Source organism: Pinus tabuliformis, chromosome 1_2 (genome assembly GCF_031772625.1).
Source record: "Pinus tabuliformis cultivar Carrire ecotype Pingquan chromosome 1_2, CPIR1, whole genome shotgun sequence".
NCBI lineage: Eukaryota > Viridiplantae > Streptophyta > Pinopsida > Pinales > Pinaceae > Pinus > Pinus tabuliformis.
The window spans coordinates 171,821,409-171,965,587 of NC_142298.1; the positions used below are offsets into that span (position 1 = coordinate 171,821,409).

The following is a 144,179-nucleotide window of genomic DNA, read 5'->3' on the forward strand; positions in this document are numbered from 1 at the left end:
TAACAAACAATGGCTCAACAATGCATGTAATTGATTGATATGAGACTAAATTATGTATGTGTTGTATATGAGATTTGTTATGTGATTCTGATCTGATGGATTCTGTATGATTGATGATGTCTGATGGCTTTCTGATCTGAAGTGTAATATTATGTGATATGGGTTTATGAGGGGCATTCTCGGTATGTCTTTTTGTATGTATATTCCTCATTATACAATGCAATCACATATAGTTTTCGGGAGAAATTCAGAGATCCAAATTGATATGCACATAAATCTCCTGTGGGGTTTTGACAAGCTGGGCAATCTTACCCCAGTTAGGTATGCTCTAGCTGTTGGTTGCTCCGCATTTATAGTGATTTAGTTCATTTGGTTGTGTAAGAACCATTCTTCAATGAAATAAAGAAATACGTTGGAGAAGACTCTTTGAAAGCTTGGTTCTATGGATCAAGAATTCAAGCTAGTGTTGTCGCTCCAGGCGGGACTAACATCACTAATAAGCGCTAGTTTCTTAAGAATTTAACAGGACACTATTGTCCAAACAATGAAGACTATGTTGGGGTGGCTAGTCACCTACGCATTTTTGAATGAGTAATAGACTCACTGGTTTAGAAATTCTCTTTTCCAGTCTCAAGGGGGTCCCCTAGGTGTTGTATGCTGCCAACAAACCCATAAATCTATAAATAATCAAAGTTGATTGGCACACAAAAAACTCAGTGTGAGTTGCTGCCCTTAAGCAGTCAACATCAAGGATAATTTCTTACCTATATTAATTTTAGTTGAGGTTAGATGCCTCCAACAGTATAACAATGAGTGAAGAATGACAAAAAAAAAAAAAAGTGCTTGAGTTGAATATGAAATCAAAATAACTACATAAATATACTACAACTAAGAACCCTTACATAAAAACATGCTAACCCTTACTAGGAATAAAAAAAAATGGCAAAAACAAAATGAGTGCCAAAAACAATGATTTTAGGACACAAAAAGTTAGTCGGGTTGAAGAAACTAAGTGATGTCAAAGTTGTTACAAAAAAAGAAAAAGGAATAGCTCTTCCTAATAACTCATCTTTTTACCAACTAGGAATAAAATGAATGCCAAGAACAAAAAGAATGACAAGAACAATGATTTGAGGACACAGAAAGCTAGTTGGGTTGAAAAAACTATGTTATGTCAAACCTGTTACAAAAAGAAATAGGAATAGCTCTTCCTGATAACCCATATTTTCACCAGCTAGGAATAAAATGAATGCCAAGAACAATCATTTGAGGACACAAAAAAATAGCTTGGTTAAAGAAATTGTGTTATGTCAAACCTGTTACAAAATTAAAACGGATTAACTCTTCCTGATAACTCATAAAAATCATCTAAGAGTCAAATAAAGAACTTTAAACCCTTCCAATAATGATTTTCAGATCTGAGATGTATTTAGTTACAATATATAGATAAAGCATTGATTGTTGTTGCTCATTGATTACAAAGGCCAATGAATTTCCTTGTTTTCTAATACAGTTTTTTAAAATCAGAATTTGGTGGTTACTTTGCAGGTTGTTACAACCATGCAAAGAGTTTCTATTGCAGATCGTACAAGGAACAAGAGGAGGCGAGGGGCGAGGGGGGCCCAACTGCGATCCACTTCATCATATGAGGATTGGGGGGGTGATGTGAATGCTCCCAATGCACCCAGTAATGTCGTTGAAAATGACACTATAGTGGTAGATCATTCTATCCCACCATCAACCATAGAGTCGCCTTCAACCACAGTGCAAGGTGCAAGTTCAAAAAAGAAAATCAGTGCCATCAGAGGCTGGACAAAGCAAGACATGCTAGTTGCAATTGATGACATCGAGTTTAAGGGACATTCAATACGTGCCTCTACAAAAAAACATGGTATCGCTGCCTCTAACATACATTATTGGATATATGGGTTGACTAATATGAAGCATAGAGGGCATGTTACAGTTATGACTGAAGAGGAGGAGGCCGAGGTGGTTGAGTGGTGTAAGGAGATGGCCCAATTAGGACATGGGTTAGAGATTATACAACTTAAATCCACAGTAGCTCAAATCTATCAGGGGAGGCCAAACCCCTTCAAAGATGGGTTTCTTGATAAATCATGGTGGAGTGGATTTAAAAAAAGGCATCTAGACCTTGTGCTACATACAACTGAGGGCCTTAACAGAGACAGGGCTTTAAATCTACACCCTGCAATTGTGTCCAAGTTCTATAACACTCTTTCTGCTGCATATGAGCAACACTCATATGCCCCAGACCATATATGGAACTGTGACGAAACAGGCTTACAGGCAGGAAGGAATTGTGGTATGCGGGTAATTTCCAAAAGAGGGAGCAGAAATGTGCCTAAGATTTTGCCTAAGAGCAAGGAGTGGATCACTATACTTTCTTGTGTCGATGCAATTGGTTCTTCAATCCCAGGATTTTACCTATTCAAAGGTAAAACACAACCAAAAAACTATATACAGAACTGTGAACCAGGTGCATGCATGGTAACACATCCCCATGCATGGATGACAAAGGAACTATTCCTGAATTGGCTTTATCACTTTGTTGCATATGTAGCAGGTGGTGTCTCGCCTGAAAACAAACACCTACTGAATATAGATGGCCATGGAAGCCATATGGCTTTGCAGACGATTAAGGAGGCCAACAATTTTGTCATTGACCTGTTCACATTGCTGGTTCATACCACTCACAAATTGCAACACATTGATGTCAGTGTGTTTGGGCCTTTCAAGAATTATTTCAAGATCGAGCGAGCTTCGTGGATGGCAAAGAATCCAGGGGTGGAAGTAAAGAGGTTTGAGCTAGCTGAGCTTGCAAGTAAAGCATTAAAAAGGGCTCTCACACCTTCTAATATCAAGGCTGGATTTAGGAGGACTGGTATATGGCCACTTAATGTTGATGCTCTCGTGCATGATACTTGTTGTAGCCAAGCATTTTATGTGGAAGGTCAAGAAGCAGAGAACTAACAAGACCATGTTGATGCCTAAGAAGATGTTGTTGCTGTTGAAGGTATAATATCCCTTTATGAAGGGCACTTATGTGGTGATGATGATGAACATGTGAGTGAGAAACAGTTCAGTCATGAACCAACTATCAATGTCATGGAGGTTGTCACACCCACTGAACCACATGCCAATTTTGCATGTGATATTTCATATGAGGTAGTTGATGAAGTGAATGAAAATGCAAACTTGATTTCAAATGATAATGCAACAGGATTAAACAATGAACAATTGAGCATGCCAACCCACGTAAGCCCACCATCATGGTTGGCAGAGGCCATGATGAATATCAACACACAAAATGTGTCTAACACCAATGAGGAAAGCATGGACATGCCTTCACAACCATCAGAGTTGAACATCGAACTTGTTCATTATTTTGTGGACAATGGTTCACTGGAAGAGGAACCTGTTCAGGATGAAGTACCCGAAGAAGACAATAATGGGGGGCCAGTGAGTTGCACCAGAGGCTAAAAGCCAAGTGTCAGATCCTAGGGAGCGTGGGACAAATAAGAGATTACTTGGTGCATTCCTAAAGCTACTATTAGAGAGAGTGAAGACCTCATTAAGGCACTCAACTGCAGATTGTCTCTGTTTTGGGGAGGAGTTCACAGTTGCTCACATATGAAGATTATATGAATTTATTGTTTGAGTCTAAATGTAAAAAAAATGAAATTCAGGAAATTAAAAAGAGAAAGAAGGAGTTGGCCAAGGACAAGAAAGATGCAAGTATTGCAGCAGCAGAAGCTCGAACAAAGGAAAGGATGGAAAGACAAAAGAAAGGGAAGATAAGGAACATCAAAAACAATGGGCAAGGCAAGAGAGGGAGGCAAGAAAGGTTCAAGAAGTGTTGGAAAGAGGAGGAGGGGTGACAAGTAGGGAAGTCTATGGTTTAAGCCAGTTTGAGGCAAATAGGATGACGTCCAATACGCTGGACCACATTGCAGAGCACACACCATCATACCGAGCATTGATTAACATTCAAGTCCCCCGCTATTAGCCAGGGGTTGTGCCCACCTCATATACCCCTATCAGTGTAGGTTTAAATCCTAACTGTGTTTATATGACACCTGCAGTAAGTGCTGGGGTTAGTAACACAAGTGGACACTTAGGTTACTCAGTCCCTCCATGGCTACAAGGAGCAAATTGGAGTCAAGGATATGGTAACATTCAAGCACATCCTAATCAACCAATCTTGGGTAGTCTACCATACTTGGGTCAGGCAGGAGACTCAACAATTCTAGGCAATGCAAGAAATGGAGGCCATTAAGCATAGGGGTGGCATGAATTAATTTTTGTAACCACATCGCAATGTGAATTTTGTAAGGATGCAATATGTTGATTGGTTTCATAGTAGAAGCTAAACTATAAACTATATCAAATTGGAATTGGAATTATGATATGTAATTATGATGAAAGTCAACATAATAAAGAAGGAAAAGAAGTGAACATGAATCAAAAGTAGTTACCAATAGAAGATACTAAGATACAGTTCCTATTTCAAGAGAGGTTATATATTGCACATATAAAGATAAAAAATTATCACTGTAATTAGGATCATTACAAACATATTCACTATTGAATAATTCCTAGAAGCTTCACTGTAGCTCTTTCCACCATGGGGACCCCCTCAACTTTATGGACCATTTTCATTTTCAAAGGAAAGATTTGCCCAGGAGCATGTGCTTGAGAAGTGCAATAGAAACCAACCCTCTGTCTGCTCACAGAGGCAGTAAACAAAAGAATCCCTTTGTTCTCACTAAAGGAAATTCAAGAGAAAATAATAGAAAGTAAAGATCAATTGAATCCAGTTTGAAACAACATTGCAAAGGAAAAGAAGTAGTAATTACTTAATTTGGTAATTACTTGATGAAAGGCAACATAATAAAGAAGGAAAAGAAGTGAACATAAATCACAAGTAGTTACCAATAGAAGATACTAATAACCATTGAGAAACTGAGCATGAGGGGATTCAACAAGAGACAAAGAGATCTATAATATCTATCTGTAATATCTATCCAGTGGAAGATATTTGTTTTAATATTTCAAGAGAGGTTATATATTGACAGTTCCTATCTCAAGAGAGGTTATATATTGCACATATAAAGATAAAAAATGATCATTGTAATTAAGATCATTACAAACATATCCATTGTAATTAGGATCTGATGTACATCTAGTGTACAATAAAGTCACGAGAGTGGGGCTAAACAGTGCAGAGCTTCTTGACAAAATCAAAAATCCACAACGCAATGACAAATGAACCTGAAATGTGCATCTTAACATACTTGAAAATATGATGTACAGTAAAGCCACAATGCAATGACAAATGAACCTGAAATGTGCATCTTAACAGACTTGAAAATCTGATGTACATCTAATGTACAGTAAAGCCATGAGATTGAGGCTAAACAGTGCCGAGCTTCTTGACAAAATCCACAATGCAATGAAGGATTATGACTCAACCATTATGACAGAAAATAATACATGATTCTAAAAGTATTCCACAGAAACACTAAATAAAAAGAGATGAACCAAGCATGAGCTCGTACTAGAAGGTAGAATTAGCTCTCCCCTCAATAACCAAATAGAACCCAAAAATATATCTTTTTCAAAATGACAAGCTCCAACCTGAACCTGAACACTGAGATATATAACACTTCCATTAGCTCATAACTTAAACAAACAGAACCCAAAACCCTAATCAAACCAAACCCAAAAAGAAAAATATATATTTTCAAAAGGACAAGATCCAACCTGAACATTGAGATATACAATACTTCCACTAAGTCATGAGATATACAACACTTCCACTAAGTTCATAATATAAACAAATAGAAAATCATAATATAAACAAACAGAAGCCAAAAATATATCATTTTTCAATTGGACAAGCTCCAACCTGAACAATGAGATATAGCACTTCCACTAACTCACATAGAAACCAATACCGACACAAGACCAGAGCCCATCAATTCCACTCCAGCATATCCCATTCTCAGAAGGCAACCTAGATAACTAACAATTTATAAGGCACGATAAATAGCTCTAGTGATGAATGAACCTGAAATGTGCATCTTAACAGACTTGAAAATATGATGTACATCTAATGGACAGTAAAGCCACGAGAGTGGGGCTAAACAGTGCAAAGCTTCTTGACAAAATCCACAATGCAATGAAAGATTATGACCCAACCATTATGACAGAAAATAATACATGCTTCTAAAGTATTCCGGAGAAACACTAAATAAAAAAAGATGAACCAAGCATGAGCTCCTACTAGAAGGTATAATGAACTATCCCCTCAATAACCAAACGTAACCCAATTTTTTTTTCCTTTCAAAAGGACAAGCTCTAACCTAAACTTGAACACTGAGATTTATAACACTTCCATTAGCTCATAACTTAAGCAAACGGAACCCAAAACCCTAAACAAACCAAACCCAGAAAGAAAAATATATTTTTCAAAAGGACAAGATCCACCCTAAACATTGTGATATACAACACTTCCACTAAGTCACGAGATATACAACACTTCCACTGAGTTCATAATATAAACAAACAAAAAAATCATAATATAAGCAAATAATATAAATAAACAAAAAATCATAATATAAACAAATAGAAGCCAAAAAGATATCCTTTTTCAATTGGACAAGCTCCAACCTGAACACTGAGATATAGCACTTCCACTAACTCACATTGAAACCAATACTGACACAAAACCAGAGCCCATCAATTCCACTCCATCATATCCCATTCTCAGAAGGTAACCTAGATAACTAACAATTTATAAAGCAAGATAAATAGCTCTAATGATGAATGAACCTGAAATGTGCATCTTAATAGACTTGAAAATTTGATGTACATCTAGTGTACAGTAAAGCTATGAGAGTGGGGCTAAATAGTGCAAAGCTTCTTGACAAAATCCACAATGCAATGAAAGATTATGATCCAACCATTATGACAGAAAATAATACATGCTTCTAAAAGTATTCCACAAAAACACTAAATAAAAAGAGATGAACCAAGCATGAGCTCCTACTAGAAAATAGAATGAGCTATCCCCTCAATAACCAAACAGAACCCAATATTTTTTTTTTTCAAAAGGACAAGCTCCAACTTGAACCTGAACATTGAGATTTATAACACTTCCATTAGCTCAAAACAAAACAAACAGAACCCAAAAAGAAAAATATATTTTTCAAAAGGACAAGATCCAACTTGAACATTGAGATATACAACACTTCCACTAAGTTCATAATATAAACAAACAAAAAATCGTATTATAAACAAACAAAAGCCAAAAAGATATCCTTTTTCAATTGGACGAGCTCCAACCTGAACACTGAGATATAGCACTTCCACTAACTCACATAGAAACCAACACTGACACAAGAACAAAGCCCATCGATTCCACTCCAGCATATCCCATTCTCAAAAGGCAACCTACATAACTAACAATTTTGATTGTGGTTGGTTATCTTCATAGCTTGTTGTCTTTTGACTTCTAGCTGACGCAAAGTAAGATCCCTTAGTTCGATAGCCCGTAGCAGCCCTTCTGGATCGAGATCGAGACCCGTAGCAACGCTTTAAACGGGAGCAGTAAAGATAGCAGCAGGAAAGGAGATTGACCTTGTTGACCTAGAACCACCAGCACTAGGAGCATAGATAAAGGAAGCTAAAGCAAGGGTAGCAGGAGCAGGACCGGGTGAAATTAATCCAAAACCAAAGGCAGTTTCTTACCAGTATCTGAACATAAAGATGTTTTTAAGCTCCATCCTGAACACTGAAATATAGCACTTCACTAACTCACATAAAAACCAACACTGACACAAGACCAAAGCCCATTGATGCCACTCCAACATATCCCATTAGTAGCCAGTTCGAGAGTCAGAGCCTGCTCTAGTTCCTCTAAGAATCCATTCCATATCCATACACGGATACAGAGCTAAATGTTGACCAAGCAAAGGCATCAGTGGTATAAATGGGTTACCGGATCATTGAAGCAAAAGCAGGAGTTGAAGCACCAATTTAGAAAGTCTAAGCAGCGTAAATAACAAAGGTTGCAGAGCCTATTATTTCATCTCGAGAACTAGAAACAGGGGTAACTAACGTGGGGTCCTTTCTAGTTTGATAGTCATAGCCCGTTCTAGGTAAGGTTGACTTAGCATCCCTTGCATATCCAGTTCCAAATCCACCAGGTCAAGATCCAGATCCAGTAGCATAGGCATTATAGGACATAGAGGCATAGAAAAGAGCAGAGTCATGCAACTTAGATAGCTAAAAAATTTGACTATAAAACCCAAAACCCAAAAAATTGAAAGCCCATAAATTAGCCAAAACCCACAAAACCCACACAGGTGAAGGCGTTTAAAAACACATACACAAGCATAACAAAGACACAACAATATAATTTCAGCTAAATGTGTTAAAAAACACAGTGTTCAAGCTGGTAGGACAGTGTCCTACCTTCCATGTCCAGTTGTTGTTTTTTCTCCATGCCAGAAAGCCATAGAAACCCCAAATGTTCAAAAAACAGTAGCTTACACTGTAACAACCTATAAGACAACATCGAAATGGTTAGATATCCCCAAAAATAAAGAGAAATGTGAAATTGAAGCTCATAAATTGAACTACAAACCTAAAAATTCCGTTCGGAGCGCAAAACGACCATGTCCAACACCGAGCCGAGCTAAATACGCAACAGGGAGAAATGCAGATGACTAACGAGCCCATACCACTAGATGGGGAAGAAAAACAGTCGAAAAAACAAGACGAAACGAATGCAAACAACCGGACAACCTCCAGCACGACCATCTCCGCTGGTCCATAAACCACCACCCCCATCACTGAAACCACTACCCGCATCACCGATGATCGTAATGGCAGTGACCGCCATTGGAGCAACGACGCTCAACTACCCGACAGAGTGAACAAACAAGAATAGGTCCCAAATAGAAACGAACGCATCACAAAACAAGGCACATAGTTGTACGCGTTACAAACCCTAAACCCGCCTCCACCTGCCGAACAGTGAATATATGCTATCAACAAGTCACTGCACACAGCGCCACATGTCGTACAAAGGGTGAGATGTCACCGTGGCAAGAAGGCCGCTTGACGTGGACCCGTTCAACCACTCGTGGCTCTCCCCTTACGTAAAAATGCTAGAAATGAATTAATTAAGCTGCGTTCTAACCGTAAACCAATAATTTTTTTACAACTAAACAAAACCTATTTCTCAAGCATATACGCATAAATTTCCCCAGAAAATGGCAGTAATTCTAATACCGCTATAGGCAAATGAAAAAAAAACTCATCGGTTTCTTAATATCACTGTTTTAAAATCTACGACATTGACATGTTGGCTCCAAAACTCTTTCGGGATCCGTTCAAACTCAATTTTTTTGTATCGTTATACTCTGGAGGCCACGGGCAAGGGCACACCATCCATAGTTTTTACGCACAGCACTCGCCCTGCAATATTAGTAACATCATCAATGGCAATGGCGATGATTACATTTTCTCCCGCTGCATCTCTACGACTCCTACCTGCTACACGCCATCTTTGCAGCAGCGCCAGGAGGTTCCAGATGCCTCATTTACGGGCAAACGTTTCACTGTCTTCCATCACAGCCAGGTAGATATTTTGCTCAAAAAACACAACATGATACAAAATACTCGAGCTTTCTTCTCTTGTCTACTTACATGCAAGTGATTCCCTTGTGAACTCATTGAAATCATCCTTAAACTGTGTCTTATGATGGTGACAAAATCGCGCCCCTAGCTGCCGTATGTTCTGGTGAAATTCTGCCCCAGCTGGAATTCTACTCAAATACCGAAGAGTATGAATCCTAAAATTGTTAGTTTTGCTCCGATGTTGCAGGTTATAAATTTTCTTCAATGGTTGATGAGTCCCGTAGGTTTTCAACTTCAGTCTACTTGCTATTCTCAAGGCCAGTCACAACCCATTCTAGGAATTCTGTCATATCATCAATCAGCAGGTCTCCAACAAGCTCTGACTCTAATTCAATATGCATATTAGATTGTAATTCCTTATCTTCGTTTCCACACCTTTTCTTTTCTGGTGCAACTGGAATTGTATGTTCTATTCCTCCTTTGAACTGCACAGTCTATTCCCATTGCTACCTACTTCGTTAGAATTGCTTTTATCGCTACTTCCAGCTTAGATAGCAACATTCTTTCGAACTGTAGAAGATCTACCTTTAGAATTGTTTGCAACGGCCCCTTTTGTCACCCAATTACTTGTTTTTCCACATTGTATTCGTTCAGGGTACTGCTTTAGTGTTATCTCTTTGCTTCTCAGGGTTTTGCAAAACTTACAGCTTTTCCCCTTTTGCCTCTGTTTGCCAGGGTACGAGTGACGACTAGGATATATCGTTTCTTTACCATACTGGCAGAACTGTAGCTACACACATGAGTCTCATTAGCAAGTTTGCCTATAATGTTGCTCTCTTCATTGTCACGAGCTTTTTCATTATTTGCCTCATATTCAGGGAAACTGTCAGCACACTGGATAGAAATTATGTGATCTTTGAACACACCTTCAGGGTCATACTGAGGAAAAGCATTATACTCTTTTAAAATTGAACGAGCCTAATTACTTAACCAATTTTCGTAGGCAGAAAATACTTCTTACAGTGCTTCCAACATTTGTAAAAAGAAAACCCCAAAACTATTTGTCATTCGTGGATAAAACTACACTATCCCAAGGACTCCCTACAAAGTTCTGTTAGAAAGGATCTGTCATAAACAACCCCAATGAATAGTATAGTTTACCTTCAAAACTATATACCCTTATGTAGATATATTGTTCTTTATAAAAATATTCACCTTTTTCCATCTGAGAAATCCATTCCATCTTGAGTTAGGCGCTATGGTTTGTTGTCAATCGACAATTTCTTGAATTTTCACACAAATGCATCCTCAACTTTGTAGAAATGAAATGGGGCCTTATGCTTGCATAGCACTGGGTAACATAACTGTACCGTATCTCAGTCAAAGTTTATATTAGCATTTGGTGGCAGCTACTCAAAAGTGTTACAAAAAGTGAAAAACCAAAGTGAAAGCCAACTATGAAGACATAAAAAATCTACTGGTTCTTTTGAATTCTGTTAACTGATGTGTTATTTCATCCAGTAAAATTATTTCTATAATTTTAGATTTGTATACCATTTGTTAAGAATGCATAATCCTCTATCGTTGGCTCTGTTGTTCCTTGAGATGTTTCTGGCTAAAGAACTATGCCAAAGCATCAATCCATTCAAGTCGTTTATTTGATTTTGATTTTGATTTGGGACACTACCTCAAATTACCAGTTTACAGGCTATCAATCAATTAGGACAGGCAGGGATCTCATGAGATGTTGGATAGAAGAAAGGAAGATAAAAAATACACAAGATCATGAATATTAAATAACATTCAGAACCTTCTGTGTTGGAAGACATACTAAGCATGGGAATTTAGCAGTCACATAACATACTCATTCACCATATGAATTTTGCTGCAAAAAATTCAATTAAAAGGGAAGTATGTTGGAAACAAACTGAATCTTTCATAAAATCACTTTTAATAGCATTGTTAAGATTGTAGCTCAGCCAGGTGTCTCTACATAGGCCTTGTGTCTAGGCATGTAGAAGATACCTTAATAATTACTTATTTCAGCAATTACTTTATTTTATTTTTTCATTTTTTAAGTTTAAACTTAGGAAAAGCATGATAATTAATTTAATTAGTTATTATTGGCTTTGTAACTCAGATTTCTAAAGTTTATTACTTTGGAAATTAATATTTCCATTTGATAAATTCAAAGACAGTGATAAGATCAACATTTGGCCGAGAAATTATAAATTTCTGGGATGAGTGGGTGAAGGACACGATTTGGAGATCACATTGAGTGAGAAAGAAGAGGGTCGATTTGGGTGAGAAGAAGGAAGGTCAAGCAGTTGAGAGAAGGGGCTGTCTTGTTCAAAGAAAGAGCGGTCGTAGCTTGGCCATACAGAGCAACGAGAGAGGGGCCAAACCCTAGGCCGTGTTTGTAGGGGAGAGAGGCTAAGTATTGGAGCCGAGTTTTCTGCTGGAGGAGAGGACCCTTGGCAAAGATCTGCTGAAGAAAAGGGGCTGTACTCTGTTGGGGAGAGGCCTTACTTTAAGCCGTACCATTGCAGAGGAAAGAGGGCCGATTTCTGTGGCTATTCCTAGCTGTACATTCTCTGGATCTGCTACTGTAATTATTTCCTGAGTGTTTTCTCTGAAGCCTAATAAAATCACTCTTTGCTGGTTTTTATCCACACTGGGGTTTTCCAGGTTAAAAGTTGTGTAAAAACTTTATGTGATTGGATTTCTTGTTTTTGCTATGCATAATTTGTTAGAAGATCAATCGTGTTAATTGTGCATAGATTTCAAATTTGAGTTTTCTGGGTTTTTTTAAGTAAAAAATAAAATTTTGGGTATAAAAGTTTATCGACACGTTAATCATTTTGTTGGGCTTAGAAAAAACTAACAAACATTAAATGCAGACACATGAATGGGGAAGTAGTACCCAATAATCACTCTTCAGATATGTTAATAAAATGAAAAGAGCGAGTATAAGAAAAAGCTTTTCATTAACAGTGGAATTTTTTTATAGAGCTTTACACAAACTGTCACTAGCAACGAGACTAAACCTAATCAACTAATAAGATAATTATTGTCCAATATTACAAGTATTTTGTAATGTCCCAATTTCCAAATACGATCTTTTGCTAATTTTGTAGAAATCTAGTTTAACTAAAATTTCTCCATAAAAAAACCATTCAATTAACAAAAGATTGCCATGTAAAATAGAACAAATAGAGTGCATGCAATTCAATAACACGATAAGCAAAAATAATCTCAGCTTTTATTATAATAGAAACTGGGGTTTACATGTTGATACAGTAAAATAGTTGAGATGGAAAATGGCCTCAAGAATCTGCTCCAATAACTGTGCTAGCCCTCCAAAACTGAACTGAAATGTCATTGTTGAGCTCTCCTATGAATTCTGGTTGAATTCACCAAGGGGAGAAGGGTACCCGCCCAATCTCACTGAATCACCCGAGGGTTTACGTCTTGGGTCTAACGTTGAAGTAGAGAACCGGGTTCTCAACCTTTCATACAAAAAGAAATATCAAATCCAAGATGTTCTCTAATGGCGTCCTCCTCCTATTTTAATAGATTTGATGGACCCCTCTAGAACCTCCCATTTTATGATTATTTTAATCATTGAGCACTTTTCCCTCTTTTTATTTCAATTAAAATATTCTTTTTAATGTGGGAAAAGGGTAAATTGGCCACCACGCCTCCTCAAGTCATTGAAAATCACTTCTAACCATTCCATCATGTAGATCTTCTCGTTCTGGTTCCAACAAGCTATCACATTAAGATGTTATGTCAAGTATTCCTCTCGGAATGCCACCTTAAGCGTTATTAACTGAGTTAGGCCTAATAATAACCCTATTTTTCGAAAGTTGTTGGAATGGGATGGAACGAAAGACAAGTTGTGCAGATGATGGAATACGCCAAGCGAATGTCATTGGATCCCATAGAAACTCCTCAAAACCCCATGAAACATCTCCAAAAGCCCTTGGGCCCGCTGATGAAGTAAACTTGCACCTGTGACCTATCTGCCTCCAACCCTGAAAGTCCATCCTAACCATGCCATGAGGAACACCAAAAAAAGTAACATTGCAAATCCTCCCACGCCAAGATTGCTTGCCCTCAAGCAATCCAAACCTGTGGACTAGTCTAGCGACCCAACGCAACTAAGACCCAATGCTTGGATCCCATATGAACCAGTGGGCGATGCTCTGCCTCTGTGTCAACCTACCATGAACGAACCCCTCAATGCTCAGATCCCAGACCATCCCCTAACTAAACCTGTCATCAACCAATCCTTCTAGACCCCAATGCCACCAAGAACAAGTTTCAATGCTCCATGGCTCCTGCTGTGCTATAACTCCAACCATGAGTGCCGCTCCATCCACTGCATACCAACTCATCACCTCTCTCCAATCCAACCCTTGGCATAGACCAAGGTCAATCTCACCACGCCGATGTTGTGCTGAAATACTGATGAGTGGCTAGCCTACATCCTGCTGCCAACTGGAGCATGTAGTACCCCTCACATCTAAGGGCTCCTGCAGTGCAATGCTCTTGACTAAAATGATACTCCAACAATAAGGTACCAGTTCATGATCTCTTCCCAATCCAATGCATGGACACCTGTGTAAGAAACAAGTCTACTAGGATGATATGGATCCTTTCTCAACTCAGGATGCTCTATCTGGTAAATCAACAAGATCTGTGTAAGGAAACTTGCCCCTCTCTCTATAATAGGCAAAAGTGGGCAATATGTGATACAAGCCCTGTTTATGTACTCCTGGAGAGTGTTGCGGCTTGGAAACACTGTAGCTCTATCGGCTGCCATTGCACCTATCTGCAATGCATCAATGGGTAGGCCCAAAGATGGATGCACGACCATCTCCAACAGCTCCTCCCTTTTCTGATCGGGAACTCTGCACTCCTACCGTTTACTATCCTCCTGCAAAACTACCCTGTCAGCCTCCAACACCTCTTGAGGTCAAGTGTCTACAAATACTGCCACCTTGCTAGCTATCTGTACATTTGTTTGCTCCTCATTAATGGCTGACCCCAAGGGTGGTTGCTCATCCTCCTCCATCACGGGCTCAATATGAACCTCCAACTAGCTCTTCCCAGAAGGCTCATCATGCATAATGTGCACATCATCCTCCTCAACTGACTCATGCTCCACTATATGTTGCTCATGTTGAATCTCACTGGTGATTCATCATCCTGAATGTCTCCTGTAGGGTCCATTGACTGCTCTCCATACACACCCGAATATAATTCTGGCTTGCTGTCAACAACTCCACATGACTCATGCTCCTCAGAGGCATCCTCGTGACTCGTCCAAAGAAGAATCCTCACTCTGAACTCAGTGCAACAAAATTCTACTTTCTACTCATCCAAGAGATCATGGCAGATCCCAAGCTAAAGCAACACCCAAAAGTGCATATCTATCAACAGAGTTACCTACCTAATCAACATTAGTATATCTATGAAGTCTTACATTTTTAGCAGTATATTTCAATGATCAATCCTATATTTGTAGTTCCATGCAAGTATCTGAGTACATGTTTTGTAGCAATCCAGTGGGCATGAAAATGATCAATCATATGTTGACTTAAAGTGTTTACAACAAAGCATATATCAGGCCTAGTGTTTACCAAAAACATCAAAGCACGAATGAGTTCTCTACACTTTGTGGGATTTTCTAGACTAGGTGCTGCAACTTTGCACATAATTTATTAAAGTTCATTTCCATAAGAGTATGCATGGACTTACATTCTACCATGGCAAATCTTTCAAGAAGTTTAACAACATAGTTTCCTTGAGAAAGATAAATTTCACCAAGTCTTTGCCAGATCTCTAGACCCAAAAAGTAATGCATCAAACCAAGGTCTTTCATTTCAAATTCAGAAGCTAACTCCCTCTTACACTGGAGAATAAGAGTTTCTTCTCCTATCAAGAATAAATCATCAACATCAATATTAAAATCAATGTTATACCTTGGATTGTCTTGAGGTAGAGGTTTGGGTCTGCACTGCTTCTTGTGAAACCAAGTTTTATCAGGTAGCTATCAATGTGAACATACCAAGCTCTTGCAACTTGCTTCAACCCATATAAGGCTTTCTTCAGTCTGCATACATGAGTTTCCCTGTCGTGCTCTTCAAAGCCTTGTGGTTGTTCCACAAATACCTCTTCTTTGAGGAAGCCATGCAAGAAAGCAGTTTTAACATCCATGCAAGAAAACAGTTTTCACATCCATTTGGTGAAGAATCCATCCCTGGCTAGCAACTAAGGCAACAACAAATCGAATAGTAGTATATTGAGCTACAAGTGCAAAAATTTCATCATAATTTGTTCCCCCTTTCTGAGAGAAACCTCTAGCTACAAATCTAGCCTTATATCTTTCAATGCTACCATCTGCACCATGTTTAATATTAAACAACCATTTGGAAGTGACAACAAATTTACTTTGAGGTCTAGGAACCACTTCCCAGACATCATTCTGGATGATGGACTCGTATTCTTCAATCATGGCATATTTCCAGACTTGTTCTTTTGCAACTTCTTCAAAGGTGCATGGTTCTGCCTGAATGATGTTGCTCATCGCAACAACATACCGTTGAAACCGAGTTGGATTCTTACTTTCTTTGAACGTTCCTCTTGGGGAAGAATGTTGTGAAGCATCTTGTAAGGTATCTCGCAACCATAGTGGTCTCTTTTTGGTAGGAGGATCATGTGGTGGAGGATCTAGAGGATCCATCGAACCCATTGGATTATCAACAAACTTATTCTCAGGTTCCAGTTTAGACTCAGATGCAACTTATTTTTCATTAACAACTTGTCTTTCAGCTATGGCAGGGGGAGGAGAGTCTCTTGCTTTTCTAAGAGCTGCATCTTTATCAAATGTTACGTCTATGCTAAACTCTATAGTTCTTTGATCAGGTACATAAATTCTATAAGCTTTTGAATTTTCACAATAACCAACAAATGTACCTTTCTTCCCTGAAACTCCCAGCTTGTTCCTTTTCTCTTTTGGCACTGGGAAGTATATAGGACAACCAAAGATTCTCAAATGACTCACCTCAGGCCTTTTACTAGTGAAGACTTCTTCAAGAGTCTTATTGTTTAAGGCTTGATGAAGAGTTTTGTTTTTCACATAAACAACGGCATTCACAACTTCTCCCCATAAAAACTTTGGTAGCTTTTGATCATGTGGCATGGCTCTGACCGCTTCCACAATGTTTCTATTCTTCCTCTCAGCCACACCATTTTGTTGTGGATTGTATGGCACAGTGTTTTCTTTCTTTATTCCAGCGCTTTTGCAAACATCATTAAAATCATTGGAGATGAACTCTCCCACATTATCAGATCTGAAAGCTTTGATCAGCTTTCGAGTTTGATTTTCAATCAAAGCCTTGAAATCTTTGAACATATCAAATGCTTTCCCTTTCTTTTTCAAAAAGAATATCCATGTCTTGTGAGAAAAATCATCAACAAAAATCATGAAATACAAGTAGCCACCAAGAGAAGTAACAGGCATAGGTCCACATAAATCAAAATGTATGAGCTGAATTACTTGACTAGTTTTTGTTCTGCTTGAAGGGAATGGTCCCTTTATATGCTTTCCACTTGCACATCCTGGGCAAACTCCTTCATGATCCATTCTGATCTTAGGCATTCCAGAAACCATCTTCCTTACATGACGTAAGGATTTGTAGTGTAGGTGAGCAAATCTTCTACGCCATAGCTCACACGGAAGATCGATATCATGGACCAGTACATGAATGTGTTTACCATTGAATTTGTAAAGCCTTTCAAATCTTGCTCCAAGAGTGAAGGCTGCTCTCATACTTGAGTTCAAAGGCCAGGTTAGAACCTTTCCATTAATAAAAACAACTTTCATTCCTTTATCTTCTAGAGCAGATATGGATACAAGATTCTTTTTCAAACCAGTTACATACAAAACATCTTACAGAAAAATAGATTTTCCATCATCTAACTAAAATGAAACTGAACTATAACCTTTAACTTGGTGAGTAGAATTATCTCCAAGGATAACATTTAAATTAATCTTCTGCTCAACTAGATTAGGGAGTGCTTCTTTGTAATCAGTGAAATGTTTGGAAGCACCATTATCAACTAACCAGCTATCAAATGAATCTGCAGAAAAGGAATTGGAAAGAGCAGAAACAAGAAAATATTCTGATTGAGTTTTTGCTGCATTATTTCTATATTTTGGATTTTTTGTTTTCTTATGATGCCCTTTACTTTGATTTTCAGAAGTGTCTTTTCTATAATCATTTTTGTTTTTGAATCTAGGTGCTCTTCTTCTTTCTTTACACTCACGAGCAAAGTGCCCATACTTTTTACAGTTAAATCATCTAACTTTTGACATGTCTATATTCCCTTTATTTGATTTGAAAGCATATTTCTTTTTATTACCTTTTTTTCTCTTGTCATAGGTTGTAAAAGCAGTAGGTTCTCTTTCTTCATGATGTGAAATTCTCCCTTTGGAGATCATTCTGGCCTCCTCTTGGATACACTTTCCCTGGAGCTTATCAAATGTGGGAATAGTGTTGATGTTGTTGATGGTGGTGATAAAAGTCTCCCAAATAGGAGAAAGGCCTCTAAGCGCAATCAACACCATTTCTTTGTCAGGTACAAATTCACCAACTGTTGACAGTTGATTCCTGATTTTATTCATTCTTAGTAAGTATGCTTGAACAATCTCTCCTCTATTCATCTTGATGTCTTTCAGTTGATTCTTCAGAAAAATAATCTCGTTCAAGTTACTAATTGCAAACATTGTTGGATGGTGTTGTCATTGATGTCAACCCATGGAGTTGACTGGGTTTGATTTTGACAAAAAACACCAGTCATTGATGTCAACCCATGGAGTTCACTGGGTTTGATTTTGACCAAAAACACTAGTCATTGATGTCAAATGGTTAATAAATGCTTCTTAGTAATTGTTGGATTACATCAAGATGGCAGCTATACTGTTGGATGGTTAAACACTCAGGTCCTAGGCATTGGGTTCCCTAGACTAAGTATGTACCCCGACTTTGTCGAGGGTTTTTGGTTGGTCAAATCATTGAGTTGGGGTCTGAGATCTATGTCATTTGATTCTTCTCGAAAAAATGTTTCTGTTGATATGTGGTACGTCCCAAGAGGCCTCCTGGTGAAATGACACCTCTTCCTACACTTGTCAACATATGACATTATTTATCACTATAATCTCACCCTTATAAGTTACATAACTTCAAAAACCAAAGACAATAAACCAATCACCGACCTCACAACCTAGGTAGGACCATATGCACTAAGCCAATCATTGACATCAAAATTTTAGTGGAATTAAATTTTTTAATAAGGGTTGGTAATTAATTAAATTAAGGGTTTTCTATTTAGTTTTAAGGATCAACAATTGTGTGAAGGATCTCAAAATGTGATTGCATCTGCAATCAATGTCCCTCATCAAAACTAAATGCTAAACTCCTCATAAAAGATAAATACTAAACCCCAAACCCCCGAACATATAGCTGATGTGGCAAACAATTTCTAGGCAAGATCGTTAGCACAAACACTAAATAGGGTCCTTACGGGTTTCACAATTTAATTTAAAAAGTTAAGGGCACCAACGTCTACTACAATGGGTTTCCTAATGTAATTCAAGCATTAAAGACATAATGTTTAACTCCAAAACAACCTTGGTCTTGATTTTAATTTAAATAAAGTTTAAATTTAAAAGTATTCCTCCTCCAACGGATAACCGAAAAAGAGGTCGTCTAAGTTCTAACATTCATAATAAGGAGCCGCTATTAGGTCTATAAAAATGAGACCTTATACCTCACCTCACAATAACTTCAACACATGATCATAGCTCTGAAATGCGATTAGCTTATCTCTGAAATTTTTGGTAGTCTGAGGAGAACAACGAAGGGCTAAGGTTTGATCTCTTGGAGGCTCTTTTTGCAGGTCCCTTGCTTGAGGAAGAGCGAAGGTCTAGGTAAGTAACTTGACAAAGTCTTGGCTAAAATTCTATACATTCTAAACCATTCGGACCTGAGGTCATGCTTCTGAACTATTTCGGACCTGTTGTGGAGTGTCTTCCTGTTGCAAATCTGATGGGTATAGGCTTCATTCATTTCATTTTGCTTGGATAAGGGCCTCACATTGCCATTTTTATTTGAGTGTACATATATGTGGTTTGACTGTTTGCCTTATTTGATTTGTTGCAAGCCACATTGTTCCTTGCAGCCCTCGGTTTCCTTTCAAAAACAACAATAATATGATATAAAAGGCACACTGATCCTAAGCTTATTTACAGTGATTTAACTAATGAAGTCTTTTCTTTAAAGTATGTTGTAGCATGCTATTACAGTGAGGAATTTACTTTTATAACAGTGATCTTTAGATTACAATACATGACCTAGATTTACATTGTGTTAAGCTTATTTCAGGCAACAATCCTTGAACCCTTGCCTTGGTTTTTGGGAAGTTCTCTGTGATTCTTCGTTTAACAGTGAAAGGAAGTATGTTGACCCATGGTTGTCAATACATGAAAACAATTCTCACTGTAATCTCATTGTGTATAAGTTGAATAACTTGAAGAACCAAAGGTAGTAACCCAATCACTGACTTTGAATTTTATTTTATGAATTTTGTTAAAACCCTAGGACTATAATGCGCAATCCAATTTGGCAGCATATCCTTGACAGGGATCAATGTATGAACATACAGTGAATTTGAGTAGACAAGCATATATAACAGTGACATGAATTGACTCCTTGTACCTTGACTTTATTATGATGTAAAATTGAATGTATATCATAATGACATAACTTGTGAGACCTTGCAACTCTTGATAAGTTGCAATGTGTGTTGACACTGTGTGTACGACAACTTGACACTTCGTCATTTGCTCGGTAATGTGACTTGACATGTCAACAAAAATTTATTTTGAAGAGCACGATTCAAATAATCTGATAGCAGTGTTATAAACGTCACCATGAACACAATAATCTCAATGACTCATAGATCTGACCTATTGACAACAATGATTTAATATATAGATTTGATATGTAGTCTTGAAGGTAACACACAAAATTGAAAAATCCATTGTTTATTCATTATCGAAATTGTGAGTTGACATTTTGACTTTGACTTTGGTCTGACTATGATGACCTAGGAATTTGTACTAGAAGTCTTGTAGTGATGACATAATCGTGACCTTTTAGGGTAGTGTTGATTTATGGTAGCATCGGATGTGATATAGCCATGAAAATTTGTGGAGAGGCTAAATCACATAAGATCTCCAAGACCCAGCATTGGTTTGGGGAAATTCCAACTGGTTGGAGAGATATTAAAATAATTAATATTTTAATGGGGTTTCTAAGTCTAAACGTAGGAAAATTAAAATATTAATGGGTATTAATATAAAATTGGGTGAGAATGTTCTAAATGACATGGATCAAGCCAAATCTAATCTTAGCCATTGATTAGGGACTTAATCTCGGCCGTTGAAGATTCAACAAGAACAGTATAAGAGGAGGCGTGAGGGTCAGTTGGAGATATACCAAGATTGATCAGTCAATTCGATTTTCCAGAGTGGGGCTTGTTGAGAAAATTCAAACAAGTGATCTGTTGCAGCGAGGGGCAGTGAATACATAGCAGAGAGGCAGGGATAGTGCTAGAGGGTTAGCGCAGTGATCGAAGAGGCTGACGCAGAGGCAACTAGAGCTACATAGAGGCAACAAAAGATACGCAGAGGCAGCTAGAGGCTGCGCAAAGGGTCAGAAGGCTGACGCAGAGGCTTCAGGAGCTGAGCTGAAGCTAGTAGGGTTGACGCAGAGCCAAGAGGAAGCGCCGGAAGGATTTTTGTGGGGAAAACTAGCGCTGAGAGGCTGAATCTTTGTCTCCGAGAAGAGGTATTACTACCGTGTAACAATCTCTGTTGGGTGAGCCATTTTTGGCACCCTAGTTGTACTCAAGAATCTGCATAATAATAAAACCCTCAGAACTCCTGCACCAATTTTCCCGCATTGGGTTTTTCGGGGGACGATTGTCCAAAAATAATGATATCCCTTGTGTGTTTGTCTCAATATTTTCAGTTGCTGATCTGTATATGAGTTAAGGTTGCATTTGTGTTTATTTTAGTATTTATATTTATAAATAACTTGTTGATGGAATAAACAAGTAGGAGAAATATAACTAGATAATGCAGTAGGTATTTCTAACGTGTTAGACTTAGAAATTTCAACAAGTAGCTGGTTTTTGAGGGCAATATCATTTTATTGTACAACAGATTGATGTGAAGATGGGTAGCAGTTTGTGAGTAGTGCTCAATAGTGAAAGGAACGTATGCTGGTAGCTCTCCAAGGATGGAGCTTGAGAGCATTGGTTGCAGGTCATCGGGATGACCTAAAGCACCTTGGTTTGTGCCATCATTTGACAACAGTGCCAGATGGTTGCAACATTGTGTACAACCTGATACAGTGTGATGACAATGGTTGTGCATTGATGACTACACATTCATGAGCAATGACATTCAGTGGTAGCCAACAGTTTTGCAGTGCGCAGTGACATGTCCAGTTGAACAGTGACAACTTAATGTGTAGCTTTGTGTAGTGATAACTTTGTGGGGACAGTGATCATTGGCTACCAGGATTCGACATTTATTCTACATCTTTCTTACAACTATTCTACATTGATTCAGAGTATAGGGGATCCAGTCTGAAAATTGTGAAACGTGGTCTTCTAGCTCCTCAAGGCAGGTGATTGGAGTCACCTTCAGGTTGTGTCCTGGGAACACTTTCGGGTGGTAGGGTGGTGTTAGGGCAAGTTGTGGTTTGCACAGGGCGTTGTGGCATCCATTCAGTTGTGACTAATAAACTAACAGGTCCAACAAAGCATCCTTTTCGACAACAACTGGTAAACAAAGTGTTGGGGGACTCATCAGGTTGTGTCGTTGTGTCCTGATCTACAGGGCGTTGGGGCGTCCTTCTGGTTGCAGCAGGATATTAGGGTTTAGTAGCGTCCTACAGGTTGTGGCTTATAAATTAGGGGGTTGACGCATCCTTCAGTTGTAGCTGAAATCTTGATATAATCAATTTTCTCTTAACAGGGAGAAGACAATTACTAAAGAAGCATTCGGTGGTTTTTGACTCGGAGGGGGTTTTCCACGTAAACATCTTTACGTCCTCTGTTTTGTCTTTCTGCATTGTTGTATGGTGTTGTCTATTGTTGATTATTGTTTATGATCATCTGAAGAAGAACAATAATAATAACTGAGGATTAACTAATGCTCTGATAAGGATTAAAAAGCTCTAGTTGCTAAGAAATACTGATTCACCCCCCTCTCAGTATTTCCAACAATTGGGATCAGAGCTTGGTTCCTTCAGTAACAACTTAACCGTCGGAAGACAGTTTTTAGAGGATAGAGATGGGAGAGTCAAAAAAATAGGTTGCAAGTATTTCAAAGGAGGGTATAAGTACTGTTGACCACTACATGTCAGCGACCCATAGCAGTACACCCCATTTTTTCGCAAAAGGGATAGTACTTGATCGATGTGTCTGTGTCATCCAACTATCATCATCAACTTGACTTCCAAGATGTTATGTAAACCCTTTCTGCATGTGTATAATGTAAAGAATCTCAGCAAATCCATGTCATGTATGTAACGACCTAGGTAAACCTACTTTTCTAGTGATGATCTCCATTCTGGGAGGTTTTTTGTCTCGCCGATCCATTCTCCAATGGTCGGCAGAGTTTTCCTCCAATCTTACCCCAAAGCTGGAATGGATTTTATCGCTAGGATCTTAGACGAGTCCTAGTGTTCTAGATCGAGTCTATGCAAAAGTAGTTTGAAAATAATCCTAACTATTTAGTTAGGTTATTTTATTACAAATTGCTTGGTTTGTTGGATTATATATGTGTCACAGAAATAGGTAGTCTGTGAGGGTCTGTTACAAATGAGTTTTTTCCCTTATGATGTAAAAAATATGAAAATCATGATGTAAAGTGTTTTGAGGGTTGGAAAAATAATTTATCCTCTCATAGGTTAATTAATTAAATTTTCTGGCCAAAAATTAATTAAAATCATAAACCAGAAATTTAATTAATTTTAGGTCCTAGGTAAATTTAAATTTTCTAAAGGCAAAATTCATCGGTCCTTGAAAATTAAATTTTAAAAGGTCCCGGGATTAAGGTAAATTAATTATTTTGCTAAATTTTAAACCTTTGATCACTGGGGGTTAAGTCAAAGTCAAATTTTTCGGGGAAATTAACTCAAAATTTTAATTTTTGAGTTAATTAAAATGCATTTAATGAAAAATTTCGAATTTCCCCAAATATTTAAATATTTCAACGGATGAGATTAAAAGAGATTTTAATCTTCATCAATGGTCGAGATTGCTTTGACGAGGATCACTCGAACTACCCGTTGAAGGATTTATCTTTACATAGGAAGTCATTTGTCAGTTGATCTATCTGACCTTTGAGTCGTGTGCTTAGCAAGAAGCTCTTGTGTATTCTTTTTCTGGATAATAAAAAAAGTCTTTGGGGTTAAGTTCTGCTGGTGTTACTCCTCATGGGAATACTGTAAGATGTGTTGTTTTCATGCATAATTTTTTTTTCTATAGCCATTGATGATAGCTTCTAAAGAGTGATTTGAGTACATGTATCTTGCTCAGTCACTGAGATTTGAATAATAATCTAAATTTTGAATGTAATAGCAGGTATCTCTATTTGTTTGAGTTTTATTATTATTTTCTCACTCTATTTTTAATGGCTGAATTGAGTTTTGCAGGGAAATCTTGATTTTTAGATCTTCGGGCGTTAGGGGAAGTTTTTAGTTGGACCAGCCAACTTCCGATCCGTGTTTCTTGAAGAGCCCAACTAAATTAACTCAGGGCTTATCATAAGATTTTTGTTGGTGATGCATGAAGGGTTTCGAGTTAGCAACTCCTTTAAAATTAAAGAAATCCTTTAATTTCTGTGTGGCATAATGGTAGATCTAGCTGATTAGAGCCTGCAGTTTGTAAATTTTGTATTTATTTTTCTAACGTAGGTTTTTTTCGGGTTTTAGTTTTTATCATTGTATATATCACTTGGGTGTTTTCTTGTTGCGGTGCAACAACATATCTGAGAAAGAAATTTGTGTAGAGTTTAGATTTAGGCCCTGGAGCATAAGCTCTGGATCTCTGGGGTTTATCAACATAATTTTGCAGGGATATTCTTCAAATTTTTGCAATCCAAGGGTTGTAAAATTCTTAGATCTGGAAATTTTCATGAGGTTTTCAGGGATAAATCTGAAGAAAATGGATTCAACATTTTAATTAAAATTTCTGGAAAATTTTCAAAGGGTTTTCTGGTTACCATTTGATTGCTGCTTGGGGTTTTTAGTTTTTTGTCGCAGAAAAGTTCGAAATTTTTAGGAAAACCTCTATTCCCCCATTTGTTGCCATATCCCTGCTGTAAAACCGGCTGCCTCATCCTCTTGATTTGTTGCTCCTCTACGTGCCCTCGTCTTCTGCATTGCGGCTCCCTCTCTCTGTAACCCGTGGCTCCTTCTTCCCTTCCACGTTCTCCTTATCCGCCTGCAAAACCCGCAAATCCTCCCATCCCTGCCTTACCCTCACTCTCCTCTGCGTATCATCTAACTTGTTCTCCCATTCCAGTTCTGTTGAGCCCCTTCTCCTTCAAACGCTGCTCGCCCATCGACTTTCCATCTTTGCCCGCAACTCCATGCTTTAGCAAAACACTGCTCCTCGACTTGCAAGACATGTCCACCGCAACTTTGCGTCCTTCCTGCCACCATCAAGGTAGCTATTGCCGCCCCTCCGCGTCTTCTCCAGTTCCCTTCGCTCAGTCTTCGACTTGTGTATTCCTTCTCCTCACCCTTGCTCTCCTCCGTAGCCTTCTTCTCCATTCTTCCTTCTTGCCGTCGACTTGCATTCACCCAAATAGTTTGATTTTTCTTTTTCGTTTCATTTATGTGTTAGGGTTAGCCATAGCTCGATTTCGTTTTTATTTTATTTTTCATTTGTATTATGCAGTTAGGGTTTAGTTTATTTTTTTTTATTTTGTTTTAATTTGATTTTTTTTACTTTGTTTAACTTCTAGATTCGTTTTTTTATTTTAAATTTGTTTTTTATTATTTGTGTTTGTTTAGTTTAGGATTTGGGTTAAATTTATTTTATTTTTGTCTTTTAGATTCGTTTCGATTTAAAATTTGATTTTTGATTTTGATTTTTGTCTTGTTTTGATTTCACATTTTTTTGTTTTTTACTTATGATTTTTTAATTTTGATTTTGATTTCCTTTTATTTTATTTTTTATTTTGCTTTAAAAATTTAAAAAATATTAAAAAAATTAAAAAATCTTAAAATTTTAAATTTTGGTGACTTTAGAATGGCTAAGGAATTAAATCAAAAGTGGAATCTGAGCTTTTACATCTTTTTTTACATTTTTTGTTTGTTTGTTTATATGTGGCCTATGGCCCATAAAAATTTAAATTTGACTTAGGTTTTTTGATTTGACTTTTAGTCATTTGATTTCATCATTTACCACATTAAATTAATTGCCTGAGGAATAATTAAATTGTTAATTTAAAGTTCCTTGGTGTCCTTTCGTGGTAGTGATTTCTCTATTGTCAGGTGCGATTACTGTTTTAAAATCATTGAATATTGGAGAATGATAAATTATTTTAGATCTGGGCTATTAATGAAAAGCATTTTACCATTGCTTAGCATTTAAATTTCATAATTCTTCATAGGATTTAATTGGTAGAAACTCTTGCATGATAAAGTTTTGGGTGTTGACATTTAATTGTTCATGATCGTCGCTTTGCCACATTTATAAATTTGCTTGGGATAACTTGTTTTTTTAAGTCTATGGTTAATCGAATATAAAGACACGGGTCTATAATCGTTTCTATCTTGTGGTTGTGTCTTGGTCGTATTAATGTTTGATTTATTTATCTCAGTTAACCGGGACTCATTTACATTCGTCAAGTTGTCCATCTTTAAGTCTCCTAGAGCCAGTGTTTCACAGACTATTCTCATTCATTCACCTTAGGGACTACCCCCCTTAACTTGTTTGGGAGAAAGTCTAAACGGAGTAAGGATTAGAATGACAATCCTTACTATGAGCATTGTCGTGGTGCCTAGACACTTTGTGTGACAACAGGTACAACAAAATCTGAAGAAAGTGAGTATTGTGTACCAACCCCTGATTTTGATGTAGATAATGACTGGATATGGGAATCTAGGATGGATCATTTGTAGGAACATGAAGTATGGGAATCAATTGTTTTTGGAGACACATCGACCGACAAAGCTAAAAGGTAAAATTCAAAGGCCATGAATGTAATTTTGAATGTTTTGCCAAATTCTGTTAAAACAAAATTTGGTCAATGTTCAACAACTAAAGCTCTTTGGGAAAAGTTTCATAATATCTATTCAACAAAGCAATCAGGTCAAGATGTTATTGAAAATTCATATCCTTATAATTATGACGAAGAAATTGGAGAAATGAGTAAGACAGAGTTTCAAAATCAAGTGATCAAGGTGATAAAGGAACTCAAAAGTCAAAAGGAAAAGACAAGACTTTTGGAAGCAGAATTGAAGACAACAAAAGAACTCATCAAAGAAAATGAAGAGTCTGAGAAGATGATTAGCAGTCTTAGAACTCAATTGGAAGAAGTCAAGAATACAGAGACACAAGACCTCAAGAGAGAAGTCCAACAAAAGCAACAAGAACTCGACATAACGTTTGCAGAGATTAGCAGGCTCAAACAATAGATGCAGGAAGCAGAAATTGAAAGGAAGGAATCTGATCAAAGATACATATCCGTAGTTGACCAAAAGCAAAAGGAATTGGAAACCTCTTCAGCTAAACTAAGCAGGCTCAAGATTGAAAATGAGGAGCAGAAGGAACAGATACAGGCTCTCAACAGAGAAGTAGAGAAGACCACTCTTCTCAAGCTACAGGTTGAGGAGGCAAAAAAAAGAAGGGAGATATTGAAAAGATGGTTTCAAGAAGATCTTGCTCAAAAGCAAGAAGAACTTGATGCAACACTTAATGAGATCAACAAGCTCAAAGAAAAGGACCATTTACAGGTTATGGACAGGACAGATAAAGAATTGGCAAAAAGAACAGGTAAGGCTCCAATTGATGAAGGTACAAGCTCCACATCTTCGCACAGTGAGATTGAGAAGATGATTGAACCAAAGAAGAACGTTGTAACTCCGAAGAATGATGCCAAAGCAGTCAAGGATAAAGGATGACAACAGACTACAACATCGCCTTCAAAGAAGAATGAAAATTTTTCGAGGTATGTTCGTTTATTTAATGGTTATTGTTTTTCATGTGCTAACTTTGGACATATGGCCAGGGATTGTAAAGTTGTTGACAGGTACAATTATCAAGGACCACCGCCTCTGAATGAATTATCCAGGTATACACGTTCATTTGATGGTTATTGCTTTTTATGTGCTAACTATGGACATATGGCTAGGGATTGTGAAGTTTTTGATAGGTACAATCATTATATGCAAAACCCTAGAAGCAAGTTTGCAGGATCACGAGACAGGTTCCACGATGATTTTGTCATAAGAGAATACGTGCTAGACGGGCCAAACATTGAATGTTTCAAATGCCATAACTATGGCCATAGCGCTCGCGATTGCAGATATAAAATGGAATCACCTATGGATAACATTGGATGCTTCAAGTGTCATAACTATGGGCACATGGCTCGAGATTGCAGGAATAAGAAGGTTTGGAAAAGGAAATAGGTATAGGAAGACCAAGCAGATAAGAAGGTTTTAGCAGTTATGCTTTTAGGATTCGTAAAAGAAAAAGGTCATGAGGAATTGGCAAGTTTCTTTAGATAATGACTGAAGTCAAGATAGTCCGTTAGGTGACTCACAATCTTGAACAATCCGGCTTGTTGACTCCTTGAAGTTTGTAGAGGGAGATTCTATGCAGCAGTATATGGCACAAGTCTATGATTGACAGACAAATAGTTTGAACAAGATGGCAGTTTCATAACAGGTTTAGGGGGAGCAGAACAGTTGAAGGATTACAGGTTCACAAAGGAAAGCTTCTCTTTAGGGCACAGGTCCACAGGGATTGTCATTGATAGACTATTACAAGAGGCTTCTCATTAGGGGGAGCATAGAAAGATAACATGTCCACATGAAGCAAGCAAATTCTCGGGGGGGTAACCCTTTGCCATTGATGTCAAAGGGGGAGAGAAAAAGCTGAGAAGGAGATTGAAATCTCGAGAAGGAGGTTAAGCATGAAGGCAAGGGGATTTATACTCGCAGGAGGAGTAAATGTGTTTCCATCAATAACAAAGGGGGAGATTGTTGGATGGTGTTGTCATTGATGTCAACCCATGGAGTTGACTAGGTTTGACTTTGACCAAAGACAACAACCATTGATGCCAAATGGTTAATGAACGCTTCTTAGTAATTGTTGGATTACATCAAGATGGCAACTATACTGTTGGATGGTTAAAAACCCAGGTCCTAGGGTTTGGGTTCCCTAGACTAAGGATGTACCCCGACTTTGTCGATGGTTTTTGGTAGGTCAAATCATTGGGTTTGGGTCGAAGATCTATGTCATTCGATTCTTCTCGAAAAGATGTTACTGTTGACATGTGGCACGTCTCGAGAGGTCACCTGGTTTAAGAGATATTCACAATTGAAGTTAGTGGTCCCAGTTTCTGGGCTAAAACCCCAAGGGGTAGTGACATGACACCTCCTCCTACAACTGTCAACATATGACATTATTTATCACTTTAATCTCACCCCGTATAAGTTACATAACTTTAAAAACCAAAGACAATAAACCAATCACTGATCTCAAAACCTAGGTAGGATCATATGCACTAAGCCAATAATTGACATCAAAATTTTAGTGGAATTAAATTTTTATAAGGGTTAGTAATTAATTAAATTAAGGGTTTTCTATTTAGGTTTATGGATCAACAATTGTGTGAAGGTTCTCAAAATGTGATTGCATCTGCAAGCAATGTTCCTCATCAAAACTAAATGCTAAACTCCTCATCAAAATTAAATACTAATCCCCAAACCCCCAAACATATAGCTGATGTGGAAAACGATTTCTAGGCAAGATCTTTAGCACAAACACTAAATTGGGTCCTTAAGCGTTTCACAATTTAATTTAAAAAGTTAAGGGCACCAACATCTACTACAATGGGTTTCCTAATATAATTCAAGCATTAAAGACATAATGTTTAACTCCAAAACAACCTTAGTCTTGATTTTAATTTAAATAAAGTTTAAATTTAAAATTGTTCCTCCCCCAACGGATAACCAAGAAAGAGGCCGTCTAAGTTCCAACATTCATAATAAGGACCCCCTATTAGGTCTACAAAAATGAGACCTTATACCTCACCTCACAATAACTTCAACACATGATCATAGCTCTGAAATGCGATTAGCTTATCTCTGAAATTTTCGGTAGCCTGAGGAGAACAACGAAGGGCTAAGGTTTGATCTCTTGGAGGCTCTTTTTGCAGGTCCCTTGCTTGAGGAAGAGTGAAGGTCTAGGTAAGTAAATTGACAAAGTCTTGGTTAAAATTCTAGACATTCTAAACCATTCGGACATGAGGTCATGGTTTTGAACTATTTCGAACCTGTTTCGGAGTCTCTTCCTGTTGCAAATCTGATGGGTACATGCTTCATTCATTTCATTTTGCTTGGATAATGGCCTCACATTGCCATTTTTATTTGAGGGTACATATATTTGGTTTGACTGTTTGCCTTATTTGATTTGCTGCAAGTCACCTTGATCCTTGCAGCCCTCGGTTTCTTTTCAAAAACAACAATAATATGATATAAAAGGCACGCTGATCCTAAGCTTATTTACAGTGATTTAAGTAATGAAGTCTTTGTATTTTAAGTATGTTGTAGCATGCTATTACAGTGAAGAATTTACTTTTATACCAGTGATCCTAAGATTGCAATACATGACCTAGATTTGCATTGTGTTAAGCTCATTTCAGATAGCAATCCTTGAACTCTTGCCTTGGTTTTTGGGAATATCTCTGTGATTCTTAGTTTAACAGTGAAAGGAAGTCTGTTCACCCATGGTTGTCAATACATGACAATTCTCACTGTTATCTCATTGTGTATAAATTGAATAACTTGAAGAACCAAAGGTAGTAACCCAATCACTGACTTCGAATTTTATTTTGTGCATTTTGTTAAAACCCTAGGACTATAATGCACAATCCAATTTGGGAGCATATCCTTGATAGGGATCAATGTACGAATATACAATGAACTTGAGTAGACAAGCATATATAACAGTGACATGAATTGACTCCTTGTACCTTGACTTTGCTATGATGAAAAATTGAATGTATAGCATAATTACATAACTTGTGAGACCTTGCAACAATTGATAAGCTGCAATGTGTGTTGACACTGTGTGTATGACAACTTGACACTTCGTCATGTGCTCGGTAATGTGACTTGACATGTCAACAAAAATCTATTTTGAAGAGAACGATTCAAATAATCTGATAGCAGTGTTATAAACGTAACCATATCCATGAACACAGTTATCTCAATGACTCATAGATCTGACCTATTGACAACAGTGATTTAATATATAGACTTGATATGTAGTCTTGATGGTAACACACAAAATTGAAAAATCCATTGTTTATTCATTATTGAAATTGTGAGTTGACATTTTGACTTTGACTTTGGTCTGACTATGATGACCTAGGGATTTGTACTAGAAGTCTTGTAGTGATGACATAATCATGACCTTCTATGGTAGCTGGTCTTTGAGGACAATATCATTTTATTGTACAAAAAATTGACGTGAAGATGAGTAACAGTGTGCGAGTAGTGCTCAATAGTGAAATGAACGTATTCTGGTAGCTCTCCAAGGAAAGAGCTTGAGAGCATTGGTTGCAGGTCATCGAGATGACCTGCGACACCTTGGTTTGTGCCATCATTTGACAACAATGCCAAATGGTTGCAACATTGCGTGCAACTTGATACATTGTGATGACAATGGTTGTGCATTGATGACTATTCATTCATGAGCAATGACATTCAGTGGTAGCTAGCAGTTTTGTAGTGTGCAGTGACAATGATGTGCAGTTGAACAGTGACAACTTAATGTGTACCTTTGTGTAGTGATCAGTTTGCGGGGACAATGATCAGTGGCTACCAGGATTCGACATTTGTTCTACATCTTTTTTACAACTATTCTACATTGATTCATAGTACAGGGGATCCAGTTTGAAAATTGTGAAATGTGGTCTTCTGGTTCGTCAAGGTAGGTGATTGGAGTCACCTTCAGGTTGTGGCCCGAGAACACTTCATGGTCGCAGGGTGGTGCTAGGGGAAGTTGTGGCTTGCACAGGGTGTTGTGGCGTTCATTCAGTTGTGGCTGATAAACTAACAGGGCAACGAAGCATCCTTTCCGACAACAGTTGGTAAACAAAGTGTTGGGCCACTCATTAGGTTGTGGCCTGATCTACAGGGCATTGGGGTGTCCTTCTGGTTGCAGCATGATATTAGGGTTTAGTTAGCATCCTACAAGTTGTGGCTTGTAAATTAGGGGGTTGATGCATCCCTAGTTGTAGCTGAAATCTTGATGTAATCAATTTTCTTTTAATAGGGAGAAGACAATTACTAAAGAAGTGTTTGGTGGTTTTTAACCCTGAGGGGGTTCCACCTAAAAATCTTTGTGTCCTCTATTTTATCTTTCTGCATTGTTGTATGGTGTTGTTTATTGTTGATTATTGTTTATGATCATCTGAAGAAGAACAATAATAATAACTGAGGATTAGCTAATGCTTTGAAAATGATTAAAAAGTGCTAATTGCTAAGAAATACTGGTTCACCCTCCTCTCAGTATTTCCAACAAACATGCCATTTAGTTTGTCATACATTTCTTTAGCTTTCTTCAAACCAGAAACATAAGTAATGGGATGACCATGAAGAGAATCAAAGATACTTTTCCTAGTTTTGATTTCACCCTTTTTATGTTTGGATTTGACAACAACACTTGAATTCTCTGGTGGATCAACCACTGTGCCTTCAACATTCTCCAAAACTTCGTGTTCTTAAAAAGTGATATCTAACCTTGCTTTCCGTGGACCAAAGTGTTGAAGAAAGTGTAACTAGGTTTGGTATTCATAATGACATGTAATTATGACTGATGTAAATAATGTAATAAAGAGAACAAAATACATTTATTGTATTCCTTGCATCATGGGTTTCATGAGCAAGAAGTGTTATTCATAGGTCAAAAAATTCTTCTTGATGTCTTTAGGATTTGTCATAATGAATAAGAGTCATTGTAATGTTTATAAAGTCATGTTATACTTGGAAGAAGCCCTCCAAAATGACAAGCACCATCCTCTCTGTCACGTCGGCTTGGAAATCGAATTAAAAGGCAGTCAAGTCGGCTCAAATAATAGACACAACAGTCCACTGTCACGTCGGCTCAATAGATGAATCAAACCACTATAAATACCCAGCTAGGGTATTCACAAAACAATGAAGAAGAACTTGGATTACTCTGTAACTTCAGATGGTACAGTAAGGTACATGATCTCAATGATGAATACAATGTCTCGATGCAAGGAAATTACAGTGATAAGTGCCTTGGTCTCCTCATGATCACAGTCTCGAAATACTGAATGCAACCATGACACATACAAAGACGTCGTCACTGTCTTGGTGATCTCTGAAGTAATATACTCTCAATCTTATTATGATGAAAGAGGATCACGATGATCCCACAACAATATATGTAATGACCCACCTACAATTATAAATAAAATTCGAATATTAGCATACATACGAGACCTCCACATGATAGCTACGTATGCATGGACTCGCATGTATCACACTATATATAGACTGGTTACTATAGGGAGAGGTATAAATTAATGTAATTAATTATCGAAATAAATCCCCACCTCACCAGAATATCATATATATCAAATTAGGTAGGTAATACCTATACCACCTTAAATACTTATATATATATATATATATATATATATATATGATAAATCCTTAAACTAAAACAAAATGTTAATTTTAATTTACAAATTATATTTAAAATTAAAATTAATAAAGTAATAAATATAAATTAATTAAAATTATAAACTAAATAAATCAAATTAATTTATTAAATAATAATAACTTTAATTAAATCAACTCCTACGTATTCAAAACAAAATCCATAAAATCAAATGAGATTTGATTTTTATAAAAAGTTACGCGTAACAAAAATAATGACATGGAGATGGGAAGAAAGCGGTGGGCAGAGAAATAAAAAGAGAAAAAATTCTGGAGGAAGGGAAGGCTGAAAAAGGGAAATTTCTGATTTCTGAGAATCTTACTTTTGAGAGGAAGAGTTCAATTGTTCTTAAGTTTTTGGGCAGAGGGGACCAGATTGCGTCAATTGAACCGCACTTTGGGACTGAGTACATAGGTTGTACCCAGTTTGGCTGGGTGGTTTTGGTCTTTTAGTAATGGGAGCTAGAACGAGAACATGAGCAAATTCTGAGTCATCTTCAACCACAGTAAACTAAGTAAGTACTCGATAGTGAATCAATGAAATTTTGATGTTATGAATTCTGTTTAAGTTCATAAAATAGTTTCCATATTTTGTTAAAGAAAAATGTATGAGTAAATTAGGGAACCTTACATTATGGTATTAGAGCAATTGGTTCAAACTCTTCGGACCTGGTAGGCTTCAAATTTCCATTACCACCTTTGCGTCTTCCCTTTTAACCCCTTGAAATTTCCACTGTGTTTTCATATTTTCTGTCAAGTTTAGACATTATAGTTATGGGAAAATTTGAATTCGACCATTTCTTGTTTTAACCCTGTGTGCCGCAGTGATGGTTGGATGATTTTTTTAATTAAATTCCGCGGTTTAAAATCCCCTTGGTTAGCCTAATTAGTTTTTCCTTTGGAAAAGAAATGTTCATACTGTTTTGTTTTGAAATAACGTGGTCTGTGTAAAAATAAAATAAAATTTAACACATGCTAGGGGAGAGATTCCTAATGTTTTGCAGGGACTAGTAACTGATATAGTACTGGTCCCACCAAACCACCATAAATTGAGACTTTTGAAACCAATATTTAAACAAAAATAAATAACATTAAGTATAAATAAGTATTAATTTATGTCCAAAATTTCCCCATACATTGACTGGGCCCACAACTGTCCATAAATAGTATTTTACTACTTAAGACTGCAAACCATATTGACCCAACTAGAAAACAGCTAAAGCCATAAAGGCTTCCAAAATGGTGTATTCCAGAAGTACAAAGCAGCAGTCACTTCAACCCCCACTCATCAGAACTGCAGCTTTGCATCTCAAATAAATATGCTTACCTGCACATAACAAAAGGGAATGTATGTCAGCCATAACTGCTATGTTGTTCAACAACTAAACACCCTATGTTCAATAAATGACACCCAACCCAATAACATTTAAACCCACTTTGTTCAATAAATGACACCTAGACCCAATAACTGCAATAAATGACACCTAGACCCAATAACTGCAATAAATGACACCCAACTCAATCTATTTCTCATTAAAACAGATCAAAGCACATGGATCAACAAATAACCAATTTCCAACCATTAGATCACATTGAATTAAATCCAGACCACACATTCAAAATGAAGCCATTGCAATCCATGTGCATCCATGTCCACCAATTAAATTCAAGTGCCAAAAACTATAAAAGAAGTCCACCCACTGTTGAAGTTGCATCTTATGCTTTCAAACTATTCAGCAAACTTGAAGACAACATCACAAAACAGTTGCCAATATATCTAGGTTAGTTATATCAATTACAACTCATTCTTCTTACAGTTCTGTTTTCATTGTTTTCATTTATCAGATTTCTTACATGATCTGTCTGGCCATAACTGCTAGAAGGATACCTGGATGGTTTCACAAACAACCATTGAAAGTCATTGTTCTTACAGTTCTGTTTTCATTGTTTTCATTTATCAGAGTTCTTACATGATCTGTCTAGCCATAACTGCTAAAAGGATACCTGGATGGTTTCACAAACAACCATTGAAAGTCATTGTTCTTACAGTTCTGTTTTCATTGTTTTCATTTATCAGAGTTCTTACATGATCTGTCTGGCCATAACTGCTAAAAGGATAGCTGGATGGTTTCACAAACAGCCATTGAATAAAAAGTAGGTTCTAAATACAACTATTTAGAAAAGTTAAAACCATTCCTTAAAATAAAAAAAATGAATGCCTTCAACATACTTAATTTTTTCAGTTCAATTTTCTAAAACTTTTTATGACTGATAAGTCCATTCCAAGGCTGATCACAGCTGCAAGTTGTTCCCAACATAGAATTTATGCCTGGAATGGTGGCCATGGACTGCAATGGAGAAGTTGCAGTACTAAGACATTTTTGGCAATGCCAAACAACAAAAAAAATGGAAAATGATATTTGAAACGACTATCATAGAATCCTACTTGAATCCATATAAAAGTTTCTAAACTGATGAACAGGCAGGAAATTGAGAGACTACGAAGTAATTTGCAATGAGAGATTACGAAGTAATGCAATTCGATTTCTTGTAACATAAGTAATGCAATTCGATTACCTGTAGGCTGTAACATACATGTTGATAATTTCCTGTAATAAAGGAAAAGTATTTTTGCAGAAGTAATAAAGCATAATTTACAAATATTCTAATGTCTAAATGCATGCAATAATTTTACAGGTTGTTGCATCTATGGCAAAAGGAAGTTACTTTGCTCGTACAAGGAGAAGTGGCAGGAGAGTGACAAGGGGTGCGCAGCTGTGATGCACATCGTCTGATGAGGACAGGATAGCTGATGTCAATGCCAACAATGCGCCAGGGAACATTGTTGAGGATGACCATGTGACAGCAGCTGATGTTAACATGCCATCAGGCACAGAACCACCATCAACAACAGTCCAAGGAGCAAGCTCAACTAAAAAGATCAGTGCTATAAGAGGATGGACAAAAAAACAAATGTTAGTTGCAATTGACGACATAGAGTTTAATGGATACTCAGTTCGGGCATGTTAATTTTAGGTATGTTCTATGCTAGAGCAATTTATTTAAATTTTCACAGTGAGCAATCACATCAACATTACGATAAACTGCAGATAGAACATAAATATAAAAGCCAAGACAAGAGGACACAAGATGTGGCGCAAGCCAGGGACAAACCCCACAATGTGTGGGGAAACCCTTGATCAATTCTTCTTTTATGTTTTTCAAAGTTCAGCAGAGAGAGAGAGAGAGAGAGATAGTACATTTACAACAGAAGTCAACACTTTGACTTATCTAGATCTAGCATAGATCATTTCGTATAACGATGAGATCAGTTGAAGACATTCTGCTTCAACTGATTCTCAAGGTGACTCCTTCACCTATCGTCGTGCTGCATTTGGTCTTATAGTTGCACCACTGCACACTGCACCATGCTATACTAATCATGATTATCATCATGCTGCCCATGTCCATGATCTTATCCATCATCATGCTTCATGCTGCCCATGTTGCCCATGCATCATATCAAGCTTCATGCTGCCCATGCTGCCTATGCATCATATCAAGCTTCATGCTGCCCATGCCTACATTCATCATGATGCTGTCCATGGTTCATGCAACATTGTGCTATCCATGATGCAAATATCAGTTACCTTTGACAACTGTCTTTATGTCTGCGTATATCATGTATAGTATCCATGCTTTTGAAGCTTATATCAGTACGTTACACAAACATCATGTATAGAGAATTTGCTCATGACAGAGGATATGTTAGACAACGTATATATTATGCATACTTTCCATGACTGTGTTATGACATCGTTACCCTTACTGCGGCTTTGACAACCTGATTGTGGCTTCACTATCTTGCCTGCAGCTTCATTCCCTTGATTGATTATTATAGTGGACGAACATTCATTCAATAACTGCTCTCCAAACAAATCAGGAGTATCCGAGACTGTGTCGCTTGATTTCCAGATATGCCGAGACTGCGTCCTCCTGTCATGCATATGTTAAACCTTTATAATATATTTTGCTGCGTTAATTTTCCATCGTATATGAGAGCATATATATGCCATGACCTTCATTGACTGTGTGTTAATATTACAACGACTCCTCTCTATGAGACCTCCATGCAGTGCGAATATATATATGCCTGCGGCTCTATACCTGCGTATGACAGCGTATATGCGCATTGCAGTGATACATGACAACTAAATACATGATTCCAAGTCTGCGTGTATACATATCTGCATCTATGTGAATATTATCTGGTGAGCGTAATGCTACGTGTATGTATATGTATGGCTGTGTATATGGCATGTTGTGAATAGGAGTCTCCATTGACAGCATATAAGGTCCAACGTATAAGGTTTGTTTGCATCCTCATAAGCCTGCGGCTGGCTAGGGCATAGCAGCGATTAGGGCATCAATTGACTTCGTTTTAGGGCTGCTTAAAACAACGAATTAGTTCATGACTACGTTCTCCATTTAGGGCATCATCATGCATTGGTAGGGCATCATCTTTGGGCCAGCGTGTGTTTCTCTTGATGTCTCACTCCTCCTCCCAAAACCCAAGACGTGGAGAGGAGGAGATCACTCAAGAGTTGTGTGTAAATGATATCAAATCCTCATCTATTTATACCACAACGAGGATGATGAATAGACACGTCGGTTGGGCTTCTAGAGCCTACATAAGAGCTGGTCGGCTTGATAATAATTACATAAACAAAATAAATTCATATCTCCATAAATACTTATCGGAATCGGATGATCTTTGGATCAATCCTACACCTCTCGACGAGAGGGATCCAATAAAAATATCAGCTGCCATAAATAAACCGACCCACATGGAGTTTGGCCCTAGTTGCCAATTTAACACTCCCTCTCAACTAGGGAGAACTCCATTCGCTGATCCATATGTACGACTGTACTATCTCTGCCATTAGTGCCTTGCACTACTCTGCTGGCTCTGCTCAGCTCTGCTTGCTTTGCTTTGCTCTGCTCAGCTCTGCTGGCTCTGCTCTGCTCTGCTCAACGCTGTTGGCTCTGCTAGCTCTGCTCTGCTCAACGCTGTTGGCTCTGCTAGCTCTGCTCTGCTGAACTATGAAGAAGAAGAATTGATCGAGAATGTCTCATACCATTCTCCACTGACCCGAAGTCAGACTCAGAGTGCGTACCACTGGTCCCAGACCAGTCTCAACCGACCCAAAGTCAGCATCATAGTAGGTACCACTCCTACTACTGGTCCCAGACCAGTATCGCAGTTTCAGAGAGTGTACCACTGGTCCCAGACCAGTCTCAGCGGACCCGAAGTCAGCGTCATAGAATGTACCACTCTCACTGGTCCTAGACCAGTACTGCACTGACACGAAGTCAGTCTCGGAGTATGTACCACTGGTCCTAGACCAGTCTCAGCCGACCCGAAGTCAGCGTCATAGCATGTACAACTCCTACCACTGGTCCCAGACCAGTATCGCAGGCTCAGAGAGTGTACTACTGGTCCCAGACCAGTCTCAACCGACCCGAAGTCAGCGTCATAGTATGTACGACTCTCACTGGTCCCAGACCAGTCCTGCACTGACACGAAGTCAGTCTCGGAGTATGTACCACTGGTCCTAGACCAGTCTCAGCTGACCCGAAGTCAGCGTCATAGCATGTACAACTCCTACCACTGGTCCCAGACCAGTATCACAGGCTCAGAGAGTGTACTACTGGTCCCAGACCAGTCTCAACCGACCCGAAGTCAGCGTCATAGTATGTACGACTCTCACTGGTCCTGCAGTGACACGAAGTCAGTCTCGAAGTATGTACCACTGGTCCCAGACCAGTCTCAGCCGACCCGAAGTCAGCGTCATAGTATGTACAACTCCTACCACTGGTCCCAGACCAGTATTATTGATCCCAGATCAATGGAGGTCATCCTAGCGTAGGGAGTACGGTAGATACAACGATGCGTCCATCGGTACTACTATGGTCCCTAACTTCATTTCCCTGCTCATTGATCAGATGAGAGGTACTTCCCATGAGTCCCAGACTGCATGGGTAGGATGCCTCGACAGGAGAACTTAATCAATCCTGTCCTCACAGGAGAAAACATCAATCCTGCTACAATCGCCATGGAGAACACATCAATCCAGGCCTCACAGGAGAACTAATCATCCTGCTACACAAGAGAGCGAATCATCTTGTCCCACAAGAGAGCGAATCATCTTGTTCCAGTGCGCACCACCAGGGGAGGGTGAGTCACCCTGTGGTCGTATGTTGCTCCAGTAGAACTGCAAGCCCCCCAGAGCTCCCAGAGCTCAATGTATGCAACATGCAGGACCCTTTTACAAAGGTCTCTCGATGACTCCAAGTCGTTCGGGAAAATCACAAATTTGATCTTTCCTCGGGGCTCTGTCCTGTACATCATCTCAGTTCGATGGAGCCTCCTTGATCATCGACTTACCATATCCCAGATAAGGCAGTATTTGATGTCTATCTGCTGGAGCAATTGTCGAATACGAGATTCCTCAATAATCGAATCCCACCTCTAGTTGTCATAGAGAATCACAGTGGTATTCATCATGTGTACAAACAGCTCACTGAAGAGCTTCAACAACCAGACTGCCTCACAGAAGGCCATACTATCAGCAATGTACTCTGCCTTGGTGGTGCTCAGAGTCACCGACTTCTGCTTCTTGCTCGTCCAGGATATCGAGGCAAATTGCAAAAAGAAACAGCACTGAGAAGTGCTCAAGCGATCCTCCATACTGCCTGCCCACTCATCATTCGAATGATCATGTGGTTTCATATTTCCGGCAGTGTATCTCAATTCATGAGAGATTGTGCCCTGAAGATATCTTAGAAGATTCTTGGCAACAATCTAGTGAGGCTCAACCAAATATGAGCTCACCATGCTAACTGCATTGCAGATGTCCGGACAAAGGTTCTCCAAAAACGTCAACACGAATGAGTTTATGAAACTCAGAGGCATTTCCCAAATCTGGTCCGACATCATTACCATACAACTTTTGAAAGTTAAGATCCTCGAGGCAGTCACAAGCTTGCAGCTTATCTTCCCACATTCAGAATCCAACTCCCTCTGTCTCCTATAAATGAGAGGGTCTGCACCTGTCAGACATAGGTGCCGGTACGAGAGGTTTATCATCCACAACCTTCGAGAAATGATTTGGATTGGTTTCACTCCTAGTGAATCTTAGCTGCATTAGACAGCTATCAATCCTCTCATACTATGCCCGAGGTGTTTTTCTTCAAGCTATAGAGGGCTTTCTTCCACCTATATACATGAGATTCCTTGATCATGATTCTCAAACTCCTTGGGTTGTTCCAGACCTGTGAACCTGCTGCATGAGGGGAATGGTCCCCTTATAATATTTTCCTTCGGTACATTTCAAACATGTACCTTCATGCTTCTTTTTGAATTCAGGCATCCTAGTCACCATCTGACTCACAGACCTCCGGAGCTGAGTCAATGGACATGGTCCCCAGTGTACTTCCTGCAACTTGATACAACCCTGAACTCAAAAACTCCTTTAAAAGATCTATTTTCAAACACGTACCTTTCCATCGATAAGTGCCACCCTGTAACCTTTGACTTCCATTTCCGAGATGGACATCAGGTTCGATCAGGTACATAAAAGAGATTTTGGGGTTCCTTGCTTTCGTGGAAGAGTCGACCATTTCCTTGATGACCTGCATTACCAGTCATTCTTTTGATCATTGAAGATGTCCCAGGAATGATCGTTATCTTCATCAAGATATGTGTCTCTGCCATTCAGACACTCCTTCGTATAACAGCCGAACTTATTTCAACAAGGCATCCGCCTTTTCTTCCACCCTTAGATCCGAACTTCCCAATGAAGTGATCTTAAGATGGACCATCAGAATCTTTCGCTGCGCCATTCTGATAACATTCTCTGCTTTGACTTCACCCTAGGTGAATTATGAGGAACCCATTGATCCTTCCCAACTGTCTTCGATGATTGCTCTTTCACTCTTGCTTGGGCATTGTCTTCACCTCGGCTCTGATACCATGTTAATTTTAGGTATGTTCTATGCTAGAGCAATTTATTTAAATTTTCACAGTGAGCAATCACATCAACATTACGATAAACTGCAGATAGAACATAAATATAAAAGCCAAGACAAGAGGACACAAGATGTGGCGCAAGCCAGGGACAAACCCCACAATGTGTGGGGAAACCCTTGATCAATTCTTCTTTTATGTTCTTCAAAGTTCAGCAGAGAGAGAGAGAGAGAGAGAGATAGTACATTTACAACAGAAGTCAACACTTTGACTTATCTAGATCTAGCATAGATCATTTCGTATAACGATGAGATCAGTTGAAGACATTCTGCTTCAACTGATTCTCAAGGTGACTCCTTCACCTATCGTCGTGCTGCATTTGGTCTTATAGTTGCACCACTGCACACTGCACCATGCTATACTAATCATGATTATCATCATGCTGCCCATGTCCATGATCTTATCCATCATCATGCTTCATGCTGCCCATGCTACCCATGATCTCATCATGCTTCATGCTGCCCATGCTGCCCATGCATCATATCAAGCTTCATGCTGCCCATGCTGCCTATGCATCATATCAAGCTCCATGCTGCCCATGCCTACATTCATCATGATGTTGTCCATGGTTCATGCAAAATTGTGCTATCCATGATGCAAATATCAGTTACCTTTGACAATTGTCTTTATGTCTGCGTATATCATGTATAGTATCCATGCTTTTGAAGCTTATATCAGTACGTTACACATACATCATGTATAGAGAATTTGCTTATGACAGAGGATATGTTAGACAGTGTATATATTATGCATACTTTCCATGACTGTGTTATGACATCGTTACCCTTACTGCGGCTTTGACAACCTGACTGTGGCTTCACTATCTTGCCTGCAGCTTCATTCCCTTGACTGATTATTATAGTGGACGGACATTCATCCAATAACTGCTCTCCAAACAAATCAGGAGTATCCGAGACTGTGTCGCTTCATTTCCAGATATGCCGAGACTGCGTCCTCCTGTCATGCATATGTTAAACCTTTATAATATATTTTGCTGCGTTAATTTTCCATCGTATATGAGAGCATATATATGCCATGACCTTCATTGACTGCGTGTTAATATTACAACGGCTCCTCTCTATGAGACCTCCATGCAGTGCGAATATATATATGCTTGCGGCTCTATACCTGCGTATGACAGCGTATATGCGCATTGCAGTGATACATGACAACTAAATACATGATTCCAAGTTTGCGTGTATACATATCTGCATCTATGCGAATATTATTTGGTGAGCGTAATGCTACGTGTATGTATATGTATGGCTGTGTATATGGCATGTTGTGAATAGGAGTCTCCATTGACAGCGTATAAGGTCCAACGTATAAGGTTTGTTTGCATCCTCATAAGCCTGCGGCTGGCTAGGGCATAGCAGCGATTAGGGCATCAATTGACTTCATTTTAGGTCTGCTTCAAACAACGAATTAGTTCATGACTGCGTTCTCCATTTAGGGCATCATCATGCATTGGTAGGGCATCATCTTTGGGCCAGCGTGTGTTGCTCTTGATGTCTCACTCCTCCTCCCAAAACCCAAGACGTGGAGAGGAGGAGATCACTCAAGAGTCGTGTGTAAATGATATCAAATCCTCATCTATTTATACCACAACGAGGATGATGAATAGACACGTCGGTTGGGCTTCTAGAGCCTACATAAGAGCTGGTCGGCTTGATAATAATTACATAAACAAAATAAATTCATATCTCCATAAATACTTATCGGAATTGGATGATTTTTGGATCAATCCTACACCTCTCGACGAGAGGGATCCAATAAAAATATCAGCTGCCATAAATAAACCGACCCACATGGAGTTTGGCCCTAGTTGCCAATTTAACAAGGCATCTGCAAAAAAACATGGTATTCCTCCCTCATCAATACATTATTGGATAAATGGACTGACTCATACAAAACGTAGAGGGCCTCTTACAGTTATGGCTGAGGAGGAGGAGGCCGAGGTGGTTGAGTGGTGTAAAGAGATGGCCCAACTGGGACACAAGCTAGAGTTGATACAACTCAAATCAACAGTTGCTCAAATCTGTCAAGGGAGGCCAAACCCATTCAAAGATGGGTTTCCTTGTAAATCATGGTGGTTTGGGTTTAAAAAAAGGCATCCAGAACTTGTATTGCGTATTGCTGCGGGCCTTGACAGAGACAGAGCATTAAATTTGCTCCCTGTAGTTGTGCAAAAATTCTATGACACACTTTCTAGTGCTTACGATAAACATTCTTATGGAGTAGACCATATATGGAACTGTGATGAAACAGGTTTACAGGCAGGGAGGAATTGTGGCATGCGGGTAATTGCCAAGAGAGGGAGCCGAAATGTGCCAAAGATTTTGCCCAAGAGCAGGGAGTGGATAACTATTGTATGTTGTGTCAATGCAATTGGTACTTCAATCCCAGGATTTTATCTATTCAAAGGTAAAAATCAACTGAAAAACTATATACAGAACTGTGAACCAGGTGCATGCATGGCTGCACATCCCCATGCATGGATGACTAAAGAACTGTTTCTAAGTTGGCTTTTTCACATTGCTGCATCGGTACCAGGTGGCGTCTCGCCTAATAACAGACACCTTTTGATATTAGATGGGCATGGGAGCCACATGGCTGTACAAACAATTGAGGAAGCAAACAATTTAGGCATCGACCTGTTGACATTGCCCGCTCATACCACTCACAGACTGCAACCCCTTGATGTTAGTGTGTTTGGCCCTTTCAAGAACTATTTCAGGTCGGAGCGCGCTGCATGGATGGCAAAGAATCCAGGGGTTGAGGTGAAAAGGTTTGAGCTAGTAGAGCTTGCAAGTAAAGCTTTTAAAAGGGCTTTGACACCATCAAATATCAAAGCTGGCTTTAGGAGGACAGGAATTTGGCCACTGAACTATGATGCTCTTATGCATGATACTGGTTGTAGCCAAGCGTTTCATGTGGATGGTCAGGAAGAAGGGAATGCCCAAACAGGTGTTGAAGTGCAAGAAGTAGATGACCAAGAAGATGTTGTTGCAGCTGGTAAAATGATTTCCCTATCTCAAGGACACTTATATGCTCAAGATGATGAAACTGTATGTGAAACACAATATAACAACGAACAAATTCGCAGTAACATGGAGATCGTTCCACCAACTCAAGAACATGAAATTCCTGTTGCTGATATTGTTAATGATATTGTTGAACATGCAGTTGACAATGACCAATTGACATTGCCAAGCCAAGTAACCCCACCTTCATGGCTAGCAGAAGCAATGATCAATATGAATGCACATAGTGTCTCAGTAACCAATGAAGAAAGCATGAACATGCCCTCACAACCAGCGGAATTGAACAGTGAAATTGTTCATTTTTTTGTGGACAATAGATCAATGGAAGAAGATGAAGGACATAATGAGGCATCAAATGAAGATAATGATATAGTTCAATTGGTTCCAACGGATACTGAAAGGGAAGTACCAAGCAATGACATGCAAGTGGGAGGGGTGGAGAAGACACTTGGACGGTTCCTAAAGCTACCAGTAGAGAGTATCAATGAAAAAAAAGCAAGGTGCACCGGGTAGTCTTCGTCTGGGCCGAAGCTCACAGTTACTCACCTCAGAGGACTATATAAACCTGTTAGTTGAGTCTGAAAAAAGAAATTTGAAATGCAAGAATTAAAACAGAAAAAGAAGGATCTAGTCAAGGAGAAGAAGGTGGCAAGGATTGTTGCAGCACAACGTCGAGTAGATGAAAGGATAGAAAGAGATAAAGCAAGGCAAGTTAAGGACCAACAAAAGCAAATGGCAAGATAGGAAAAGGAAAAACGAAAGGCACAACAAATGCTTGAAAAGGAACAAGGGATGATCAACGATACAAGAATAGCTGATGAAACCAGGATTATTTCAAACTCATTGGACTCCATTGCAGATAATACACCATTATTCCAAGATCTCATAAACATTCAAGTGCCACACTATCAAATTGAGGGTTTACCCACTTGCCTTGTTCCTACCAGAGTTGGTGTCAATTCTTTGTATGCCCATTACACACCTCCACTTAATGCAGGGGTTAGTAGTGCAAATGTGAGGTATGGGTACTCAATACCTCCATGGTTGGAAGCTGCAAATTGGAATCAATCATATGGCAGCAATCAACCATTTCCTAATCAGCCCTTGATTGGTAGGCCAACCTAACTGGCTCAAGAAGGTAACTTGGGGAGTTTTGGCACTCAAGATTCTCAGGGCCATAAAGAATAGGGGTGTCATATGTTTTTGGTTCTAACCACATTATGATGTGGATTTTGGATGGATTGTATCTTTTTCTTGGCACAGAAACATTTTGGCTTACAACACTAGATTGTATCTTTTTCTTGTCACAGAAACATTTTGGCTTACAACACTTGATTGTATTTTTTTCTTGTCACAGAAACATTTTGGCTTACAAACTAGTAGTGATTTCTTGTGGCAACCTAATTGTGTGTTGAAAATAAATTTTCAATGGAATATGTCTTTTTGTAAAATATTAATTATGATAAAACTATTTCTATAAGTTATTCTGTGTGTCAAAGCGCATGGATCCGGTACGACACCTATCCACCGTGGAGGTCTGTGTCCGCGCCATTTCCTCCGTTTGTTTGGGGTCATTGCTGCGATGTTTGGGAATTCAATAATAACATTCCATTCCAACTCTGGACAAGAGATAATGGCCAAAGGCTTAGGAAAATGGCTAAATACAAAAATCAAATGACCAAACAATGTCAAATGAGGAGGCAATCTACCTCATAATAAGTTTTATTAAATGTCAAAGAGCCACTAATAATTTTATTCATTGAGGGGACACTTGAGAAATTGAGAGCACTCATTATCAAGTTGCATATGAAAAAGGATAAATACAGAAATCACATGACCAGACAGTCTTATCTCATAATAAGTTTTTGAGAGCACTCATTATTAAAGTAGAGTAGGAAAAAACCTTCAAATTTAAATTCAGATATTCAAAATCCTAGTTCCATGTCCAAACATAGATCACTAAAATAACAACACCCCATCTCAATATAATTGTTGTAAATATAATTGCTGTAAATATGAAAATAACCTAAATCCTTAAGCAAATGAAGTTTAATCATCCTCCTATGCATTTTTGACCAATAAACATACCTAAACCCAAATCTCTTCTCAACCCCACAAAAAACAGGACACAAAAATTTCAATTGAGGTGGCTGCAAACTACAACAATTGAGTAAAATTGGCATCATTTAATTATCTTCTGATCCCCAAAAATAAACAAGACACAAAAATTTCAATTGCGGTGGCTACAAACTGCAACAGTTAAGTAAAACGCGTATCATTTAATCATGTATATATAGAATTGTACATCAAGATAGCCAGGGCATGAAGCCTAGCTATGGAAGCCCATCATCGTGAACAAAATTTTCCTGTAAACTAATAGAGAAGGGGACAAACAAACAAACAGAAATGGTATATACAGAGACAATTCTGAAGGCTTGTTAACATCAGAGAACCTGAACACATTTTATCTGTTGACAGACAAAGCCTGTGCTCTGTCCTTGATGCCAAGAGGAGAGGGAATTGCTGGCCTAGAATTATCTTTATCTTTAAAATATAGTTGACATCTATTTATAAAAAGGAAAAAAATAATGAAATTTGTATTATAGGATTCTGAGGGCGTTAGGATTATTATTTCAGTCATTTTTCAGATTCGATAGGGTAGATTCAAAGTTGCGAGTAGGCGTAGAGACTCTATGCAAGAGACAAAACCAACAATTAAATAATTGTAAATTGACCAAAAATTGTCTGGGAAGAAGAAAATTTCTCATTAACAAGAGGAATATGCCAACAAAGTTACAGAATGATTTGTTGCTGTTTGATGAATGAGAAAACCAATCTTCTAATTCAGAATACTATTACAAACCAATAAATGAAATAAACATTGCAGAAGTGGCAACACTGGATATGAACAATAGACAAGAGATAATGGCCAAAGGTATAGGAAAAAGGCTAAATACAGAAATCAAATGACCAGACAGTCTTATCTCATAATAAGTTTTTGAGAGCACTCATTATTAAGTAGAGTAGGAAAAAACCTTCAAATTTATATTCAGATATTCAAAATCCTAGTTCCATGTCCAAACATAGATCACTAAAATAACAACACCCCATCTCTATATTTTTTTCCACATGAAAACCTTCGAATTCAAATTCAGGTTCCAGGTCCTAGATCACTAATATGAAAACCTTCAAATTCAAATTCAGGTTCCAGGTCCAAACATAGATCACTAATATAGCAACACACCCCATGTCTAGATCTTCACCACCACATGACCAGAGAGTCACATCCAATATAATTGTTGTAAATATGATAATAACCTAAATCCTTAAGCAAATGAAGTTTAATCATCCTCCTATGCATTTCTGACCAATAACCATACCTAAACCCAAATCTCTTCTCGACCCCACAAAAAACAGGACACAAAAATTTCAATTGAAGTGGCTACAAACTGCAACAATTGAGTAAAACTGGCCTCATTTAATCATCTTCTCAACCCCCCAAAAAAAACAGGACACAAAAATTTCAATTGAGGTGGCTATAAACTGCAACAGTCAAGTAAAACTGACATCATTTAATCATCTTCTCATCCCCAAAAATAAATAGGACACAAAAATTTCAATTGCGGTGGCTACAAACTGCAGCAGTTAAGTAAAACTCGTATCATTTAATCATGTATATATAGAATTGTACATCAAGATAGCCAGGGCATGAAGCCCAACTATGGCAGCCCATCATCGTGAACCAAATTTCCCTGTAAACTAATAGAGAAGGGGACAAACAAACAAACATAAATGTTATATACAGAGACAATTCTGAAGGCTTGTTAACATCAGAGAACCTGAACACATTTTATCTGTTGACAGACAGAGCCTGTGCTCTGTCCTTGATGCCAAGAGGAGAGCGGAATTGCTGGCCAAGAGGAGAGGGAATTGTTGGCCTGGCCGGTTGTTGGGCGAAGCCCTCCGCCAAGGATGGCACGGGACGGCGAAAATAACAGCGAAAACAAGGAATCTATCAGACATATCAAGAGGGTTTCCTCCATTTGTTTGGGGTCATTGCTGCGATGTTCCATTTTCCCTTTGTCTTTCTGCTCGGGGCAGGTTCTAGTTCAAAATTTCCCCAGCCTTAATACAATTTTATCGTACCCATCGCGCTGCCATTGATTTACTGGAGCGCGCGTTACTGTATTTGGGATTTTACTATATTCGTGGGAGATTTGGCATCTGGTGACACAGACAAGTTGCTACAAGAGACCTTCAGAGCTATATACCAATCTGTAAAAGGGGCAAAGGTTATTACTGATAACATTACAGGCCGTTCAAAAGGATATGGGTTTGTAACATTTGGGGATGGGAATGAGCAGGTTTGGGCTATAACAGAGATGAATGGAATGCTTTGTTCCTCTAGGCCTATGCGAATAGGTCCTGCCATAACAAAATAGACTACAATTTATCAGCAATCCTATCCAAACAATACAGAGCAGACTACAATTTATCAGCAGTCCTTTCCAAACAATACAGAGAGGGATTCAGAGAATGATCCAAACAATACCACTCTGTTTGCTGGTAGGATGGCATGGGACGGCCGAGGATGGCACGGGACGGCCGAGGGCACGGGACGGCTGAGGATAGCACGGGATGGCCGAGGATGGCACGGGACGGCGAAAATAACAGCGAAAACAACGAAAATTCACAAATTCACAAATACCATAATTGAAAGCCACAAACAACATCAAAATATCCACAAAACCCTAAACCCTTATCCACAAAAACCCTAAACCCTCAAAACCTGCCATAGAAAGTTTACAAAATATCCAAACAGAGTTGTTTGTGTTGAAAAACACAGAGAAATTGCTGGTAGGATTAAAATCCTACCGGTGACAGTCGCCGACCTTCCCCGGAGCTCGCCAGACCACCTCCACACCTGCAACGACCTTTTCCACACCTGCAATGAGAAGAAAAAGCCATTAGACAACAGAAAACCAGCAAAAAAACCTGCACAAAACAACAAATTAAACAATTACCTCGAGCTCGGTAAAACTGCAACAGGCTCCTCCCCAAACAACAAAAACTGCGAATAAGACCACCACCAGAGAAACCCTAAACAACCGGCAGTCTAGAACGACCAAGAAATCCAGGCGGAAAACCACAAGAAAAGCAGAAGCGATGTTCCAACCACAAACCCTAAACCTCGAACAAACATTTGCATCAGCACCTGCATACCAGACGAAGCGCGCAGGTCCACAAACCCTAAACCTCGAACAAACGCTTGCAACAACACCTGCATACCAGACGAAGCGCGCAGGTTCTGGGGCCGTCCCGCGCCATCTTCGGCGGGGTGCTTCGACCAACAACCGGCCCCGAGCAGAAAGACAAAGGGAAAATGGAACATCGCAGCAATGACCCCAAACAAATGGAGGAAATGGTGCGGACACAAAGTTTTATGTGATGACACGATGCCCAGCACGTAGAGCTCCACGGTGGACAGGTGTCGTACTGGATCCATGCGCTTTGACACGTGGTTTTGCGACGTGGCGGGGAGGGCGCACAGGTAATGGCGGCCCTCCCCTATAACGAACGATTCCACACACCATTGAATCCTATTGTTCATATTTATTTATTTTATGCTGGAAAATATTTCTACTTATCTATAATTCTATGTACAGAGAGCACCATGTACAACTATGTTCAGTCTCAATATATAAAACAGGACTACTCTAGTCCACCTTAACAAAATATTCCATTATACATACTATACCTAGAAACAAACCGGAATTACATGTATTTCCATGGCCTTTTGCTGAGTCACAAATGCATTCTTACAACAGAAACATAGGAGAAACAAAATATAACATAAACTTCGATGGCTAAATCATGGCTTCGATTCTCACTTGGCCTCTGTTGATGTAGGCACTTCCTCTTCCACATATATAAGAAGCTGAGACTGGAGAATTTCCAGGCAACTGTGAATTTTCTTCTTGAAAGCTTCTTTCTTACCCTTCTCCTTGGAAACTGGGCATATTGTGACTAAACAAAAATTCCCTAATAAACCTATAGTTTTTACCTTGAAACAAGCATATTGGTGTGCGTAAGCGCTCATCATTAATAGTTTACAAAGTAGTGAATGCCCTTTGTTGCATTCATCATTGACTACAACTAACAGTATAGTCAACTCTTCTGTTGCTCACCACTTGAAGGGCAAGTCGAGATTATGCGTAAAACAAAATTATTATTAAATTAAAAGTCCATTTATCCCAATTTCCATGGATGGCTATGCTTTGTACCATTACTAGCTGAAGCTGATATTGTCGTCGGAGAATCATGATGAAGAGGCAACCGAAGTTCGACCCTCGGTCTCAACCCTAGCAAATGCACCTTCTTAGTCGGTTGCAGAATGGGGGACATAATTACATTCATGTATGACGCTGTCAATAACAACTAGTTACAATTCGAAAGTTAAAATAGTCAAATATATATATATATATATATATATATATATATATATATACTTACTGTGAGAATTTTATAAATTCATACTTTCTAATTGAGGAAATTTGCAACAGCACGTCTTCATTATTTTGTCCTTCCCCATGCCTCCTTACTTGTCTGTAGTTGTTCTGCTATCAAGTCCAAACTCAATGCATTAAGCTGCAAATATATGGTCAGGATTTGATTCCCCAACCCCATGCTTATCATTGCCAAATATATAGGCAGCGTGATTCGATATCCTGACCTCTGCAAGCAGGAAATTGACTGAGCAGAGAGAATGATATGTAACCGCACTATCTATATATATATATATATATATAGATAAGCTACAAATCTATAGACCTGCATACGCTAAGGAAGCCACGATGCTCACTCACCTTCTCTCAAAAGTTTGAAGCGTCGAAACCCATCTTTTGAATGGCACTTGGTGTCATACGAAAATATTTGATCGTATGTCAACCACCAACGTGAATTATTATATGCATCATTAAAATAGTTATAAAATAATAATTGAGAGAATGATTTTTTCAAGTCATTTCTATAGTTAACAGTGGCTTCTCCTCTAAGAATGATACGGAAAATAAAAGGGTCACACGATAAAAGAATAAAATGTTTTAGGTTTTGATTTTTGAAAGCCATTCTTATATTGGTTTGTTAGGTTGATATGATTGATATAGGTTTATATTAAGGTTGATGTTTTGTTAAGTTACATATTTATGTTTGTATTTACATTAAGTGAGTGTATATAATAATGGATGGAATATTTTAAAGCATGATTTAATAAGTAGATAAATTTATTTTGTTTTTAATGATTAAAAAAAATGAATTAGAATTTTATTGAAATCATAACATTATTTAATTGACAATATTTTATTTTTATTTATTTTAAAAATTGAATTAGAATTTTATGATGTGGCCGCTATTCTCACGTCTATTCAATTTTTATTTATTTATTTATTTTTTATTTTATTTTATTTTATTCTTGTAAGGAAGAAAAAGCATGATATTATATTATATGAGGAATATAAAGAGGCGTATATATACAACCGATTTCTGAAAAAGACCCAGTACATGGTATCATAGAAATAAAAAAACATGGATCATCCCAAAAACAACACCTGCCAGAAGAATGATAGATAAGAGACTAAATCCAACACCACAGATATCATAAGTCATATGCAAATCGTCCAGCTACAAGATTTTCTTCATTTTTTGGACAAAAAGTTATCATAGGAGGAGACTTCCGCGAGGAATAAAACAGATACAGCATCATATGAAACAAAAAACGAAGGAGAAAACCTGAGGGATTGCATGTGAAAACTAGAGATTAGGAAGAGAAAATTCCTGGATAGGAAAAAGATTCCCTTAAGATGAAACCTGCAAAAACCAAGGACCCGGAGCAGCATGAAGACCCTCTTTTGATAGCGAATCAGCTTGCTGATTTAGATTCCTACTGATATGATGAATGGAGCCGCCTTCCAAGCTCCCCCAGTATAAACTGATCCTATCCATCCACCCTAACAGGTGCGGAATGAAAATATGATTTTTTCGAGAGACGAAGTCCACCATCACCTTTGAATCTCCAAAAACTGAGACATCCTGTATGTTTAGAAAGAGGCAAAATTGTAGGAGGCCAGCGAGGGCCATTGCCTTAGCTTTGTTGTTGGTGCCTCTCCCGCCATTCCAGTGGATGAAGAATTGATTGTTTTCATTTACCATAATTATAACACTACAACCATAGGAGCCTCTCTGTTAAGCTCCATCGAAGTACGCCCTTGGATAAATTGAAGGATCCATAGAAAGTTCTTTGCATGCACCCTTTTTTTGCTTGAGATACTTTTGCGGGAGAGCTTCAGAAAGAGAAACAATATTGAAATTTTTTTCCAGGAAAGGGGATTTGCAGCCATTGAAAATAGAGTTGTTTCGCCACTTCCATATACTCCACAGAGCGATAATGAAAATTGTTCTCCATGATTCCTTTTGCTCACTGCACCAGAGGAGCGCTTCAATGATTGAAGCTGGATATTGCGCTGAATTCGATAATGATTCTCCAATGCATGCCATAATTGTTGGGTACTTTTGCATTCTAAAAATAAATGTTCGTTGTTTTCCTCCTCTGATCTGCAAATAGGACATATGCCAGGACCATGCCATCCACTCTTCTTTAAGTTTTCCCAGGATAGATTCTTGTTATGGAAGGAGAGCCAGGGAAAGAAAATCATTTTGGGCGGGCAATTTGCCTTCCAAAAAATGCAAGGAAAGATAGGATTGAGAGAAGCCTGCTTTAGACCAATTAAATTCATATATACATCTTTGACGCGAACATTATTCAATCCTTTCAAATTTTTCCAGGTGAGACTGTCAGATTCAGCAGAGCGAAAAAACCCGCAGTTCCTTAGGCATGTCCTGATGTGTTCCCATTGAAGGGCGATCGGACCAGGCATTTCCTGTGTTCCTGCATCTTTCCACAGTGGAATAGATCCTTGCCATTCCGCAATCAAACTGTCCCAAAAGAAGAGGCCCCGCCTATGAAAGAAATTTAATAAAGATACAGGCACATTGATCTCCTCGGCGCCGCACAGGAATTGGTCTTTCCCGATAAGGATCTTGTTGCCAGATTGGAAACGCCAAATTAAGTTCTTCAAAAAATAATTTTCAATTTTATGAAAGTTGAGCCAAATTGAAGAACCATATGGGGCGCCAATCCTTCCCTCCCTGAACCAAAAAGATAGGTCCTTCCTGCCTAAATATTTCTTCTGAATAATGGAACTCCATGATCCTTCTCCGTGAATCGCTCTCCATAATGACTTGCATAGGAGAGCCTTCTCGAAAGTGCGCATGTCGAGCAAACCCCATCCACCCATACTCTTTGGCAGTGAGATACTGGACAGTTTTGAGAGATGGTATTTCGTTCTTCTCGCTTGACCGCCCCAAATAAAATTCGCTGTAAGTTTATTCATACTTTGAATTATACTCGCAAGGAGAAAATATAAATGTGCCCAATAAACCGCGAGCTGGTTCAGTACTGATTGCGCCAAGGTCACTCTTCCCACCAGAGTTAGACATATAAATTCCCAAGCTGAAATCTTCTTGTAGAATCTTTCTGAAATCCAATTCCAATCTGCCTTTGAGTATCCATTTGCTTTTATCTGAAAACCCAAATATTAATACCAATAGTGATGGATTGCGCTTTAATTCCAAATAGGCTAGCTAGCCATTCAGCGTCAACCGGATTGGAGTCATTGTGGAAAATAGTTGACTTGGCATAGTTTATTTGCAATCCTGTAGCCATTTGAAATTTTTTTAGGATTTCATAGAAGCAAATCCAGGTGAACCTGCAAAACATTCCGAATAGGATAATATCATCTACAAATAAATTGTGAGAGATTGAAATGTTTCTGCAAATTTTCAGAGGGCGGCATTTGTTTTCCATGATAGCCTTGTTGATATGAAGGCTAAGCGAGTTCATAGCCAGGATAAACAAGAGCGGCGCAAGGGGACATCCTTGGCGGAGGCCTCTGGCCGCGCGGAAAAAAGGAGATGGAATCCCATTAATGATGATCGCATAGTCCACCCTTTCAACGCAGGCCATGATCCAGTTGATCATGTTGGCTCTTAAACCAATCTTTGTGAGCAGACACCTAGTGAAGCCCCAATCAAGGCAGTCGTATGCCTTGCAGAGATCGATTTTGAGAATAACCGCATCACTTTTTTTGGAGTGTATAGCAAACAGGCCTCCCTGTGTGCTTGCGACTGCATCTAGTATATTTCTTCCCTTTAGAAAGGCGTGCTGATCCTTTGATAGGTATTTTGAAAAGGTTCCTTTTATTCTTTCAGCTATGATCTTCGATATAATTTTGAAAGAGATATTACAAAGTGAGATCGGTCTAAAGTCCTTGAAGGATTCCGCATCTCCTTTTTTAGGAATGAGTGCTATGTTAGTGGAAGGAATTTTTTGATTGATGCTACCTGACATCCTGGATCCTTCCACCATCCTTAACAGGTCTGATTTTATGAGATCAAAAAAGTGGATGAAAAATTCTATCGTCCAGCCGTCAGGACCCGGACATTTGTCCCTTTTAAAAGATTTCATTGTTCTCAGCAACTCCTCCTCAGATACTGGCTGGAAGATTTGGTCATTTAGATCATCATCAAACATCCGAGGAAACACTTCAATGCCCCACAAAATATCCTGAAATTTGCATTCTTCAGACCTTTTGTACTGGTTCTCAAAATATTTCATCGCCCCATTTGAAATGTCCTGTTGGGAATATAGAAACCCTCCTCTCCCATCACTGATTTTCCATATAGAATTCTTTTCGCGTCTAGAGCTGGCGAAATTATGAAAGAATTTTGAATTCCTATCCCCTTCCTTCAATCAAATCGCTCTGCTCTTTAACCTCCAGAAAGATTCTTCCTGTTCTAAAATTTTCGATTTTTCCTTTTGGAGCTCCTTTATCCAGCATCTTATATTAAACGGTAGCATGTTTGTAGCCATGGAATCTGCGATGCTATCCAATTCCATTTGAATATCCCAGAGCTCCTTTCTATTGGCTTGTCTTTTTTTGTACTGCCACTCCTTTACCACCTTTCGAATGGCCTCCATTTTGTCCCTGAAAGTCATTAATAGTGGAAAAACTTCAGGAGACGACATCTCAGACCAAGATTTTGAAATGATATCATTAAACTCCGGGTCTTCTAAACATGTCCTGTTGAATTTAAAAGAGTAACCTTTTCTAAACCCCTTTCCCCTCCATCCAAGCATAATCGGTCTATGATCAGAAATGAAGACGTTCTCGATTGATGAAAAAGGCATGCCTAAATTGTCAATTAGACTAGCATGAAGTATAAATCTGTCAATTCTCTTGGCAATATAAGCTTTCTCGGCCCTTCCATTTTCCCATGTCGGAAGCAGTTTGGGAGGAGGGATGTCAACCAAGTTCTTGCTAAGAAGCTCATTCTTAATTCTGTCAGCGATGGGGTCCTTTTCCTTGTTTATGCCCTAGATTTCGTCCATATTTAAGGTGATATTAAGGTCACCTGCAATCAATAAAAATTCAACATCAAATATTCCTGAAGCAAAAAGAGTTTCCCAGAAAGATAGCCTGTTCTTGTAGGGTGCATATATATTCAGAATATTTATAGGACATTTGTGCCCTCTCATTTGTGGCGAGATGAGGATGCCCGCGAGACAGATATATGTTTTTTCTTTGATCCAACTAGGATCCCATAACACCGCCAAACCACCAGATAGGCCGTTTGCTTCCAAAGCAGAAATGTGCCAGAGGGGGAACATCTTCCTGAAATAAGAAACTGTTACAGAAGAAGCATGCATGGTCTCTTGAATTAAAATGATTTTGGGGCTTGCAAACAAGAAAAAATCCTTTAAGGCCGCAAATTTTTGGTCTGCCCCCAGACCTCTGATGTTCACTGATATGATGAAATTCATTGAGAAGGCTTTCCGGCCATGCTTGCTCTAAGGGGCCTTTCCTCGGTCATATCAATGATGGGGATATCGATAAGGGATAGATTACTAATACATGTACAAGTGCCTTCACCCCGCCCCCTGAAATGTCTGCTGCCTCTATTGTTTTTCCTCCTGACCGTGATGTTACTTGCAGAATTGGGGCTTATCTGGGGAGATCTTCGGATTCCTCGCTTATGAATGGTGAGGGGCTTGAGCTCCAAAGATTTCTTGTTTAAAAGGTAGTCCAAATCACTACCGATCGAGTGTGTGGGTGATGGAATAGGAGAATTAACAGGGGTGGGCGAAATCAGATGCTCTTTCCCTTTTCCAGAAGGAGATTTATTCTTATACGGGGACGGGGACGGGGACGAGGTTTGAATAAAATGAAGCTCCTTTCTGCTGTTTATAAAAGGCCGAGGAATCGGGGGAGGATTTGGGACAACATGATCACAGAGAGGCTCCAAAGGAGGGTTCGACGAACAAGAAAATTCATGATCAGAAGTTGTCTCCGGGGGGGCATCGAAGGAGAGATTCTGTACAAAGGGTCAGATTTAAAGAGCGTCAGAGGAGTTTGTTGATGATCATCAATAGCCGCTATAAGCTGTGCGTTCGGTCCAGGGGGAGACTGACTTTTTGGAGAAACTAATTTCTCCGAATCCGGAGAAGAGGGTTTAATTCTATAAGACTTTGTTGCAAAATGAGGAAAGCCATGATGCTTTCGGCTTCTTGTAGGGCGCTGCGAACAGTTCTTGACAAGATGACCAGTGTGATGGCAAGCTGAGCATCTAAATGGGACTCCCCAGAAGTCCAACCTTTGTCTAATTTTTAACTCCCTCTAGATGATGTCAATATGTTCCGGAAAACCGCCTCTGAACGCTTTGTCTATCAGAATCCAAGCCACTCTTTTGTCTTTCTCACCTAAGCACCATGGATCAACGTAAACACACCTCCCTATGGCATTTCCTATCTCTGCTAAAGTCTCCTTTGACCATAATTCCAGTGGTAGACCGGGAAGTTTTACCCATATTAAGTTATTGGAAGGGGTATTCATAAGCGGATTATAAGCCAGATACCATCTGTGTAATGCCAAAAAGCTTCTTCCATAAACCCACTGTTGCTTCATAATGGTTTCCAAGTCACCCGCACTAAGGAAATGAAAGCAATACCACTCCTTTAGTAATCTGGCCGTGATAGGAACATATCCTATTAAAGGTTTCCATTGCAACTCGAGCCAGCTTCTCATTTTTTGGTCATCCATCTCCGGGAAATGCCACCGACCTACCAAGGATTTTTCCTGAAGGCTTCCTATGCGATCTGCTAGATTAGCGCTATCAATCTTTATGGCTGTAGGAGGGGGAGTTGTTTTTACAGGCTTCTGACATTTCCTTGAATGGTCTTTTTCATTTGTCCTTCCTATTGGTTCAATCCCGATTTTGCAGTTTCCTCGCGGCGATCTTATTCTATCATAACTGCCCAATCATCTTGAGTGCCTGAAGGGCGGATCATCATGTCATCCATAGTGGACTGCCAATCGTTTGACAGCGTGGCGTTGATGTGGAGGGATTCCGCCTGGGTGGCATGTATCATAGCCTCTATCGCTGATGTGTCCGACGGATAATCCATTCATGAATATCACACCTAAACCTTATCTCATGGGTACAGGCGGAGATCCAAGAAGGATATATGTCGGACACTGCAGGCAGATAGGACAGGTGAGATCTGAATAAAATACCTGGAGAAAGATAGTTCAAAGAACTCGCGTTTGGCCAAAGTACAGGCGCATGGAAGCCTTGGGAATAAAAGGCGATTTCCAAAATAGGAGAGATTTCAAATGTGAGGCCAGCTGTCCCCTTATTAAAAGATGAATGACGATATCTTGAGCTGGATTATGGCAGAAGGAAGGGATATTTGAAAATTGACGGCTCTATTTATTTCAGGAATTCAGTTCACGTCTCGACGGGAATTAAATTTCCTGAAAAGTAGAAGATATGGATCAAAAGGACTCAGTCCGGGAAAATCCAGAAAAAGGAAAAAGGACTAATACTTGTATCGCCAACCGGAATCGGCGACCCCGGAAGAGATCCAGTTCGGAAAGACTAGGGAGAATAGAGAGAAGTGCGGCGAGAGTCCGAGGCTCTGCTGCAATTCAAAGACCTTCCTATCTTGTAACAGAAACTATGGCCCTGATTCAGGGAAGATTATGCCTTTCCATAACATAGATCTTCACGTTGATTCTTCAGGACAAACTATGCAACAACATAGAACCACGCAGACACACCACCAAGGTCCTATCTTAAACCGAAAATCAGAGCATGGCTTGGTAATGACACAAAAAATTCTGAAGCTTTGAGACTGGAAGCCACAGCCAGCATGAGAAAGGTTTTCCAGACATGTGAAATTTAACATATACCAGAGGATGAAAAAGAAAAACGTAGCTTCTAAAAGTTCAACTTCTGAAAAACAATATTCACATCCAAATTTTGCTTATTCAGAATGAATTAACGGCTTGCTTCTAATAGTTTAGCTTCTTAATACAGAAATCACATCCAAATTTTGCTCATTCAGAAAAACTAACAGCTTCCTTAAACTGAAAATCCTTTAACCAAAAGAGCGATACAAGAGGATCAGAAAAACTAACCTGGAGCCGCAGATGCGCCGAGGGCGAGGTGCATTCGGTAAACGAAGAGAACCATCCCAGCCAAAGAGAACCGAAACTAACAACTGGAAGTTCCAATAAAAACCAATAATGCGAAGAGAAGACCAAACTCACCAGTGTTTTTGAAATGCAGTGATAAGAAGATAGGAATTCCACTAAGGATGGAAGAGCATCAATCAAAGAACCTACGACACACAGAGCTCTATTCCACAAACTAGGCCTAAGACATGTAGAGCTCTATATGACAGATGTCAACTGGTAAATGTAGTGAGGAAGCATGCAGATAGTCTTCATGGGAAAAATGGCATGAACAGACGGGGATGGGGGGAAAGCATTAGCATTGGACACCTGTGCTTAGTATATAGACTGGCTTACCACTAATCCGATCTCTGGTTGGTTGTCATTACCTGCACACCACCGCTCAACCGTCGCGCTCCTCAAACTCTACTCCATGTTCGCGTCTATTCAATGTTATATATGCAGGAATTTGTATTTTCAATCTTGATGATTTGCTTTCCCAAGACATTGCTTTGGAGTGAAAAAAAAAAAAAAAAAAAAAAAAAAAAAAAACATACCTTTTAATAGTTTACAGGAGGATTTATGACATGACAAATGTGTAAAAAATTATTTTATGGTATCATCGGATTGTAAAATAAGGGTAAATAGTTTACAAATAGGTATCAAACTATATATATATATATATATATATATATATATATATATATATATGATTTTATTTATTAAATCCAATGACTCCAATTGAAGTTGAAATGTAGAATAATTAGATTACTGTTTAAAAGTGATTTCATCTTCATGAGTATGTTTTCAGATTTTATAAAAGATATATTATAAGATTGTTGATGGGATATTGAATAAAAAGTATTTGTAATTTTGGTAATATATTTTTATGGGATATTGAATAAAGTATTATGATGGGTATTAAATAAAATTTATAATAATAAAATATTTATGGGTTTCGTACCGTAACTTTATAAAATTAATCAATGATAATTAATATAATATATATTGAGACCTTATATTATAATATACTTTACCATATATGTTATGGAGGTCCATCAAGCAATCAAATCCGTTCAATATAACATGCCAAGTCAAGAGAGAAGCCTACACAGGGCATATTTGTATACATTATATTGAGACTTTATTAATATGGGGATTTTATTAAAATAAATTCTAAATATTTTATATATATTAATATAATTAATTTTGAGCATTATGTGCAAACTATGAGGAGAAAGGAATTAAAAGGTAAATTATTCTTGTTCAACTCATTTATTTTATAAATATTTTATAGCATGACCCATGCATCTTACTAAGAATTATTAGGCATTAGGATAGAATACCTTGCATTAGGACAAGGAGGTCGCGAGACCACCCTCCTTGACCTCGATACCAGTAAGACTTGCCTAGCAGGTAAAAATAGCAAAAAAACTATACCTGTTTGTGAACTTGAAATTGCAAAATTATATGTTAAATTTGAAAGTATACCTCAAATTTTTACAATTTTATTATGTATCTAGGAAACACTACGATGGTAAGGACATATCAGTGACGACGAAGTGATCGGGTAGCATCACCGCCATTAATGCCACCACTGTCGTCATCACCATCTCCATCGCCACTACCATCACCGCCACCATCGAGACCATCATCAACACCAATCGCTCCAACACCGGAATTAACCGTCATAATGCGCTCATTGGAAGCCATATTAGAAACATTAAAAGGGCCGACAATGGCTAAAACCAAAGAAGAGCAACCTCAACCCGAAGAAACAAATCTAGCGGAACCCAAAAGTTTTGAGTATAGACAATCAAAGGAAGATATCTCTAGGGAACTGTAGAAAATTAAACTCCCAAAATTTTCAGGAGGACAAGCTGGAGAATGTGCTGAAGCATGGTTAGAAGGAATGAACAGATGCTTTGCACTAAGAGAGTACTCTTCTACTTCCATAACAAAAATTGCCTTATTTCAATTAAAGGAAAGCGCCTTGATTTAGTGGAGAAATCTGGAAAAATAACTACACCCCACAACAGATAATGTCCCTTGGGAATTGTTTGAGGAAAGATTCCGCGCTAAGTATTTACCTCCATATTTTCAAGAACAACAAGTCGGGGCCTTTCATATGTTAGTCCAAGGTAATAAGACAGTGGAAGAATATGAAATAAGGTTTATGGAGCTTGTGAAATATATTCATTATTTAGATCCTGATGAACGTCAAGCTGAGCGCTTCATATATGGGTTAAATCTTGGTATCGGGGCCATGGTTAGGATGTGGAAGCCATCATTAGTAGCCGAGGCAGTAGAATGTGGCTGTTATGCAGAAGAGAATCTAGGAATAAAAAGGGATGCCAGGCCAACAAACCTCTACAACTAGGGTTTCTAGGAAAGACTCCCTGAAACTTCTTCAGGGGAAGTAGCTCAAGACCACCTCCTTATGGTAATAGATTTACTCCAAGAGGAGTAGGAGCAAGAGCTCCCATGGCAGTTAATACTATAGCTGCTGAATCATCAAACACAAGTCCATGGAAATCTCGTGGAACTGCTAATAGAGGAAGAAACGCGAGAGAGAGTGGCATAAGAGAACGAAGTTCTTTGTCTAGAAACTCACAATATGATTCAAGAGGACCGACCTAGGTTAATTGTTTGGGGTGTGGAAGACCGCATTTTCAACATGATTGTCTAGAAGCTTCGTCAAGTATAATGCATAGAGCAGGAAAAGAACCAACATCAAATACCCAAGGCAATCATAGAATCCATGCAGTAGTCAACAACAATAAGGCAGCACATCAATCCACTCTAGTGGAATCCTCAGGTATTATTAATGATATAAAACTCAAAATCTTACTTGATACTGGTGCCACAGATAATTTCATTTTGTCATATGCATTAAATAAATGTGGGTTGGTAGCTCGCAAGCAAAATGATTTCAGAAGGTAGAAATGGCTTCAGGAGAAATCCAATCCATAGATTTAAGTGTGGAGGAATGCAAAATTGATCTAGGGGTTTGTTTGATTAAGTTAAAAGTTTATGTCACAGCCCTAGGAACTTATGACCTCGTCATAGGTATGGATTGGTTAGAAGCTCATCAAGCTTGTGTAGACTGTTATGAGAAAATAATTCTCTATATAAATGATGAAGGAGAGATGATCCAAATTCAAGGTATCAAGAGAAAAGCATCTTTACGCTTCATATCAACAACAAAAATGAAGCGTTGCTTAAGGAAAGGTTGTGAGGCATATGCAGTTCAAGAAGTAAGCAAGGAAAAAGGACCATCCTTAGAACAATATCTGGTGTTAGCCAAATTTCTGGATGTATTTCCAAAGGAACTACTAGGATTACCCCCGGAAAGAGAGCTAGATCTCACAATAGAATTGAAACCTAGTACAAAACCAATCTCTAAAACACCTTACAGAATGACAGCACCAGAACTTCAAGAATTGCAAATTCAATTGAAGGAACTATTGGATATAGGACACATTCGGCCCAATATTTCACCTTGGGGTGCTCCTGTAATTTTTGTCAAGAAGAAAGATGGTTCCTTACGGTTATGCATAGACTATTGAGACTTGAATCGAGCTACAATAAAGAATCAGTATCCAATGCTTCGATTTGATGACCTCTTCGACCAAATGAAAAGCGCTGCTGTCTTTTCAAAAATTGATCTACGATCGGCTATCATCAGCGAAGGATTAAGGAAAGCGATATTTCTAAGACTGCATTCCGAACACGCTTTGGGCATTATGAATTCGCTGTGGTACCATTTGGGTTGACCAATGCACCGATACTATTCATGAACTTTATGAACAACGGTTTCCGCAAATACTTTGATCAATTTGTACAAGTTTTTTCAGATAATATTCTCATCTACTCCAAGAATGTGAAAGAGCATGAAGACCATTTACGGATAGTATTATCCTGCCTTAGAAAACATCAACTATATGGAAAGTTATCCAAGTGTTCTTTCTTTCAGAAAAAGATTCATTACTTAGGTCATATCATATATGGTGAAGGAATCTCAGTAGATCCTGAGAAGGTAAAGGCAATCATGGAATGGTCAATATCGAAAAATGCACATGAAGTGCGAAGCTTTATGGGTTTAGCCAGTTACTACCGAAGATTTGTGGAAGGATTCTCCAAAATTGCCAAGCCAATTACAACCCTCCAACGTAAAGGTGTTAGGTATGAATGGACTGAGGAATGTAATAAAACATTCTCTGAACTTCAAAGGTCGCTGACCAGTGCACCAATCTTGTGAGTCTTTGGTATGGACAAAGATTTTACTGTATGTACTGATGCATCCAAGCAAGGATTAGGTGCAATATTAATGCAGGATAGACGAGTAATAACGTATGCCTCAAGAAAGTTAAAGCCTCATTTATAACTCTATGCCACTCACGATTTAGAGTTAACCGTTGTAGTACTAGCTTTAAAGATATGGAGACACTATCCAGTAGGGCGAAGCTTTATGCTCAAAAGGGACCATCAAAGTCTACAGTATTTGTTTACTCAAAGAGACTTGAATGCTAGACAAAGATGATGGAGTGAATTTCTAAGTGAGTATGACTTTGGAATATCTTACATTAAAGGAAAAGAGAACGTAGTGGCAGATGCTTTAAGCAAAAGACCTCAAATATTTTCCCTCATACCTATCAAGTAGACTTAAGGCAACGAGTACTAGAACATCTCATAAGAGATGGCTGGTATCTCATAAGAGATGGCTGGTATCTCATAAGAGATGGCTGGTATTTGAAGGTAAGATCTAGTCTTGATAGTAAAAAGTCAAAAGAACCTAAGTTTAAGGGGTGTGAACTAGAAGATGATGGAATCTTGCGATTTCATGGAAGGATGTATATTGCTGATAATGGGGATCTCCGAGGCACGACCCTTAAAGAAGCCCACAGAGCAGTGTATTGTGCACATCTCGGGGTAAAGAAAATGTATACTGATACCAAGAAACTCTTCTTCTGGACAGGCATGAAATGCGATATCGTTAAATTTGTTGCAAAATGTCTTGAATGTCAGCAAGTGAAAGCTGATCGTTGTCACCCAGCAGGTTTCCTGCAACCTCATGACATTCCTATGACCAAATGGGAAATCATTTCTATGGATTTTATCACCGGGCTACCTCTTACTTCACAAAGACACAGTGCTATTCTGGTGGTAGTGGATAAATTAATGAAAAGCATTCATTTCATTCCCGTAGGAGATACTTACGAAGTTGCTGACGTAGCTCGAGTATTCATAAATGAAATTGTCAAATTTCATGGAATACCTAAGAAGATCATATCAGATAGAGACTCGCGATTCACTTCAAGACTCTGGACTTGTATGCAATCAGCTTTAGGAACTCAACTAAATTTAAGTACAACCTATTATCCTGAGACTAATGGGCAAACAGAAAATGTAAATCAAGTACTAGAAAATATGTTAAGGATGTAGTTATGGATCAATAATCACACTGGGAAAAAAACTTATCCTTAGTCGAATTTGCATATAATAACAAGACTCTGGACTTGTATGCAATCAGCCTTAGGAACTCAACTAAATTTAAGTACAACCTATTATCCTGAGACTAATAGGCAAACAGAAAATGTAAATCAAGTACTAGAAAATATGTTAAGGATGTAGTTATGGATCAATAATCACACTGGGAAAAACACTTATCCTTAGTCGAATTTGCATATAATAACAACTACCACAGTTCAATTGGAATTCCTCCATTTGAAGCATTATACTATAGACCTTGCAGAGCACTGTTAAGTTGGGACAAGTTAGAAGTTTGGGTGATAGTAGGACCAGAATTAATCCAAGAGATGGAGGAACAAGTTAAATAAATTAGACAACGGTTAAAAGAAACACAGGATAGAAAAAAGAGTTATGCTGATGCTCACAGGACAGATAAGAAGTATGAAGTAGGAGATTGGTTTTTCGTTCGCATCAAACCAAATAAAAGCACTATCCAATTCGGAAAAGGGACAAAGTTGTCACCCCGATTTATCGGATCATTTAAAGTCCTGGAAAAAGTTGGTCCTGTCGCCTATCGTTTTGCACTACCACTTCACTTGCATAAAGTTCATAATGTATTTCATGTATCTGTATTAAGACATTACATAGCCAACAAATCTCATAACCTTCAATGGAAGGAACTGCAGGTATCGGACGAGGGAACCATTTCGGTCGAACCATAACATATATTGGAACGTAGAGTTCGACAGCTCAGGAACCATCTGGTAGACCAAGTTAAAGTCCAGTTGAACAAGTATAGCCTTGGATCGGCTACCTGGGAGGATACAAAGATCATATGTCAGAAATACCCTAGCTTGTGTTAAATTTGAAGAACTGAAAGATACATTTTGTATATATTTACTTTACTTTAAATCAGATACTTAAAACCATTTTAAGATGATCACACGTAAAAAAATGGAAATTTTTATGTTACTGGAACATGATATATGTTATTTGCTTAATTCTATTGGTACCTAAGTAACTGGATTCGTTATATAGGGTCCACGAATCCGAATCCGGCGTGTCGGACATGATTCGCTCGAAAATCGTGTCCAAAAAACATGACACGTCGAATCCCAAGCGTGTCACGAAATTCACCAGCATGTCACGATTTTTGACATCGTGTCAAGCAGAATTGGGCGACGGCTGTGTCACCAAACCTACCGTCATTGCAACGATGAAGGAAAGTCGTGCAAATTAGAAATCAAGTATTGCGTAGACCGAAGCTAGTTGTGGAAAAGCAGTTGCGAGAGGCCACAGGGCTAAATTTGTTGACGGCAAGTATATTGTTGAGTTTCATTTTGGTCAGCACACATTGTCATGAGACAAAATTTACACCAATCGACTTAACCACAAAGGGATTCGATTGGAAATACATGTGGGGAAGGCACAGGCCAATTTGAGCTTTTGTCAAAAGAAAAAATAAAAAAATAAACCCAAAATTTGTCTACAACAACATTGAATTCATTGTTCAAAAGCATTGATATGTGCGTTGGTGTGAGCAATAAGGTTAGCCGGGGCATTTGCCAAGTCTGCGGGATCATATTAGTGGTTGGACAAGATTAACACTGTCATGGACGTGAAGTATTTACTATCAACCATAAAAGAACGGTGAAGGGGTTGACTATTATTTGTAGAGGACCACATTAACAATTTGAAGTGCCCAAATTAAAGATTGCAAGGAACATGAAATCTGTCTCTTGTGACAGATTGCCATACAACTCTTTGCGGGCCAAATCTAAGACTGGTGCTAAGCGTATTCACTGTCAAGTCAAAGAAGAAACACATCACATACAAATCCAGCAAAGATTCAAGCTTGAGGTTATTATTCCTGGAAGGCATCATGATTTAGGTGTATTAATGTTGTAGCAAGACTATTTTGATCAATGTACACAGTGCGCTGAAGCGGGTCGATCCTTGCCACCTTTTGCTGAGTTCAGAATGTTGAAGAAGGACGGGTTTTCACATCATCAACGATAGAAACTGATATATATTTCATGCCACAAATCAGGTTCCACTGTTCCTTCATTTATAAACCCAACTGAAATGTAATTCTCACAATTGTGAAAGTTCCAAAATTCTAGTTATTATTGTTCTTGCTTAATCGTGCTTATATCATTCTACAAACTTTAACACAAACCCAGAAATTGTTGAAATTTATGAAAACTGAAGGAAAGGGAATTTTACAGTCAGCGATATATATAAATTTTTTAATTTATATATAATTTTTAATTTATAACTTTTAATATATATATATATATATATATAGGAGTTGTCTATAATGCGACTTTTTGAAGATTCCGGTGACGGAATCCGGCGGACGAAATTGAGGTTAAATCTTGATTTGTTGCAGTTAAAATGGTTTTTTAACTGCATATTTGGATTCAGTGCCCTGAAAAATAAAATAATATATAACGAATCCTACGTGTCCTGTTCGGGGGGGTCAACGTGTCCGAAACCGACACCACGAATCCCGAATCCTACGAATCCCGAATCCCTGTGTCAGGTGACTTAGACTGGTATGTGGATACCAATAAGAAATATGTTATTTAAATTAACATTGCTGAATTATGGATACCAATATTGTTAATTTTGGGTATGCTCTATGCTTAGAGCAATTTATTTCAATTTTCGCAGTTAGCTCAATATTTTTTCCAGATTAGCGATCACATCAGCATTAAAGTAAATTGCAGATGGAACATAAATATAGATCGTAGAAGACAAGCCAAGACAAGAGGACACAAGATGCGGCGCTAGCCAGGGACAAACCCCAATGTGGGGAAACCCTTGATCAATTCTTCTTATATGTTCTTCAATAGTTCAACAGAGAGAGAGAGAGAGAGATAGTACATATACAACAAAAATCAACACTTTGACTTATCTAAATAAGAGCATAGATAATCTCTAAGTAGATAATACATGAGGTAGCTGAACTCAGTTGAAGACATGCTGCTTTAACTGATTCTCCCAGGTGACTCCATCACCATGCATTGTGCTGCACCTTGTCATCATGTTGCACCTCACTGTGCTGCATCGTGTTGCACCCATCATCACTATGCTGGACCTCATTACCACGCTACACACATCATATTGCTGCACCTTATGCTGCACCTTCCGGTACTGCAACATCTTGCTGTACCTTATCGTCTTGCTGCACTTACCAGTGCTGCCTCATCCTGTACCTTACTGTGCCCATCATGCTACATCTCATTGTAGCATTTAATATCATTGTATTATACTAGCAAGTGCTGCACACAACATGCTACACTTCACATTGTCATGATGCCCATCATTGTGCTGTAGCACTTCACATCATATTGCCACTTATCACAATGTTGTCACTGCTCATACTGTTGCACCATGATTGCTTGCTGCCCTTGCTATTGCTGTTGTCCCATTTTGTCATCATTGCACCATGCCATTATACTACTAGCATTGCTGCCCCAATGTTAGTGACATTGCTATTCCACGTTTGCCATACTGCTGTCATACTGTTCCATGTATTCTGGGCAACCTTTATCATCAATAGTCTTCACACTTTGGCATGCTGCTCCAACCCTGTTTGTTAGTGCACATTGTTGCTGTCCCATTATTGTTGTTATCCCATCATGCTGATGTCCCATTGTTGCTGTTGTCCCATTGTGCTGTTGTCCCATTGTTGTTGTTGTGACTGCACCCAACACACAGCAAGACTAGCCCTCTAGCGGCTAGCCTTGAAGAGGATCCTCCCATGTCACATTATCCTTTCAACGTAGCCATGGAATAACTCCAACAACTTGTTATGGCCTGCGGCCTAGCTTGTTGTAGCTTTCAGCCTCCTCAATGTTCCCAAACAGCCACTCAAATTCCACCGTTTAGCTTCCCTCTACTTGGCCTACTAGCTTGCCCTCTCGGCCCTAGATCCTTGGCCCTCCATCCATCAATTCGGTCACTTGAAGTGACCTGTGGCTAGAGCTTGGACATACTTGCGGTTAGGGTTGGGTAGACTTGCAGTTAGGGCATATTAGACGTGCGTATAAGGGTGGTGAGTAGGGCCTCCTCCATTGTGTTATTTCTCCATCCTTGGACTACGACTATGCTCATTTAGGCAGCGTATAGAAGTAGGGGTCTCCTCCCTTGAATTGCTGCTAGATCATCCTCCTTAGGACTGCGTTAGTGCATCCTCCTTAGTCTGCATTAGGGAATCCTCCTTAGGATTGCGTTAGGGCTTGTAGAGACCAGCGTAGCATGTAGCCTTCCTTCTTGACTGCATCTAGGTCTCATACTAGGGCTCCTTACCTTCTTCGTTTAGGGCTTCCTCTCTTAGACTTCTCTTCCACTAAAACCCAGAAAAAGTGGAGAGAAATCAAGAGTGAAGTGTGTGTAGAAATGACTATCAAGTCACCTCTTTTTATACTAAAACGTTGAGCACATGTGTGGCTTATTTGGTTGTTGGCCGACCTTGACGAATTGTCTTATAACACAAATAAATTCATAACTCCATGAATACTTATCGCAATCAGATGATCTTTAGATCAATTTTACACCTCTCGATGAGAGGAGTCCAAGAAAACTATTAGTTTCCATAAATAAGATGACCCACATGGAGTTTGGTCCTAGTTGCCAATTTAACACTCCCTCTCAACTAGGGAGAACTCCATCCATTGATCCATTTGACAGATTGTACTACCTCTGCCATCAGTGCCCTACACTGCTCTGCTTTGCTCTGCTCTCCTGAACCATGAAGAAGAAGAATTGATCGAGAATGTCTCATACCATTCTCTACTGACCCGGAGTTAGTCCCATATGAAGAGAGTGTGTCATACCACTCTTACTGATCCTAGATCAGTTCCGAAAGAGAGTGAATTATGCCACTCTTACTGACCCGAAGTCAGTTTCATTGATCCTAGATCATTATCAAAAGAGAGTGTCTCAAACCACTCTTATTGATCCCAGATCTATATCAAAAGAGAGTGTCTCAAACCACTCATACTGATCCCAGATCAATGGAAGTCATCCTAGCATAGGGAGTATGGTAGATACAATGATGCGTCCATCGATAGTACTATTATGGTCACTAACCCCATTTCCCTGCTCATTGGCCAGATGAGAGGTACTTTCCATGAGTCCCAGACTGCATGGGTAGGATGCCTCGACAGGAGAACCACTCATCCTATCCATAAGTCACCACGGGGTATCATAGGGGAAGGCTGAACCATTCACCCTGTACATAACGCACCATTAGGGGAGGGTGAGTCGCCCTATGGTCGCTTGTTGCTCCAAGAAGTACCCCAAGCCCTCCGGAGCTCCCAGAGCTAAATGAATGCATCATGCAGGACCCTTATAAGAGGGCCTCTCAACGAATCCAAGTCGTTCAGGAAAGTCACAAATTTTACCTTTCCCCGGGGCTTCGACAGAATGTCTGCGACCTGTACATCAGTCTCAATGCGATGGAGCCTTCTCGCTCATCGATGTACCATATCCCAGATAAGGTAGTATCTGATGTCTATATGCTGGAGCAATAATAGAATACGGGATTCCTCAACAATCGAATCCCCCTCTGGTGGACACAGAAAATTACGGTGGTATCCATCATGTGTACAAACAACTCGCTGAAGAGCTTCTACAACCAGGTAGCTTCACACGAGGTCATACTCGTAGCTATGTATTCGGTCTCAGCGGTGCTTATAGCAATCGACTTCTACTTCCTGCTCATCCAGGATATTGAAGCAGAACCCAAAGAGAACCAGCACTCAAAAGTACTTCTTGCGATCCTCCACACTGCCTACCTAGTCAGCATTCGAATAATCATGCAGCTTCATATTTTCGGCAGTGTATCTCAATCCATGAGAGATTATGCCCCGAAGTTATCTCAGAAGATTCTTGACACCAATCCAGTGAGGCTCAGCCAAATATGAGCCCAACATGCTAATTGCAAAACATATATCCGGACAAAAGTTCACCAAGAACATCAATGCGAATGAGTTTATGAAACTTAGAGGCATTTCCCATATCTGGTCCGACATCATTACCACATAACTTTTGAAAGTTAAGCTCCATCAAGGTAGTCACGGGCTTGTAGTTTGCCATTCCAAATCCGGAATCTAACTCCCTCTTACTTTTGCAAATGAGAGGTTCTGCACCTGTCAGAAAGTGGTCTTCCTCATAAGGTGCTAGTATGAGAGGTCTATCATCCACAACCTTCAAGCAATGGTTTGGATCGGCTTCACTCCTAGTGAATCTCAGCTTCATCAGACAACTATCAATCCTCTCATATTAAGCCCGGGTTGTTTTGCTTCAAGCCATGGAGGGCTTTCTTCCACTTGCATACATGAGATTCCCAATCATTAATCTCAAACCCCTTGGGTTGTTCCAAACCTATGGACCTGCTACATGAGGGGAATGGTCTCCTTGTAAGATTTTCCTTTATTACATCTCGGACATGTACCTTCATGCTCTTCTTGAATTTAGGCATACCTGTCACCATCTGACTCACATCGGGTAGGGTCCCATAATTATTAATAAGTAGACCTTCGGTGCTATAGATGAGATGTGACAACTGACATGGTCCCCAATGGACCATTCTACAACTTGATACAAATTGCCAACCCTGAACTCAAAAGCATATTTGAAAATTCCATTTTCAAACATGTACCTTTCCATCGATGAATTCTACCGTGTAACCTTTGACTTCCATTGTCGAAATGGACACCAGGTTCTTCTTGTGATCAAGTAGATAAAAGAGATTCTTGTAAATGAATCGAGTTACCCTCATTCAATTGAGGGGTAACATTGTCTACACCCTTTCCGGGATAGGTGGCATTGACTCCAAGTATAATCCCATGATTGTTTCTATCTCTACCAAATTAGAGAGAGCACTCTTCTATCCAATGAAGTGCCTTGAAGCACTACAATCAATAAGCCAAATTCCCAAATATTCTGAAGGAGAGGGCCAATACAAGATAACGCTTCTTTATCTTATCAGAAACAACATTTGATTCTTCATACCTTGGGTTCCTTGCTTTCTTCGAAGAGTCGGCTATTTCCTTGATGACCCGCATTCCTTTGATCATTGAAGATGTCCATGGAATGATTGTTATCATCATCAAGTGATGTGCCCCTACCATTCGGACACTCCTTAGCATAATGGCTGAACTTATTACAAACAAAGCATCTGCCTTTCCTTCCACACTTAGATCTGGACTTCCCAATGAAGAGATCTTTAGGTAGGCCATCAGAAGCTTCTATTGTGCCATTATGATAATATTCTCTACTTCGACTTCACCCTTGAAGAATTTGAAGAGGGATGAGGAATCCATTGATCCTATTATCCTTTACCAACTCTCTTCGGCGATTGCTTTTTCACTCTTGCTTAGGCTTTGTCTTCACCTCAGCTCTGATACCATGTTAATTTTAGGTATGTTCTATGCTTTGAGCAATTTATTTCAATTTTCATAGTTAGCTCAATATCTTTTCCAGATTAGCAATCACATCAACACTAAAGTAAATTGCAGATAGAACATAAACATATATCGCAGAAGAAAAGCCAAGACAAGAGGACACAAGATGTGGCGCTAACTAGGGACAAACCCCAATGTGGGGAATCCTTGATCAATTCTTCTTATATGTTCTTCAATAGTTCAGCAGATAGAGAGAGAGATAGTACATATACAACAGAAGTCAACACTTTGAATTATCTAAATAAGAGTGTAGATCATCTCTAAGTAGATGATACATGAGGTAGCTGAACTCAGTTGAAGACATGCTACTTCAACTGATTCTCCCAGGTGACTCCATCACCATGCATTGTGCTGCACCTTGTCATCATGCTGCACCTCACTGTGCTGCATCGTGTTGCACCCATCATCACTATGCTGGAACTCATTACCATGCTACACAAATCATACCACTGCACCTTATGCTGCACCTTCTGGTACTGCAACATCTTGTTGTACCTTATCGTCTTGCTACACTTACCAGTGCTGCCTCATCCTGTACCTTACTGTGCCCATCATGCTGCATCTCATTGTAGCATTTAATATCACTGTACTATACTAGCAAGTGCACAACATGTTACACTTCACATTGTCATGATGCCCATCATTGTGTTGTAGCACTTCACATCATACTGCCCCTTATCACAATGTTGTCACTGCTCATACTGTTGCACCATAATTGCTTCCTGTCCTTGCTGTTCCTGTTGTCCCGTCGTGCCATCATTGCACCATGTCATTATACTACTAGCACTGCTGTCCCAATGTTAGTGACATTGTTATTCCATGTTTGCCATATTGCTGTCATACTATTCCATGTGTTATGGGCAGCTTTTATCATCAACAGTCTTCACACTTTGGCATGCTACTCCAACCCTGTTTGTTAGTGCACATTGTTGCTGTCCCATCATTGCTTTTATCCCATTGTTGTTGCTATCCCATTGTGCTACTGTCCCATTGTTGCTGCTGTGATTGCACCCGACACACAACAAGTCTAGCCCTCTAGCGGCTAGCCTTGAAGAGGCTCCTCCCATGTCACATTATCCTTTCAACGCAACCATGGAATAACTCCAACAACTTGCTATGGCCTGCGACCTAGCTTGCTATAGCTTTCAACCTCCTCAACGTGCCCAAACATCCACTCAAATTCCACTGTTTATCTTCCCTCTACTTGACCTAGTAGCCTGCCCTCTCGGCCCTAGATCCTTGGCCCTCCATCCATCAATTCTGTCACTTGAAGTGACTTGCGGCTACGGCTTGGACAGACCTGCGGTTAGGGCTGGGCAGACTTGCGGTTAGGGAAGATTAGATCTACGTATAAGGGTGGTGAGTAGGGCCTCCTCCATCGTGTTATTTCTCCATCCTTGGACTGCGGCTAGGCTCCTTTAGGCAGCATATAGAAGTAGGGGTCTCCTCCCTTGAATCGCTGCTAGATCATCCTCCTTAGGACTGCGTTAGGGCATCCTCCTTAGATTGCGTTAGGGCATCCTCCTTAGGACTGCATTAAGGCTTGTAGAGACCAGCATATGGGGCAGCGTGTAGCCTTCCTTCTTGACTGCGTCTTGGTCTCATACTAGGGCTCCTTACCTTCTGAGTTTAGGGCTTCCTATCTTAGATTTCTCTTCCACTAAAACCTAGAACAAGTGGAGAGAAATCAAGAGTGAAGTATGTGTAGAAATGATTATCAAGTCACCTCTTTTTATACTAAAACGTTGAGCACATGTGTGGGTTATTTGGTTGTTGGCTGACCTTGACGAAATGTCTTGTAACACAAATAAATTCATAACTCCATGAATACTTATTGGAATCGGATGATCTTTAGATCAATCCTACACCTATCAATGAGAGGAGTCCAAGAAAAATATCAACTACCATAAATAAGATGACCCACATGGAGTTTGGCCCTGGTTGCCAATTTTAACAAATATGAAGTTTAGTAATTGATTAACCTTGCTATGAAATCTAAATTATGAATTATGTTATTGATGAGAGAACTATAACTTTATTTCATTTCTGCATATTGACACGATTGATGAAATAGGGGTGAAAGAATGACTACATTTATGAAAGTTAACTTGTAGTTATATGGACTAGATATATGAAGTACACAAAAGTGTTATTGAAATACAATTATGTTGAATATATTGATACATATGTTATAAAGTATGGACAAGTGCTTATATTGCAGATAGTATCGTTACCAAAATGACCACATGATGACAAAAACTTAAGAACAATTGAGTCTTAATGAGGTTCCATGATAGGGCATTGACCCTGGTCCCACTAGGAGGGGTGGAGGTATTACCCACCGTTTATCCTCCAAAACCTGGAGTCATGGGAGGGTTGTGCGAGTCACGCTCCCCTAGAGGTGTGATGATGACTACCGGATGCCTACTGGGAAGTCAGGTCGACATAGTCGATGTTGTCATCCTTAAGGTCTATGAATGGTTAGATCAATATAGTTGACGCCATGGCATACTCCAGTAGAGGATGGATAGGATGAGAGCGGAAGAGATTAGGAAGGATAGGATGATTCTAGAGTAGCTTGGGAACCCGACAGGTGTAGAACTTGAATAATATAGTTGTAAAATCTTAAAATATTCAATTTTAAGTACCCATATCAAACAAATTCAATCCAGAAATACAAAGGCTTATGTGATCACACTAATCACTAGTATATTATGGAAACCCTAACTTCGGGACAAATTTTTTGGAAGGAGGGATGTATGTAATGACCCACCTACAACTATAAATAAAATACAAATATTAGCATACATATGAGACCTCCATATGATAGCTACGTATGCATGGACCCGTATGTATCGCACTATATATAAATTGATTACTATAGAGAGAGATATAAATTAAGGTAATGGATTAATTATCGAAATAAATCCCCACCTCACCAGAATATCATATATATATATATCAAATTAGGTAGGTAATACCTAAACCACCTTAAATACCTATATATATATATGATAAATCCTTAAACTAAAAGAAAATGTTAATTTTAATTTACAAATTGTATTTAAAATTAAAATTAATAAAATAATAATATAAATTAATTAAAATTCTAAACTAAATAAATCAAATTAATTTATTAAAATAATAATAAACTTTAATGAAATCAAATCTTACATATTGAAAATAAAATCCATAAAATAAAATGATATTTGATTTTTATAAAAAGTTACACGTAACAAAAATAATGACACAGAGATGGGAAGAAGGCGGTGGGTAGAGAAATAAAAAGAGAAGAAAATCTGGAGGAAGGGGAGGCTGAAAAGGGTAAATCTTGAATTTCTGAGAATCTTACTTACTGAGAGGAAGAGTGCAATTGTTTTTAAGTTTTTGGGCACGGGGGACTAGATTGCGTTAATTGAGCCGCACTTTGGGACTGAGTACCTAGGTTGTACCCAGTTTGGTTAAGTGGTTTTGGTCTTTTGGTAACGGAGCTGGAATGGGAACAAGAGCAAATTCTGAGGCATCTTCAACCACAATAAACTAAGTAAGTACTCGACAGTGAATCAATGAAATTTTGATGTTATGAATTTTGTTTAAGTTCATAAAATAGTTTCCATATTTTGTTAAAGAAAAATGTATGAGTAAATTAGGGAACCTTACAGTATACACATTCTCGACATCCGTGTTCTAAAGAAAGATCATATACTTTCAATATAACAGTAATGATAAGGATCTCGGTGATCCTACGAGAATACTCTCAATATACATACGTATCTCAATATAAATCACGTTGTTATGATGGTGATCTCAATGAAGGTGTAGAGGTGATCTCAGTAAAGTCATAGTGGTGATCTCAAGGTGCAGTAATGATCCTAGTGAGAGTGCGTAATGATCCTAGTGAGAGTGCAACAATGATCTAGATGAAGGTACAACAATGATGCAACTAAAATAACCTCTGTGATGCAATAATGATGACCTCAGTGAAGCAACAATGATGATGATGATCTCAGTAGTGACAAGGAAGAGGGTTGGTGTCTTGGTCTTGGAGTGGCTTGTTAGGTCAAGGGTCATGGTCTTGGTATTCATCAATTGGAATCTCTATGAGAAGAATTTTGTGTGGGTTTTCCTCTCCAAGAGAGAGAGGCTTTTTTCCTGGCAGAAAGCCAACATCGTGTGTTCTTGTCTCTTTGTTTTTGGTAGCTATTTGATGAACTAAGAAGTCACTCTAATAATAACAAATGAAGATTGTGCTAAGAAGAAAAGTTAACCTACCTCACAAATAGTTATCATGAAAGAAAAATCTCATTAACTTTGTCTTCCCTAGATTCTTCAACACAAAGTTTGAATCATCATTTAACTTCTCCTCTACCTTGAAGTAGGACGAAGTCATCTTGATAAAAAAACAAAAAAAAATTGGCAGCAAGTGGGGTCTCTTCAGGTGATCTCCGGTCTCCTTGGACTTGTTTTCACCAAGGCTCTGATACCATGTTAAAATTTGGAAGTTTTATTCAGAAATTTAAAAAGTTTTTTGCAGAAACTTGAAATTTCTATGCAGAAAACTGAATGTAATTGCAGAAAATTGAATGTACTTTGTAGAAAACTTAATGGAACTAAATGTACTTAGCAGAAAGCTGAATGTACTTTGCAGAAAACTGAATGTACTTTGCAAAAAGTTGAACATACTTTACAGAAAATGTACTTTGCAGCGAACTGAATGTACTTTGCATAAAATTGAATGTTCTATGTTGTTACAATTTCTTAGAATGCAAATTTTTTCTTCACAAATTTTTAGATCAACAATTGTAGATAGAACATAAACTTAAGGATCATATGAAGACGGCCAGGCACAAATACGAGACACTGAGAGTTAGGTCCAATGACTAGTAAAACCCACAAGGGGAAAACCCAAATGATTCTTCTTCTATTAGATTTCTTCAATTGTTCAACAGAGTACACATAGAGAGAGAGAGAGAATGAATAAAGTCAACAATGTCTGATGATTGATCAACCTGCAGCTGAAGTGCTCTTGCTCTTTGCTTGAAGATCTCTTCCTTCTCTTGATCAGGTATTGTCCTTCATATTTGCTCCAACTCTTCCCTTGCTCTCACACTTCTCTTGTACACACTCAACACTAGCTCTCCTTCACAATGAACATGCTACATCAACTCTCACTTGCTCTTGCTTAAATAGATGAGAAAGGAGAGGAGTTACAAAATGAATTCATGCCTTGAGCCAATAATAGGAGAATCAAATTCCATGAGGGAGGAGTTACTTGAGGAGAAGTGTAACTCATCCCAAGAATAGAGAAAGAGGTACACATGTCTTGAGGAGTTACAATTCGAATTAAGGAGAGAGAGAGTTACACTTAGACATGAGAGAATATTTGGTGAGAGTTACAAATTGAATTGAATGAAGGAGTTACAAGTGCATTTAATGAGGAGGAGTTACACTTTGCCATACATTGAATTAGTGAGAGAGAATTACATTCTCTTAAGTGTGGAGTCACTGTTTTATTCCAAGAGAGAGGTTCAATTTGCCAAGTAAGAGATTCTCAATTTAATTTACTTATTTCATTAGAAAATTCGATTTTATTAATCCATTAAGGGTGAATGACTTTAGATTATTTTATAAGTAATAGTATCATAATAATAATAATACTAGTAAGGATAAAAATATTAATTCTTGACTTGTGTGATCATGATTGACTTGATTTTAAAATGGATTCCATATGTCGAGATTATCCTTGATCATTTAGACATGACTTTTTATTTTTAGAAAGTCACTTCCAAATTGAGATGTGGCTTACTATTTTTGGAAAGTCATATTAAAATTGTTAGAAATGAAATTTTATTATAGGTGGTTCAAAGAGAACTGAAAGATATGATTTCTTCTAGGATAAATTCATCCATGGGTTGTCAAATTTTAACAACTTCGATGTAACTTCATAGCTTCGATTGAACTTCAAAATTTCGTCTTTCCCAGTAACTGTAGAAACCCTAACAAAAGAGAGAGAGAGAGAGAGAGGCCCAAAATTTCGATCTTTTTCTTCTTTTTCTTCTTCATCCTTTTCTAGCTTCTATCTTGAGGAGATCGAACTTGCTTGAGAGTGTCCAAATGAGGTCGAGTTCCTTCTTATTTATAGACTTTTGAGGGGTATGAATCGCTATCTTTAGGCCGACTTGATCTTTGCACCATGATGGGGTCTTAAAGGGTTTTTTGACTTTCTTTTCACACAAATGAATTTTCTTTACAATATGTAACATGCCCAAAGGGGTCTTTCATACTTATAATGACTCAATTGACTTGTAGACTCAATGACAAGCCCTATAAGCACTCAATGGGTGCTTGACCTAAAAATAAATCTCCCTCGAGCATGAAACCCATGCCTCAAGAATAACAATAATAAATTTATTTTTCTTTCTTCATTAAATACATAAAATCATGATTACATATGTCATTATGAAGACCGAACCTAGTTACATATTTCAACACTTCTTCTTAACTTGGGAGGTATTCATAATCCATACAAGTTACTTGGACATTCTCAATTTGAAGAATTCTCATAAGAAGAGTCGGATTGGTAATCCATCTATTTAACATCATATCATCCACATTGTCACATAGCAAAGCCTTGACTAACAACTCTATCTCTCCACAAGATCAAAGCACAATGTTGGCGAGACCAATGACTTATAGACACCATCATCATTGTCTCTCAAGGCGCATACCCCACTCGGGTGTTCACAGAGTATGTCCTTCTAGGACTATTTTTATCTTGGATTCCCAGTCCTTAAAGAATATCAGTTCTCTACAACTATTCTTATCTTGCATGCCCAGTGCCATCCTCAAAGAGTATTGGATGCCTGATGCTTACCCAATCCTTCATTCTCTCTTCCAAAGTGAAGACAAAAATGATGTGTCTATCTCTCCCTCTCAACTAGGGAGGATATACTCATTCCTATGAAGGAATGTACCCATTCCTATAAAAGGAATGTATCCAATATCCCTCTTCTTTAGGGCCTTGTCCAAGCTCCCTCTTAACCAAGGAATCGCTTCCAACAACTTTCTACTCTAGGTGGAGATCATGGGACTATCAGCTGCTTGTGGGGCTCCTTTTGATGTCATGAAGTTCATCTTTAACATTATGGAGACTTCATATTTTGGGATTTCTTCGTAGGGCATCGACCATCCATCACATTCCTTCACAAGCCACATCGGTCATGTCATCTTTCTCTCTGTCGGAAAGTGATCCTTTAGTCCCCATCTGGATTTTTCCTCATACAACTATCTCTTTAGGTCATGTTTCCTTCAGGATCTTTCATCCAACCACATGAGTGCTAGTTGTAGGTAAAATCTACAACTCTCTTTTTAGTAGCCCTCTATCAACCCATCCAAATGTTGTTCAAAAATAAAAAATGAACATCAAATCAAAGTTACCTTTTGTGATGGCCTTTCATCATGACATCTTGCTTGCCTGCAACATCCTGCACATTCATAAACACATCTCCAAGACTTCATATGTCAAGGGTCTCCTTTCTTTACAGACCTTATCACGGTCTTCTTCTCTATGGAGATGTCATGATCAATTCTTCTAGTCGTCAGATGTTGACTTCCTGTGATCGTAGTTGCATCTTTCACGATCTCTTCTTTCTTTCTTCACATATTTCTTCCCATGAACTTTCCATACATAGCTTTTTCATCTTTGTCAACTAACTCATATTCCATATGAGGACATATTATGTTGATTTCATCTTATCAATATGTGAACCATGCCTTCATGCATCTTTTCAAAAGAAGAGATCCTTGATCATGCTCACGAGGTAGAGCATTTACCCATGCTATCTGCAACTATATGATGACATGACTTAATCTATCAAATATATACATACCTCTTTTCTCCTTTTGGTCATCTAGACTTCCTTCAACAACTTCCTTTCCTTGATTGAGAGTACTTCAATCATCTTGACCTGCTGCACTCCTTTGTCATACCATCATCCTTCTAAACATTGTTTCCCACACAAGGTGGAATGATCACTGAGACGCTTCTTCTAGTGAATATTCCAACGGAGGATCTTGATTATCCTCATCCGAAAAATGCTCCTTTCTCATGATGATGATGTATGATGAATTCCTTCTATCATGCTAGATGACTTTCTTTCAATCATATGTACTATATATGATTTCAATGAGGTTGCCAAGAGCTACTTCCTTTATATGATAACTGCTACATCTTTGTAGACTTCTACTTCAGCTATTCTTTCAAGCTTCTCTAATGATGTCATGATTTGTTGCTTTAAAGTTTAACGATGTGCTTCTAGTATGATGCCATCTTTTACTAAGATGCATCTCGTCATAATACTTCTCGTCTTGATTACCATGGTGGAGATCTTTTCACCTCCTACTTCTCCTTGCTATGCATTGGAGAAACCCTAATAATGAAGATCTATCCCTTTGGATTTCTTCTCATCGAGTTCTTCCACTTCTTCGGTGATATAAACTTCATTTCTTTCTTTTCTCTTGTTGTCCTTCTTGAACTTCGGACAATCTCTCTTGTAGTGTCTGTTACCCACCACCTGTGGGTAGTGTATATAGGAGAAATGTTTTCTCCTAGATGGTCCTCAACCGGCATTCAACGACCCCTTGCAACCCCCAGATAGCTCGATGTGCCATTTTCTCTACGACTTGAGCTAGCCATGTGGTCCCTCACCCATTTGTTATGAATATATGTTTGAAGGTGGGCCTCTCGACCCCAAAGGTAAGAATTTTCATTGGTTTGGTTGAACAATTTTGTTTACTTTTCATGGGCACTTTTGCGCATGGATTGGTCGGGGGATTCAACAAAAAGAGTGGGTTAGGTCTGTATTCTTGTCTCCACTGCCCAATTTTGGGGTTACCTTTGTATCCTAGTCCCGTGGGATCTCCTTTACTGTCCATTAGCTTTAGGGATGGCACTACATGGGAAATCCTGATTTTGGTTGCGTGGTACCGCTTCCCAATACCACCTACATTACTCCCATTCCACTCATTTTAGTCCATTCATCTCTTTTCGCATTCGGGTCCACATGTGTCCACTGGGTCCACATAGGATTAGCTTCCCCCTTCCCTTGTCCACACCTTGGGTCGGGCCTGGAATGATGCCCCAAAGGTTGATGCAGCTAGAAAGAAAACAAAAGCATAATTTGGCTACTTTCAACAAGAAATGTACCACAAAATGTAAAAGATGGCTGGGACATACAAATTTAACACGTGGGAAAATGTCAAACATGAGCTCTTCCCCTTATCCATGGCCATCACCCTGGTTTCTATGGGCCTTAGATGAGTCACTCCATCATTAAGGAACCCATGATTGTCCTAACACCTGGTGGGCGATGAACTACCCCACCTTAAGGGGGTATCCACTGCTATATATTACACATCATGCTCTCATCCCCTGGAGCCCCAAGCAGTTATGAAGAAAAATCAATCAAATGCAAAAGGCATTTGAAGAAGGTTGAAAGAAAAAAGGTCGGGGTAACTCATGTACCACAATTTGCTCCCTCCTATACTCATATACCCAGGTGTGGGCTTCCCCTATTATAGCCACCCTTGCGACATGACATGTGGTCTAGATGTTTTGATCCCCACTCTGTTCCATTACTGTATCATTTGCCACCTGCCACTTGAGGAATGTACCATGGACATGTCACCCCCTCTAAAGGTTGTAACCACCTAATAGGGTCCTTGATTAACCCCTTATTGAGCTTAGAGACACTTGTACATGCCAAAGACCGCTATGGAAGGGCATCCAAAGTACTCCATTGATCCCATGACTTGTAATCTTTTTTACTTGATTACTCTAATGACTTGTTGTATTGGAGGGCAAGGAGACACATTGAATCTTATGCAAGATTGCAAGTGGGTTTCCATTCGAGGTTGGGTCTCCCTATGTGAGGTTCTGACTCTCGAGAGGGCCACATTGGCACTTGTAGGGTGAGCGTTGAGAGCCATGGGCATCCACCATAGCAGAGAGTACTTCATGGATCCCCAACACCACTCATTGATTGCTCATGTTCCACCTTTTGGATGAGGATGATGCACCTGGTTCACCATGCCCAGCCGACTCCACACATGCACCATACACTTGGCAGGTGTTTCTGTTAGGGCCCTATAATACTAGTGATTCCCCCATTACTATTGTCATTGTATCTCTTATTGTTATTGTTGTGCCCCTATTGTCCCCATATTGTTATTATTGTGCCCCATAAAATCCCACTATTGTTATTTTTGTGCCATTATATTATTATTGTTAGGTCGGCTTGGTTATATTATGACCCCTTAGACTCCTATATATAGAAATGAGGTTTTGTCATTTGAATCATTTGAGAATTGTTCATTTGTGTAATGTAAAGCAGGTTGCCCCCTCGAAGAGGCTTATTTCTAAGGCGTTCATCTATCTTTTCTATCTTTTTGTGAGCTGGTTTCATAACATTTGGTATCAGAGCTTTGGATTCTAGGGTTTCGCTGCTTCAAACAGGTCATCGTGGCATTTTCGCTTTAACTGGTTTTCTGCGACGTTTCAGAAGCGAAAAAAAAAACCATTTGAGAGGAAATCTTGCTGAACCTCGGGTCCGAATTCCATATCTTGTCTCGCTATATTTTCAGAGATATGATCAGAGGAAGTTAGGGTTTTTGCAAGCTCCAGAATTTCATCTAAAAATGGTCATCGTGGAATTTTCGCTATAAATCTTTCGCTACAAAGTTTCAGAAGCTAAAAAAAACCCATTTGAGAAGAAATCGTTCTGAACCTCGGCTCCAAATTTCAGATCCTGTCTCACTATATTTTAGGAGATATAATTTGAGGAAGTTAGGGTTTTTGCAGACCCTCGAATTACATGCCAAACAGGTCAGCTTGGGAAAATCGTCATAACTTTCTCTCAGAGCATCAAATTGAATTTTCGTAAGAAGTTACAGAAAGATGACAGACTGTAGTTTTTGGGGTACCATTTTCAGAACCTAAGGTTGAAACAGGGACTCACGGCACGTCGTACAAGTTCGCTCTACTGAACAAGTCTATACTCAGGTCATCGTGGGAGATTTGGCATAACTCTTCATTGGAGAATCCAATCTTGATCATACTTGTGGAGTTAGAAATATTACTCAGAGGGTTACCGCAGGAAGAAATTTCAGACCTTGGAGATCAAAAATTACCGAAATACATCATATTCAACATCAAGCTCCTACAAAGTGAAAAAAAAGGTGTGTAGTTTTTTTTAAATTTTTGCATAAGCTTGGTTTGAAAAATTAGTTTGAAGGAATTCAAAGGGCATAGTGAAGAATTATTATCAGTAATTGATGCCCCGAAGAAAGAAAATGGAAACACCTAGTAAGCAACCCGAAAGCTCTAGCATGACTCATGAAGAAGAGGAAGAAATGCCACATGATATATCAAAATACGAGACCAAGTGCAACAAATGTCACTCACACAAAAAGTAATAGAATCTAAGATGGATGCTTTAAAGAAAGACGTAGAAGCTAATATGTATGGCGTGGAAGCTAAGATGGATGGTTTAAAGAAAGGCATGGAAGCTTAGATGGATGGTTTAAAAAAAGGCGTAGAAGCTAAGATGGACGGCGTGGAAGCTAAGATGGACATCGTGGAAGCTAAGATGGATGATTTGAAGACAGATTTGAAGATAGGCATGGAATATTTGAAGACAGATTTGACAAAGTTTCTACAAGAAATGCTTAGTAATGGCGAAAGGGTAGTAAAGGAAACTCATGATGAGAACAAAATAAATGTTAATCATGATTTCATAGACTCTAACGTTGGATCGAAGAACCACCATGTTCCAAAGATCGATATGAGGAAGTTTGATGGCAAGGATCCCGGAACATGGATACTACAGATGGAGCAATTTTTCGATCTCCATAATGTGCAAAACACACAAAAGGTACGCATTGCAACTTTATATTTGGAACCAAATCAATTTGTATGGTATCGATGGCTTTGCTCTCGTAAACAAATTGTCACTTGGGCTATTTTTATGGATGAAATGATAGCACATTATGAGGATACAAAAAACAACACTTTTTTTAGCCAATTGATAAATCTCAAACAAAATGGTTCAATGATGGAGCACATTGAGGACTTCCAAAAATTGAATATAAGGGTAAAAGATATTCCAGAGGAGCATAGGATTAATGTGTTCATAGGGACTTTAAAAGATAACATCCAACATGAGGTTCACCTTTGGGAACCAGATTCATTGGAGAAGGCATTCAGGTTGGCAAAAAAAATGGAAAGTAAAATTATGGCAAAAAGGAAGCCTACCACTCACAATCATAAAGATGGAAGTGTCGCAGCCCCTAGCCATCCACAACCTACAAGGTTGACACCACAACAATTGGAAGAAAAAGAGCAAAAGGGCTTTGTTACAGTTGTGATAGCAAATACACTAAAGGTCATAAGTGTGTCGAGAAGAAATTGTTTTACATAGATTGTGAAGAGGAGGAAGAAAATGAACAAGAAACATCAAAAGAAGAGGATATATACCAGGAACAAACCCTAGAAAAAGAAGAAATGAATCCGATCATATCTTGTAATGCATTGGCTGGAATTACCACTCCTCAAACTATCAAGATAGAAGGGCATATCAAGAGGAAAAAGGTAATAGTGTTGATCGATTCGGGAAGTACCCATAATTTTATTCATTGTAAGATAGCCAAGGAATTGAATTGCTTCCTATATCCAGCACCAGAGTGTCAAGTGATGGTTGCAAGTGGAGGAACCATAAATTGCTCAGGAAAGTGCCATAATATCAAGCTATCCATGGGAGAATATGTATTGAATAGCCCAATGCTTTCCATTCCAATGGGTGGTGCTGATGTTGTACTAGGAGTCCAATGGCTACAATCCTTGAGTACAATAGCTTTTAATTCTCAAGAAATTTTCATGAAATTCTCTTTAGAAGAAAAGGAAGTTGAATTAAGGGGTATCGCAGGGAAACCAAGAAAGATAATTAGCTCTAACAAAATGACAAAGCTTCTAAAGAAACAACAATGAGGCATAGTTGCACAATTATGTTCATTAGAGGTTCCCACATCGAAATCATCCATTTCTCCAGATCTCCAAAAAGTCTTGGACAATCATTCCAAGGTATTTGAGACTCCCAAAGGCCTCCCACCTACTCGTGATCATGATCATGATCATGCTATCAATTTGATTTCAGGAAGTGTTCCTCCAAACATCAGGCCTTACAGATATCCCTATGTCCAAAAGAGTGAAATTGAACATATGGTTGCAAAAATGCTAGAGGTTGGTATAATTCAACCTAGTCAAAGTCGTTCTCTGTTCCAGTAGTATTGGTTCACAAGAAGGATGGATCATGGCGCATGTGTCCAGATTATAGGGAGCTCAACAAGCTCACTATTAAAGATAAATTTTCCATTCCTGTCATTGATGAATTATTGGATGAATTGCATGGATCAATTTACTTCACCAAGTTGGATCTTCGTTCAGGATATCATCAAATCAGAATGAAGACTGAAGACATTCCAAAAATAGCATTTAGAACTCATGAGGGTCATTATGAATTTTTGGTCATGCCTTCTGGCCTTACTAATGCACCTTCTACGTTTCAAGGTTTGATGAATTCCATTTTCCAACCCTTCCTTAGAAAATTTGTGTTAGTATTTTTTGATGATATACTAATCTATAGCAAGTCTTGGAAGGATCATGTCCAACATATTGACATGGTGCTCAAACTATTGGAAGAGAAACAATTATATGCAAAAATATCCAAATGTTTCTTTGGAGTACAAGAGGTGGAATATCTGGGTCATATTGTATCTCTTGAAGGTGTTTAGGTAGACCTTAGCAAAATTAGAACCATTAAGGAATGGAAAATCCCCACATCCTTAAGCATCTACGAGGATTTCTCGGGTTGACAGGGTATTATCGCAAGTTTGTTAAGAATTATGGGAGAATAGCAACACCTCTAACAACATTATTGAAGAAAGATGCATTTTCATGGACTCCAGAAGCAATGAAGACCTTTGAACATCTTAAAGAGGCAATGTGCCAAGCACCAGTCTTAGCTACACTGGACTTCACAAAAACCTTTATTGTGGAATGTGATGCCTCAGGAAATGGAATTGGTGCGATTTTAATGCAAGAAGAAAGACAATTTTCTTTCGAAAGTCGTTCAATCAAAGGAAAGTATTTACACAAAGCTATTTATGAGAAGGAAATGTTGGCAATACTACATGCACTTAAAATATGGCGACCCTACCTAATGGGAAGACACTTCAAGGTAAAACAGATCATGATAGTCTTAAATACTTTTTAGAACAAATATTATCTTCAGAAGAACAACAAAAATGGGTCACAAAGATGTTGGGCTATGACTTTGAAATCATCTACAAAAAAGGGAAGCAAAATGTTGTGGCAGATGCACTCTCAAGAAAAGATGAGGATGTGGAAGCATTTTTTTGCGCCATTTCTATTATCCAACCAGATTGGATAAACGAAGCAAGAGATGAATGGAAGAATGACGAGGAAGTGTGGGCACTGATGCAAAAGATACAACAAGATCCTAGTACATCTGATACATTTAGCTGGAAAAATGATTTGTTGTGGTACAAGGATCGGTTATACCTATGTAAGAATTCCCAACTCAAACAAAAGATTCTTAGGGAATTGCACGCCTCTCCCTTAGGAGGGCACTCAAGATTTCTAAAATCCTACCACAGGGTTAGAAAGGATTTTTTTTGGGATGGCCTTAAATCGAATATTCAAAAGTTTGTTGCAGAATGTTTGGTTTGCCAACAAAATAAAGTTGAAACAATTAAGGCCCCAGGACTATTACAACCTTCATCCATTCCAAGCCAACGTTGGGAGGAGGTTTCAATGGATTTTATCACAGGTTTACCCAAGTCCGAAGGAAAGAGTGTTATCATGGTAGTAGCAATGTTTTTAAAACCGGAACCGGTGACCAGACCGATCCACCTAATGAACCAGTTTACCGACTGGAACCGGTCTAACCGGGACTGGTTTGGTCTAAACGAACTGGTTTTAGAAAAATACATTAAATAATTATTTTTTAATGAAAAAAACTATTTTTAAGATTTAAAACCATGATTCCAAGCCAATAGAGACAAAATATGCAAAGATTGCTCATTTATATACCATGTAAAGGTGAATATATCAAAATGGCACCGAGTGCAATACATATCATCGACAAAATACATAAGCAATGAGGCTCTAAATGGCCTCTAGAGTGCAAAAACAAAGCCTACAAACTATGGGGCCAGTGGCCTACTACAAGACTCCAGTTTACATATATGATAATACTATAATAGTGATCAACATTATGACTTGAAACTTCTCATGACTCATCATGATCAAACTCAGTTGGTTGAGTCTCGACTCCCAAACTTTGCAGTCACAAACTTCTCTATTGGTTCAATGACTTGAGTCTCAAACTTCTGAAGGTATTTTGCTCTAATATGCCCTATTATTTCATTTGGTGCTCCACATCGCTTTACATGGCCTCCTATCCTAGCCAAGTGTTGCTTGAACCTGTTAATACCCCCTCCTTGAATGGATTTTTGGCAATATTTGCAGATCATTTTGCCATCAATCATATCACAATGAGCCCATGCAGTATCTCTGGCTTTTGGAGGCATGATGACTACCTGGAAATGCAAACTAGTTTCCTTAGCCTCCTCTTGAAGATGGCAACTCCACTGATAGCTACACACTATCTCCAAAATAGCTCCAACTCCAACTCCAAGATGACTACTTTAGCAAAAACTCAACACTCTCCAAGCTCACAAACACTCACAAACACTCCAAATCAGTTGTGTGAGATAAATGAGAGTGAAAGGGGCCTCTTAAAGGCTTGGAGAGGGTGTTTTTGGAGGGAAAACACCCTTAGTTTCCTCCCAAAACCCCTAAAACACAGTCGAAATTTCGTTTTTTTAACTTTACGGTGGGCGTGTCTCTAATCGGCCAAAACCGGACGGTTAGCACCGGTTAGGGCAAAAAAAAGGCGAAATGGGTTAATGGACTAGGTTTTTTGGCCAGTTTCGATCGGTGGGCTTGCTATTCGGCCGGTTAGACCGGTAACCGGTTAGCAAGACCGGTTTTTAAAACTATGGTAGTAGTTGACAGACTTACCAAGTGTGCACACTTTTGTGCATTATCTCATCCATTTAAAGCGAGTATAGTTTCTACTGCATTTATGGAAACAATTCAAAAGCTACATGGAAACCCAAAGATTATTGTAAGCAACAGAGATCCCATTTTCACTGGAAATTGTTGGACATAATTATTTTCTTGTCTTGATACTCAGTTAGCTCATAGCTCATCTTATCATCCTCAATTTGATGGGCAAACTGAGATAGTAAACAAATGTTTGGAAGGATATCTTCGTTGCTTTGTATCTGATAAACAGACAGAATGGGTCAAATGGTTGCCTCTGGCTGAATGGTGGTACAACACTTCCTTCCATACTGCAACAAAAATGACCCCATTTATGGCACTTTATGGATATCATCCACCATCCATCACATCATATTTAAGAGAAAATTCTAAGGTTCAAGCAGTGGAAGATCACATTGAGCATCAACAACAAGTTCTCCAACTCTTAAAGGATAACCTCACCTTGGCGCAGAATAGAATGAAACAACAGGAAAATCAACATCGCAACGAAAGAAGTTTTGATGTAGGTGATTGGGTATTCCTACGGCTACAACCATATAAACAAATGTCCCTCAAGCAAGCTAAGAAGGATAATAAATTATCACCAAAGTATTATGGTCCGTACAAGGTGTTGCAAAAGATAGGTACTATGGCATACAAATTGGAGCTTCCTGCAGCTTCCCGAGTGCACCCAGTTTTCCATGTTTCATGCTTAAAGAAGGTTATAGGTGACAAGATTCTAGTTCAAACAATATTGCCAGAACTTGATGAGGAAGGAAAAATCATATTGGAACCTGAAGCAGTCAAAGAAACAAGAACTCGATAGCTACAAAATCGATCAATTTCAGAGTATCTCATCAAGTGGAAGAACTTACCCGTTGAAGATTCCATATGGGAGGATGAGAATTTTATATATAAGCACCCAAAACTACTCAAGCGTTGAGGACAACACTTTTTTGAAGGAGAGGGGCATGTTAGGGCCCTATAATACTAGTGATTCCCCCATTACTATTGTCATTGTATCCCTTATTGTTATTGTTGTGCCCCTATTGTCCCCATATTGTTATTATTGTGCCCCATAGAATTCCACTATTGTTATTTTTGTGCCTTTATATTATTATTGTTAGGTCGGCTTGGTTATATTGTGACCCCTTAGACTCCTGTATATAGAAATGAGGTTTTGTCATTTGAACCATCCAAGAATTGTTCATTTGTGTAATGTAAAAGAGGTTTCCCCCTTGAAGAGGCTTATTTCTAAGGCGTTCATCTATCTTTTCTATCTTTTTGTGAGCTGGTATCATAACAGTTCTAGGGTCCAGAGGATGTCTCCCGCTATAGAGGGAGGGCTTATATTATCATTGTAGCCCTTACAAATGGCTATAGGCATTTTCGATCCACTTGGGGACCCATGAGGATGTACTTGTGCCCCCACACCCAATTGGGAGCACCACGGGTTCTTGCTTGGAAAACAAGGGGCCAACCCCTTGTCCGCTATGTTGGGAGTCCAATTCTTCATCATGGCGCCCTTTGGACTTCATTAGGCCTCCTCAAAAGCCCAACGACTCACTTTATTCATCATTCGACTCTCTTGAGAGGCTTCTTATTATGTTATTGAACTATTTGGTGGGATTGTCACCAAAAACATTGTTATTATGCACATTATTTCATTTTAGGGGCTCAATTAGGCCAATTTAGCTAAATCGAATTCATTAGAGAGTGTATAAATAAAAGTGAGATGACTCATTTTCATCATCATCACTTGGATTGGGTTATTTTCTCTTGTGAAATTTTCGCTATTGCTTTTGGAGGACGATTTTGGATGTTATGGATGAATTTTGATGTTTGGATATCTCTCTCTTGTCTTGGAGCTTCATTATTAGCATAATTTGATGATTGTATATATTCTTTTATACATGTAAGTATCCTTTTAATGCTTATTCTTGTCATTTACTTTTGTCACATGAATGTTGTTGGGATTTCCGCTATATAAGTCTGAAATTTACTACTGCTCTATATGAAATTTTGAGATTTTTTTATTCTTTATAGCGTTGCATCATGTCATGGGCCATGTAAGAATGGGTGAATGCTCCTAGAAATAATTTATGTTAAATACATCTTGATAAGTCATAATTTATTACAAACCAAAGTATAAAGTCATTGTAGTAGCTGCCCTCGTGCTTTAAATGCCATGCGAAGTTGTTGAAGGCCTCCTTGATTGGGTGAATTCTTCCCAAACCATAAATTATCCTTAACTCCATCTCTCCCAAATGACAAGGCACTAATTCTCTATTGGTGATCATTTTCAACACTTATTCTTTTCACCTCCCTCTTTTTCTAGGCCTAGCCTACATAGGTCACATAGGGCATCAATTATCTCACAATCTAGCCATCCAAACACTTCAATTTTTTGGTCCACAACTGCACTGAGGTTTTCTCTAGAGGCCCTCCAAATTTGAAGCAAATCCGACACTGGGATCTCGAGATATAGCAAGCCCTAGCTCAAGGACCATTTCTTGCCCTAGTTTTCCTTTGGTCAGTGTCATTATTATCATTGAATTCAAACTTCAAAGAAAATTTGTCCTTTGATCGTCTTCTCCCTAATTAGGTCAAGTCCCTCATTGGGTGATCAATTCCATACCCTTGACCTAATTTTGGGTCTGCTTGGTCTCGTGTGGTCCCACTTCTTATCAAAGCTAATCTTCAAAGACCATTTAGAAACCAAGTTTCCACAAGTATTTTGAGGTTTAGGAGTCTTCTTTGCAAGTCATACCTTCAAACCCTAGTCCCCAAAATCCTCCAAGCCCTTCTTAGAGAGCCTTTCACCTTGCTTACCAAGCAAGCAAGCCACGTATTTGAGCCTCTCTTATGAATAGGCTTTTGAGATCACTTTTTCATTATAGTGTTCTTTATTATACCGGGTCTCCTCCCATCGGTGAAAGTTCGTAAAGAGCAAGGAGCTTTAATTGAGGTGACAATGGGTTATCGTTCCATTATTGCCCCTTGACCTAGTAGTTGCTCTATAGGATCCCCTCCTAGGACCCCTACTAGTTTGAGTGGTGATAGTGCCCACATTCCTGATAACCATAACATTGGACTTTTGACATATTCTTCTTCTTTTTATGAGAACCAGATTTCCCAAAATTTCCTTTTCTCTTAGCCATGGCAACAAATGCTTGAACTTGTTCACCTGGTCCCACATCGCTCTTTTCTTTCAACCTAGTTTCTTCAATTTTACACAATGACCAAAGTTCACTGAATGGGGTGGCTTCCTTCTTTCCAAAGATGCTAGATGTGAAGTTGCCCCATTCCTTTGGAAGTGCATTGAGCACTATGGTGGTCATTTCTTTATCGGACATTATTTCTCCCAACTCTTGTAGTTGGTCTCTTATTTATGATACCTTCATAAAATATGGGGCTATTCCATCTTCCTTTGAGATCTTCATTTTGTACAACTCGTTCCTTAAAGATATCACTTCTCCTGCAGTACTTATAGAGAACGATTCTATTAACTTATCATATATTTCTTTTGATGTCTCTGACTTTGATACATAAGGTATGAGGGGATCCTTCATGGATTCAATAAGAATCCTTTGAGCCCTTACTTCCCCTTTCATATGCTTTGCTAAATCTTGAGCTTCTTCCTTTGGAGGTTTAGTAATTGATCCCTTAACATGTTCAACAACTTCATTTTGATGACCCAACCAATTTGTTGGTTTCCTTGCAAAATGAAGTCATTTTGATAGTAGATTCAGTCATAAATATAGAGGTACTTACTTGTCAAGTGAAGATGCTCTTTGATGACAATATTTTCAACTTGACGCTTTCTTGATTTTGATGATGAGGTTGATAATAGAAGATGTATTCTTGATGAAGATGTCTTTAATAACCTCAATGATGTCATGTTAGTAAATGTTAGTAAAATCACAAGGGGCGAATAGACCATTCATGATGTCATGCTCACTTGACTTTGAAAGAGCAAATAAATACTAGAGAGAGACCACTGTCCATGATTAGCAAGAAGTCTACGAGAAGAAGGCTTCAAGCAGAAATCCTTGCAGAAAATGAAATAAGTGGAGTCGCCACTTGAACAAAGAATATAACTCTAAGATCCAACATGCAAAAACCCAAAAGTTAGTCATATTCCAGGTACAAGAGGACTTGTCCCTGGCAATGGCGCCAAGAATGTTGTTGCCTCCTTGTACACACACCTAAGTTAGTGAGAAAAAACCCTTAACCCCACAAGGTGTGGCTTGGTGGCAAAACCAAGAGATGTGGTTGTCACCTATTCCCAACCCTCTCCGTTTACGCTCTCTCCTAGTTAGAGCTAAGGGGGGTGGTCCCTAATGGAAAGTTAATAAAGGAAAAGTGAATATCTAGGAGACTAACGTTAGAGGGAGATGCTTATAAAAAATAAGTTGACTCCAAGATGTTAACAAGTATATAATATATGAGCATTATTCAATGATGTATTCAATGTATAGACCAGTGCCTCAAATAAAATGACAATTGCTTGCTCAAAAATGAAAATCAAGATACAATGATAGACAATCTTGCAAAATCAAATGTTAGACCAAGATGAACACATAAACATCAATTGCAACTTTAAAGGAGATAGTAATTGAAAGTAAATGCTCAAATGACAAGATAATGACATCAATTACTCAAGAGCAAAATGACCATAAAAACAACAAATATATGAAATAACTTGAAATAGAGTTACACCAATGAAGGATATTCCAAGTACAAGAAAGCTAATTGTTGTAAAAGTAAAAGATCAAAATACTTGCACTATAAAGCAAATACTTCTTGAGAAAATGATGATATTTGCAAATATGACTTAAATAAATTCAACATAACATATATAGGAGTGTTGTATTGCAAGTAAAGTGAAATTGTGATGTAGAGATGGCTCTTGGTTTATTTTATTAGCTGTATTTTAAAGCAAAGTTTCAATTGTACTCCGGTTCCAGACCTCATCCTCGCTTGGAAATTTGGATCTCACAATGAGGAGTCAATAGGGGTGGAGGGTCCCTAAAGTCTATACAACCAACTTAAATTGGAGTTTAATTTTAGAGATGCCAATTAGCAATAAAACGTGCCTAAGTGAGATGTATGTAAGTTACTTGCTCTCCAAATTTGAAATCTTGATAGCAATGCTTCCATAAATGAGGAAATACCCAACGGAAAATTGCACCAATGACTTCAAAGTAAAAAAAATGGTAGCTTAATGTGAGAAAGTGAATTAAAGTGATACAAGTAAGTTGCTTGAAAAATAAATTGCTTCAATGACAATATAATACTGCAAGGAAATATCAACAATACTTAAAATAACAATGTAGCAAAAGTTGAAAAAAATGAAGCATGTACTCAAGTAGTCATGAAACAATTTACCAAGCTTAATGAAAATGAATTAATAAACTAAAGCAAAGCTTGCCATGAATGTAAAGTGCTCGCATGTAAAGAAAGATTTGCTCAAAATAAAGCGTTAACTTCTAGCTCAAAGAAACAATGAAATGAAGGATGAAAAGCTCAAAAGATGTAGCAAACTTAATTTAGTAAATGAAATGGAGTGTTGAGGTTGTATTAATTCCCAAAATTTACCATGTGTGAATGAGTATTAGCAAATGGAAAGTGCATGCAAGAGAAACTAAATTGTGAAAGTTAAGAATGCAAATCAATCCACCCACAAGAGTCCTCCTTCTAAATGAGGTGGTGGAATACCATGGGATGAATCCCAAGCTCCTTCAAGCCCAAGAAGATTATTTTATTAGAGGTATTACAATGAGGAGAAGGCCTTAAAAGGTTGTCCAAAGATGGAGAAACTTTTCCAAATCAGAACTATAGGAGCTAGATTCTCCTTGTACAATGTGAAAATTTGGCAACCAAAGTAGCTAATGAGACCTCCTAGAAATCTCAAAATTACAAGGGGAAATCAGCCTTAAGAGGCCCATGGCCTAGCTTTATGTACAACTCTCAAATGAACTCGGCCTAACAGAAAATGAGGGACTCCAAATGCTCATGGCTTCCGTGGGAAATGATTCAATCTTGCACCAATGGGTCCTGCAAATACTTGTTATGAGTTTGTAGAAAATGTCCCTCAAAAATCTGCTCCAAATAAGTTATCAAATCCTCCAAATATGGGCTGGAAAAACCAAGTCAAATATTAATGGAGAACTAGTTGAGAAAATGTGATATATATATACAAGATCTAATCTATAAGAGCCAAGCTAAAGAGTATGAGTAAACTCTCATCTTTGCTTGACTATTATCAAGCTCTTGAAATAGCAAATAAAAAAACTTGGAGCACAATATTTAATAAAAGTGATTTAAATTTAAAAGTATTTGGCTTGGTACATGCTATGTTGCGAAACCCTTGAAAAACCACTTTGTAAGATAAGGCTATGAAAACTCAAAGAACAAATGAGAGCTCCTTTGAGAATGTATCAAGAGTGGATTGGTCTCTACAAAAACTTCCCCTCGCACTTGATCCTTTGATCCCAACAAGATGTTCCCTCTACAAAACTTCAATCAAGAATTAGTTCTATATAGATTTAAAATAAACAATGATAAGAAACTCTAACGATTAATTTGAAGCCAACTAGAGCATTCTATACCTAGAGCATACTTCTAAATCAAATGTCAATGCAAGAGAGCTCTACATTAACAAATCTACAAGAGCATATGGAAAAAAATTAAATAAAAGCATGAGCAAAAGAATTATACCAATGATCAACAATTCATCACACTCCAAAAGGAGGAACACCTCATTATGAAACCCCAAAGTCTTTATTGATATTTCTGAAAGTGTACAAGGCAACAACATTTCCGCAAGCACAATAACTAGTAACAATCCTTACGCAGTGAGAGCCCATAGCTCTATTACATAGAAGCTTGGGAGCCAATCCCAAGGCAAATGGTGACAATCCCAAGACAAATAGGTGATAATCTTAATGCTCCTTCATGCAAATTCGAATTTCCCAATTGACAACTTGATTTCTTCCTTAGAGGACTGTTGTCGCACAGATTGACACGACAACGCTCAGACCGGGGGCTGTCACCCTGATCCCTGATCTCTCCGTTTAAGCCTGTCTCCCGCGGCTAAGGGGGGTAGACCCTATGAGGTGATGAAGACCCACTGTCGACCAGTTGGGTTGGGAGACACGAAGAAACAAGCACTAGATTGATTTTGCTGAATTAATAGACCAGTGCCTTGTGGGTTTGATGTTTAAACGATTGTTTACTAGATGTTGCAGAGATGTAAACCATGTATAGCAATCATTTATCATCAAATAACTTGAATGATGCAAGATATCCAGTAAATTCACAATGCTTTAACGATGATCTAGCAATTTAAAACTTCGAAAGATAAAGCTTGATACACAACCACGTAATTTTAAATGCTAACCAGATATTACATTTCATGATCATTCGAGAATAAACATTAATCCCACATCAAAATTTTAGCCTCAGCAGGAAAAAATAAAACGTGATAAGTCCCCGAGCTAAGACTGCATCTGACAAAAGTTTCCAAATTTTTATTTTTATTTTATTTTATTTATTTATTTATTTTTTTCAGACAAAAATTTAAAACAAAAATTAAAACTAAATGAAACTAAAAAAATCTAAATCTACACTAAAATTTTAGTTCTAAAAAATTAACCAAAACCCTAACTAAAGGGACTTTTTATATTTTTAAATTATTTTTATGATTTTAATTTTTTTTTTTTTTTTTTTTTAGCTTTAAAATGAAAATGAAACTTTACATCTAAAAATGAATTAAACCAAAAAAAAGAATTTTTTTTTTTTTATTATTTATTATTTTCTATTTTATATTTTTTATGATTTTTTATTAATAAAATCTTAAAAGTTGAAACGATTTAAAAAAAATAAAACTAAAACTTAATAGATAAAATTTAAACTATTTAACTAAAAGATTAATTCCTAAATTAAAATCTAATGTTAATGTCTATTCTAAATTAAAAAAAAAAAAGAATGAAATTTAAATAAACACAAACGATTTTAATGAATTACGAATAACACTAAAAAAAAAAAAATAGAAATCTACGCTAAACCCTAAACTTACCATACGCTTCAATACTTGATGTAAAAAAAAAAAAACTCGCCTCGGCCACTCGGAGATCCCTGACTGAAAACGAAAACGCGGGCGGAGGCTTACCTGGTTCCGCGCGGAATGATTTTAAGGCGAATCAACCAGCATCCCATGCAGATTTCAACTGAGTTTTCAGTGATGCAGAACCACGAAATCTTCAACAACGGCAGTCACAGTTAGGTTTGCAGGTGATTCAACGGGTAGAGGCAGCAGAATGTTGGCCACGTACTTCGATTTAAATTTGATATATGAAGAGATCGCCCCAGAATAACTCAGCATATGCGCTACAGCCTCAGACAGGACTGCGTGATGGCTTACAGAATGCAGAGAATCGCTGCACGTCGATAATCCAGCCACCACATGCCTTGAATCGCAATTTCTTCTTCTATCTCGTCTTGTATATGTGTTCTGAGACCAAAAACGACTGTACAACCTCCTAAGATGTATAAAAATGACTAGTAAAATAAAACAAAATCGTGATCTCTTATGGCTTTTGCAGGTGACGGTGGGAGAACAACGATAAATGATCCGGTTGCAAATGAAAAACGCGTGAAGCAGATAAGGAGCGGACAGATGCAGGCAGAAGGGGGACGTGGGTAGCTTAGGAAGTTGCTAGATGAGGTAAAGGGAACTGCAAATCCGAAGATGGCTGCGTGAAGAGAAATGGCCAGCGTAAGGAGGGCCGAGGTGATCCGTGAAGTTGAGGCAAATTTGATGAGAGATTAGGAGAATGCGTGTGGCTGAGGAAAAATACGCAGGTATAAAAAAGCTGATTGAGGACAGGGATGGAAACTTGGATGGAAGAACGCTTCGTGATTGCGGATCTGAAAACAACTGATATCTGAAACCCTTGGATAGCTGAGACAGAGATCCTGCAAGAAAATAAATTTTCCACCAGATTTTATCTCAGACCTGCAACCTGCAATGAAAAAATCACCCAAAAAATGATATATGCATAAAACAAAATTAAAACCCTAGATCGGCTAGAAAAAACTTACAGTATTTACAAACTGAAAGCTCTTAGGAAGCCAGATTTATCAATAATAGCAGTAATATTATCAGAATTTAATTTAAATGTAAAATGCTTCAGAAAACCCTGCATGCATTCATAAAAAAAATATTTCGAATGATAAGCCCGGGATCAAGAACTGGCTGGGCTCTTTCAGAAAACACAACCCGGGAGTTGGCTGGTTCAGCGGAGAACTTCCCCTAACGCCTGGTAATCTGAAAAAAGGATTTCCTGCACAGCTTAAAATCAACCATCAACATAGAAGGAGAAAACAATAGTGAAACCCCGATCAAATGGAGATACCTGCCAATATATTTCAGAATCTAAACTATCATTCAAACCTCAAAGATCAGACAAGATACCTGTGCCTAGATCAATCTTCATTAAGCTATCATTAATGGCTGAAAATAAAATTATGCAGAAAAAATAGAACAATTTTACAGCATTTTCAGAAGAGTAACACCAGCAAGATTTTTAACCCCAAAGTCTTCTTTATTGCACAAAAAATGAACTACAAGAGAGCTTCTTCAGCACAAGACTCACAGATCTTATGTCTCAAATGACCCCCTAGGACCCTATTTAAAGGAAAAAAATCCCAACGGCTAGTTCGAGTGATCCATGTTGAAATGATCTCGACCGTCGATGAGAATCAAGATATCTCTTAATCTCATCTGTCGAATTAGTTAATTCATTAAAAAATGAAATTTTGCATTTATTTACTCAAAAATATTATTATTTTATTATTTTTAGGGTTTTTGCTTTATTTTATAATTTTTCTTTAATTTTTTATTTTATTTTATTACTTTTTTTTTAATTTTTAATTTTTTAATTTTTTTAATTAAATGGATCCTCGAACTTAGCCTTTGGAAAAAACACCTAGGACCTAGGACTTAAGACTTAAAACTTATGAGGGGATTAAAACATTTTCTAACCCTCAAGACACTTTACATCATGACTTTTACAACTTTACATCTTAAGGGGAAAAACCCATTTGGCATAGACCCTCATAAACCACCCAGTTCTGCGACATAACTATAATCTAGCCGATTAACACACTAGGATTCTCCTAAGATTCTAATGACAAAATCCATTCCGGCTTTGGGGTTAGGTTGAAGGAAAACTCTGCCGATCATGGATCGGTGAGACGAAAAACCTTCCGGAACGTAGATTATCACTTAGAAAATTAGGTTCGCCTAGGCAATTTACATATATGACTCATATCTGCTAAGATTATTTACAATTTATACATGTAGACTGTGTTTACAACATAAATTGATCAAGCTGTTGATGACTGCAGAATGGCACGGACACTTCAATCAAGCGCTACCCTTTTATCAAAGAAAAGGGGGTGTACTGCTATGGGTAGTTGACCGGTAGTGGTCAACATCTGGCTCCATTTGGGGACACGTTGCTGCACTGTAGGAATGTGAGAATCCAGAATCTGCACCCATGCAACACACAACAAGACATAAGTAGCGTCCATCCAAAAATCAACATATAACATTAAGCACAAGAAAGATATAAGCTCTTCATTTATTAGCTATCTAGAAAAGTAAATCTATTCCTAAAACAGAAATGAAAATGCGGAAAAAACAAGGAGTAGGGTTAGGAATACAATACAAAGGATGCCCCATGGCATCAGAGATGTGTTCAATATAGTGTATACTAAGCATTTGCCTGCTTTCAGGCAAATCTATCGGCTGCTTGTCGGATGTGCCATGTCCAATTCTACATATGGTAGGACTTTTTTCTATCCGAAAATCAAGCTGCTCGCGGCCTTCAGATGTATCAAATCTTCTTCTCATTTTCTTTCTCTTGCGCTTTTTCTTTGTGGCAGGTTGTATCACTGATGACATGGAACTTTTTGTTTCAAAGATATCAGACGAAGTATGTAAGATATGCGTGACATGTCTTTCTTTATCCTGCATTTGTTCTTTATCATTTTTAATTTTATCTGGATCACCTTCAATTAACCACCTTTCAATCGAACCAATGACCTCCTCATAATAAGATGGAACTTGTTGCAACAAATGAGAAGGCTCCTGATCTGTTGATGTCCCCTGGTTTCTCTCATCCCTTGACCATTGTTGAAACTTTTGAACCTGTATTTTAATGGCATTTATCTGACTAGAGTGTTCAACCTTTATAGCACTGATTTGCCTGACATGGTCTTCTTCCATATCTTTTATTACTTTATCGTTCTTTTCCTTTACGTTCATCAAGAAATACTGCATAGAGTTTATTTCTTCTTTATGATTTGCTTGCATGGTAGCTAACTGATTATTATGATTGAACGTCATGATAGTCATTTCTTCATCCATAGTTAATAACTTGGTTTGCATAGAATTAATTTTCCTATCATGATCAGCTTTCATGGTCGTCATATTTTCCTTTAAGCCTGACATCTTGCTTTGCATGAATCTAATTTCTGTGTCATGATTAATCTTCATGGCTTCAATTTCCTTACTATGTTGATTTTGCATGATCTCCATCTCCCTATTACGCTTTTCCAGGTGAGTGCATAAAGTTCTCACATCATTGGCGTAATTAGTTTGATTTATCTCCATATTTCTTACCAGTAGCAATAGATCTTGTATAATTTGCTTATGATCTTCCTTTTCATTGTCAACACTACTATGATCTGCAATGGTACAAGTGGATGGCACATTCTGATATGAAGAATGGTCTTGAAATCTTTCTTCGACAGCTGAACCTTTTATAAGATTACTTTCATTTTGTTGCACAAGGCGAGCTATCTGGATCACCATATCTATCTTTAAAAGCATTGACAATATCTTGCAAAGAAATGAAGGAATCTTCAGGAAAACTATTAAACCAGTTCAAAGCATCACCCTTTAAAGAATGGACAAATAGACGCATCTTGAAATCTTCATGATTATATTGAGGAAGTCTACAATATATGATCATTACACAAGTAAACCTGTTTAAATGCTGTCTAACAGCGACCGAATCACCACCTGAGAACTTAAATAATTTAGAAATGGCCTCTTTCGGAAAATCATGGAGATTATCAGTAAAATGACATGGTTTAAATGAATAATCCATGATGAATAATAAGGGATCAAATGGATGATAGAAAGATATTTCTGCTCAAGAGAATTAAGAGATGAAAGAAGTGGAGTCGCCACTTGAACAATGAATCTAATTCTAGGATCCAAAAAATCAACCAACAAGCAGATATGAGGAAGACTTATTTCCTGGGAAAAAATAAAAGAAATGGAATGGAGTCGCCACCCAAACAAGAAATGAATCGAAGAGAAGTTGTTGATATGACGAAAGATAAGGTGATGAAAAGATCAAAACACGCCAAAGAATGTTGGCCGTTTGACAGGCTAATGAATGGCGTAAAAGATGAGATGACGTCGAAAAATGTTGAATCTGCCAACTCAAACGCGAGATGAGAAAGAACGATGAGAATGATGAAAAATGAGAAGATGAATATCGTTAAAACACCAGAAACAGAAAAACTCTGTCCCCGACAGCGACGCCAAAAAATGTTGTCGCACAGATTGACACGACAACGCTCAGACCGGGGGCTGTCACCTTGATCCCCGATCTCTCCGTTTAAGCCTGTCTCCCGCGGCTAAGGGGGGTAGACCCTATGAGGTGATGAAGACCCACTGTCGACCAGTTGGGTTGGGAGACACGAAGAAACAAGCACTAGATTGATTTTGCTGAATTAATAGACCAATGCCTTGTGGGTTTAATGTTTAAACGATTGTTTACTAGATGTTGCAGAGATGTAAACCATGTATAGCAATCATTTATCATCAAATAACTTGAACAATGCAAGATATCCAGTAAATTCACAATGCTTTAACGATGATCTAGCAATTTAAAACTTCGAAAGATAAAGCTTGATACACAACCACGTAATTTTAAATGCTAACCAGATATTACATTTCATGATCATTCGAGCATAAACATTAATCCCACATCAAAATTTTAGCCTCAGCAGGAAAAAGTAAAACGTGATAAGTCCCCGAGCTAAGACTGCATCTGGCAATAGTTTCCAAAATTTTTATTTTTATTTTTTGTTTTTTTTTAGACAAAAATTTAAAACAAAAATTAAAACTAAATGAAAGTAAAAAAATCTAAATCTACACTAAAATTTTAGTTCTAAAAAATTAACCAAAACCCTGACTAAAGGGACTTTTTATATTTTTAAATTATTTTTATGATTTTAAAATTTAAATTTTTTTATGTTTTTTATTTTAGCTTTTAAATGAAAATGAAACTTTACATCTAAAAATGAATTAAACCAAAAAAAAGATTTTTTTTTATTTTTATTTTCTATTTCATATTTTTTTATGATTTTTTATTAATAAAATCTTAAAAGTTGAAACGATTTAAAAAAAATAAAACTAAAACTTAATAGATAAAATTTAAACTATTTAACTAAAAAATTAATTCCTAAATTAAAATCTAATGTTAACGTCTATTCTAAATCTAAAAAAAAAAAGAATGAAATTTAAATAAACACAAACGATTTTAATGAATTACGAATAACACTAAAAAAAAAAAAATAGAAATCTACGCTAAACCCTAAACTTACCATACGCTTCAATACTTGACGTAAAAAAAAAAAAACTCGCCTCGGCCACTCGGAGATCCCTAACTGAAAACGAAAACGCGGGCGGAGGCTTACCTGGTTCCGCGCAGAATGATTTTAAGGTGAATCAACCAGCATCCCACGCAGATTTCAACTGAGTTTTCAGTGATGCAGAACCACGAAATCTTCAGCAACGGCAGTCACAGTTAGGTTTGCAGGTGATTCAACGGGTAGAGGCAGCAGAATGTTGGCCACGTACTTCGATTTAAATTTGATATATGAAGAGATCGCCCCAGAATAACTCAGCATATGCGCTACAGCCTCAGACAGGACTGCGTGATGGCTTACAGAACGCAGAGAATCGCTGCACGTCGATAATCCAGCCACCACATGCCTTGAATCGCAATTTCTTCTTCTATCTCGTCTTGTATATGTGTTCTGAGACCAAAAACTACTGTACAACCTCCTAAGATGTATAAAAATGACTAGTAAAATAAAACAAAATCGTGATCTCTTATGGCTTTTGCAGGTGACGGTGGGAGAACAACGATAAATGATCCGGTTGCAAATGAAAAACGCGTGAAGCAGATAAGGAGCGGACAGATGCAGGCAGAAGGGGGACGTGGGTAGCTTAGGAAGTTGCTAGATGAGGTAAAGGGAACTGCAAATCCGAAGATGGCTGCGTGAAGAGAAATGGCCAGCGTAAGGAGGGCCGAGGTGATCCGTGAAGTTGAGGCAAATTTGATGAGAGATTAGGAGAATGCGTGTGGCTGAGGAAAAATACGCAGGTATAAAAAAGCTGATTGAGGACAGGGATGGAAACTTGGATGGAAGAATGCTTCGTGATTGCGGATCTGAAAACAACTGATATCTGAAACCCTTGGATAGCTGAGACAGAGATCCTGCAAGAAAATAAATTTTCCACCAGATTTTATCTCAGACCTGCAACCTGCAATGAAAAAATCACCCAAAAAATGATATATGCATAAAACAAAATTAAAACCCTAGATCGGCTAGAAAAAACTTACAGTATTTACAAACTGAAAGCTCTTAGGAAGCCAGATTTATCAATAATAGCAGTAATATTATCAGAATTTAATTTAAATGTAAAATGCTTCAGAAAACCCTGCATGCATTCATAAAAAAAATATTTCGAATGATAAGCCCGGGATCAAGAACTGGCTGGGCTCTTTCAGAAAACACAACCCGGGAGTTGGCTGGTTCAGCCGAGAACTTCCCCTAACGCCTGGTAATCTGAAAAAATGATTTCCTGCACAGCTTAAAATCAACCATCAACATAGAAGGAGAAAACAATAGTGAAACCCCGATCAAATGGAGATACCTGCCAATATATTTCAGAATCTAAACTATCATTCAAACCTCAAAGATCAGACAAGATACCTGTGCCTAGATCAATCTTCATTAAGCTATCATTAATGGCTGAAAATAAAATTATGCAGAAAAAATAGAACAATCTTACAGCATTTTCAGAAGAGTAACACCAGCAAGATTTTTAACCCCAAAGTCTTCTTTATTGCACAAAAAATGAACTACAAGAGAGCTTCTTCAGCACAAGACTCACAGATCTTATGATCTCAAATGACCCCCTAGGACCCTATTTAAAGGAAAAAAATCCCAACGGCTAGTTCGAGTGATCCATGTTGAAATGATCTCGACCGTCGATGAGAATCAAGATATCTCTTAATCTCATCTGTCGAATTAGTTAATTCATTAAAAAATGAAATTTTGCATTTATTTACTCAAAAATATTACTATTTTATTATTTTTAGGGTTTTTGCTTTATTTTATAATTTTTCTTTAATTTTTTATTATTTTTTATTTTATTTTATTACTTTTTTTTTAATTTTTAATTATTTAATTTTTTTAATTAAATGGATCCTCGAACTTAGCCTTTGGAAAAAACACCTAGGACCTAGGACTTAAGACTTAAAACTTATGAGGGGATTAAAACATTTTCTAACCCTCAAGACACTTTACATCATGACTTTTACAACTTTACATCTTAAGGGGAAAAACCCATTTGACATAGACCTTCATAAACCACTCAGTTCTGCGACATAACTATAATCTAGCAGATTAACACACTAGGATTCTCCTAAGATTCTAATGACAAAATCCATTCCGGCTTTGGGGTTAGGCTGAAGGAAAACTCTGCCGATCATGGATCGGTGAGACGAAAAACCTTCCGGAACATAGATTATCACTTAGAAAATTAGGTCCACCTAGGCAATTTACATACATGACTCATATCTGCTAAGATTATTTACAATTTATACATGCAGACTATGTTTACAACATAAATTGATCAAGCTGTTGATGACTGCAGAATGGCACGAACACATCAATCAAGCGCTACCCTTTTATCAAAGAAAAGTGGGTGTACTGCTATGGGTAGTTGACCGGTAGTGGTCAACAAGGCCCACACAATCCTAGATGAGGGAGCTCGAATTAGATGAGAAGACATGTTGGAGAGTGAAGTGGAGTGGTAGGAGACCACTCTCCATCTCGCTCAAGTAAACTCTAATCCAATCTCAAGTCAACTCATGATATCTCCTTGAAGCTTGAGTTACTTTCCTCAAATTGTGGATCTTGTCACTGGAACTCGTTGTCTTCTCCACAAAAAAATTCGATTTGCTTGATTTATGGCTTATGTGGAGTCCACATCACTTGGTAACTCAACTTTGACCTTTAGATGAATTTCCACCTCATTTCCACTTCATTTGAGCATGTGTGGATATTTGTTTTTCTCTATTTTTTTAATTGTTGGGCTAATTTATTGCCACATTTTCTACAAAACTTAAGAAATGTCGGTTTTGAGCGTCTAGAAATTATTTTTTATCTCGCAAAATGTGTCATAGTAGAAATTTGAGGGTGAGGTGTAATTTTGACCATACATATCCCATACAACTTCTCTAGGCATCACTTATTACATTTTACATTCAGAATTTATTCAAATTTCCACCCTGTGGGAAATTTAAAAAATTAAAAAATTGACCTCTAGACTTAATCAAATTCCACGAAATTTTACGAGTGGTCTAATACGGTAATATACAATGACTCTAGACACAAGGACTCACCCAAGACCTCCTCATCAAGCCGCAAGCCAACCTTGGGGTTATGCTTGGAGGAAAAAACTCAACTAATTATTAAGTCCTTGAAAATATCTAATACTTAACCAAGTAAAAAAACCTCCCTGAATAAACTCATTTGATGACAACGTCCCAATTTACCTAGGCCTGTTACATGACTCAACTCATCACTATACATCATCCCTGTAGGGCTTGCGGAATCTGAGTACAACATAGAAAAAGATGAGAAAAAGTTAGAGTTAAAAAACTATGATGATATTTGAACTTTGATGGTACATGATCCCTCTGACATTTGCTCGGGCATGGAGTCAATAAATCTTCAAGTACATTTCAGTGGTCAACAAAATTTAGATGGTTGATGCTTGAATAATTAATCATTGATATACAGTGGGATCATGGATGCCATATCTATCTTGATTTATGTAAAAATATGCATGTTTTCATGTCTTCTACAACTAATTTGGTATTTGGGACATTTTTTTTTTAATATATATCTATATATATATATATATATATATATAGTAGACGCTTCTGAGACGCTTCACTTCCTAGATTTCTGGGAAATGATGCTTCCGTGTCCCAGCTTCCAAAAAACATCCCCGCTTCATGCAACGTTAGTAGAACATCAAAATGGAGTATGTCAATACCAAAGAGCAAATTGCTGATTTTTTTACAAAATGCCTACCTCGAGAAGCATTTGAACATTTTTGTGAAAATATGGGGATCATTTCTCTTGCATCCCATTAGAGCATCCCTTTGCCATTGATGTCAAAGGGGGAGAATATGACAAGGGGAGAAGCATATGAAGAGATTTTTGCCATCAATAACAAAGGGGGAGATTTTTGGAGAAATTAATTGTTATTGATGTCAAAGGAACTTCAGCTAAGGATGAAATTGTCATAGGCTCATAGAAGACTTCAAGCCCTTTCCAACGAGCATTTACTTGCCCCCTAACTCCTCTTCGTTGGAGAGAAAATGAATTTAGAAGTTGAAGACCCATATTTTGTCAAGCCTACATGAGTCAGCCTACATGAAGTCAAGTTGGCTCCTCTCCAATGGACGTGTCTCTTTAAATCATGGTCAAACAAGTATAAATAGAAGTTTTGGTTTCTCCATTTCATCCATCAACTCGATCAAGGATACAAGGAAGATTTCTGATAAGAAGTGAGAAGGTGTAGAAGTTCACAAATCATGAACTAAGTAGCAGTTCAAGAAGGCAAAACGAGGAATCAAGGAGTTTTCTTTTGGGTGATATTTTTTGTAGCAGTTGTTATATTTCTCTGTGGTTTGTTTTCGGAGCAGTCTATATATTTTTCTGAGCCAGACTTAAGCTCTTCTATGGTTCGACCAGACCTCAGACTTCGGCCCTTCTGTGCTTGGCCTTGACGCTAATACAAGAATTCATATTTTGGCCCCCTTTGGAGACCTGCGGCAAGGTAGACACACCACAACTTTTGGCCCTGTAAAAGACCCTGTAATAGGGCACATACCTTGGCCTATTCATGGGAAGACTTTCGGCCCCTTTGAAAGGAGACTGTGGGAAAATTTCAAGACTTGTGACCAGGTTTCATCCATGCGAAATGTTTGTAGTAGACCTATGCAATTTTGATCTAAGTGCAGAACTGTGACAGCTACATTTTTGGTCCTGTGGAAGCTTGCTACAAGATAGTTTTCAGACCTGTGTTTTGTTACCGTATTTTGGATTCTGGAACAGGTTGAACATTGGAAAGGATTCATTTGTAGCAGATTCGAAGCAATTCACCAAAGATCTGAAACCTTGTTGGAGCAACTTTGTTGAAGGATCATTGACGATCAGTTGGAGCACTGTTGAAACTTGTTAAAGACATCTTTGGTGTAGCTTTGTTGAAGAATTATTGAAGATGAGTTGGATCGTTTTTGAAGCCAATTGAAGACATTTCTAGAGCAACTATTTTGAAGCATTATTGAAGGCAATCATGAAGCATTTGTTGTAGGCATTTTGGAACACTTTTGAAGTATTTCTTGTAAAATTTGATTTGACCAAGTTGGAGCTTGGAGTTGAAAGGATTGGAGTCCTAATGTTTGTCCAAGTTGGAGCTTGGAAGTTGTTGAGAGGATTGGAGTCCTCAGTTTGACCAAGTAGGAGCTTCGATCTGTTCAAGGTTGGAGCCTGATTTGTTGTACAAGAGGATTGGAGTCGTCACTATTTTGATCAATAAAATTATTTTTGTTTTATCTCGTGTTTGGTCTATTTTGTGATAAAAACCTTAAATGGTATAAAATAAAAATTGAAAGAAATATTGATACCATGGGTTGTTTTCCTCTTTTAATAAAGTGACTTATAAATTATAATATTCTTTTTCTTAATCACTTTTTAATTAACTAATTTTCTGATATTTCATTATTACTTTTTAATCTATAGCCTATGGGAATGGCTAAGCCACTGAGTTAGTCTCTGTTCCCAATCCCAAGGGAAATTACATGGAGGGACTCATTGAGCAGTCAAATTTTGTTTGGGTCTGGGATTCAGAAAGGTAATATCTAACGGTGATTCTAAACTTACTGATTTTTGAAGAACAGCAACAAAGACCTGTCATGTGAACTTGATGGTCAGCAGTATGGATTGAAGGAGCCATTAGCAAACCTGAATGAAGTTAGCTTGGAGCATGTTAAGAGATTTTCAAACTACGTGTCAGGACTTCCAGCAAATATATTTGCTAGAGAAGAATCAAGGAATCAGAAGATACTTTTTCTTATGGGTTCATAGGAGATTTTGAGTGACAGAACAATGCTGACGCAAAACTATGTAATGGTCCCAAATTTCCATGTCACCTCTTTATATGAAATTTAGGTGGTTCTGTAATATCAGGCAGATCTGAACTCACTGAACTATTAGAGACGAAAAACTAAAAGAAAACAGATTATTTATCAATGCACGTTATTTGTTGTGGCAAGCTTGTAAATTTATGAAGAGTATTACTGTCCGTTTCATTTGATTTAAAACTGTTTTCCATGTGCGTAAGTATTAGTTATAGCTTTTAGAAATATGAATGACTTGCTTTTCTTTAGCAATGGTATGTACTTTCTGTCAAATCCACATGACTCTGTCTAGCAGGGTCTGCTTACATAGTATATTGGAAGAATGGGAGCTTATTAGGAAATCATTTACAAGATTGTGTGATGCCAAATTTGACTACAGTCCAAGTCCCTTAGTGGAAATATATATCTAGATTCTCCAAATTCGAAACGTTGGAATCAAAATGAGAATAAATATTGAAGGAAACGAGAATGGTGGAATTTCATACATCAAGCTTAATGGAAATTCTATGAATATGTTAACTAAAATGTTCTTGGAACTTTGACCTTGTTAGTACTGATGTATATAATGTATTCTTATTCCTAACATATATATCTAAGTTTCTGGAAACGCTGGCCCTAACCCTCCGAAACGCCTATCCCCGTTTCAGATACGGAAATTTGTACAATCTGCCCTGAAAACAACATGGATCCGTATCAGTCCCGTTTCAGTTTTTTGGAAATGTGTTTTTTTTGGGAAATAGATCCTTCACGTTTTTGGAGTTTTTTTAAAACGTTTTTGAAATTTCGGATCCGGATCACGGAAATCATGCTACGGATCACGATTTTGCGGAAACGAATCGATTTTTGAAACCCTTCAAGCCAAAAACAATTGGTAACTTGGCGCCGGGAATGGGAAAAACGCTGGTGGAAAAAGCTTTTAACGTTTTCAACCTGACAAAAGTTAAAACCTAACCTGTCGCGTAGTTTAACATTTTCATTTTCCATTGGAGCCGCCTCATAAAACGTTGGAGCCTGGAGGCTTGGAGTTTGTTGGAAAACCACTCAGGAGTTGGAGCTGACACCGTCTGGACAGTGGACAGTCGAGCGACGAGCGTCGAGACTGGAATTTGGATTTTGGAACCCGCTACCCGCTGGATAGTCAAGTAATGCCTCCACTGATGTAGGATTTATGAAATTTCATATTGTGATATAATTCCTAATGATGAACACAATCCCTTACTTGCTTCATTAGGATTTTCATTGTAGTAATTAGGGGATAACCTTCCTATGTACTACTCAAAAGCTTAGTCTTCATGGGCTTAAACCGGAGCTTCTTCTCCTCATCTTTTAAGAATCTGAAAACTCTCTTTTACTGCCATTTTCCCCAAATCGCTCTTATTTGCTTTCATCAGAGAGATCATAGGTGTTGCAATCTTACTAACATTTTGAATGAACTTTCAATAAATAGCCACACATTCCTTGAAACATCATATATGATCATTGATTATCAGTCATGAAGAGAACATCATGCCACACTTGATCAACATAACACCCCAAATTGATAATAGCCAAACATAGATGAGATTCATATACTTCATTCCCATCTTGTACCCAAGGGCCAACCTAGCTTATATGGATTTGGATGCAACTTGTTGGTCAACTTCAAAAAACTACTACATTAGAACTTGTTAAATTATTACTACCACCTGAATTACTTGCACCGTTTAACTTTTAAGTTTTAAGTAATGTTAGCACCGAACAATCTCCAGCTCAAACCTGATGTGAGTAAAGCAAGACAGTTGGCACTACCTTGAGCTCAAGCTTGATGCTAGGGTTCAAGACTTGAAAAGGTTTTTTTCACGTTTTGACTATCCCTCTCTCACAAATATTTCAACTACATTGATATGAACTTAAATTTCCCTTGTGACAACTCAAAATCTGTTCACTATCTTAGTGATGACATAGGACAGTATATTCTTCGGACAAGCATATCTGCATGCTTTATTGGTGGAGACTGAGAAGCATTCCATTTTCAAATGCCAACTTACTGTGACATAAGGAACAAAATTATAATTTGGCATCTGTTGATCTGCTACCCTTTTCAAGGCCTCGCTTTGATATCTAATAAGAACATTTAAATTCTTTGGCTAAAATTCCAATCCTTCATGTAAGACCTGTCCATAAGACTAACTGTTTTCAGGCAGCTCATGCTTGGAGGCATGTAAATTGAAAATTCCTGCCCACAGAACTCTTGTCGTTGTACCATTTAAAGACTGGTTCATTAAACATTTACTGGTTGACCATCTTCTGAAGACCGACAGTCCATCCTCGTGCAATTCATGTATTGCATATATAGTTATAGCGTATGCCAAGTAAATTTCTACCATGCCTATACTCAAATTGTGACTCTTCAATAAGAGGGGAATGGGGGCTTTTCCTTATGTAAGCTTTAGTAAGTCTTACAAAATGGCATTTTCTAGAATTGAACCTATTTCTATCATCTTAAGCCATGGATTTTCCCATTAGCTTCATCTAAATTGTGCATACCCTTATCTCAATGTGTAGAATTTGAGATTGGAATCATTTTAATTTGAAGTAGCAAGTGATGAAATAAATTTAAATGCTTTACAATGATCAGATTGTTTTTCAATCCTCCTTGCCTTTCCATGTTTCTTTACCCCTTTAGCGCATCTCTTACAATTTTTAAGGAATAAAACCTGTCTAGATTGCATTGTGACCCATCAATTTTATTCTGCAGTTTCATTTACATCATCATCATGGATACTTCTGTTGAAGAATCTAGGGAAAAGTAGTGTAAAGTGATTTTTCGTTACTTGATAACAATTTGTGATGCACTTTGACAATTTATCTTCTTCTTCTTATTAGTGTGTGTGTTTCATCAAACTGCCACCAAAACAAAATAACAACACAAAGTTTGACTCTCTGCCAGGGACAAAACCTCTCCACTCTTGAGAGGAAAACCCTTGGTAAGTTTTCTCTTGTTGAAGCTTCTTATTTGAGCAACTGCCAAACCCTAAACCTTTGATTAGGATATCCTCCAAGCATAAGTCAAATCCTTCCTCTTTCTGCACTATAACTTCTGGCACATGGACCTCTTCCTTCCAGCACTTTGCTCCTTAGTACTTTGTCCTTCTTCTGTTGCTTGTCCAAGTCAGACTTCTCTTCTTCTTAGGAGAAACCCTAGAACATTAGGGCTATAGGGAGAACCTTCTTTGCTTTCCTTAGAGACCTTGTAGACCTAGTTATACATCCAAATGAGGCCTCTCAATGTGCTGCCTTCATCTGCTGTCAAATCCGCAAAAGTTTATTTCTGAAATCTTCGCACGTGTGGACAGAAACCCTAAAAACAATCTCCTTATCTTTGCTGTCTTTTCCTTCTTCTTCGCTGGATGGGGAGGCCTTATAGTCCTTGTTTATTTGTCCAAAAACAAAGATACTTGTCACTGTGATTTCCTGCTGTAATGACCGCAGGGAGCCTCTCTTATCCTCGCATGTGTGGCTGTTGATGCCCTAGAAAACGTCTCTTTATCTTCGCTGTTCTTCCTCCTTGCTTGCTGCCCTTGTAAATCCTTTACCTTGGATTTCTTCGTCCCTTTTAGTCTTCTTTCTTGTTTGTGGATTTCAGAGCACAAGTGATATCAAATGAGGAGTGGACAGCCTCTATAAATAGAGGTCTGTCCCTCCTCTTAAGGCTGACTTGACTGTTCATTAGGCCGACATGATAATTTCATCATAAATCATCTTTTATTTGTTATGTAGCTGCTTGGAGACTTCGTTGATGCTAGGAGAGGATTTAACTTTCCTTGGAGGCGTTCCCATGACCTTGTATGTGGACATACATGATGTAACATGCCCTCAAAGGGTCTTATCATAATTACATTTTGACTTTGACTCTCTAGAAGCACTTCAAAATGTGCTTGACCTATTTTCAATGAGCAAGAAACTCATTGACAAATAATATCAAAATAATTTCTATTTTCAAATATCAAAATTACATTTATGAAGACTTGGCCTAGTTACATTTCCTTCAACACTCCCTCTTAACTAGGGAGGTATTCATACAACATTACAAGGTGTTTGGCAATTTTCAGTCTTGAATAATTCACATAAGAGAAATAGGATTAGCAATCCATCTGTTATAGCATCATATCCATCAGCATTGTCATAGTGCAAGGCTTTGACTAGCAACTACATCTCTTTATGAGATTATGAACTACAATGCTGGCAAGACCAATGATTTATAGACACCTTCATCATTGTCTCTCAAGGTACATACCCACCCGAGTGTTCTTCGAGTATGACCTTCTAGGACTATTCTTATCTTGGGTTTCTAGCCCTCAAAGAATATTGGTCCTCTTGCCTACTCTTGTCTTGGATGCCCTACACTTCCTCAAAGAGTATAAGAGGCCAGATGATTACCAAATCCTCCCATTCTTTCTTCCCAATTGAAGACAAGAATGTAGTGTTTATCTTGTGTCTACATTTCCATTCATGGCCTTCATCTAGACTTACCGCTGTTAGTCTTGGTCTAGTGCATGACCCATGAAATGGAAAAAACAATTGTCACTCCTTTGTAATCAGGGGTGATCCAAAACTCCCTCTTAATCAGGGATCTGTCAGAGTTCCCTCTAAATTGGGGACTCTTTCCTTCATCAGCAGCTTCTTCTTTGTGGGTCCTTCAGTGGCTTGATCTCCTTCCTTTCTTGATGTCATGAAGTCTTTGTTCAGACTTCTTTTAGGGCACCATCCAATGATCACTTTCCTTCTTGGTTTGTTATGTCATTGCTTCGTGGAAAGTGGCTATCAGGTTTTTCTTGTCATCTTGGCTACTCCATTTGTCATCTTGTCCATGCTTTGGAATACTCTTCTCATGGATGCTTGATTGTACTTGCTTGATTACATGTTTTGACCTAGTAGCCCATCATGACTTCATCCTGGTATTGTTTCAACATTGCCTTTTCTTTTGTTGGATGGCTTCTTCATCACGACATCTCTGTAGAGTAGAATCAATTATTTGCACCTTTATATCTCCAAGGCCTTCATAGGTGTCAAGGGTCCTTTCTTCCTTTATCAGAGTTGTCTTGCCTTCTTTCGAGAGATATCTTTCAAGGCATTTTGTCAGATATTGATTCTCGATGATCATGGTGTTCTTCACATGCTTGATCTCTTTCTTCATTTTCTTCTTCTTTGATAGATAGGTCAACCATCTAATGCTTCTTGTGAGAGCATTCCTTCATTGCTTGCTTTCTGGACTTGTTAGCATTTCTTCTTGCTTCTTTGTCAACAATCTTTTGCTCTTTATGTGAGCATATTCTTTTGTTGACCTTCATTGCATTGTGGTACATGCCTTCGAGCATGTTCTTGGTGAAAGAGATTCTTTCATGCTTGATCATGTTATAAAACTATACCCATGACTTAATAAGATACAAATGATAACATGACTTAAACTTTGATGCATACATACCTCATCTTGATTCTCCTTTGATCCTCCTTTGGTGTGGCCCTTCTTGCTTCATCTTAGCTTGCCTGCATATCATTCTTTTCTTGAAACCCATGAATGGGATTCCCAGTGAGACATCTGCTTTAGTCCATGAACCTTCTTTTCAAGATTCCATCATAGGATCTTAAAGATCCTCGTCTTGCAAATGTTTCCTTTCTTTTGATGATGTAGGTCTTCTAAGATTCTTATCATGATCAATTTTCTTTCATCATGTATGAGGTCCTATACTAGGTATGCTTCTTCTACATGAATATCTTGTGCTATATCTGCGATGCTCCTATATTCTAGAAGATATTTCTACTTATGCATTTTTGTTCTTATCATAAATGCTACATCTACATGAGTATCTAGAACTCTATGTACATTATGCTTCTAGATTCTAGAGGATGTTTCTAGCCATGCAATATTAATATTATTCCTACATGCTCCTATCCTACTCAAAACTTTGAAAGATGTCTAGAAGTAAAGAGTTTGACCTAGTCATAGGAGAGATCCGGAGGATCTTCCTTCTTTTTCTTCTTTCCTTCTTCTTTCATCTCTTGAGTTATGTGAGCTTCTTCCCTTTTTCTTTTTTTGTTGTTGTCCTTCTTAAGCTTAGGACAATTCCTTTTGTAGTGTCCATATTCTTGGCATCCAAAGTTTTGGATCTTGGACATGTATTTGTTGTTTGTTCTTCATGGACCAAACTTGCCAAATTTACCCGTTCTTTTGGCCATGGTAGCAAATGCTTGCTCCTTTGATCCCACATCTTCTTTTGCCTTAAGTTTGGTTTCCTCTGTTCTGCATAGAGACCACATTTCACTGAGAGTGGTTTCTTCTTTCTTGGCATATATGCTAGATGTGAAGTTTCCCCACTCCTCAGGTAGAGCATTGAGTACTACAATTGTCATCTCTCTGTCAGACATGACTTCCCTAAGCTCTTGAAGTTGATCTCTCATTTAAGAGATTTTTATGAAGTAGGGAGCTATTCCTCCCTTTTTTATCTTCGTCTTGTATAATTCATTCCTCAGAGATATTACTTCTACGGTTGTGGATACCGAGAATATCTCTACTAGCTTATCATAAATTTCTTTTGATGTCTCAAACTTGGAGACATAAGCAATGAGAGAGTCTTTGATTGATTCTATCAAAATTCTTTGAGCTCGTCTCATCCTTATTGTACTTGGCTAAGGCTTGAGTCTATTCCTTAGCAGGGATAGTGATATTCCCTTTGACATGCTGTAAGAGTTCATTCTCCTTGAGTAGCAGATCAGTCCTCTTCTTCCATGCGAGAAAGTTATTGGTACTTACCAATTTATTGCTTTCCTTGCAAAAAGACATTGATGTATATTTAGAAGAGGACATGTACTTACTTGATAGATTTTGAGATGTAATGGATTTCCTTCCTCCTTGAAGGCTTGATGGCTTGTCTTCCTTGGATCTTGATGTTCTTCAAGTTGCCTTCTCCAAGTGGACTTGCTTGGTGATGATGTTTGCTTGAAGGCTTGTAGCTTGATGTAGGTTCTATTCCAATCTGCTCTTCTTTGTAGGTGCCTTTATGTAAGGCTCTTCTTCTAGCTTTGTAGGCCTCTTTGATGAATGATGGATTGTAGACCTTTCTTCTCCTTGAAGTGATTGAGACTTCTAGGCTTGATGCTTCAAATTTGTAGATGCGCCCTCTTGATGAGTGTTCTTGAGTTGCCCTTTCCTTGATGTGTCACCTTAGCTCTGATACCATGTTGAAGAATCTAGGGCAAAGTAGTGTAAAGTGATTCTTCATTACTTGATAACAATTTGTGATGCAATTTGACAATTTATCTTCTTCTTCTTATTAGTGTGTGTGTTTCATCAAACTGCTACCAAAACAAAATAACAAGAACACAAAGTTTGGCTCTGCCAGGGACAAAACCTCTCCACTCTTGAGAGGAAAACCCTTGGTAAGTTTTCTCTTATTGAAGCTTCTTATTTGAACAATTGCCAAACCCTAAACCCTTGACTAGGATATCCTCCAAGCATAAGTCAAATCCTTCTTCTTTTTGCACTACAACTTCCGGCACATGGACCTCTTCCTTCTAGCACTTTGCTCCTTAGCACTTCGTCCTTCTTCCGCTGCTTGTCCAAGTTAGACTTCTCTTCTTCTTAGGAGAACCCTAGAACATTAGGGCTTTTTTACTTCGCCATAGGGAGAACCTTCTTAGCTTTCCTTAGAGACCTTGTAGACCTAGTTATACATCCAAATGAGGCCTCTCAATGTGCTGTCTTCATCTGCAAAAGTTTTATTTCTGGAATCTTTGCACGTGGACAGAAACCCTAAAAACAATCTCCTTATCTTTGTTGTCTTTTCCTTCTTCTTCGTTGGATGGGGAGGCCTTATAGTCCTTGTTTATTTGTCAAAAAACAAAGATACTTGTCAATGTGATTTCCTGCTGCAATGACCACAAGGAGCCTCTTTTATCCTCGCATGTGTGGCCGTTGATGCCCTAGAAAACGTCTCTTTATCTTCGTTGTTCTTCTTCCTTTCTTGCTGCCCTTGTAAACCCTTTACCTTGGCTTTCTTTGTCCCTTTTAGTCTTCTTTCTTGTTTGCGGATTTAAGAGCACAAGTGATATCAAATGGAGTGGACAATCTCTATAAATAGAGGTCTGTCCCTCCTCTTAAGGCCGACTTGACTGTTCATTAGGCCGACATGATAATTTCATCATAATTCATCTTTTATTTGTTATGCAGCTGCTTGAAGACTTCGTTGATGCTAGGAGAGGATTTGACTTGCCTTGGAGGTGTTCCCATGACCTGTATGTTGACATACATGATGTAATATGCCCTCAAAGGTTCTCATCATAATTACATTTTGACTTTGATTCTCTAGAAGCACTTCAAAATCTGCTTGACCTATTTTCAATGAGCAAGAAACTCATTGACAAATAATATCAAAATAATTTCTCTTTTCCAATATCAAAATTACATTTATGAAGACCTAGCCTAGTTACATTTCCTTCAACAACTTCAATTTCAGCCATTCGTGAGACAAAAGAAGTGGAACATGAAATTGAATCTGTCGCTAAAGTTGATCCGAAGTCACCAGTTTGGAAACATGTAACTATTGCTGGGAAGATCCAAGGAGGGGGATCATTGACATGGGTTTGCAGTGAGTGTAAAAAGGAGTATAAGGGATCATACGCCCAGGTTAAAGCACATTTACTTGGGTTAAAAGGAAATGGGATTCGAATATGCAGTGGCCCACCTAAAGAGAATGAGACAGATGGAAATGGTTTAAGCAAGGCAAAACTTGCAAAATATAAAAAAGAATAAGACAAGGCAGATGATAAAGCAAATGAGACAAATCTTGCCTCTCAATTAAAATACCTAACAAGGTTGGGAGCATCTTCATCAAAGCCTCCACTTTATTCTCATGGAATTGTTGGTTCAAAGCGATCTAATTTGGGATCACTTGAATGGAATTTTAATAATGATGCTCGAGAGACGACAATTGCAGCTATAGGTCAATGCATTTATGCAAATGGTCTTCCCTTTAACCTTGTGTGATCTCCTTACTGGGCAAAGATGATAAAAGCGATGAATGAAGCCCCAAAAGGGTTCAAGAGCCTTGGATATTAGAAGGTCTGCACCACAATGTTGAGTGCTGAAAAGTTAGATTTGGAGGCTAAATTAAGCCTCATTCGTAGTTCATGGCGCATTTCAGGGGTGTCCATCATTTCTGATGGATGGACAGATCAAAGGAATAGGCCTTTGATAAATGTGATTGCTCAGAGCCCAAAGGGGGCAATGTTTTTGAACGCAATGGATTGTGAGCGGTAGATGAAAGATTCTCAATTCATTGCTGACATCTTGATTGAAACAATTGAATTGGCGGGGCCAAAAAATGTTGTCCAGGTAATAACTGACAATGCAACAATGTGTAGAGCAACAGGCCTAATTATTGAAGTCAAATATCAGCACATCTTTTGGACTCCTTGTGTTGTACATTCATTGAACCTCATGTTGAGCAAGATAGGGAAGCAAATTGAGTGGATTCAAGTTATTTTTGAAGAGGCAAAGGAAATTCAAGCCTTTATCACAAAGCACCACATGTCCCAAGCAGACAATTTGCGAAGTTGGAGCTCCTTAAGGTACCTAAACTTTAAAGTTTAATTCTAATTTTTGTGACTCTAAACTCAAATATGTAAATTGGATTCTCAAATGTTATGATTCATGAATCATAATAGTTATTCAATCAAACTATGATATTTAATTTATTGAAATATTGGCAATTTGGCACCTGCAAGTTGCCGAGACTCGTTTTGCTTCTCACATCATAGTCTTAACAAGGCTTATGCAAGGTATGCAGTTCTCTTTGGAATCAATGGAGGCAATCCCATTCTGATAGAGCACAAGCAGTGAAAAGGTTGGTTGTTGATGATGAATGGTGGGATACGGTGTAGTACCGCTTGGCATTTACTAAGCCAATTGTGGATTTGCTCCGTATGTTTGACACAGATATGCCTACTTTGGGAGAGGTGTATGAGGGCATTGAGTCCATGATAGAGAAGATAAGAGTGCCCAGATGAATTCTTTTATAGAGAAATAAAAAATATATTGACCAAAAGGTGGAACAAGATGACCACCCATTGCACCTTTTGGCCTATGCAGTGAATCCAAAATATTATGCTACAGAGTTGCTAAGTGATCTAGAAAAAACCGCACCAAGCAAAGATCCAAAATTCTCGCAAGGATTTCAAAATGCTTTTAGAAAGCTTTTTGTAGATCCTGAAATTGGGCTTTGTATTTGTGTAGAGTTTGCTCATTTTGTGAGATCAGAGGGTTGGGGTTCAGATATTGATTGTACGCAGGACAAGAGAGCAAGGAGTCCAATTGATTGGTGGAACTACTATGGTGGGGAATTTCCACATATCCAAAAATTGGCCATCAGGATCTTGTCATAGGTTGCTAGTTCCTCTTCAGCAGAAAGGAACTGGAGTACATATGGCTTCATCCTTTCAGTGAAGCAAAACAGATTGGGCTCTAAGAAGGCCAAGGAACTAGTGTATGTTCATTCAAACCTTCGCCTTTTATCGCACAAGAGAGACAAATACAAATTTGGGGCTGCCAAATTATGGGATGTGGAACCAAAGTTGTCTGACTTGAATATGACGCTGAACGTCAGGTCTCATATGACTTTGTTTGATGCGGAGTCAACAATAGGTGGATCTTCAAGTGGACATGGAAGCAATGTTCCCACTTCTGGAGAGGATGTGGAACTTCTTAGTGGTAGGAATGAAGACATATTTGATGATATGTAAATGTAATTTTAAATTTATGGTGTTTTAACTTTAAAATTTTGAACAACCATATGAATTATGAATAATGATAGTAGACTGCCAGTCATAGTTCATTTTGTACTTTGTACTATGTAGTTTGCATTATTACTTTTGGTGATGATGTTGTAACTGCTGGAAATAATACTGAGAGGGGGGGTGAATCAGTATTAGGAATTTAACAAATTTTCATTTCCATAAACAGATTGATATACGCTACTTTTGTTAAGGGAACCCACGTGTACACGCAATTGTGTTTAATGCAACTAGCGTATATCCAGTCAACTTATGATTCAGTTAATCCATTATATGTTGATCTTTAATTAGTGCATCAGAAATTCATTAACCATATGAACAGTAAACAGGTGCAGTAAAACAGAACAGATCATCACACATAAGAAGTACACATGAACACCATGATATAAGGTGGAAACCCAATGCGAGACAAAAACCACCTGCTGTTGTTTTAATTAATATAAGAAAAAACCTGTTTACAATCTTGTACTGGCACAGACTCATACCAGTGCGCAAGTACCCACCTGCAGAAGGCTACAACCTTCTCTCGTTCTCTAGTTTCTACTGGAAGGGAGCTACAACCCCTTTTCACGCAAGAAAAGGCGCGTACATGTTGGAGAACTAAGTTTTGGTCTGTGGTATTTGGTCCATGGTATTTCGATATTTGGTTCGAGGTATTGGGTCCAAGGTATTGGTTCTATGTGGTTTTGGAGCATGGTATTGAGAGAGGCCTAAACCTATATAAGGAGAAGATCATTAGGCCAAGAAGGCAAGTGTGCAAGTATTGAATATCTGATGAAGTGTGAGATCCAGTAGGCAGGTTATGGGTTTGTGATGCTTTGCTTGATTTCAACCAAGGATGCACCTATGCGGTTGAAGATGGATGATGGATCGAGATCATAAGGCTTGGAATGTATTATCATTATGTGGTTTCATCATGGATAAACTAGATCTGAATTATTGACGCATGTTTTATTGTATAAATGTTATGATCTGGGTATGACTGATGTTTGGTATAGTTGCAAAGTTTTGAGTTAATAATTGCAGATGCGTACACAGGGTCGCTTTAGTAAAAGCGTGTATACATGCAGTTTTTGCTCATCAGAGTTGCGTATACTGTTTGAAGTATGATATTTAAAGTTGCAGATTGGACCTGGTTGTTGTTGCAAAGTTCTGGGTTCTGCTCTATGTTTTAGTGATTGTGTTGATGACGGGGTTTCAGTGATTCAGTTATTGGGTGATTCAGAAATTGATGATGTAGATGTGGTTGATGGTTGTATTGCAGTGGTGATTGATTTTGTGCTTTGAAGTTATTGATGGATCCAGTATGAAAATTTATGAAACGTGGTCCTTGGAAGAAAAGAGAGGGTTGTAGCCTTCTGTAGGCCAGTGCCTACGTACTGGTAAACATATTGGCCGGTACAAGAGCCAGGGGGTTGGAGCTCCCTTCCAGTAACAGCTGGAAAATGAGTGAAGGTTGGAGCCTTCAGTAGGCCGATGTCTACGTACTAGTAAACGGATCGGCTAGTACAAGAGCTAAGGGGGTTGTAGCTCCCTTCCAGTAGAAACTGGAGAACGAGAGAAGGTTGTAGCCTTCTGCAGGTGGATGCTTGCGTACTGGTATGAGTTTGTGCCAATACAAGATTGTAAACAGGTTTTTCTTATATTAAAGAAAACAGCAGCAGGTGGCTTTTGTCCCGCATTGGGTTTCCACCTTATATCATGGTGTTCATGTGTGCTTCTTATGTGTGATGATCTGTTCTGTTTTACTGCATCTATTTACTGTTCATATGGTTAATGAAGTTCTGATGCACTGATTAAAGAACAACATGTAATGGATTAACTGAATCATAAGTTTACTAGATATATGCTAGTTGCATTAAACACAGTTGCGTGTACACGCGGGTTCCCTTAACAAAAGTAGCGTATATCAATCTGTTTATGGAAATGAAAAATTGTTAAATTTCTAATACTGATTCACCCCCCCCTCTCAGTATTATTTCCAATAGTAACTTGTCATGTTGATGATTGAAATTTGAAACAGAAACTTGATGATATGTTGAATCATGAATGTTATAATAATCATTAATGATGATGATGATAGATGATAATTGATTATGTATCTAGATTCTAACAGATGAATGGTCATATGAAATTCTTATTTTGTTATATATATATATTCTGTTTCCTACCGTATCGTATCTAGATTTTTGAAAATTTATCGTATCCGTTTCAGTGCAACTTAGATATATATGAAAATGGGTTATGTTGTGCAGGCTATCTTACCTCTGCGTGGTAAGGTATTGAACACTGAACATAAAGATGAAGTAGCTATGTATAAAACTGAAGATATTCAAAATCTTATCATTGGGTTAGGAGTTGGGGTGAAGGTACGTCATAGATGATCTAGTATTATTGTTGATGTTTACAAGCTATTTTACATCATAGTTCTTGTTTCTTTTGACTATTTTTCCTTTATTTCGTACCTGCCATGGATCAGGGTGAGGATTTCAAGAAAAATGCTTTATGATATCATAAGATCATCATACTTATAGATGTTGATGTAGATGTTGCTCATATTCACACTCTTCTATTAACATTCTTTTTCAGATAGGTAATCAAACACCCATTCCTGTTGAGTGGCTGGGCTAACGCTAGCAGCTATACTATGTTGAAGTCAAGATCTAGCAAAGAACATTGCAGAGTTCAAGTTTAAGCTTAAATTTCATTTATGTAGATAAATTGGCGTACTATTGCACTCTTGGATAGAATACCTTTTAGTGATAGAACACTGCTTAGTTTCATGGACTCACTGGTTTTTTTGGACCTTGGTTCACAGAAAGCGCTTTTTGAGGAAGGTTCCATATATGTAGGAGTTCCACCACTATACAAGGTATTTTATGCAAACTATCCCAGATGCTTTATTTATTTTCTAGAGTCGTAATGCTACTGGCTTTAAGTCCATAACTTCCAGTATATTCTGATAAGAACCTTATGGGTTCTGGAGGTTGAGAGGTCTATGCAAGCTCATTACTGCTTTGATGATGATGATTTAAAGGAATTGCAAAAGAATTTTCTATCAAATGCATTATATAAAATTCAATGTTTCAAAGGTGTGTGAAATCATGTAAAGTTTACTTTTGTCACGTGTGTCATGTTAGAGAGTTGCAAGTGAAGCAATTTAAATCTTGGCATTCTTTACATGAATGCTAGTGTGTTAGGTGTAGTAAGGGTTTGGATGAAACTGTAAAGTTATTTTGATGGTATACACATGATTAGGGGAGATGATGCCTTTACAATTATGGGAGACAACCTTGGATCTAGCAACAAGTGTTGAAATTTGACAATGAATTATGTAAATATGTGTAAACACTGTATTAGTTACTTCTAAGTTAGTTTTACACTGAAACAACAGTTATTTAACAGAGGAGGCTCTTATAAAACTGATGAATGTCCGAAGTATTGTAATTATGTAGAATTATTCTTGATCAAATAAAGAATCCAATCCCTTGCTCCATGGATGTTTCCTTGACACACCATCAAGGTTTTACCACGTAAAATCTTGTGTTTTACTTGTGTGTTTGCATTCGGTTTCCATTCAGTGTCATTCCTTTCTTGTTTAATTAACCACTCAAACCTACAAGTGGTATTAGAGCATTCTATTGAGTGAGCAGGACAAAGGCAGCCCCAAGAAATAAAGCTGTCTATCGAAGAGCAGCGTAGTCAGCCGCAAGAAAGAGCCGCCGTTGAAAACTACTGCCAAGAGGTTGACGAGGAGGCGCTGGCCCACTGAGTTTTTTTTTTTTGTAAGAGGAGCCCGCTTGCTGCTGCCGATTTTTGAAGATAGCCACCGTCCAATAGACGAAGCCGCCATTTTTTAAAAACCTGCCGCAGTTGAGTTATAAGAGCACGCAACAGTTATTTGATGAAAGTTGCCAACTCAACAATGATTTGAATGAAAAGCCACCATTATATTTTTTCAGTCACGTGGAGAGGAGGAAGAGCACTGCTGATGTTGAAAGAGCTGTTGTCGCTGCTGCCATTGAGGAAGAAGGCTGCCGCAAGATGAAGCCACCATTTGCTGATGTTGAAAGAGTCGTTGTCGAGGAAGAAGGCTACTGCCCATTTTTTTAATGAAATCTGTCAGTGCCAAAGACAGACCCGTAGAGCGTATTTTTGTGCTGTTTGCCTGCCCGAGTCCACCGAAGTTCGTTGGAGGAACAACCTGCTGTCTGAGGGTTTGGTGAAAACAAAGTCGTTGTTTATATAGACCAGGTAATTATTTTTTTTAATTTTTGACAAGAGAACAGAAAGAAAAAATTGTTGAATGCATAATTTTTTTTTGGTAGGGTTTCTTTGGTTGAGAAAAAAAAGAATTTTTTTAATGAGTAGTGAAACTGAATTTTTTTTCTCAAGTAACTGGAAAAATTGGAATAGGGTTTGAAGTTTTTTTGTGAAAATTCTGGAAATTTTTTGGGTCAATTTCAGAAATGTTTTTTTAAAAGAATTGAATCAAGAAGAAAGAAGAGAATCCGATTTTGTTTTTGTCTTTTAACAAAAATTGATCATTAAGAAGCAGAAATTGAAAGTAAAAGTGAACCCTTAGTTGGAAGAACCTTAGGAAGAAAATCTAGAAGTAGATTTTCTTTTAAACCCTATAGGAAGAAAATGGCCAAGATGATGAATGCAAAGTTCGAGGTGGAGAAATTCACTGACAAGAATAACTTTGCTTTATGGAAACTGAAAGTTACGGATTTGCTTGTGCAACGAGGGTTGCTCAAAGCTTTGGATGGGGCAAATAAGAAACCTGCTAGCATGACAGATTCAGACTGCGAGGACTTGGATGCCTGAGTTCTCAGTACCATCAGGTTATGCTTGGCGGATGAAGTTCTCTTCAACGTTGTTGAAGAGAGTACAACTGTAGGTTTATGGGAAAAACTGGAAAAACTATATATGACAAATTCGTTAACCAATAGAATTTATTTGAAAAGACAATTGTACAGTCTTCGGATGAAGGAGGGTAGAAAAGTTGTAGAACATTTAAATGTTTTTAATACACTTATATGCCAATTATCAGATATGGAAGTAAAAATTCAGGAAGAAGACAAAGCTATAACCTTCTTGTGTTCTCTGCCCCAGTTGTCGGACCACTTCGTAACTTCAATTAGTTTGAGCACTGCTGATTCTTTGAAATTTGAATCAGTTGTGGGAGTCTCTTATTTGAAGAAGTACCAGGGAAATCCAGTACTGAAACAGTTGCACTAGAAGCGATGATAGCTAGAGGACGGTCAAAGGAAAGAGGAGAAAAAAAAGGAGATCTTCTAGATCAAAATCAAAGGGAAAGAAGTGTAAGGCGAAATGTTGGTACTGCAATTAAATTGGACACCTCAAGAAAGACTGTTGAAAACGAAAAGAGTTTGATAACCCAAAGATGGAAGCAAATCAGGTTGATTCAGGTATGATAGACGAAGTTTTATCTATTGAAGAATTATGTATGATAGATGAAACTTTACCTGTATGTAATGTCTCTCAGGATTTTGAAAGTTGGATGTTAGACTCTGGTGCTTCTCATCACATGTGTCCACATAGAAATTGGTTTACTTCATATGAAGCTGTAAATGGTAGTTCTGTGTTTATGGGCAATAATGTATCATGTAAGATTGTTGGGATGGGAAATATCAGGATTAAAATGTATGATAACACAGTTAGAACATTAACTAGTGTTAGACATGTACCTGAATTGAATAAAAATTTGATTTCTTTGGGAGTGTTGGATTCAGATGGTTATAAGTTTACAGGTCAGAATGGAGTGTTGAAAGTGTCAAAAGGCGCCCTAGTTGTTATGAAAGAAGAAAAGGTCAGAAATCTTTACAGACTCAAAGGAAGTACTCAGATCAGTGAAGCAACGACTGTGTCAGAGAAAGAAGAAGAAGGTACTTGCATATGGTAGGTACTGATGAACCGTAAATTACTTCTTGATTTGAAATCCTTGAAGTTGGATTTCTGTAAACATTGTGTGTATGGAAAACAATGTAAATAGAGGTTTAAAACTAGAAGTCATAATAGTAAAGAAATTTTGGACTATATTCATTCTAATCTATGGGGACCATCTCCTGTTGTATCATATGGAGGTGCTTTATATTTTTTAACGTTTATTGATGATTTCTCCCGTAAAGTTTGGGTATTTATGTCGAAAAAGAAAGCTGATGTATTCAATGTCTTTAAATAATTTAGAGAAAAGAACAAGCAAATCAATTAAATGTTTAAGAACTGACAATGGTGGTGAATTTACTTCTCTAGAATTTGAACATACTGTAAGGATGAAGGAATTGTTACACACAAAACTGCTGTTTATACTCCTCAGCAAAATGGTGTTGCTCAACATATGAATCAGACTCTTAAGGAAGGAGCCAGAAGCATGATAAGCACTGCTAACCTGCAAAAGGAGTTGTGGGTAGAAGCAGTCTCCACTGCTTGTTATTTAGTTAACAAATCACCTTCAGTAGTAATTAATTGTAAAATTCATGAAGAAGTTTGTTAGGTCAGTCTTGTGAATATTCGCATTTAAGGATATTTGGTTGTGATGTCTATGCTCTTATTCCTAAAAATCAGTGTCCAAAATTAGATCCAAAATCGAAATGTTATGTCTTTGTTGGGTATGACTATGTGGTGAAAGGATAGAGGTTGTGGGATCCTACGTCGCGGAAGATAGTCATTAGTAGAGATGTAACATTTGATGAATCTTCTCTTTTAAAATCAAGTGTTGAAAGAATTGAATGGAACAGGTATCGCCAAATCAACAAATTCAATTGGAGGCTAGACATTTTTTTGAAAGTCGAAAGGAAGGAGAGACTTTTGGAGGAAAAGGTGATGAAGATACAAAGGAAAATATTGAAGTTTCTGAACCAGTTCAGCGACCAGTGACTCTAAGAAGGTCTATAAGGGAAAGAAAAACTCCCAAAAGGTATGAAGATTCTGCTTCATCTTTTGCTTTGATTACTGAAGATGGGGAACCTTCTTGTTATCAAGAAGCAATAGATGATACAGATAGCGAAAAATGGAAAACGACTATGGAAGAAGAAATGGATTCCTTAGCCAAGAACAATACATGGGATTTTGTAGAACTTCCTGAAGGAAGAAGTGTTGTTGGATGCAAATGGGTCTTCAAATTGAAACAGAAAGTTGATGAAAGTATCGAAAGGTATAAGGCGAGGTTGGTAGCAAAAGAGTATTCTCAGGTTGAAGGTATTGACTTTCATGAGACTTTTTCACTAGTTGTAAAACTTGTTTCTATTCGTGCTTTGTTGGCACTAACTGCATTACTTAACCTTGAGTTAGAACAGTTAGATGTTAAAACAACTTTTCTACATGGTGATTTGGATGAAGAGATATATATGGAACAACCAGAAGGTTTTGTACAATATCGCAACAGAAGATTAGTTTGCAAGCTCAGGAAATCATTGTATGGCCTAAGGCAGTCTCCCAAGCAATGGTACAAGAAGTTTGACTCCTTCATGGTGAGCCATAACTTTATTAGAAGTGAGTATGATCATTGTGTATACTTCAAGAGTTTCAGTGGCATATTCATTATCTTAGTTTTGTATGTTGACGATATGCTTATTGCAAGCAAAAGCATGGATGAGATCAACAGGTTAAAGGCTCAACTCTCTAGGACGTTTGATATGAAGGATCTTGGAGCAGCAAAACATATCTTGGGTATGGAGATACACAGAGACAGGAAAATTGGTAAGCTTTGGCTATCACAGCAGAAGTATGTGGAAAGAGTACTTGAAAAGTTTAGTATGAACAATGTGAAACTTGTTAATGTTCCATTAGCTTCCCACTTTAAGCTTTCTTCGGTTTTGAGTCCTAGAACTGATGAAGAAAAGCAGTATATGTCTCGTGTACCATATGCAAATGTTGTAGGCAACTTAATGTATGCGATGGTATCTACAAGACCTGAAATTTCACATGCAGTTGGAGTTGTCAGCAGGTTCATGGCAAATCCAGGTGAAGAACATTGGCGAGTAGTGAAATGGGTGCTTCGGTATTTAAGAGGCACAAATGATCATTGCATCATCTTTAATGGTAGCGAAGGATCAGTCTGCGGATATGTGGATGCTGATTATGCAGGTGATTTGGAAAAAATGAGATCTACTATACGTTATGTTTTTACTCTTGCAGGTGGGGCAATTAGTTGGATGTCGAAGCTTCAAGAAATAGTTGCGTTATCCACTACCGAAGTAGAATATTTAGTTGTTTCAGATGCCAGTAAAGAAGCAATCTGGTTAAAGGGTTTACTTGATGAGATTGGAAGGACGTAGGAGAGAGTGAATGTACTCTATGACAGTCAGAGTGCTATTCACTTGGCTACGAATCCAACTTATCACAACAAGACCAAGCACATTGATGTAAGGTATCATTTTCTGAGACATGTGATCGATGGCGGAAAAGTAGCTCTCAAGAAGGTCCATACATGGGAGAATTGTGCAGACATATTCACGAAGCCAGTTACAATAGAGAAGCTGCGATGGTGTTTAGCTTCTCTTGGCTTGCAGAAGAGATGATGAATGGGCATGGGCAAGGGATTAGGAAAATTGTTGTCAAGGTGGAGTTTGTTGAAATTTGACAACGAATTACGTAAATATGTGTAAAAACTATATTAGTTATTGCCAAGTTAGTTTTATACTGAAACAACAGTTATGTAACGGAGGAGGCTCTTATAAAACTAATGAATGCCTAAACTATTGTAATTATGGAGAATCATTCTTGATCAAATAAAGAATCCAATCCCTTGCCCCGTGGATGTTTCCTTGACACACTGTCAAGGTTTTACCACGTAAAATCTTGTGTTTTACTTGTGTGTTTGCATTCGGTTTCCATTCAGTTTCATTTCTTTCTTGTTTAATTAACCACTCAAACCTACAACAAGGAAGCTGAAACAACTAACAGTGGAAGATGCTGCAGAAGCAAATGATGTTTTCTCTTTATTAATGGGAAGCCAGGTGAGTGTGTGTAGTTAGAAAAATTTATAATCACAAGTTTGTTTCCCATTATGGCTTCGGCACCCTCAAAAATAAGGCTGGCCTTGCTATTTGAAGAGAAGGCATGGATGGCATGGGAAATATAAAAATGTTAACTTTTTACATTTTTGCAGGTGGAACCACGAAAGGAACTTATTGAGAAATCTGCATCTAAAATCAGCATTCTGAGCCTTGATATTTAAGAGCAATCCCAAGCAGAGATGATCTTGTGAAGTATATTCTCAACCATGTTGTGGCTATGAAAAGTCATTTATTTAGAAAAAAATAAGTGTCTTAGAAGCCATGTGTACTATTGATTTTGTTGTAAAATTTGAATTTGAGAGAAAAATAAATGTCTTAGAAGCCATGTGTACTGTTGATTTTGTTGTAAAATTTGAATCTGAGAGTAGATTTTTCTGGTGATGTTTCTTTTGTGTTTGCATTATCGTAGTAAGTTCAAAGGGTAGCATTAAAGGAAATTTTTGGGGAAGTGAGGGGCAAGCATACTGTATTCTAGCAGTAAACAACAAACTTCAAGAATCTTCCAGAATTGCAAAGAGAGTTTTGGGCGTATTATAGATAAGGCTATTCCTTTTTATCTCTCCATTCTCCATAACATCCCCCTACAGAAAAAACATCAGGTGACAGCCTCAGACTCTGAGCAATTGTTCCTCCCAAAGGCCCATTTTGACGGTGCGACAAAAGATGGAAAATGTGCTTGTGGGGTTTACATTGATATATCAAATGATCTCCAATATTTCTTGTATTGGAATGATGGTAATGGGTCAAATAACAAAGCAGAGGCCATGGCTCTGCATGGGCTGCTTCTTTTCTGTATTTTCATGGACATCGGCCCTATCAATGTATATGGGGACTCTAAAATAATCATAGATCACGTGAATGGCATTCATGTCATAAAAAATGACTGCCTTACTGGATGGTTGACCAGGATTGCATCACTATGGAAGCCTGCTTTTTTCCCTATCTCTCATATAAAACGCAATCAAAATGAGATAGCGGATGAACTTTCAAAGAAGGGTATGCAATCTTCAGTGGGTAAGTGGCATCTGAGCATCACCATGGAATCCAGTTCATATATCATCCAGCCTTTCAACATGCCAGGCATATAAGGTAGATAAATTCTGGTATGCTACAAGCTCCTTTTTTCTGGAAAATTCCCCAACTTGCAGGTATATACTTATTCTGAAAATCCTTTGCAATATTTCTATGTTTAAAAGGTTTCTATATTCTGTCCAAAATTTTGTATATGTAGCAACAAAAGGCATAGATGACAAATATCTGTTGAATAGGAGATCATATCCGGAACAATGCCCGCCATATTTGTAAATACAGTACTGTTTTTTGGGACATAATATACTATACCGCTTTTTCTTCTGAAAAAAAAAAACTTTATAAGCATTTGCAAATGTATGATTATCATCTGTGGCGAGGCAATGAGATGGAAGTACCTTAAAGGTTAGTTGTTTATCCATCGATAAATGAAAAATTGTTAACGTAGATGTAATCAAACATTGATTGAATCAGCATATCTGATATTTGAAGTTGGATGTGTTGCATTTTGTTATTTCTTTCACTTTTGAATAGAAATCCAATTTTGTTAAATTTCTTAGGCATTTTAATAAAATAACTGATAGAACGCCAAACATGGATTTTTTTTTTATGTTACTCCTTAAATACATTGGAGATGAAATCTTGCATTTCATCAAGTGTAAGATTACAGTTTACCATATTAAACTTGGCTTGGAGATGCTAGAACAGTTAGGTACTGATCCAACCTGCTACATGCCATTCCAACTGTCATCATCAGTAAGCCCAGAAAACAATATTACCGAAGCTTATAAGGCCATGACGAATATCCCAATATGATTGGATTTCTTATGGACGTGTTTGAGACAAAATTGAGATAGCAATAAGCGAAACTTCTAGGAAATGTTTTCATCTTCATGTTGGTCGTTTTGTGACTGGTATGGACCCTTTCACCTGGAACAGAGTCCCATTGCATTTGAAATGCAGAGCCTCGCAAAAAACACCTTAACAGATCCCAAGAAAAATATATGCCATGATAGGTGATGGGTGACTTAAATAATATGGTGATATAGAAGCCTTCTCTACGATTGGATCGCAGGATCTCCACTTCATCTTTGTGTGCCTGTGACTAATGAATGGATTAGTGCAATTTCGCCATTAAGCTGGCATCGCATAGTTTATTGTTTTGTTGCAGCACCTATTTTATTGCTGCACTACTCTCTCACAGTTGTGATATTTTGATAAAGCACTCAGAGTATTTAAACTTTGCAGTGCACAATCAGCAATTCCACAACCATAATAGGTCTTAAGCTTGGTACTTGAGCAAAACGGAACCAATTAACCTAGATTGAGGATGATGTGCATAACCTGGTGTTGTTGAAGTGAACAACCGATAAACATATGGCTGAATGAAATGGAAGAACATTCAAATCCATTCAAATCCTACTTTAAAGGGATGGAAGGCGCATGGCAGTCATATTGTGATGTTACATTGTCAAAATAGCCTTTGAAACTAAAGCTCAAATACTAAATATTGAAATTCATGGTTTTGATTTTGTGATATTGATCGTTATAGAATCTAAGATCAAAATAGCCTTGAAACTAAAGATCAAACACTAAATATTGATATTCGTGGTTTTCGTTTTGTGATATTGATCGTTATAGGATATAATCTAAGATAAAAAAAAATTGACGATTGAAATTCATGGTTTTGAAAGAAGATATTAAAAAAAAATAAAAGTTAAAATTACTTTTGGACATTAAAACAGCCAGTTAGCTCTAATAGCATCATATGATTATAATGGTACGGCCAAATGTAGCACAAGTGGATGAGGATTGGTGGCCATGTATGCATGCACTCGTAAATTATATACCAGGAAGCAAGAGTGTCAACTCTATTTGCAATCAATTCCCAAACAATTAGGTGTGTGCACTTCATTTAGGAAAATCAGTTTGGCTTTTTGATTTGTTGATAGGGCACTCATATTGTTTTCTTATCTATGAGATTCTTTTTATAAATTTGATAGCGATTTTGTTAGAGGTTTTGGTAACACTTACTTGGTGGAAACTTTGAATCTAGAAAATTTTCCTCATGTTGTCTCATTTTAATATGACCCAGATCACAAGATTTTCAATAATGAAATGAAAAAACATTGACCTGTAATAAATATAGTGATTTAAGTGTGTTTTATACAATGCCTTTTTTGATGGGATGAAGGTGGACAAAAGCCTTTCCTTGCCACACATTCAATGGACGTTGTGATCTTTGCCAACATGGAAATTGAATTGTGCGCAAACTGGCATCAACATCACCAAGGTAAAAATCTTTTAACATTATTTGTGCATTGATTAATCCTTATGTTGATGCACCAATGTAAATTTTACTCATTTTAATAGTGTACTATTTGCAAATGAATACTAATCAATTAAATTTGTATTCTAAATTTGACATGTGTGTTTTTTCTGATTCCTTCTAAACCCCATCTTGACTCTTTATCTCTAGTTACTTGTTGCTTATGGTCTTGTTCATCCTCCCTTTCCCATCCCAACCCATCATTTACTAGACCAACTTGTTTTGCTAGGCGACAATTGTGATTTTTATAACCATGTAATTACATGAAGCAAAACTCTATGAGAGAGTTGAAAGATTGCCTTTTGAACTCTATGAGAGTAAAAAGAAGGTTCTTCTAACAAATGAGGTATATAACATTGTATATTACCAACTATTATATCATTATTGAAAATTAAAAAAAAACAATGACATTGTCTCTTAAGAATTCTATGAACTTGCTTGCAAAGATTTTAAAAAGGCTTAACCCTCGTCCAACAAAATGTTTATGAATATTAACTATAAATGTGACCATTTACACCCTATGAATATCCCTTGTATATCTTGGAGCTTACACATATGCATGTGTCCTTTTAAGTCACACACACGACTTTACCTAGTAATAGAAATGTTGTAGAAGGAAACTATTTGATACCCTTCCATCTTAATCAATGTGTGTGTGTGTGTGTGTGTGATGGACGTTAGTTTCCTAATCCTAGGGATTGGTGTCTTGTAAATATTGTAATTGGGAAATGTCAAGAGTCAGGGGTGAATAGGAATAGTCACTGGACTTGTGAAACCAAATGCCATATCAATGTGTGGAGTTATTCAAACATGGATCATATTAATAAAATTAATCAATGTGTGTGTTGATTTGGGGTAGCATCGGATGTGCTCTAGCCACGAAGAGGCTAAAGCACATGAGATCTCCAATACCTAGAAATGGTTTCGGCAGATTCTAAACAGTTTCAGAGATATTAAAATAATTAATATTTTAATGGAGTCCCTAAGTCTAAACTTAGGGAAAATAAAATATTAATGTGAATTAATATAAAACCATGTTAGAAGGGTCCAAAAGTCATGGATCAAGCCAGAGTTAATCTTAGCCGTTGATTAGGGACTTAATCTCGGCTGTTGATTTGTCAACAAGAAAAGTATAAGAGGAGGCTTGAAGGTCACTTGGAGAACACATTGAGGGAGACCAGTCAGTTCAATTTCTGGAGCGGGGTTAGCTGAGAAATTCGAACTATTGGTCTGGTGAGCAGTAAGGAGGCAACAAGTACAGAACAGAGAGAAGTGATCAACCACTGGAGACCAACGTTGAGGAAGAGAGGCAGACGCAGGGCATTTCAGGCAGACGGAGAGGCAATAAGAGACTGCACAGTCACTAGAGGGCCTGTGTGGGTGACGTAGAGAAGCCCAGGGCTGACACAGTCAAACAAGGGCTGACGCAGAGTGTCTGGGAGCCACAAAGGTCAGGCAAGTTGACGCTGGGACTAGGGGAAGTGTTGGAGAATTTTTCTCTCTGTGGGTAAGCCAGTGTTGCACCCTGTTGTACTGAAGAATCGCTGAATAATAAAATCCTCCCTTGCTGCACTGGTTTTCCCACATTGGGTTTTTTCGGGGACTATTGTCCAAAATATTTGTGTCAATATGTTGATTCTTGTACATGTGTTTGTTTCTGTATTATGGTGTGATATCTGCAGCATAATTTATTTTAATGTTTATTGAAGGAATTTCATAAATAACTTATTGAAGAATAAGTAGGAAAAGTAAATTAGATGTTGTAGTGATAGAATTTTCACATGGTATCAGAGTGAGTAACCAGAGACAGGAAGGGAAAATCAGTTATGGGTCGAGACCATGATGTAGAGGCATCCACGTTAGGGGATTCACACATATTTTCAGAAGATTGCACAAGAGAAGGAGACTTCGATTTCTCTATGTTGGCTTTCAGGCTAGAAGAAGAAGTGGCTTGTATTACTAGTTCTGCATCATCAGAAGTGTGGTATATAGATAGTGGAGCCTCGTGGCATATGATGGGAATTAGGGAATGTTTCTCAGAATATCGAGAAGAGAAGATGAACTTACAAATCACCATGGGAACAAGGAAAAGTGTACTCCAGTAGGGAAGGGTACTATAGTTTTTCAAACAGAATCGGGAGAACGGTTCCGTGCTACAAATGTGTTGCATGTACTAGGATTGGGGATGAACTTACTTTTTGTGTCGCAAATTCAAGGCAAGGGCTATAACGTCTACTTCATCAAGGAGAAGGTATACGTCAAACACCCGAGTTGGAAAAAGAAAGTGCAGATCAAAATCAAAAGTAACAGGTTGTCTAGATTACAACTAGAATCACCAATGGCACTAATAGGCAATCATGGAGTCAAGGACTTGAATGAAATATGGCATAGAAGAATGGGTTATTTGCACCATGGAGCTCTTAGAATTCTTAGGAGCACTGTAACAAGAGTTCTGGATTTGAGTCCGGAACGAGATGATGTATGTAGAGGGTGCGCTTTAGGAAAGTATGCCAAAGCAACATTTCTTAGGAGAAAACACAGGGCCAAGAGTGTACTAGGATTGATACAGTCAGATATCTGCGGACCTATGTCCGTCAAAGCTCTTAGTGGTGTCGAGTATTTCCTTACCTTCATTGATGACCACTCAAGGAAAACTTGGATTTATTTTTTGAAAACCAAGGATGAGGTTTCCTGTCGATTCAAAGAGTTCAAGGCTCTAGTGGAGAATCTGACTAGGAAGAAAATAAAAGTTTTGCGTTCAGATAATGGTGGAGAGTATGTCGATAAGGACTTCACTAATTTTTGCACTAAGGAGGGCATTAGAAGAGAGTGGACAACTCCCTACAATTCGGAGCAGAATGGAGTAGCAGAAAGAAAGAGCATGACTATTGTAGAAGCAACTAGGGCCATGATGTATGATCAGGATATGCCAAAATTCCCGTGGGCGGAAGCATGCAACACAACTTTCTATATTCAGAACAGGACTCCTCATTCGGCATTGGGCAAGATTACTCCAGAGAAATTTTTCACAGAGAAGACATTTGAAGTCAGTCATTTCAGGATACTTGAGAGTTTAACATATTTCCGTATACCAGAGGAAAAGAGGAAGAAGCTAGATCAAACTGCGGAAAAGGGATATCTGGTAGGATATAGCGACACCGCTAAGGAATATAGAATCTACCTTCCAGGGAGCAGGAAAGTAGTAGTTCGACGAGATGTAAAGTTCATGGAGGATAGGGCTTTCTGGAAAATCTCATGAGATGCCTTCCGAGGAGCAGTCAAAAGAGGAGCTGTTGGTTAAGCCTCTTCAACCAACGAAAGTAAAATTTCTTCCTCAGGTCAGGAAGATTCTCAGGATGATGAGGAGGAGCTAACAGAAGCACTTGCTAGCAGAGGAAGAACTAGCAGAGAACTTCGTCAGATTCTACGAGATGCAGAGGACTTCAGCGGTGCGCCAAGAAACAATAAGAGGGAGCGAAAATAGCCAGATAGATATCAGGCATTAGTAGCTTAGCATGGGGAACTTGCCAGTTTCAAGGAGGCAACTCAACATCAGGTTTGGCTAGACGCAATGGTAGAGGTGTACAATTCCATAATGGTGAACGATGTCTGGGAGGTAGTGCCAAGGCCTCAAGACAGAGCAATGGTAGGTTTGAGATGGATCTACAAGATCAAATACGCTGCAGACGACAATGTTGAGAAATACAAGGCCATGTTTGTGGCTAGGGGGTATGCTCAAAAGGAAGGAATTGACTATGAGGAGACCTTTGCCCCGGTAGCCAGTTATACATCTATTAGGACCATGATATCTCTTGCAGCTTAGATGGGATGGGAGATTCATCAGATGGATGTCAAAACGACTTTTCTGAACGGGGTAATAGAAGAAGAGGTACGTTGAACAACCAGGGCTTTGAGACACATGAGAAGAAGTCTCATGTATGCAGGTTGAAGAAAGCCTTGTATGGACTGAAACATGCACCTAGAGCATGGTATGGTCGAATCGATCGCTACTTGCAGAAGATGGGATTTGTTAAGAGTGACACAAATCCAAATCTCTACTATCTGGTTGTAGAGAATGAGCCGTTAATCGTAGTATTGTATGTGGATGATCTCTTTTTGACAGGATCATCCATGCTCATCGAGGATTGCAAGAAAAATCTAGCCACAAAATTCAATATGAGGGATTTGGGACGAATGCATTATTTCCTAGGGTTGGAAGTTTGGCAACAAAAGGGAGAGATCTTCCTTGGGCAAGGGAGATATGCTACAGAAATCATGAAGAGATTCAGGATGGAGGACTGTAGACCCATGGCTACTCCAATGATCACGAACTGGAAGAAGATTGATGCATCAGAAGACAATGATGTTGATCCCACCTTATACAGGCAGCTCATAGGGTCCATGATGTATCCGATCAATACCAGGCCAGTGATTTGAATTGGATCCATAAAGAATGATTAACAGGGCCATGGCTGTACCAGGTCGGGACAGACTTCAAAGAATTTAAACAGCGATAAAAAACACCTCTAAACCAGTGGCAGTGGCAGCCAGCGTGGAATGACGAGGACCTCGGTCAAATCGCGCTGACCGAGGCCCATGGAGACTGCGCGGGAGGCGAAATTAGCCCCTGGGAGGCCTGGATTAGGAAACAGAGGGAGTTTTTGATGCGCTAATCGTGCATCGCTGGGCGAAAACCCTCAAAATGGAGAAGCCTTGAGCACTCGGTCGCATGAGAGCTGAGAAAACCGTGGGATAAAAGGCTAAGCGCTAAAGGCGGGACCCGCTCCAAAACTGGTAGTATTGATCGGAGGCGTCCATGGGTGGTAGGCAGTTTTGATGGAAAAGGAGCGCTTCCACTTAGTGCCTGACGCGTGGCAAGCGAAGGAGAGAGAAAACCGCCGCTCATTGTGCATTAACGGTCGAGCTAGTCAACCGTGTGGGGCGAGTGAATGACGTCGGATCTGGGGGCTCCAGATCTAACGGTTGAGATCGTGCCTGATGGAGCAGACGAAATTGATAGGGGATTAAGCCGCGATCTAAAAGAATTTGAAGTCCGAATTGACTGCCACAGTGGAAAATGAATCATTCCGTAACGTAACTGAGGAAACAAACTGACGAAGCAGGCTGGCGCAGTTCGCATGAGGACAAGTGGCCATCCCTGAGAGCCTGATGATGGTGCTGAAACAGGGAACTCCAAGCGCAACTGCAAGCAGGCGATCCGACAGAGGCGGAAGAGGAAGCGAACCGCTACGAGCTCGAATGGCTTGAAAGCCATGTACAGACCAGACAGAAGACAGAGGAGTCAGGAACCGAAAGACGGAACACCGAAGATAGAAGATAGAGAAGAGAAAAACCAGTAAGGCAAAAAGCAGAAAGAGGACAAAGGGCCGAGCTGACCAAAGGCAACGTCGAGCACCAGAGAGCTTAAGAGACTCTAGCCATCCCTGAGAGGATCTGTCAGACCAGAGAGGTCAAAGAGCTGGCAAGGAAAAGAGCCAGTGTACTCTAGTGGCTTGGGGAATCCAAGAACCACCCTGCATAGCCAATCTGCTTCAGGAGACTCATATTGAGCTCCTTCATTGTAATTATTTGCTTCAAGACACAATAAAAGAAGGCCACCATAGACCGGAGATGTAGCCCTGGAGGATAGGGTGAATTCCTCATTAATTTCTTGTGTTCTTGTATTTGCTTACTGTATTTCTTTGCTGTTTTCATTTTTTAAGTGTCTATGTATTTGCAATCTGATCGATCCATTGCTTAAATAACTTAGACACACCAGCACATGAGTCTGTAATACCTCCAATTAATAATTCTTAACTGAGGTCACTCATAGGGTGATTATCAGATCAAGTGGTATCAAAGCTTTAGGTTGTAAGGTTAGACAAGCTTGTGTTGGTTTAGCTGTTGAATGCTCACTAGATCAAAGCTCAAATTAGGAGAAGGAGAGTTGGTCGAAACTAATCTTGAAATTGGGAGAGTCTATCCTCGAAAGACAATGTCAGAGGAAGGTTCTGTGGGGCCAGACGTTCAATTCATAGAGAGTTTCCTAGCTATAAAGTCTATGGTAGAAGAAATGTATAGGGACTTTAGAAAGCATAAGGATGAAGATTCATCAGGTTCTAAACAAGACAAAGAAGAAGATGAGTTTCATTTCCATGACCACTCAAAGGGAAAAAGGACAGAGGAAAGCTTTCTCACACCTCCTAATAGCCCTGTGCATAATAAGAAAGCATCTTTGATCAAGCTAGATGTTAAATTTGAGTTGCCTATATATGATGGAGAGCTAAATGCTGAAAAGTTGGACAATTGGATTAGACAAATTGATGTGTATTGCAGAGTGCAAAACATCAACTTAGACAAGAGCAAAATTCAGCTGGCAAGCCTACGCCTAGGAGGCACTGCCTTGGTTTGGTGGGAAGGCAGAACCCAAGCTGACATGAAAAGACATGGTAATACTATCTCTGTCTGGAGTGACTTTGTTTCTGCCCTCAAGAAGCAGTTCTATCCATTGGCCTACATGCAACAAGTCATGATGAGTTGGCAAACTCTTCGGCAGTTGAAAGGGAAAAGTGTGCAAGGGTACACTCAAGAATTTAGAAAGAGAGCATTGATTCTAAGGATCTCATTAGACTCACCATAGACTCTTTTGCAGTACATTGGTGGTCTACACAGCTACATGAGGCATACCATCCTCATGTTTAATCCCACTAGTATAGATGAGGTATCTTTACAAGCTACTCATCTAGAGGCTAGAGGAAAGAATGGAAATCCAGAAGTTGGGGGACCATCCCAACCCACTGCAAGCAAGAGCAAGGAGAAAAGAAAGCAGAAGTGGAAAGCAAGGAAGACTAACACTGCACAGAAAGGCAAAGCTTCATGCACTCACTGTAAACATGATGGGCATGATGATGAGCACTGTTGGATTCTACATCCAGAGCTGAGACCTAGGAAGTCCGAGAGCAAGAAGAAGAAGACTGTTGCAGCTATTCAAAAAGATTTGGGGTCAGACTCGGGAGATGAAACAATCATTGTAGCCACAGGTATAAAAGGTAAGAATTCTGAAGCATCTACTAGTAATTATGCTCAATTTATTATTGATGAAGAACATGAGAGAAGAAGACATGAGCTTTTTCATATTCGAGTTATTTCCAAACATCAAAAGATTGATACTTTTTTTGATAGTGGCTCACAAGTAAATTTGATTTCTGAAGCAATTGTAAAGAAATTGGGATTAGCAACTACACCTCACAAGAAACCATATCCATTAGGATGGTTGAATGATAAAGCACAACTACAAGTGACTAGACAGTGCAAACTCAAGTTTTCTTTTGGGTCAGCATTTGTAGATGAGGTTGAGTTAGACATAATTCCTTTGGATATATGTGGAATTGTTTTAGGAAGTCCTTACTTGTATGATAGAAAAACTATTTTCTATAGAGCTAAGAAAAAGTATCTACTTGTTAAAGATGGAATCAAGTACTTTGTAAGAGGTCACAAGCTCAAGAATAATAATACTCTCATAAACTTAGGGCAGATGAAAAGAATGATAAATTCATGCAAACAATTTTTACTAATGGTTGTAAAAGAAAAGAAACCTGATCAAACCAATGTATTTGAGGGTTGTAATGCTAAGTAGCAAACGATATAGAAAAGATTGTTTCAGAGTATGATGTCCTGTTTCAGGAACCTAAAGGTCTGCCACCCAAAAAGTAAATAGTACATGATATTTTTTGCAGCAAGATGTCCCATTGCCTACATTGGAATGTACATGTTGTCTGCTTTAGAGAATGCTGAAATCAAGAAGCAGGTGCAGGAGTTGCTCGAGAAGGGGTTCATCAGGCCTAACACATCACCATGTGGGTCACCAATCGCTTTCGTGAGAAAGAAAGATGGCTCGTGGAGAATGTGCATTGACTACTGAGCACTGAATAAGATAACAATTAAAAATCGTTATCCCCTTCCTCGCATAAATGATCTTTTAGATCAATTGAAGGAAGCTGTTTATTTCACCAAGCTGGATTTGCATAGTGGATACCACCAGGTCAGATTTGCAGAGCAAGATGCATGGAAGACTGCTTTCAAAACAAAGCAGGGATTGTATGAGTGGCTGGTTATGCCTTTTGGCTTGACCAATGCCCCTGCTACTTTCATGAGATTAATGAATGATGTACTCAGACCTTTTCTTGATGATTTTGTTATTGTGTATCTGGATGACATTCTGATTGTTAGTAAAACGTGGGAAGAACACTTAAAGCATGTTAAGCAGACATTAGATGTTTTGAAAAGAGAAAAACTTTATGTTAAACTCTCAAAATGTGAATTTGGCAAAACATCTCTAAATTATTTGGGTCATATAGTAGGGGGTGGTCAATTGAAAATAAATCCCTCTAAAGTGGCAATCATTGTAAAATGGCCTAAACCCAAGTCTGCTACATAAGTGAGAAGCTTCTTAGGAGCAACACAATATTGAAGGAATTTCATCTCTAACTTTTCCTCAATTGCAGCTCCCTTACATGCTTTGACAGGACTAAACAAGGTGTTTCAGTGGGGAGGCAAACATCAGAAAGCCTTTGACACCTTGAAAGAAAATATTAGTACAACACCTGCATTAGCACTACCTGATCTACAAAGACCATTTGAGATCCAAACAGATGCTACTGACTATGCCATGGGAGCAGTGTTGACACAACACGGTAAACCCATATGTTATCATTTTGAGACTTTTAATTCTGCAGTAGTTAACTATCCTACATATGATAAAGAATTGTATGCATTAGTTCAGTGTGTGAAAAAGTGTAAACATTACTTAATGGGCAAAGAGACAGAAATACATACTGATCATCAACCACTTCAATATCTACACATCAACCACTTCAATATCTACACTCCCAAACTAAGTTGTAGCAATCAAGACATTACAGGTGGATGAGTTTTCTACAACAGTTTCATTTGGTCATCGGATATAAAAAGGGCATACATAACAAAGTTGCAGACATGTTATCTAGACCCATTATAAATGCATCTGCTATACTTAAGCATAATTCTGTACTACATGAAAGTTACATTGAACAATATGCTCAAGATGTAGACTTTAAAGATGTATATGCAACTTTGAATCAAGGCAAAAAGGTAGAAGAATTGGATTATCATGTGAAGGACTGACTCTTGTATCATTGTGGGAAACTTTGCATTCCACAAATAGAGAGAGTAAAGATAATCAGAGAGGCACATACTTCTCTGATATCAGGTCACTTTGGGGTAAGTAAAACAGTTGCACAGCTGCAAAGATTTTGCTATTGGCCGAAAATTAGTGAGACAGTTTCTAGATATGTAAGAGGGCGTACTATGTGTGCTAAAAGCAAGCCCAACAATAGAAAACTAGGCTTGTACACTCCATTACCAGTTCCTTCTCACCCTTGGGAAAGTGTTTCCATGGATTTTGTTGGGGGACTGCCTAAGTCTAGAAAAGGTCATGATTATCTGTATGTGGTTGTGGACAGGTTCAGCAAAATGTGCATTTTGATACCTTGTAATAAACAGATTACAACTGAACAAACTGCAAAACTATTCTTTGAACATTTATAGGTTCATTTTGGGTTACCCACTTCTATTGTATCTGATCAAGACACCCGATTTGTGGGGAAGTTTTGGTCAAGTTTGTGGGAACTAATGGACACCAAACTGAAGAAAAGCACAACTTTTCATCCACAAACCGATGGCTAGACAGAAGTAGTTAACAGGACAGTGATCCACTTACTCAGAGGATATTGCAGCAAACATCCTAAGCTTTGGGATGAACAATTGTGTTATGTGTAGCATGCTTACAACACACCAAAACACTCTTCTACACAGGGATCTCCTTTTGAGACCTGTTTTGGTTTCATACTAAGGTCCCCTTTGGATTTTGTCTTTGGTAAAGATACCACAATTGATGGACACAGTGATGTGGACAAGGCAACTAGGTTCATTGAACAGATCTAGGAGATCCACTAGGGAGTATAGGAACAATTGGAAAAGAGCCAAGCTAGATACAAGGCTAGGCATGACAAGCATCAGATGGAGCATAGTTTTCAAGTTGGAGACCAGGTCTGGCTGTATATCAGCAAGGACAAGATGTAAGGTGAAGGTAAAAAGCTAAAGCCTATCAGGTATGGACCTTTTAAGATACTTGAGAAGGTTGGTGAAAATGCTTTTCACCTTGTTCTGCTAGCTTACATGCACATCTACTAAGTCGTAAATGCAGATTGCTTGAGATTGTTTGAACCTTCAATGATTGAGGATCCTGAAGAGCAAAGTCAATTGCCTTCTATTGATGATCTGCTACCTGAATATCTTAATGAATTGCAGGAAGATACAGTGCTGGACAGGAAGGTGAGGACAACGCGCAGAGGAGATGTTGAGTACCTCATAATTGGACTCAAAGGTTCGAAGCCGAGCAGTGCAAAGTGGATATAGATTGGGCAAGTGAGACAGTAGTACCATCACTTAGTTGATGCTTGAAAGAAAACCAACTTTTGGTGGTCCAAAAGCTTTTCAGTGGGAAGGCCATGATCCGAATTGGATCCATAAAGAATGATTAACAGAGCCATGGCTGTACCAGGTCGGGACAGACTTCAAAGAATTTAAACAGCGATCAAAAACACCTCTAAACCAGTGGCAGTGGCAGCCAGCGTGGAACGACGAGGACCTCGGTCAAAGCGCGCTGACCGAGGCCCATGGAGACTGCGTGGGAGGCGAAATTAGCCCTTGGGAGGCTCGGATCGGGAAACAGAGGGAGTTTTTGATGCGCGATTAGCGCTAATCGCGCATCGCTGGGCGAAAACCCTCAAAATGGAGAAGCCCCGAGCGCTTGGTCGCATAAGAGCCGAGAAAACTGTGGGATAAAAGGCTAAGCGCTAAAGGCGGGACCCGCTCCAAAACCAATGGTATTGATCAGAGGCGTCCATGAGCGATAAGCAGTTTTGATGGAAAAGGAGCAATTCCACTCAGCGCCTGACGCGTGGCAAGTGGAGGAGAGAGAAAACCGTCGCTCATCGCGCGTTAACGATTGAGCTAGTCAACCGCGCGGGACGAGCGAATGGCGTCGGATCTGGGGGCTCCAGATCTAACGGTTGAGATTACGCTCGATGGAGAAGACGGAATTGACAGGGGATTAAGTCGCGATATGAAAGAATTTGAAGTCCGAATTGACCGCTACGGTGGCAAATGACTCATTCCGTAACATAACTGAGGAAATAAACCGACGAAGTAGGCTGGCGCAGTTTGCAGGAGGACAAGTGGCCATCCTTGAGAACTTGATGATGGCGCCGAAACAAGGAACTCCAAGCACAGCTGCAAGTAGGCGATCCGATGGAGGCGGAAGAGGAAGCAAACCGCCATGAGCTCGAATGGCTCTAAAGCCATGTACAGACCAGACAAAAGACAGAGGAGTCAGGAACCGAAAGACGGAACACCGAAGACAGAAGACAGAGAAGAGAAAAACCAGTAAGGAAAAGCGCAGAAAGAGGACAGAGGGCTGAGCTAATCAAAGGCAACGTCGAGCACTAGAGAGCTTGAGAGACTCCAGCCATCCCTAAGAGGATTTGTCAGACCAAAGAGGTCAAAGCGCTGGCAAGGAAAAGACTCTGTGTACTCTAGTGGCTTGGGGAATCCAAGAACCACCCTGCCAAGCCAATCTGTTTCAGGAGACTCATATTGAGCTCCTTCATTGCAATTCTTTGCTTTAAGACACTATAAAAGAAGGCCACCACTAAAAGCTGGACCAGAGATGTAGCTCTAGAGGATAGGGTGAACTCCTTATTAATTTCTTGTGTTCTTGTATTTTCTTACTGTATTTCTCTGTTGTTTTCCATTTTTAAGTGTCTATGTATTTGCAATCTGATCGATCCATTGCTTAAATAACTTAGACACACCAACACATGAGTCTGTAATACCTCCAATTAATAATTCTTAACTGAGGTCACTCATAGGGTGATTATCAGATCAACCAGACATTTGCTACACTGTCAACACCCTCAGTCAGTTCATGGTGGAGCCGAAGAGGGCACACTGGGCAGCAACCAAACATGTTCTCACGTATTTACAGGGAACAATTGATTATGGACTCTTGTACACTAGGAGTAAGGATATCAGATTGAGTGGATTTACTAATGCAGATTGGGTAGGAAGCTCAGTGGATTGGAAAAGTACCTCTGGGTATTGTTTCAACATTGGATTAGGAATGACCTCCTGGTGCAGTAGGAAACAAAATTCTGTGGCTCTAAGCTCATCTGAGGCATAATATATAGTGGAAAGCACAACTTCGTGTGAGGCCATATGACTTAGAAAATTGCTTGTGAACCTATTCAAAAGGAATATGGAGGTGACCAAGATCATGTGAGATAATCAGAGTTGCATCAAGCTCTTTGAGAATCCAGTGTTTCATGATAGGTTGAAGCATATTGATATCCGGTGTCACTTTGTCAGGGACTGTCCAACGAGGAGCTGTACAATTGAGCTACACTCCTACAAGAGAACAGGTGGCGGACATCCTCACCAAGGCCCTTGGAAGGACAAAGTTTGACTACTTCAGGGAAAAGATGGGGATGGTAAAGAACCCATTTCAGTAGCAGAAATGGGAGTGATAACAACACGGATGCAAAGGGAGTTGCAGTGCGGATGCAGTGTTGGGAGAAAGGACCAACAACAACACGGATGCAGAG

General features: G+C 38.4%; 1 protein-coding gene across 1 annotated transcript; it reads left to right on the top strand.

The window, feature by feature from the left end:
- Positions 1 to 9,379: 9,379 nt before the first annotated feature.
- LOC149205033 (uncharacterized) lies at positions 9,380 to 108,357 on the top strand. The gene is made up of 2 exons (XM_089393406.1): positions 9,380 to 9,670; positions 108,010 to 108,357. The coding sequence occupies exons 1-2, from the start codon at positions 9,531 to 9,533 to the stop codon at positions 108,194 to 108,196; spliced, it is 327 nt and encodes a 108-aa protein (XP_089249532.1). The 5' UTR covers positions 9,380 to 9,530; the 3' UTR covers positions 108,197 to 108,357.
- The last annotated feature ends 35,822 nt before the right edge of the window (positions 108,358 to 144,179 follow it).

Bases quoted from the DNA above. Each gene is read 5' to 3' on its own strand.
- LOC149205033 (XM_089393406.1), top strand. From the start codon at position 9,531: ATGGCAATGGCGATGATTACATTTTCTCCCGCTGCATCTCTACGACTC. The intron at 9,671-108,009 runs GTAGATATTTTG...TTTGAAGAACAG, and splicing joins CTGTCTTCCATCACAGCCAG to CAACAAAGACCTGTCATGTG.